Raw genomic sequence first — 105,589 nt, 5'->3', positions numbered from 1 at the left:
CGTACAGTCGCTGAGCAAACACCTTGATTCTGTCTGCAGGCTCTGTATATTTTGTAACAAAAAATCCCCTAATTACAGTGTTTAGTCCCACGTCACCATTTCATACAACCCTAGGGCTGTATACCTTGTAGTATTTAAGAGATGGCTAAAAAGATGCTAATATGTGGACAAACTCTTAGAATTTTGAATGCGCGAATGTCAATTGACCAATAATTCTTTGTACGCGAGCCGACAGTCGTTCTACATTTACGAGCGAAAGCCTTCTGCGACGCATACTAACGAGATGGAACCAAATGAAAGCCTAATTTTTGAGTTGCTATAAAATTATGCATTTCTGAATGATTTGAATCTATGATCAAATGACTTTTTCCACCAGTTGAATGTTTTATTTCTAACAAAACGATTCCATTAGGGGGCGTTAACGGTTAAATCCTTTTGAATTTTGTAACTTTTACCGTTAAAGCACCCCTAATTCTGATACCACCAGTACCTAACTGGTGGTAAGTTTTTCTCGGCATCTACTGAAACGATTTGACTGAAATTTCGTTTGGCATGTAAAAATGGACTATCTAACTTGTTACATAGCCGTTTTTTTTTAATCCAAAAATTGTCAAAATGGCGACCATTTCAGTAAAAAAAATTATTCATGAAAAATCACTATTTAAAAATTTTAAAATACAGATATCGAGAAACAGCTATGTAACAAGTTATATAATCCATTTTTACATTCTGAAACAAAATTTCAGCCAAATCGGTTTAGTAAATGCTGAGAAAAACTTACCACCATATGAAAACATGGTTTCGAGAAAAAAGCTGCCAACAGCGTAATACTCACTATATTTGCATCCACGACATGCAATGTACATCTTCAAATATACCTTAATCAATTGTCAAAATACCCGAACACTTCACGACTATAAACATCCGAGGGTCCCTCCTTAATGTGTAAACATATAATTCCATATCTTTTATCAGGAAACATACTCGAAAAAAAGGAACAGCTACAAACAAGAGAGTAGTTAGAAGGTGAAGTCAAGCTAGATGCTTAGTAGTTCCTTCAAATCGACTCGAAATGAATCTTTAATGACCATTACAGTATAGATAAGGCACATAACATGCTTGGATTTAGTGGATTGTGGCCGTTCTGAACCACGTGGTCTTATTTTGATCAATAATTATACTAATTTTCATTGCTCTAAAACTTAGCATTGCTTCAATAATTTGCTTACATTGATTAATCGGCGACAAGCAACAAAAGCAAGGAGCTCAGCAACTATTTCCGAGCCCTGTGCTTTTGAAAATTCAAAATGGTGGCTCGAAGTCGGCCATGTTTGGCTTCAACACCGTTCCACCTCAAACTGTCCAACTATCCAACGCTTAAAGATATTTTTTTTTTGTCAGTAACAACTAATAGTTATCAGTAAGGAAAAACATTCTTAACTATCAGTAAAGTTTTTAACTTACTGATAAGCAAAGCCTTAGTGCTACACTACGATTTGGAACTTGACCTTCTGTTTTTTTTATACACAGACTTCGCAGCCGACTGTTTAGCGCTACGATCCTACTGACACTAACAGTCTCTTCCGAGCCGAGACTCGAACCTACGACGACTGGCTTTTTAGGCCAGCATCGTACCTCGAGACCATCTGGGTGACATCTTACTGATATTGTTTGCATTCTGACGTAGAATTAGGTCTTACGGCAAGTTAGTTTCCAAAGGATTTTCTTTATTCTTAAAGCAATATTTTGGAAAATAACTATGCGTCCACCAAGATGCGGAAAATGTGTGAAGTTGTTGAACCAGCAGGGCAGCAGCTCAGCGTTCGGGGGACACGAACCAACCGGTGGGCTGCAGTACTGTGAAGCATTGCTGAATATGTCAGGACATGTTAGTAATTTTGTCCGGATTTGTCGGGATTGAATCTCTGAACTAATGAATTGATAATCTTAACCAAAGAGTCAATGCCATCCTAAATCGGCTAAACTGATTTCTTGTGGGAGCACTCTATACATTCGATAGTTCTTGTGTCTGAAAGCGAAATAAAACAATTGTAGGCGCTTGACTAATTTGAAAAATCTATATTGAGCGTCTTAGTAGAGTGATTTAAGAAATCAGAAAAAAGAATTACAAGTATTCCGTTAGACTCTACTAGAAATTTGGGAAATAAATATTGAAATTCATACCTAACTTCAATTGAGAGGGCTAAATTCTCATTTTACCTGCTACTAATATAAAACAGGATTTACGGTTTGCTCTTTACCAGTCCACATAAGCACAGATGATGACTGTATGTCGCAGTCGAAATATGTATTTGCGCGGACTGAATTTCAATATTTATTTCCCAAATTTCTTTCTACATCGCAATTTTGTGAGTATGTCACCTCTGTATCCCCCGAACAAATCACTTCAGGAAATACAACATCGGAAAGAAAGTTCCGGAAGTTTTACCAAAAAAAAAATTTTCTAAAGATATAAAATATTTATACAAATAGTTCATTTTACTCGTGCAGTCCATTTTTCAATGATGAAACACTATCTGTTGTAATAACCATATTTTTCATTCGCTAATGTAATATAATGAAAATTACTGATAATTACAATTACAATTACTGATAATTACTGATAGTAATCAATAACGAGTTGGAAATCACTGATAGTTATCAGTAACAATTTCTAGTGTTAATTCCCATCACTACTCGCAACAGCTTTGGTAAAAGTAGTAATTTTTTCATCAAGTGTTTTTTTAATATGGGCACATACTTATGTCCGCAGGCATTTTCTATGCTGCAGTGAAGGAAGGCGGAGACATCCAACCATTACTTATCCCGGCTTTAAAGTGGAACCACTGACAGACATTCAAGCAAGAACAACATTGATCGAAAATTCCGTGTAAATTTTTCAAGAGAAATGCGTTATAAATCCCTTTTACACTAGCGCCACATGCTACAATATTTTTTTTAGTGTACGAGGCTGGTGTCCCTGGTAGCGCTATTTGGTTACGTGGATCTCTGCTTAGACGTCTAGCAGCAATGGAACTGTGTTGAAGTCACAAATAGGCGACTTCGAATTTTTATTGGCATACACAGTACAACCTTAAGTCTTCTATATGCTGCAGGACACTTTCTTTTTTTACTTCTTCAGTATTTGACAATATACGTGCTGAATAAAACTACCCCGCGCCAGTACATTTACCAGATTGGAAAAGTGGTATTGACAGGGGCAGATCATCCACAGGAAAATAACACCTCACAGAAAGAAGCATTGCTCAATGCTAAAATTCCTCTCATTGACAAAGCCATAAAGCCTTTCTGAAATGAGCTACCAGAAAAAGTTGCATTTAACTTTTGTGTTGAATCCTTTGAAACAACCGTGTATTCATCAATAACCTGATGATTATTTATCAATAAAAAGTTCAAAAACAAAATCAAATATTTTTTTATATTGGTTAGAACGAAAAAATATAGCCATACTCTGGAAAACATTTGGTGGGATTGATATGCGATTATATTTACTATTAGGATAATAAAAAAAAATGACCTCACATTTTTTTGATTTTCTGGAATGAAAACCACTGTTTTGTAACAAATTGTTGTCCGACAAATAATCAAAGCCCGCAAACATTTTTAATAGTTTATGTACTTTTGAGAAGCCGTTTCAGTGCCCAGCTGCTCACGAAAAATGTCGAAAAATTCAAAAATGTCATTGTGAAAAAGATAAAGTTTTTGATTTAATAAAATAAAAATTACTTTTGTTGTTAATTAATTCTAAAGAAGCATTCATGGAATTGGTTACATTTTTATATAATATAGGCGATCATTAGCGGTTTTAATCAAACGGTGTCAATCCAAAAAAAATACTGTAGGTTATATCGGTAATCTCAACCTAGCAAAATATTCCTCGTTCTATCTTCCTCCAGTGTTCGCAATATTGTATCAATATATCTAAATGTTTTCAACCAGTGCGGTGCAATTGTCCGAATCGGAAAAGCACATCTCCCCAAATGGCGCACATCCTAGTGAGAGCGGAAAACATTCACCTAAGCGGCATCGAGTTTTCCGTTCATTTTCCATCCAGACACGGAACGGATCGGGTCGGTCGCAAAGACGTTCTCCAAGTTCCTGCCGGTTTCTGTTTTCTCTTTGCGTTCTGCATCTCGCGCCGTATTATTATCGGAACCGAAAATCGTACCTATATTTTGGGGTGAACGAAAAGCGAACAGAATACGCGCGGTTTTTCGAAATGGTGTCGTGATTTTGAGTTGCTGTTTATTTTTGCCATTTTTTGCATTACCTGCTGCAGTGGGAGGCACAGCGGCTGCCACGAGTTTACAGTTGCGGGTGGACAGGACGGAGGTGTTTCACTACGAAAGTACCGCTCCGATTTCAAACTGTACAAAACTAGAGCAGGAGAGACGTTACATTTGGTGCGATGCCGGTGGTGAGGGTGGTTTGAACGAGTAATAGTTTTTCGTCTATTCACACATGACTGAACTAGTGGCAATTAGAATTTTTTTTGATCATTTGTCGTTGACCGCCCTAGTGTAGTTGAATATCAGAGAAACAGTAGAACCCGATTGGGGGCGATGCCCTGCTCCTAGTGCATATATGCTGTATCTGGATCTTTGACAAAACGTTATCACGGTAAATATTTTAGTACGACCCACAAACCTCAAAACCTAGACGATGTGTAAAAGTTGTCATGTAAAATCATAACTACAACTGGAAAACTTAAATTGCCCTGTACAGCAGCAGTGATGATTGGCGATAGTGAGCGCGGTGAATTATGACTGGCGTGGAAATTATGTACAAAGTGTGAAGGACTCAGTGGATTAGTTGAAGGAAAATTTTTTACCTTCAGCTGTACGTTGCTTATGGCAGCCGTACGTACCTGCGTCCTCTACTCTAGAGTTATTCTCCCCGATTCGCGCTAACACATGATGTAGGTATGTGGCATTGGTGGTAAACTTGGTTCAAAGCTGAAGGGAATCAAAGCAGTTCGGACTAGCAAAGTAAAAAGCTTGTTTATGGCAGCTGGAATGCTTAGTTTCATTGGTGCGATGACCAGCGATTTGAGAAAAAGAATGCTGCAGTTTCTATGTTTATAGTGATGATTTTGATAAGCTGGAACTATTAGTTTCTTTTAATATACCAAGTAAGTACAACTTTTTATTGGTTTTTGATCGTTATTTGTTCATATAGCAAAGTAAAAATGTAGTCATTCGTTTCCAAATTAATATGTAAGATTGAAAACAGTTCTCCTACGGAACGGAAAGCTATCCAATGCACTTCGCTTTAGACGCACTTCACTGGAATTTTGATTTATTTTCGGCGACTCAAAGATTGCAAATAAACGAGGCGAGTCTTTCCTGCGTCAATTTTCCAGCTACGTACACAGACATTCGAATGGCACGTGGCAATCAAAACGATGATTTAGTGAACGTCAGACGGAACAACAAGCATCCAGTGAAGATTATATTGAGCACTTACAGGGGATAGTCAAAATAAGTAGGATAGGCAAAATTTTGATGAAATTTGAAATGCTATAGCTTTGCTAAACGTTATTCGATTTTAATAATTCGAACACCATTGAACTGGAAAACTTTTGAAGTTTCATTTTCTGACCCCAGATCTGGCCTAGGTCACCGGATATAGGAAATATTCCTGAGTTCCGGTAGGCATGTCAAACCTGCTAATTTTTGGATGGAATTGGTAATGGGTTAGCTGATAAAAATGCCCATTTGCATCATTGGCATAGATGACAAAATCATTTCTGAAGCGAATGGTTCATCAAGATCCGAAATCGGCCAAGAACTCATCGAGAAATGGCTATTTTTCATCCGGAAGTCCTCAGAGAAACCTTTAATAGGGGACATTTACGTTTTCGCACCAAATATAGCGTGTTACACCTCTATCTTCAGGATTTTTTATCAGGAATCTTTTTAAAGACATATATCTGAATATAGGCTGCATTGGCCACTTCCGGAACGACCTGGAGGCCCCGAAGGAACCCGTAGTGGGAGAATTCACATTTCTGCATCAAAATATAGCATGCGACACCTCTATCTTCAGGATTTTTCATCAGGAATCATCCAAAAGACATATTTTTTTAAATACAGATTACGTTGGCCACTCCCGGAACGATCCAGATTCCCCTTCTATCTTCAGGATTTTTCATCAGGAATCTTACAAAAAAAAATATTTCCTAATATAGGCTGCATTGGCCACTTCCGGAACAACCTGAATGCCCCGAATTTCCGGGTTCCTATGGGGTATCCGGATCATCCCGGGAGTGGCCAACGTAATCTGTATTCAAAATATGTCTTCTTGATGGTTCCTGATGAAAAGTCTTGAAGGTAGAAGCGTCGCACGCTTTATTTGATGCAAAAATGTAAATGTCCCAATTCCGGGTTCCTCCGGGGAATCTGGATCGTTCCGGGAGTGGTCAACGTAATCTGTATTTAAAAAAATATGTCTTTTGGATGATTCCAGATGTAAAATCCTGAAGATAGAGGTGTCGCATGCTATATTTTGATGCAGAAATGTGAATTCTCCCACTACGGGTTCCTTCGGGGCCTCCAGGTCGTTCCGGAAGTGGCCAATGCAGCCTATATTCAGATATATGTCTTTTAAAAGATTCCTGATAAAAAATCCTAAAGATAGAGGTGTAACACGCTATATTTGGTGCAAAAACGTAAATGTCCCCTACTAAAGGTTCCTCTGAGGATTTCCGGATGAAAAATAGCCATTTCTCGATGAGTTCTTGGCCGATTTCGGATCTTGATGAACCATTCGCTTCAGAAATGATTTTGTCATCTATGCCAATGATGCAAATGGGCATTTTTATCAGGTAACCCATTACCAAATCCATCCAAAAATTAGCAGGTTTGACATGCCTACCGGAACTCAGGAATATTTCCTATATCCAGTGACCTAGGCCAGATCTGGGGTCAGAAAATGAAACTTCAAAAGTTTTCCAGTTCAATGGTGTTCGAATTATTAAAATCGAATAACGTTTAGCAAAGCTATAGCATTTCAAATTTCATCAAAATTTTGCCTATCCTACTTATTTTGACTATCCCCTGTACTCTGCCTCCGAAGTGATCATTCATAACTTCAGCTGCTTAAATACTTCCTTCCGTATTTTTGTTCTATGTTTATCTTTTCTCTAATTAGTGCAAATCAGCAATAGAACTGCGCGTTATATTTTCACTAAATTTAACATGGTTTTAAAATACCTGCTCAAGATCGTATATTGGCATCTGTTTATCATCACATCATTCTCTTTCTCCCCTGTCTGTACCTTTCATTGATATCATAAAGCTTGGAGCATATTTTGCATTCGAACGAAACCGTAAATCTTGAGCTATTTATAGCCCGACCAAAAGCAGTAGTGATTCGAAAGTATTTTTATTTTTATGAAAATTACCTACCATTTAGCGTTTTATTTTTCGGTCGACTGTCTCTGCCCTATCTTTGTGGTGGTGCAGAAGCAGAACAAGAAACGTTGAAGCGTTCGGTCGTGTGTTCGATGCTACCACACCAACTGGGGTCAGAACTTTTTTTTTTACATCCTAAGTGAGTTCGGGAAACAAACCAAATTCTGCATAACAAGTAGCACCGAAGTGTTGATCTACTTCTACTTCCCTCTATTGGAACGGAATGTTAGACTTTTGCAGGAATTGAGCGCATTTGTATTCATTCTGCAAGGAATCTTGCACTGCTTGTTTGCAGAACTGCAAAACTTTGAATCTGAATTAGGTTCTTAACTGAAGTGTGAAGAAGCACACTGAATTAATCAGTTTTATTTACTTTGTGCGCTTTATTGGTGGAGCTGAACTTCTGAAACTAGTTTTTCTCGTTTACTTATTTGATGACTCAGTCCTATGCTTTACAGTGCCCATAGGTGACAAAACATCCTCTCCTCTTTCGCCAAGCAGATATCCTACCCGCTATTTCGGTTATATTCTGATCTGAGCATTCGTTTTGAGGTGTTCGCATATCGGCTACTGCTAACTGTTTAGTATACCGCATTGGTTATCGTAAATTTTTATTTTGTTGAGGTTAAGAGATTTAAAGAAAGGTCGTGTAACGAGAGGTAGAGGGGGTGGGAATGAGGAAAGATAGCGACCTTCACTTAAGCGCCAGGTAGGTCAAACCTACCGTGAAGGGGCGAGATTTTAATTTATCTGAAACTCCCGTTGCCCGGCGGGGACTCCTCAGAGCGGGTACTTCCACCTACGTAGACCTGAATCGAACACCTGAGCCACAACACGGAACTGTTCAAAAATACTTGTCCAAAAACAACCTGGAATGATTTAAAAAAAAAAACTAATGGATAGAGAAGCGTCCAATAAAGGTATCCCTCCCTAGAGCCATATGCTACACGAACCGAAACCGAAACCTCAAAACCGCTCTCTTTCGCAAAGTACCGCAAGGATTAGTTGCTTGAAGCAAGCATTGGCTGATACATTTTTACATATATTCTTTTCTTCTGTCTTCACAATTGCTTATATTTAAGGTTAGTAGGTACATTGGTTGGGTCTTACTTGAGCTCAAGGTTTTTCCGCATTTTCTGCATTAAATCTGCTATCAGCATAGTTTTTTTTTTAACACTAATATTTATTTAGGCCCAACCGCAAAGCATAACGGGGCCGAATATCTTTTGGAGTAGGGAAAAGCCAGCTTGAGTAGAGCCTGTATCCCGACTGCTCCTCCTCAAACAGGCATAAAAACCCTCTCATCTTTTCTCTTTTATAAATACAATTCAAAAATACATATCATTTAAACCTACGGCTAACAATAACAATAATAAATAAAGTTCTTCTCTGTATGAGTAAATATCAATTCTTAATACTATTCGTTAAGGTGTGATGGTTCCTTATCTCTTTAGAAATCAAAACTTATATCTATGTTTGGTGGTTCATGTCTCTCAGAAAGAAGCGATGATTCATGTGTCTCTAAAAAGATCAATAAAAGAAAAAAAAAGGAACAGAATTAGTGTGAAACTTTTTGATGGAGGTTGTGTTGGGAAAATAAGAAGAAGAAGCAAGGAGATAATCAAATTCGATACTTGATATCTCTTAAAAAGTCATAAATAGGTATTACAAGCGCTGGGTTGTGGCTAGCAAGCGCATCCCGTACTTGCATTGTAAATGTCACTTTCTGTTTTCGGAGAGAATCAATAAGCTTGGTCCTTGTTCTGTGGTACTTAGGGCATACGAAGACTATATGATCTATATCTTCGTACCCTCCACATTCGCACAGATTACTATCGACTAAGTTTATTCGATAAAGGTGTGCGTTTGCAACATAGTGATTTGACATTAGGCGCGAAATAACTCGAATGAAATCTCGAGTTAAATCTAACCCTTTGAACCAAGCTTTTGTAGACACTTTGGGCGAAATCGAGTGCATCCATCGCCCAAGATCGTCTTTATCCCATTTTTCCTGCCAGTTTGCCAGGGCCAGTTGTCGAGGCAGGTGAAAATACTCGGTATAGATGATCGGTCTATCAAATATATCTCCTTCTATGGCACCCCTTTTCGCTAATAAATCAGCTTCTCCATTGCCTGGAATTGAGCAATGAGAGGGGACCCACACAAAGCAGATAATGAAAGACCGATCAACCAGCACTTCTAATATCCGTCTAATTTCCGGAAGGAAATAGGACGGGTGCTTGACCGGTTTAATCGATCGGAGAGCTTCGATAGAACTGAGGCTGTCCGAGAAGATGAAATAATTGCCTGGTGTCTTGAGCTCGATAATTTGCAGCGAATTGTGTATGGCAGCTAATTCAGCTACATATATGGAGCAAGGCTGTGCCAGTTTGCGGGATATGTGATGATCTGTGTTAAAAACCGGATTGTTCATCCATCACAGATCCGTCCGTGAAAAAGGAGTTCTGTTCTGGGAGGTGGCCGAATTTTGCCGAAAATATTAATGGCACAACTGTTGGTTTAAGATGTTCGGGAATTCCATGGATTTCTTGTTTCATCGTCAAATCAATTACAACAGAAGAATTGTTGAGCGATGTTGAAATCTCACGGGATGGAGCAACAATCGAAGGGTTCATCTCCATGGTCATGAACCGCTGGTATACTGACATACAGGGTTTCTGAACAACTTCCAAACACCTCTCATAGTTCTCGATTATCATTGGGTTTGCTATCTCCGATCTGATGAGGAAACGAAGAGCCAACTCGAATAGCCTCTCTTTGAGTGGTAGTACTCCCGCAATGACCTCTAGAGACATGGTATGTGTCGATTGCATGCAGCCTAGAGCGATACGCAAACAACGGTATTGTATCCTCTCTAGCTTCAGCATGTGTGAGGCTGCGACTCCTCTGAAGCATATGCTGCCGTATTCTATTACGGGCAGAATAGTGGTTTGGTAGAGTCGTATTAAATCCTCTGGATGCGCTCCCCATGATGTTCCTGTTACCATCCGAAGAAAATTAATTCTCGGTTGGCATCTTTGCTTCAGGTAATTGACATGTTTTTCCCATGTGCACTTAGAGTCATACCATACTCCTAGATACTTGAAGCTAGGTGACTGAGTGATGGGTATTCCGGACAGAACTAGCTCGAAGCGAGGTGGTGGTCACTTTTTTGAAAAGACTACCATCTCCGTTTTTTCAAGCGAGAATTCGATTCCAAGACAACTGGCCCAACCGGTCAGATTATCTAGCGTATTTTGCAGGCTGTTTTTCATGTCTACAGCTAGAGTCGCCGTGACTGATACAACGCAGTCGTCAGCTAACTGGCGCATTGTACAGCCGTCCGTCAAGCATGTGTCGATGTCACTGATGTAGAAGTTGTACAACAGCGGACTCAGACAAGAGCCTTGGGGGAGACCCATGTAGCTTGTTCGTGTTATTGTTGAAGAACCGTGGTTGAAAAGTAAATGCTTTTCAGACAGCAGGTTGATCAAAAAGTTTGTTAATATAGGGGAGAATCCTCTCTGATGCAGTTTCTTGGAAAGAATTTCGATTGAAACTGAATCTAATGCGCCTGTGATATCCAGGAAAACCGAGGTCATTTGTTGTTTGCTGCCAAGAGCCATTTCCGCTTCTGTGGCTAGCAATGCCAGGCAATCGTTAGGGCCCTTGCCCCTACGAAAGCCGAACTGGGTTTCTGATAGTTGGTTAGTTGTTTCTGCCCAGTTGTCAAGTCTACGCAGGATCATTTTTTCAAGCAATTTGCGTATGCAAGAGAGCATCGCAATCGGCCTGTACGAGCGGTGATCTGCGGCAGGTTTGTCTGGCTTTTTGATTGCGATAATCTTAACCTGTCTCCAAGCTTCCGGAATCATATTGTTCCTGATAAGCTTATTAAACAGTTTAAGAAATCGTAGCTTGGCCGAGTCCGGCAGGTTTTTCATCAAATTAAATTTGATCCTGTCCGGTCCTGGAGCCTTATTCTTGCAAGACGCGAGGGCAATTGGAAACTCCAACATGGTAAATTCTGGTTCTTCAATAGCCGTTGTATCGCTGAATTTTTGCTGTGATGGGACAGCGTCTGGGCATACCTTTTTCGCGAAATCATAGATTCAACGTTCAGAGTATTCATTAGCCTCATTACTGTCGGACCTATTGCGCATTTTTTGAGCCGTATTCCAGAGATAGCTCATAGAAGCATCTCTGGGTAACGTGCTTATGAAATTTTGCCAGTATGATCTTTTTTTCAGTTTGTGTAGCTTAGACTGTTTTATTTCGACCTAAACTGATCATAAAGCTCAATTGAGCCACTATTCCTGAATGCTAAGTATGATGCTTTCAGAGCTTTTTTCATCTCGGTGCAATCTTTGTCCCACCATTGTTTGTTAGGACGAATTTTCAACTTGTTCTCAGGGGCGGGCCTCGTCTGAGATTGCAACGCGCTATCTAGCACTAATGTTGCAAGGAAGTTGTATTCGTCAGATGGGGAAAGCTCTTCGTTTGTTTCGAGACCCTGGGATATTATGTTCGAGAAATTTACCAAATCAATATTCCGGGTAAGATCATACTCTACTTCGACTGTGGTAGCAGAATGGAGCCTGTTCATAATCGAAATACTGATTGGCAAATGGTCGCTACCGTGGGGATCTTGAATAATCTCCCATTTGCAGTCCAAAGCTATTGAGGAGGAGCACATCGACAAGTCTAATGTGCTCTCTCGTATTGGAGGCCTTGCTATTCTCGTAGCTAACCCAGGTATGTTCAATAAGGTCAGATCGAAGTCGTCTAACAAACTTTCAATGAGAACAGCACGGCTGTCATCCCTGGGTGCTCCCCACGCCGTACCGTGAGGGTTGAAATCTCCCAGGATAAGGCGTGGAGTCGGAAGAAGTTCAGCTATTTGTGTCAGCTGCAACCGATTAATAGTAGCTCTAGGCGGAATGTAGACTGATGCAACAGTGAGGCCCTCACCAGCAATTGTTATATGGCAAGCAACAATTTCTATACCGTCAATTGCTGGGAGAGGAATACGGAAGAATGTGTAGCATTTTTTGATACCAAGGAGCACTCCACCATAAGAGTTTCCTCGGTCTAAACGGATGATATTGAAGTCTGGTACGGCTAGTGTCGTATCAGTTGATAACCATATTTCAGATAGCGCGAAAATATCGCATTTGCTATCGTGAACCAGAAGTTTAAATTTATCTAATTTGGGGATCAAACTTCTACAGTTCCATTGTATGATCCTTGTTGTCGATTCGTCACTTCTGTTGTCTAATTTAGACATCGAAGGATACGAACGCGAGGAGGGGCCATTTGGTGCTTAGTTGCTATCAGCATAGTTGTCGATGAGAACAGCTTAGTCGTAATCTGCCTTCCACGCGTTCGTGCGCCGGCGGCTAAAAATCCATTAGTCGAAACGAAAATCCGCCACCTCGTGGCGAGTAGATGTGCTCGTATGCCCGTGATGCACAAGCTGGCATACAAGATGTTCGAAGCGGGCGGGATAAGAGTTCTCCACCAACCGCATCGCGTGCAATGATCTTGCAGATGCGGTAATTCGTCGTTTTACTCGATGATTAACTTTCACAACCTTTCTCCGTCGGTAAGGCCGTCGCTGGGCCTGATTTTTAGCGGTGCAGCGAAACGGGTGGTCTTCTAGCAGTGGGTGGATTTTCCTCCGGTTAGCCGCAGCTCCTAGGGTGGACCTTCGTTTGAAGGATTAAGATGACCTGGCTTCTATGATCGCTATTGAGCGACACGCTCCCGCGTTTGTTTCCTCGATTCGATTTTCTATATAATTTTATCCTTTCGGCGGACACTAACGAGGTAAATCTTGATTTTGGTTTTAGGTTGAAATAAGCTTTAAGCTACACTTACATTTTACTTTATTATTGCACAATTCGATTAAACCTAAGTGGTTTAGCATGTTCTAGCTAACTAATTGATGCTTTTTCTGGCACTGCACCCACTAACGACTGTTCACCTTGGCAGTCCAATATCAAGAGAGCGACGTTAAGTTGTACAGGCTCATTTTGCCACAATTTTCCCGATCGAAGCCGAAGTATTTTCGAAAAATTTCGGTGGCTTAGAACGCTGAGTCTACATCCGTGATTCTCCCTCTGGCGAATCCTAGTCGAAATAGAGCAGATCGTAACCGCGAAAATAATTGAAGATCACTATGGGCTGGGACAGGATCTTGAAGGCAAGATTTGTAACCTCGTTACAGTCGGTAATTACGTTTTTCTGATTTGCACAAGTGTTGAGCAGATTTCGTTCGCGATTTTTTGAGTGCAGAAAATAAAATTTCATAAAAATCGTTCTCTTCAAGCAAACTGCGTAGATTCACGCCGTAAACCAGATTTCCATACGCTTTTAGCGCTCGATAATTGCAAAAGAAATTTCCCAAAACTTCACCTCTAGCTAACCAATTAGCATCTCCACACGAATAGCGAATCGGTTCGACGCAACTTTTTCGATTCAAATGAAATCTGGCTTCGCTAGTGCTGAATATGACGCCAGGTTAAATTTTTTTTTAATTCAGGATTTATGTTTTTAAAAAATTGAAAAAATAACTCTATAAATCCAAGCAGGATTATTAAAAACAAGAACAATATTATGAATAATTCAATAGTTTGTGAAAAAAAAATAGAATTTTAGTCATTGATATCTCGTTGGATTGAAAACAATTTTCTTTAATTTATAAAAATAATTTTTCAAAACATTTTTTCATGGTAAATATGTTAAAATTCATAGCCAATTTCAACCAATCGCGTGTCCGCAATGATGCAATTCGCTCCAACACAGCCGACACTAAAGCCATATTTGCCATATTTGAAGGAAAAACTTTTTTCGACAAAGTTGTTACATATGATAAAGCGCTTATTGAAAAAATATCAAAAATTAGGGTGACTCAAATTTTAGATGAAGTCAAGTATCTCACTTTTTTATCTTTTTAGATAGAAGAGAAAGTTTTTTTTTTAATGTTGTAGATCCGTTACTTCTCAGCAACTTTGTAGAAAAAGGTTTTTCGCTATCTTTGAAAACAACCAATTTAAATTTAAAAAAAACATTTTTCATTCAAATTTTTTATTTAAATTTTCACGTTGAAACTGTCGTTGAACGATTTTAGCGCTTTTTAATTGAAACAAAAATTATGCTTTTTCATTTGTTTGTCGTTCTTTTTGGGGAGAACATAAAAATTATCTCTTGGTCTCAATTTGAAGGGCACATTTGACTCTTGAAGAAATTTTTAAAAATATGTTATTTTTTATACTTGAGTTAATTAATGTTTATATGTTGTTTATATATGAGTCAAAGCACGCATATTTATTTTGTTGGTATTTTTCTTAAAACTAGAACTTTAATTTGAAGTAATGTGCATATTTCATAATTTTCAAGGTAAGAAAACTTAGCATTGCTTCAAGAACGTTTTTGTGGCCTTGAGAATGGCCGATTTTAATTTGTACTTAGCAGGAGGAACGGAACAACTCACTTGGAGATAGTATATTTCGTAATAGCTTTAGCTTCGGGCTCAGCGGCAAAGCAGCCAAGTTTAGCCTCCCGTACTATTCTGCCGGTACCCGCATAACTGTCCCATACTGATTTTGGTCACTTTTGAGGAATCGACTTAACTTTTATCATATTTTCTGGAAAAAAATTAAATTGATACTTTTGTATGGAAAAACATGGAAAAAAACCAAACTGTTTTTGTCCCATATTGAAAGTACCCGCATTACAGTCCCACTGCATAGTGGTGCAAAGTGCAAACATATAATTTTGCTCCAGATTAGTGTATATCGGATTATTTTAGGCATATATGAAGTATGTCATTTAATTAACTAGACTAATGTTGTTTTTCTGTAGATTGTAACGTTGCCAATGATACTGCCGGTTTCTGGTTGAATTTATATGTGATGGGGCAAGGGGAATGTTTTATCGGGCCCAGGGAAATGTTCTTCCGAATATCCAAACTGTTTCTCGTTCGAATAAAACAGGAAAAACGCATCATTCGATCGATTCCCACTTTTGTAGAAAATTAACCCAACCGTCCTTTTGGGGACGATCACTTGCTTTCAATTGAAGCAGTTAATGAGTTTTTCACATCTCAGCACTATACAGAACAGGTGAGTTTAATCCAGGTGGCGGATGTTTTTTCGCGCGCTTCATTCACATAGAATCGCGTTGTTTGACAAGAAAGGTGAAAAAAAACACAAACATTCCATTTCTCCGCAGTCGTGGAGATGCATATCTAAACTCAATTCGATTTAATGGTTTAGCCGGAGATTGCTCACGCGTTGCTTTCAGATAAGCGCATGGCAAATTGGAGTAGGTTTGTTCGGTTGATAAATATAGTGAATAATCTAATGACTACGCAATGTAAACTTTTCAAAGAACCGCCGTTCGCCGGAGTGTGTTTTTTTCTCGCGGAATATTGTGTTTTTGGTAATAGACAAATATTTAAACACTTCTATGCTCCTGGTGACAAATGGTCTTCGGATGCACTGCTCATCTAGATTCGCGGTGAAAGATACTCATCGTTCGCCTTCGTGATGAGTTAACTTCGCGCACAACATGGTTCGATTTGGTCACGATGACACATACTTTCCTTTCCATCGCAGTCGTGGAGATGCAGAGGTAAACTCGGTCACCGACAACAATTACTGTTAGACTTCCTTCCATACCCTAACGATCGCAAGGACGTGGGCGGCGCCGTTATCGATCTATACAAAGTGGTAGCTACTGAATAGTTGTAAACTAAAGATGGCAAACTAATCCCAAGTAGCCAGGAAAACCCGATTCTAGCTTTTTCCGATTCACTTTAATGGCAAATTCGAACCTCAACGCATATAATTTTTATTTTTTGTGTAAAATTGTTTTTTTTTCAGGGTAGTTTTTTTTTTGTTGGGGAATTAGAATTACGTTGTCCATTGATGTAAACTTTTGTAAAGTAGCTTGAAAACCACTCTAATAAATTTTGGTCGTCTCAATGAAAATTTAATGAAACTCTTCTAATTATAGGGGGATTAGGGGCATAATGAGCACACGGGGCGAAATGGGCACCCCTCTTTTATGCGAAACTACGCATTTTTTAATACAATACAGTATGTGGAACTTTTCCGTAGTTACTACAGTATCTCTTTACGTAGAATAAAAGTGGTTTGTCTGTTTAAAATATGGAAATATATTGAAAAAATCAACTTGGTTCCCGAATGTTGGAAAAATTATTATTATTGCGCACTGCAAAATAAGCTTCTACGGTCGTTTAAATGGCTCAATCAAATATGTAGACACATCGATATAACGTATGGGTCGTACCCTAAATTTCACCATCATTAAAGTTTTGATTTTAGGCTATAATTAGTGTTAAAGCCTCATGTTAACTTAAACTAATTCGATAGGGGCGAAATGGTCACCTTTAGGTGGGGTGAAATGAGCACACCTTGTCACATAAACTTACCTGAAATTCATCTCAGTAGACTTGTGAGTTTGTCTGTTTCCATAGTCAGTGTTTGTTTACAGTGATGGTGCGAACATATATTAGAAAATCTTTGAGACCGAATCATCACGGTCAGAAAAAGGAACTGCAGGCAGAATTGGCCACCATAAGGCGCGACGGGACATTCACGAAACAAGCCGCCAGGTATCACGGCATCCCGCGACAAACGTTGGCCTATAGTTGTACTTCTACCCAGTTTCAAGATATGTTCTATAAGAGTGCTCGTTATACCCCGTGGGTGCTCATTATGCCCCAGTGGGGTGCTCATTGTGCCCCACACATCAACTAATTGCTAGTTTTTGATGCATGAATCTAATTTGTGTTTTTCACCATTATACGATAAATTTTTCAATTTGTGAATAGTGTACCTTTTATTATAGATGGTTAATTCAAGTTTTGCACTGAAGACAGCTTAAATTTTTTGTCGTTTTCCATGCTTAAATCAGCAACTAAGTTAGGGTGCTCATTATGCCCCTATTTCCCCTATGTCATCACAGAATAATAAAACGAGTTTTAACTTTCATTTTGGTAAATGTCATTTTGCTAAATGATAAAATAGTTGCATTGTTCGACAGGTGACATTCAATACACAAAAAATCATACCGAGTCAAACCCTCCAGTCCCTAAACAGCGGCTAAATTTGGCAAACGGCAAGCCTCAATTTCAACATAATTCGCTGTTTTCTGAAACGTATTCTGGTAGCTTTTCAAGCAAAGAAAAAAAAACGCAAATATAGTTCATCGATTAGTTCACTTCAGGTTGCTACGAACATTCCTCCTTCGTTTCCTTGCTACTGGCGATTGGAGCGATAGAGTTCAAGCTGAAGGTATTTATCACACGAGTGAAAATTAGCACTTGTTTGCGTGTTTCAGGATGTTAAGCCTGTATCAGACTAACCGTTGCAGCGGTCAACCGCTATTGTTCCGTTCTTTTTCGACCAATCAGAACACAGCGGTCAACCGTCGCTTGTTGTTGTTGCAAAAAATAGAATCTTTTCTATTTTTGCCGCCGACCGTTCCCAACGGTTGCCGGCTGCTGTCATTGACATGGCGAAGGCAAACGAATCTCTTCACACCTACACAAGATCACATATAGAGACTTGACAAATGAAAATGTGTGCTTCTCTTTTTGGCACACACGACAGCCAGTCAAAACATTGATAGCACCGGCAACGCTGGTTGGCGATATCAATTTTCGACCAACGCACACTGCCAAAAATGAATCCAAATTCCCACTAATTAGAAGCCGCTGGGCTGGATATCTTAAATATAGCATTTCTTATGTAAAATTGGTCAACAAATTGATTGGCGATGGTTTCATTTTGGACAGGGCACGGGAAATGGTCTTTTTCGCCTCTTTTCACCCTATTTTTGAGTGTTTTTGGAAATATAGACCATTTCCCGTGCCCTGCACAGAATGAAAATATCAACCGTCGATTTATTGGCCAATTTTACATAAGAAATGCTATATTTAAGGTATCCAGCCCAGCGGCTTTTAATTAGTGGGAATTTGGATTTATTTTTGCCAGTGTGCGTTGGTCGAGATTTGACATCGCCAACCAGCGTTGCCGGTGCTGTCAATGTTTTGACTGGCTGTCGTGTGTGCCAAAAAGAGAAGCACACATTTTCATTTGTCAAGTCTCTATATGTGATCTTGTGTAGGTGTGAAGAGATTCGTTTACCTTCGTCATGTCAATGACAGCAGCCGGCAACCGTTGGGAACGGTCGGCGGCAAAAATAAAAAAGATTCTATTTTTTGCAACAACAACAAGCGACGGTCGACCGCTGTGTTCTGATTGGTCGAAAAAGAACGGAACGGTAGCGGTTGACCGCTGCAACGGTTAGTCTGATACAGGGTTTACTGTTGAACACCAATCGAGCGCGAATGGTGTTCGAACAGCGATTCGATTTGAAAAGTCAGTTTTTAACCCGCTGCTGTATGGGGCGCTGAAAGCATGACAGGGGGAACTAGAATTTCGATTCGTTGAGGCGTTGTTGAGCTTCGCACTTATAATTTCCTTCGGGTTCAAGCATAACGGGTTTGACAATTGATAGGGTGTTTACGGTTTTCTGTTTCAATGGAACGTGAAAAGTTTAATTAGTACAATTTTTATATTATGTTCACTAACATAACCGTTTGCTCAACGCAAACATCCATACTCATATTTTGCTGCAGACTCATACCAACTATTATAACGTGTTACGAATAAAGTGTGGCACGATGTTTTTATTAGAAATGATTTATTGGAAGATTGAGAATAGCGTGACATTGGACAAAGCTCTATGCAAAAAAAAGCTAATCGAATTCTATCGTACGCGGCTCACTATTGCATGTTCAACAGAATAATGGAGCAGCAGCAAATGATTCATGCAAAGCGCGCTGAATTTCCGGACACTCTTTCGTTCAAACTTCATGCCAAACGGTTGATTTTATGCTTGTTTTTGCGCATAAAAATGTTCTGGTATTTGTTCAAACGATAATCTACGGAAAAACAGGAAAGGCTCAACCACACTACTCGGTGGATTACATTGAGTTTTTTTTTTGTATCACATTTAGTTAAAGTGGAAAATAGGTATATAGTGGTATATTTCGGGGAGGCGCCTCCTGGGTAAATTGTTTGCACTTTCTTGTTAGATCCTTGGGCAGAGGGTGCCGCTTTCATGCACTAAATCACGATAGCGTTGAAATATATGCTCTTTTAAACCCTCGTAGCATGCCGTCAGCCAAGTGTTGGCGCTCGCGGAGTGAGGAAAATTGGCGACCTTTTGCGCTCTCCGATAGCGCGGGTAGTTTTCATTGACTGTTTGCTGTTTATGATTTACTAACATACATTGTAGTGAAGCATGTTCTAACTGAAGGCTACCGACCTACAGGGTGTCTTCGGTAGACATGCTTTTTTTTATAAATATATTCGACAAATAGAACCTGCTGTAATATTGTGAAAATTGCACTCTCTCAAATGATCATGACTGCTTCAGAGGCAAACCCTTGAACCAGTGCCATTTCAACTTACTCCTTATCTCTGATTGGCACGCTTCCGTTTAGCCAATTCATGTTGGTACTATTTATAAATGCAACCTTCACCGCCAAATACCGAAAACAGATGTTGTTCGCTTGCTAATGTATACAGAAAGTCCAAACACACAACGCGGCATGTACCGAAATGTCAACTGACCCGTCAGCGTCGTCAACAAGCTGAAATACACACGCACACACGAACCCCGCCGACTGGACAAGCGAATGTAAACAGAGATATATTACTGAACCGACGTAGAAATGAACAAGATAATAATAACTGACCAATTGGCCGAAACGATGCGACACATCTGGAGAGTGTGCGTAAGGTTGTTTTGTGCTCATCATGAAATCGATAGCAAAATTGTACTATTCGAAACTTTTATTACAAAAATAGAAATGAGCGATTATGCGTCGTCGGGTGAAGGTCAAACAATGAAAAGCAAGTTCCAGGTGAAAGCCACCGACGATGGGCAATTTGTCATCACTTAGTTGCGGGTGGCTGTTTATGGTAGTCAATTTCAATTTTCTTCTAACGAAAAAGTTTAGTTTATTTCAACGAAAGGAAACTCGTTAAACCTTTCGAACAGTTTTCGTTCCAACATTGAATACCCGGGCAGTAGAGCATAACAAAATCATAACTCATCAATAACATATTTAGCTATGAGGACTTATCGTGTTATTCGAAAGATATTCAAAGAAAGGTCCGGCTTTCCGACGAAGCTTTTTCATGATACCGAAACAAAAGCGTTGTACGGCTTTCACGTCGATATTTCGTATCTGTTGATTCTACCAATCAACTGTTTGAAGTTCGTTGCTCTCCAGTCATTTTTGTGCACCAAGGAACGTAAGATTCCAAAACAATCTTCAATTGAGCGACACTGAGGCAGATTCGTCGCGTTGCGTATCTTTGGTAAAAAAGGGGTCGAATGGTTGTTCAGTAACGTTTGTGATTTTTACCGTGTCCAAAACACATATCTTCCTTCGACATGGTGTTTGTGAAAAAATGGAATCAAAATTTTCTCTAAATATTTGTTCTGGTACCTACTCATTTTGATTGATGGTCAAACCACTGGACTTGAATGATTTAGGCAAAAAGAACGAAATTCTTCTTTGTCCATTACTTTGACCGGTCTTCCACCACCCTTATAGATCATTGCACACGAAAAATAACCTCACTTTTCTGATACTTCCCACGGTTTGTTTACAAGGTGTTCCATTCACTTTTTATGTGATAGGAGTGAAAATGAACGATACGAGTACGAAAAAGATGGGAAAACTCTTCGCCTATGCGAATTCGTTACTGAGACCTTTTGGTTTATTCTTGGAAATGCATTTTTCAACAAGACACTTCCGCATTTTTATTCGAGCCGGAAATTTTACTATGTAAACAAACCCGCGACAACTGTCAAATCTCTTTCTACTTTTTGTTTTGTGACGTCATCGTGCAATGATCTATTGCGAAGTGTGTTGAGGCTTGCAGGAAATTAGGCATAATACGAAAAACTTGCATAAAGAGGACAAGAAGCCTTTATTTACATACTCCCTTCGCTCTCTGCGCGTGTTTGTTGTTGAGTAAGAGCGCTCCAAAAGTTGCAAAACTTTAGTTGTCACCCTATATTAAATAGTCACGAAAGATACAGAAACGCTGTCGAGGGACAACCTTTGTGAAATAGTATGAAATTTTATTTGAAATAGAAATTGTTCGAATTTCCATTCAAAAAGTAAATTTGAGATCTTTCACTGAAAAAAGTTGGTTTCAACAACAAAAAGTGAATTTAAGATAAAAAAAAGTTATTTTAAATTTCTCCATTCTCAAAAAACTATCAATATTAACCTAACATTGTGTAGTTTTTGTGGAAAATAACAAGATTTCCAAATAGTGCGTTATATTGAGAAAGCGTATCAGTTCTATTGTCGGGATAAACTGTGAAGACATGAAATAAAGGCGGAGCTAGTTAGAAGGTAGCTCTGAAATATCACCAGTTTAGAAAAAACTTCACCAACCGAATAAAACATTGGTATTCAAGATCTGTTAGTGAAAGTAACATTGCATGCATAGAAAACTCACTCAAACTCACATTTCTCACTCACTTTTCTCAGAGATGGCTGGGCCGATATTCATAAAATTGATTGCAAATGAAAGGCCTAGTTGCGCCATAGGTTGCTATTTAATTTCATTGCAATCGGATTTTAAGTTTAGAGGTTATGTATCAAAATGTAAAAATCACGAAACATCAATATCTCAGAAACCATACAACCGATTTCAATAAAACTGGTTGAAAATGATCGGGCTGTCTCCAAAACCCTTAACTTTTATATTTCGTAATGATTGAACATATGATTCAAAAGTTATGTAATGAAAAGTTATCCTGAGGTTATTTAAACTCACTCATTTTTCTCAGAGATGGCTGAGCCGATTTTCACAAAACTAGTGTCAAATGAAAGGTCTAGCTGCCCCATAGGTTGCTATTGAATTTCATTGTAATCGGATTGTAACTTTGTCCGTTGTTAATAAAAATGTGAAATCACATAATGAAAGTAAACATATTGACTTTCCCCTGACGATCACTGGCTAATTAAAAGGTAGAAAAGTGATCCAAATGGCTGAATGTCATACACTACTCGACTCAGTTCGACGAATCAAGCATTTTCTGCATGTATGCATGTATAGGTGTACATGTGTGTGTGGGTGTGGGTGTGTACGTGTGAATGTGCACCTTTTTTTCGCACTCACTTTTCTCAGAGTTCGTCTGACCGATTCTTCCTATCTTGGTGTCAAATGAAGGGTCTATTTGCCGCTTAGGTTGCTATTGAATTGCATTGTAATCAAACTTTCAGTTTTGGCGCTGCGGAAATATGTGAAAATCGCTTCTATATCTCAGATGCTATGAACATAGTTGAATTCAAGTAAATGGGCTTTAAAATCCTTAAACAATGAATTTCATAATGTTTAAACATGTGGTTTAAAAGTAATAGAAAGAAACGTAACTATTTCAATGTTTGCGGCCTTGCTCGGGATTGAAGTTGAAATTAAATGTCATTTCTATCATTTCACTTTTTCTTTAGCACAAATATTAAGTCGAATTTCACATACTGTACCTAAATTATTACTTTATATATAACATCAATTTTCTAGTACCCAAAGAGTGGAAATACCTCCATTGAATTGTATTTGACAATTTAAGGTTGTTTTCCAGAAATCAGAAGCTACTATGTATCTAGAGATTTAAAATGGCGTCCTAAGTTGATTTCTGTCCTCTGGGTGTAACGCTTCCGCAATACTCATAATAGATGATATTTGGTCATCTTAAGTTGTTTTCCAGAAATTGAAAGTCGGCTTCTTCGCCATTGAAATACCCGGATTAGGCAAAATTTGGCCATTTTAGGATGTATTCCTGCAACCAGAAGTAGTCATCTGGATTTTTCTCGTGATATATTTGAAACATATTTATTTCATGGTATTTGCCTATGTATTTTTTAATGTATGCTCATATGTGTATGAATGTTAGGTTTTGAATGTTCGGTATAGTTGTGCTGTTGGCTATCCGAAATTCCTTATTTAGAGTGAACAATGAAACCAGCAGAAATTTTCAAGGAATATTTTTTTTTCTTAAATCGTGTAAATCTATTTTAACATATAATAAGTTTGAATTAGAAAAGCTGGGTCTCACCGTTAGGTGGATTAATTTTAGTTTTTTTTTTCTATTGGGTCCAGAATTCCAGATTTAACATTAAAACCAGCTGTGATAAAAAATATGACAAAAAGAAAACAAATCCTCAGCATTGTCAAGCTCAGAAAACAAAGTGGACCAAACAACACAGCTGACTACTGATAGTGATTGAACTGTTCATTTCATTTGAGAGGAAGAAGGGTGATACGCAATAAATTTGTACATGATGCGTTGAGGTAAAATATGATTTTTTTAAATTTTTCATTTTTTTATAGTCACAAGCTCTAAGGAAAAATATTTTATGACGATTAGTTTCAAAAACTAAGAGACATCATTTGAGCAATTATAAATTTCTGACAATAACCTTTTTTGATAAAGATTTCTAAATATTGGGGAATATAGAAATGGTGCTGCCAATAACTAGAGTGGCAACTTGAATCCTAACTAACAAACCGCGGCCGTTTATTTTCTGAAACTAACGTATTGTGGTAGAAGGCTTACTGGTAGCACGGCTGACTCTAGTGCACGTTTGAATTATTCGCTCAATCAAAATTTGTATTTAATGTATTTTGTCATCGATTTTCTCGCTGAAACTAGTGTGTTTTATGTAGGGAGAGTAACTGCAGGCTGTGGAGGCACTCGAATATGCAACAAATTCAGCAACGGATTGTTTGATATTTGTGATGTGTTGCTTAAACATGTACCCACTAGTGACACTTTCGAGTGCCTATGTTACTGCCGCACCGACATCATCGGAGTAGCCATCAATGGAAATTATGACAACTGGGGTTTTCTTAATATTCTTGTTATTTTTTCTGTTTCTTTGTTTTCTTTGATGCTGGTGGTACAATCAATACCCTAGTGTATATAATTGTTTTAAAGAACCAAGTGCTTTCCTGGATGAAAGCCTACTTTTCTTAGAATCAATTCGTTGTTCTATAACAGGTTGGAGCGCCATGTCTAGGGTCACATTGGACCTAACGGTAACTGATGAAAAACATTAAGTTTTGGTCGGAAGATCTGTGGCCCCCTAGAAGTCCAGTACGTAACCCGTTGGATTACTCGATTTGGGCGTATTGTGAAAACCGGAAAAACATTTCATTCTAGTTTAAATACTCGCAAGTCTGCCGTAACTAGGGTGGTTTACCGGTAAAACAAAAACCGGTAAAACCGATATTTTTTTCAATACCGAAATACCGGTATTGAAGAGGCGAAAAAACCGGTATTTTCGGTATTTTTCTTAAAATTCAAAAAATATTGACACAATATTCATAAATCATTGTAAAGCTAATGAATGCTACCTACTTAGGTAGGCTTCACAAATCACATGACGGTGTATATAATAAATACATTTAGACAGAAGCAACATTGAAAATTAATTTGTTTTTACCTATTCATCAAGGGGAATGGGAGTTCCGTAGCCGCAAGGTTACAGAGTCCGCTTTGGTAAGCGAGTGGTCGTGGGTTCGAATCTCAGTAGAATCAGGCCAGTAGGTTGTCAAAGAACTTTTACCATGGGTTTATTCTCAGGCTCCCCATTACGTACCCTTCCTTCAATCTGAATTCTAAAGTTACCCTCCTAGTTGACTCTTCTCCTAACAAAAATAAGTCCCTATTATAATAAAACTGGTGTGAGTAACATATGAAAGTTCTCTCCAGGGAATTGTGACTAGGCGATATTGTTAGGATGGACAGAGGCTCGGTATAGTAAAGCAGTAAGCTTGAAACGGAAAGGTAATTACACACAAGCACTGATATGCATGATAAGCGTATCACTTACTTCAATAGTGTTACTGCTAATAATATGAAGTGCGGAATACAGAAAACACCTGGGCAATATCACAATAGATCTAAACTCTGGTCGCAGTGCTGAGTCCACACAGCAAAAAAATTCATCAATTTTATGTTTCCTTCTTGTTTGTTCTGCTTGGAATTAGACGATGAGTTTGTGTGTATTGATAATATGTCAAAAAACTTCATATCAATCAAGCAGAACTTTTATTTTCTAATAGAACAGCTAATCACTTTACACACTCATACATACAGAGACAACTCGTGGGTTTTGAACGTACCAGCTCAACTACAAATTCTGAAAATCATAGTTTGGGGCAATAATCACAATCATGTCCGCGAAAAAAAAGCGAGTCATTATTCGTTTTGTGCTGTTTAAAAGTAAAACTAAAAAAATAATAAATAAATATAAATTTGGATTAAAAATTTATTTTTTTGTTTGGCGTCTCCGTATACCACCGGTTACACCAAGTTATGGGCAAATTGCTCCCGATACAAAGTGTTTATAGGATGAAATAATCAATCAATAAAGAATTCCATCCTTAAAAATTACTGCTCCATATTTTGAAAAAGTGAAATTGAAATAGTTTCAGCATGGTCGAAGCTTCGTCGCCCAAACCGCAGCGGATTTTATTAGCAATAATTTTAGCTGAGAAACTCAGGTTCAACTGGTTCAACTGAATTTGGACGAACTGCCTAAAGAGCATCGAACACAATAGAGAAGTATCTGTCTTCGATTCCTTCGGTTTCATAAAATGTAAATTCTTGTCCGATCGTCATTTAATTTTCTTCTTCATTCATTTACTCTGCTCAACAGTTTCAAATATTGTTTCTCTAAGAATTTTAAAGTTATTCAATAATTTAAAACTAGTTATGCGATGTGAAGGAAAATTGAAACAATAATCTGCATGTTTTTGTTAATATGAGTTTAGAACTTATGTTCTTCGTAATCATATCACTGGATCCATCCACTGAAGTTTTTCAAACACTGTTAAATTTAAACTGTGGTGTATGTGGATTGTATACCACAAGAGATCAAAACAATGGTCGCAGTGACCCAAATCTTAAAAGAAATCAGGGACGTAATGAAGCATAGGTACTCATAAATGCAAAAACATAATTATACAGCGACACGTCCATAGATGCAACCTGGGACGTTCGGTAAAAAATGAAATTTCAAATCCAAATTTATGTATATATTTAATTGTTTTTCAGTTTTATTTTTAAATAGTACAGAGAGAATGACGTGCGTTTATTCCGCGAACATGATTGTCATTACTTCCCCAAACTATGATTTTCAGAATTTTGTAGTTGAACAGGTAGGTTCAAAGACCACGAGTCGCCCCTGGTTTGTATTAATCTGAAAAAAATGAAAATACCGGTTTTACCGGTTTTTATTTTTATGAATACCGAAATACCGGTTTTTCGAAAAGTCGGTAATACCGACCACCCTAGTCGTAACGCATATTTTGGTTGTCGATATCGGAAATTATGGTCGATTCACCCATTGAAAAGATAATGAAAGGAGTCCAAGTTTTCTCTCATGTGACTTATCTATCTTATAGAAACCCGATCAGAAGAGCATAACAGAAAACTTACAACATTCTATCAACAGGAGATACAAATAACATATTTTGATACGATTTTGTATTTTCCCGTATACTTATGATAAATAAATAGAATCAGAATGAGTTATCATAACAAATCGTGAAATGAAGTTGTTCTGAAAAAGTCTAACGAAATTTTTGTCTCTATCAAAACTTGCTGTTTCTAACAACGGTTGTTATTATACTGTTCTATATGCTATCATATATTGTTAGAAAGCTGATACGTTGGTAACAAAGTTTGATATGGGTCTGATACTGGTAGAATCATTCTTGTTATAATTTCTGTTATTTTAACACCTAACGGAATCAAATTGAAAACACAACCTGATATGTTTTTCTCGTAACAAACTAACAGCTTCTGTTACATTTTTGTTTTGTCTTCCCGATCGGGAAGCCCTTAAAATCCCGTTGCTATCTAAAAAGCAATCTTGTAATTCTGTTGAAATAAGGCATTATAAAATCTTATTTAATGTTTTTTTTCTTCATTGAATGATTTCACTAAAAATAGTAGTGCGAATGGGTCTTATACTGTAAAAATTATCGAATAAAAATAATAATAAAATGTTACTGTTTTGTGCCAAACAACATTTCAAAGTAGGTGCAATATTTTGCACCACGCGAAAATCTAACGTGCTAAGAGGTATAAAATGATACTTAGTAACAACATCACGCTCATTAATATTAATTATCGAATCCAAACTTTTAGCATACCTTAGGCACATTGACTAATATCATCACATCTAGCTGCGATTTCCCAATTCTAGTTAAACTTGATGGTTCAGGTCAAGTTGGTCACTTTGAACGTCCTTTCGAGTTTCTTGTTGTTGTTTTCAATTATTTCAATGTACTTAACAGTGAGACATAGCATAAGAAAAACAAAAACTAACCAGATTTCTTTTCATATTCTTGCAGAGCCCAACAACGCGATGGATATATCTCCAATGAAAAGCAACCGCAAGGTTCGATTCTCTCTTCCGGACAGTAACATTCCCACGATTTCTGCTGCTGGACCACAGCAGAAACAGCGCCTGTACCACGGGACGCTGCAGTACGTAAACGGGACCCTGGTCAGCCAACCGGCCACACCCGCGCCAAGTCCACCAACCGTTGGTCTCGAAGTGAACCGTCAGCAACCGCAGCTGCAACAAACACCGCTGAGACCGCCGAAGACAAAAGACTCGAACACTAAAATTGTCCTCCATTTGCGACCTTCTACTGGCGCAGATAAATTTGAAAATGTAGACATTTTAGGTAAACCGGCCGCTGCCGGTACTCTCGACAAGGGTTCAAGAAAACCGTCGAAAGCCGGTGTGTCAAAAACAGAAAACAGAACTTATCGAACACTTCCGCAAATCAATCAAAAATTTCCCAGCAGCGAAGATTTAAACCATCACTCGAACGCCCCTCGAGAAATTTGCCACCGACATAAATCAAATGACGATCCTGGACCCAAAGATGCCAATAATAACGCTCACCAAGCTAGAAAACAAACTGTCACACTAAGATCGCTTTCGAATCTTAATCCTCCCACGGTGGGGTCAAAAGCAGCTTCCGGTCGACCACGTTCCAAATCGGTAGGTAAAATCAGCTCGTGCAAAAGTGGAAAACCGCTGATTTCTTCGCATCTGCAACAGCAGGAAAGCAACATTACAATTAAAGTACAGGAAAGTTCACCGTCACGGAGAGTTAGTCTGGCGGAAAATGCTGATTCTAGCTCAAACAGCAAACGTCATGGTATGCCAACGAATGGAGGAAACGGAGGCGAAGGTGAATCAATTGCCGCCAGTCCTATCGCGAGGCCAAAATCCCAGTATGCCCACTGTAACTTCCTAACGGTGCCAGAGTTCACCGATCGGTACGAAGGCATGGAAACTGTTGTTTCCGCATCGGTCACTGCCGCCCCCGACGAGGACGGGGAAGACGAAGACGGCGCTGGAGAGGACACCCGACTGAATGATAATCGAACTAATGCTGTCGACATTATCGAGTTGAGGAAAAGTGGCGGAACTCGTGGATCGAGGCGAGCTGTTAATGGAAATAACATCGATGCTAATAGTGGTAAGGAACAAGTAGCCAGCCACTTCTGGTGTGCGTTTTGGTTTGAGAATTTTGCACATAGCGTGGTACCTTGTTCGAATACGAATGGGACACAAGTAGTGTCTGGTTTGATTCGCACTAAATAAAATTGCTTTGATTAAATTAATAGAGTACCGCAAGGTTTCACGTGCTTAGCTTTTTTGTTGTTTATTTAGAGTTTAAGATATCTGCTTTTTTCAATCTTTCTTCCTTCACACTGTTTACCACTAATTCATTTGTTTGATTTATTTGATTTTTTGTCATCTATATTTCAGAACATCCATAAATGACGTAGCTTTTTTAGGCTTTTTTTGACACCCCCTCCCCCATCGTAGCATTTTGTCACAAAACCAGGACCCCCCTCTAGATAATTACGTAGCTTTATAACAACCCCCCCCCCCCCCCACATAATAATTTTTTTTTTTGCAAATTTTATTATCAAAAACATACCTTGTGTCATAAATGAACAACAAAAGACAAGGAAGTAATAAAAATAACCCTAAACATACCATACAGTGATAAAAAAGAACAATCAGAAAAAATTCAATTTCTTTTTCTTAGTTTAATATTTGCTACGTAGCTTGACTTCACCCTCCACCCTCCCCTTGTCACATTTCGTCACAAAACTGCAAACCCCTTCTTCCCCCCGAATGCTACGTCATTTATGAATGTTCCCTTTCTAAGCGATGCATGTGTATGAAATATGGTCTTTCCATTGCTTTTGAATAAAAAGGAAACGCATGGTGATTTTTGAGAGTCACTTAGTTTTGACTTCACCAGACGGTACTAAAATCCGAAGCCAAATCCAATCTAAACCTAAATCAAAATTTAAAATCCAATTTAAAACCAATCAAAATTCTGTTCAATTTCTAATTCAAGCCAAATACAATTCAACTTAAATCCAAATTCAATCTAAACCCAAACTATAAAATTTCTAATCAAAAATGAATCTAAATCCTTTTCAAATTCTAATCCACTTCAAGTCCAATTTCAACTTAGATTCCATCCAAGCTCAAGCCAAATCCAATCCATACTCAACCCGATTCAATCTAAATCCAATCCAAATCCAGTCAAAATCCAACCAAAATCCAAGCCAAATCTAATCCAAATCCAATCCAAATTCAATTTCAGTCCAATCCTAAACCCATTCTAACGTTTGTGGTAAAAAATGGATTTTTTTCAGATGGTAATGAAAAAAAAACTAAGACAGATAATTGAGTTGGATAAATTTTCAATTAATGGTAATTATATTATCTTATTTGCAAAAAAATCTACGCTCTTGCGAGCGGCATTCCGGCAGTTAACCGGAACATTCGCCAAGGCGGACGAAAACATGTGTGTAGGCATGTTTTTAGGCTCTTTTTTCGTTTTTTGCATCAATTCCTCCTCCGTTTTCGCGATAAAATTGCTGGAATATATCTTGCGCTTCAAGTTTGCCCAGATATTCTCGATGGGACGCAGCTGGGGGACGTTGGGCGGATTCGCCAACTTCGGTACCACATCGACATTCAGCCGCTCCATCTCCTCCAACGATCGATTCAAGTAGTGGGCCGACGCCAAATCTGGTCAGAACACCGTGTCTTCGCCCTTATGGTATATCTTGATGAACGACGCAATTTCTGGCAGGCACTTCGTACTATAAATTTTACCGTTCACGGCCAGCCCGGAGCGAAAGTAGATCAATTTTGACATCCCTTTCTCGCTGATTGTCAGTCACAGCAACATCTTCTTGGGGAACTTAGTCTGTAATATAAATTTCACCTCAAAGCTCACTTCCTTCGTGGGAGAAGTGAAATACGAGGTTCCCTGCCAGTCGTTGCCATCCAGGGTGAGATAGATCTCGTCGTCCATCACCACTGCCACGTAGCGATTCGCCGGGTAAATCGACTTGACCATCTTATTCAACCACTGTCGCTGCGTCATTTCCTGCAGCTCCGAGCCCAGTGGACGGGACTGCCGCTTCCTGACATGTATGTCCATGTTCTCCAGATACTGTTTCACTGTTTTACCGTATGCACCAACCTCCCGGCCAAGTGCACGCAGCGATGTAGTCACTTTCATTCCTCTTCAGCATACTTTGAAGCTTCTTGTCGCTCAGGGTCGTTGGCCGTCCGGAACCGGGCTTTCTTTTGATGCTCTGATCGTTGTCCAATAGTGTCAAGATGTTGTAGATGCCGGAACGGGCATATCCGGCGTCCACAAAGTGCCGCACGATGTCTGTTTTTGCCGCGGCGGGATACCGTTCTTTGAACGCGCACACTTCTGAACGGAGTAGCTTTACTTTTTCGCCATCACAGTTAGAGTTTGACTGATAGAGCTGTCAATTTTTTTTTGCTAACTGGTGGGTTATTATGATAGATGATGCATGAGTAGTTTCGTAAGTACGATTTAAAGTAAACCAATGAAAAATCGGCAAGTTTTGTCCATTTTTGCCTTTCTCCTAGAAAGGTATAGCAATCACTGCAAAAACCAAAGGTATAAAAGTGCTCCAAAGGGTCGAATCTCGTATATCAATCGACTTAGTTCGACGAGCTGAGCATTTTCTGTATGTGTGTCTGTGTGTGTATGTGTGTGTGTGTGTGAGTGTGTGTGTGTGTGTGTGTGTATGTACAATCTCCCAATCTCACTCGATTTTCTCAGAGATGGCTGGACCGATTTTCATGAAACTAATTGCAAATGAAAGGTCTAGTTGCCCCATAAGACCCTATTGAATTTTATTGTAATCGGATTTTAGTTTCGAGGTTATGTATAAAAATGTGAAAATCACAAAACTTCATTATCTCAGAAACTACACAACCGATGTGATCAAAATAGGTATCAAATAAACGGGCTGTCTTTAAACCCCTTAAACAACGAATTTTATGATGATTGAACATGTAGTTCGAAGGTTATGAAAAGAAACGTGTTCAGAAAACTTCATCAAATTCACTCGTTTTGCCAAAGACGACATCACTGATTTCAACAATCTTAGTTTTAAATTGAAGGTTTAGTTGCTTCATTGGTACCCATTTAATTTGATTATAACACTGGTTGACAAAATCGAAAAAAAAATGCTGCGCTAAAGCTCATAATAGTTGCCCTGGAAAGAAAAAAATTCACAGGAAAAGCTATAATTTTTCATTTCTTCTTAGTTTGACCTTCGGGGCAACACTTGTGTTGACCAGTGTAATCAGACTTTTATTTTATCCATTATGTGTTAAATAGTAAAAATATTGAAAATCTCTTCTTTCAAAGATTACACGACTTATCTAAAGAAAACAGGTGTCGCGAATTCGGATTTCAAAATAAAGTATGAAGTTGATTCCTGGTCTCTGAGCATCATCCCGTGTACTGAAAAACTCACATTGGGTAATGTTTGTCCCTTTTAGACTGGTAGAAACCGGAAACTACTGTCTAGAAATTTAAAATGGCGTCTGAAGATGATTTCTGGCCTCAGGGTATCATACCGCTTCCCCAAATAATATTGGATGATATTTGTCACTTTAGGCTGTTGATCGGAAACTGTCGCCATCTTCGCCATAGAAATACCTAGATTAGGCAGTTCGGCAATTTAATGATGGATTTTATGATTTTATGATTATCAGGCAACCAGAAGTGGTCATCTGGATTGAAAATTGGGTTTTAGGTCGGATTCTGGCCAATGGGTATAATCCAGGTTTCAAGAACCCATATTGATTGGTATTTGGCCATTCATTGGATGCCTCTCAGAAACGATCAGTAATATTAACTGCGTTAAAGAATTTCAATTTCACTAATAAGATCATTCAAATTAATGTATAAGGAACAACATTTAATTATACATTATTTGAAATCTGCTGACTAACGTTGACTTAAAGAATCTGAATATTTATAGGCAGTATAATAATCGATCGAGTACAAATCGATTATACCACAATCAAAAACAAAATCGCATCATATGGTAGAAAGAATTTAATGTTATTTGCATGTATATGTGTTAATTTATATTCATATCGTCGGTTTCATGCAACACTGTCACAACTCAAAAAACATAGTTTCGAGAACAACGCGTTTGAAAATTTGCGTCAAAAATTTATTTTTCGATTTTCAAGAAAACTTTGAATTTTTAGATTACCAATCCTTATTTAACACCTTTGGGTCTATTACTCACATATTACGTGCTCACATTGTCCAAGTTAAAACCTTATTTTTACTAACTTTATGGAGAAATTTGGATTTGAGCAGCAAAGGCACTTCTACTCATAACTCTGGAACTTTTGTGATTTTCGAAATGGGATTTCGTGTGATGAAACTTAACAGTATTTGGCATCGTTTGCCATCAAAAACTCAAAAATGCAAGATTTTGAGTTGTGCCAGTGTTGCACGAAGCCGATGATATGTTAAATTTTAAATGTTCGGTATAGTTGTGCTGTTGGCTACCGAAAATTTGTTGTTTGGAATGAATAACAAATCCAGCAGAAATAATCAAGGTGTATTTTTAAGTGTGGGAGTAAATCTATTTTAACAAATTATAAGTTCGAAGGAGAAAGGCTGGGTCTCACCGCTAGGCGGATTAACTTAGGTTTTTTACCGCAAACGTTAATCAAATCCAGATACAATCTTATCCAAATTCAACCCAAACCTAAACCTCATCCAATTCAGAACAGATCCAAATGGAACATAAATTCAATCCAAATCTAATTCAGATCAAAGCCAATATAAATACAAAACAAATTCAACCCAAATCCAATTCAAACCAGATCTAAATCCAATCCGAATCTAATCCAAACCCAATTAAAATCTTATACAGACACAAATCCAATCCGAATCCAACCTAAATCTAATTCAAATTCAAATCCAATCAAAATCCAATACAAACCCAATCAAAATCCAATACAAATACAAAACTTATCTAAGTCCGATCCAAATCCACATCAAATCCAATTAAAATTCAATTCAGATCCATATTCAACCCAATTCAATCCAAATCCAATTCAAATCCTTTCCGAATCGAATCCAAATCCAATCAAAATTAAATCGAAATCAAATCCAGATCCAATCCAAATCCAATCCAAATCCAAGTAAAATCCAATCCAAATCCAAGTAAAATCCAATCCAAAGGCTATCCAAATTAAAATCCAATTCAATCCAAATCCAATCGAATTCAAATCCAAATTCAATCCAAATTTAATCCAAATCCATTTCAAATTCAATCCGAATCCAATTCAAATTCAATCCGAATCCCATCCGAAACAAATCCGAATCAAATCCAAATTCAATCCAAATCAAAATCCAAATTAAGTCTTATTTAAATCCAACCCAACTCCAACCCAGATCCAATCGAAATCCAAATTCCACCCAAGTTAAAATCCCATCCAAATCTATTTTTTTGGAATGGAAAATATAAAATCAATTAAAATGTTGGTGATCTCCGATGATCTTGAAACTTTCTGGTTTCAGCAAACTTGTTCGAATTGATCAGAGTTTCAAGTCGGCTGAAGGATTAATTCGAAATCCATGAAATCCGTTGTGTTTTACTTTAACTTATTTCACGATTTTGACATCCTAAAAGTTGCGATCTTCAGCAAATTTGTTAAAAAATCAAGGGCTTCTGGATGGTAGACAGTACAATACAAAATTCCACCGCGAAAGGGCTTCTAGTGTACACGTAATTCTTCATATTTTCACGTAAGCTTATCACGCAAATCCGACCTCCTAGAAAGCTGCAGTCTTCGGCAAAGTTGTTCAGAAGGTTAAGGATTTCTAGTTGATGAACCAATAGTCAGGATAAGCTCAAAGAAGCTCGAAAAACATATTCGAAATATGCCCTGGGTCTGCAAAGTAGTAATTTTAGCAAGGAATTGAAGAATATTTATCACACAATTTAAATCCACAACACTTTCATGTTAACTTGTTATTATGTCATCAATCATAAATAACGATATTAAAAACAGCGAACTATAAACTAATCGTTGAAAAGCGATGGAAAACATACTAAATGAAATACAATAATTTCTTCTAAGAAGTTGTTGTTGTATAAGTTATATTCGGAATACTCGTATACTATATGTTCACTACCACCGCATAGCGGCTGAATTCCAAAACGAACTGTGCACCAAATATTATACCTTGACCTCCTAAATAACTTTGCTGAAGACGGTAGCTTACTTCGGATTCACGAGACTAATAAAATTAAAAATACAAAAAAATACATGCACACTAACGTCGCAATGCGGCTGAGTTCAAAACCATACTGTAAACCGACAACAAGCCTTTGACCTCCCAAACAACTTTGCTGAAGACCACAACTCTCTAATTTATCGAAATCACGAGATAGGTGCTGCAATACTCAAACTGGGTATCGTAATAGTCAGTGAAGCGATTTCATACTCGAGGCCCATATCTTCATCTCATAAAACATGAAAACACAAGAAAAAACATATATTTTCTCCTTAAACCAATCTGCTAATCCATGGAATGAATTCTTCTTAGTTCACTTTAGATTCCTCATAAAGTACAATCCTCGAAAACTCACTTAAAAGCACTAAATTTGATATTATAGTCGGGCATCTGCACTCGAAAACTCATTTAATTCAATCACCTACCTTAGAAAACAAAATCCGCGCATCGTTCTATACGGCTACAACGGGACTTGTTCAGCAGCCAACCAAAGTTTTTTCATCACTAGCGGACCACTTTTTATTTTAATCACTAAACAAAATCACTCACTACACTAAAGGTGCCGCCACACGGACGCCTTAGTTAGTAATTCCCTTAGTTTCTAAGTCATAGTTGATTGTAAAAAGCATTTTTTTTTCATCATAACGCGGGATTGTACTGTCAAAAGCTATAACATAAAGACCCTGAACTACTCCGTCATGCCCGAATAGTTCATAGCCTACTATTCAGTGATGAAAAATGCTTTTTACAATCAACTAAGACTTAGAAACTAAGGGAATTAGCGTCCGTGTGGCGGCACCTTAAGAATACTTTTATTTTTGAAATATTCACTCCAAATTTCCTAAAACAAGCTTGAATTTGCAGAAATATATGAGATGAATTTCTACAATTCCTAAATTTCAATCTGATTTCACTGCGTTGAAGAAAATTAAAAGTTGCCAAATCAGTTTCTGTTAATACGAAAAAAATCATACTGAAAATGTTGAATTATTCCGACATAATAGACATAAATCTACAGCACTGCAGTGGTTACCTAGGTTACCAGATTTGCACGTAAACAACTACAGCGGATATCTAGGTAACCTACTACGACGGGCTGCGGCTACGTTCATTCTTGATAATGTGATTCATTCATGATTAACAGTGTGATGAATATGGGGGCATCGTGAGATGAATAATTGAGCAGTGATTCAAGTTTTGTGACAAATGGTTTGTTTTACAAAATTCTGGATAAATCTAATCTAATTTTACTAAATATACAATGCTAAACGATTCTATAAGAGCACGGAGGCATATTTAGTTTATTTGTGCAATGATTTCGTGAAAATTTGGTTTTTTATCCGTGCATTCTTCGTGAATATCGGCTTAATGAGATAGATAATGGAGGAGTTCCTACAAGTCACAACAACATATAAAACGTGCTTTTTGTGCAAATCAGTTTATTAAAATTTGTTTACAGAGATTGACAATTCTTTTTCACAATCGAAAACTCAATGAGAAACTCCTTATCGCAAAGTATTTGACTCAGGAAACTGAGTATTTTCCGAAAGTTTTTTTTTTTAATTCTTGAGTAATTTACAAATGTGGCGTATGATTCTTGAAAACACTTTATTTGAAATATTGTAGCTTAGAAACCTTTAGTTATATGGAAAAAGGTTCTTGGAACGATTGATAATAAATTGAAAATAATTTTCAAAGAAAAATTTACACTAAAAAATAAAATATTTTCATTTAACAAAAATATAAATTGACCTTGAATTTTGAATAAAAAAAATTCAAAATTTTCGTTTATACTTTTTATGCAAGTTGGAATCGATAACAAAACTATTGGTAAAAATTGCTCAATTTACTCTAGGACAGCAAAACGATTAGGGAATAATTTAGAAGACGGAGATAAGTTTTGAATTATTCATCCAATTATTTTACTGCTAAAGAGTGAAATGTGCCTTATAGATCATACATTTTTAAGAATCTGTGGTCTGTTGACATGGATACATTTAGAATGTCAGCCATCAAACACTGTATGATTAGAAATTACTATTAGATAATTGTTATAATGTTGTAATATTACTAATGTTGTAATATTACTAAAACCTAATTTAAAAAAAAATATTTCATATTTCTCTATCCTTCACTTGTTACGAAAAGTTAATACGTGTGCAAAGTTCAAATTAAAATGGTGCATTAGATATTTGCGTACATATTTTTATATCACTTGGCATTAAATTCATCTATTTAGTGTGTGGTAGATTTTTTATATCTCATGATATAAAGAAATATTCATCTAAATCATCAACTAACATTTCATTTTCCTTTCAACAGCAGAGAGCGAACCGAGAACCACCCTATCGATGAACGACGCAAACTTCAAGTGCATCCAAGACACGAACCTGGGCCGGGACAAAAATGTGATCCAGTTTTGGGACTTTGTCGAGCGGTGGCGTGCTAACCGAACGTTGAAAAAGCTCGACCACAGCAGCTTTGCCAGCAACGGAGCTGACAGTGCCGGCGGCAGAGGAAATGGACTGAACGGCTGCTACGCGAACGGATCCAGCAATCCGTCGCTGTCGCCGTCGTCGTCGTCGTCAGTGCAGATCGGTGGTTCGGGCAAGTCGGACGTTAAAAGGTTAGTTGGTGTAATTAGTAGGTCGATTTGGGTGGTTCGCGCACACGCAGGGTAATTTTTTTTAACGGTGCACGCTGTTTTCCATTCGTTACGGTTATCGGCTATTTTAAAATCAGTGATCAACTGTTGTAGTGCTGTTCAATCAGATTTGTTATCTGGTAGTAGAAGTGATTTTGAACAGTAAGTGATTTGATCGTTGAACATTATTCGTTACTCCAAGGCAGCAAGTGATCATAACCAATGCCGCTAATTGAGTTTCCCCCAAATGAAATATAGCAGAGCAAAGTTCGTTGCGAGGCATAAGAAAACGTGATAGTGGAAAGTTTAAAATCCGCTTGGCGGCAATAAAAAAAAACAGATATCAAAAAATAATCAAGTGGTAACTAAAGTGAAGAGAAAAACAGCGATGAGTTTTCACCTACAAGTGCAAGAAGGTTGCAAGACGCATCTTAGTTTGGTTTAAACGACCCTCGAACTTGAGGCTTTCTACTCTGAATATTTATTAATCGAAACATTGTATTAATTTTTGGGATACAACTTTGAGACGGACATCACAAATCCTACGTTTACTTTTTATTAATAAATCAGCACTAGTACATCAATCCGTCGACCAAGGCTGGTGGGTTATCTCAAACTGTGCAATTTTTCCTAACTTTCTTTTTTTTCTCGTTTACTCGCTAAAAGTCCAATTTGTTTATTTTTGATTCCGTACTTTTTTTTTCAAATCAGTAATGTAAGTTATTTTTGGTTCTGCCAATAAATATCGAGATTTTGGCCGGTGGTGAAACATGGCCTCTAATTATACGAAACCGTTGCGCCGACATCATGAGCAATCGTACTAGGGAGCAGTTTAGCGGGCTAGCGTGTGCCTCCGTTTCGGATTATGTATTTACATTGCAAGTTGGCATTGGACGAGGGTGATAATAAGGTGTCTGAAATGATAAGTTATTTCGTGTGCTGCGTCACTACTAGAGTGCACTAGCAAGTCACGAAACGGCAAGGATGGTCACGATACCGCATCACATTTGACGATGGGCTGACGAACGAGAGTGCCTTTCCCGCATCGATATTTCGATTTTTCCTCATAACATAGATAGGACATTGAGCAAAAACGAAAAAAAAAAACATTTTACTGAACCTAACATTGCATTCACCAGAATGCTGTATTGTGTTCGTGACTCAGTTGTTGTTGTTTTGCTAGTATGAGACTGCCAATATTTTGAAAACCGTAAGAATATTTTTATCTATGCGTCGTCACAAAAGAAGTGCGTTTTGTTTTTGTGATACGTTAACATGAAACGTTAGCATATTAGGGGTCTTCACATCGAGCTCGTATACGAATACCCAGCCGTAAACTGTGTATCTTCCGTTACTCGTCAATGGAGGTGAGTATTTTTACGGCTGGGTATTTGTTTACGAGCTCGACATGAATACCCATATTATTGTTGATCCGTTTTTCTGTTTTTGCGAAGTCTATTGTAGTTTAGTTACAAAGTAACTTAATGTAAACGAAATGAATTTTTTACACCAACCATATTATTCGAACAGCAACTGTCAATAACAATTTGAATGTTTATCCCACGATGAGTGAATTCGATAAAATAGTGTGCATGAAACAATTTTTATTTTTAACTTGCCTGAAAACAAGTTGTTGTTGCATTGATTGTAAGATCTAGCTCGAGATAATCCACCAAGTGGTGTGATCCGGCATTTGTCATACGAACTTTACCCTTACGAAAAAATGCGTATTCCATGAAAATGTTAAATGAAAATCTAAATTCGAAACTGGCAACGAAATTTGTCCAATTTCGAATGCTTATAATTAGGTCATTTTTCAATGGATTGCCTCAGTTCTTACAACAAAAAATAGCTACGCATCCACTCAAGTGCGAAAAATTGTAATTTTTGGATGCTAACTGTGGTTAGATGGAACAAAGACAAGGCTTGTTGAACAAGGCTTGTAGAATTATGACTAAGTTGAATGGTCAATACCACTCAATATGGGTATTTCCTAAATCGGGATTATTCAAAAAAATTCTAAGAGTTTGTCCACATATTAGCCTCTTCTTACCCATCTCTTAAAAAAACAGATCTTAAATGGGACAAAAACTGAGCTCGAAACGGGATTCTACGAAACCGGTTTTGGCATGGTTTTAGTATATTCCACAAAGTAGAATAATATTAGATATGTTCAAACTCGGGGAAATTTATTTTCGCATAAAACTTCATGAAAAAATCATACATAAAAGCCAAGGCAAAAAAAATTGTTGTACTGTGTAATTCTAATATTCCGATAGGTTTCCATAGAAAATTTTGAATGCATGAAAATAACATTGAAGTCCTCTCGACTTTTGAAAATCGGACAATTGAAAATAGTAAGAGGTTGTATTCAAGAAACGACCGCATAACTAACATAGAATACGCACCCTTGCCGACAAACAATGTTGCCTGGTGCGTATTTTTCTTTGTTTACCACCCACGTGGTAGAAACGTAATCACGATAAACACGGAGAATAAAAGTGAAGTTCCACCGTTTTTAAAATGCACACCCGAATCATGCGAAAGTCACTGAACGGATGATGTGAAGAAATGAACCCGTGCGTTTGTCTTATAAGTAGGCGGGGCCGCGGATGTGGTATTATAGAAGAATGTAAAAAAAGGTTGGACAGCGCTGCGCATTGTTGCTAGGTATAGAGACGAACGCAATGCGAGAAGTACATTCGTTTTTCGTCAACTGTTCAACCGTCAACAAGCACATCGTTAAGATGGTACCAAGGGCACACGCGGGCTACGGACAAGCGGCGGAGCTGCCAAGTTCAGACTTCCGTACCTTCTCTGCTACCAGGAGAGCCTGCCAAGTACGGTGGATTCGAAGCTAAAGCTATTACGAAATACACTACTTCAAAATGAATTGTTTCGTTCCCCCTGCCAAGTTTAAATTACAATAGAACTTTCTCAAGGCCACAAACACGTTGTTTTCGCCGTCTGCGGTCAGTGGTTACAAAGTTGTAAACATTTGAAATCTTTCAATCTACCTTTTCATTCTATTTTAGACATTTTGGAACTTATTTATTTTAATTCTTAATCTGATCATTTAAGATCTAAATAAAATATAAAAAGAGTGTGGATGGGGAAAAGCTCATTGGTGGTCTTTGATTCCCTCCTCAAATGTGCTTAAAAACCCCACCAAAATCGTTAAAAATCTATCCACGTGGTATGTGGATTCGCTTTACATCTCGAAACTAAAAATATAAATCCAGACGCCACTCTAGTTGTCTCTGTTGTATTATCTCAGCAGTACGCACTGTATTGTACTCCCATGTATTCTCACTAGAGTGGTTCATTATTATTCTTTTGCTCGGCTGTGATGTAAGCAGGAAAGGGGTTATTTTTTTGGCGTGCGGCAAAAACACAGCACATGCAGAACAAAAAAATACGTGAAATTGCTACACGTAGGCCTCATGCCGAAGAAAAAGTAGGCGGTGAATTTTAACTCCGCTCTTTCCACATATTGAGGAAAATAATAAGCCTTTATATGAGTTTAACCCCCTTCCAGTTGGTCTCGAGGTACGATGCTGGCCTAACAAGCCAGTCGTCGTAGGTTCGAGTCTCAGCTCGGTGGGGACTGTTAGTGTCGGTTGGATCGTAGCCGCCTAGCCCCGCAATTGTCATGCACAATAAACAGTTGGCTGCGAAGTATGAGTATATATAAACAGAAGTTCAAGTTCCGAATCAAAATGTAGTACCAAGGCTTTGCTTTGCTTTGCTTATAAGTGTTCTGGAATTTTCAAGACTGAAAAACAATTTCAAGTTTACTGTTTTTGAAACTACTTTCTGCTTTGGTTAATTTTTTCTTCTAGCAATATTTTTTAGGTATTTTAGGCTGAGTTCTGACCGTCTTGTTTGTGCTGTTTTTTTGGACGCTTTTGATTTTTTTAACTAAACTTGAAATTATGCACTTATATTTTCCGTAAATGCTTAAGAGTGGTTCCAGTTGATATCGGAGCTATTCTGGTTTTTTAAGTTACAGATTGTAATGCTATTTTATAATAAGTTTGAATAAGTTAGGGTATTCATAAAATGAGATGAAATTCATGATTCATTTCGATTTTTTGTTAACTTCGATGCGTTTTCAGAGTTTTTATTTTTTACCTCGAGTTTAGTTATACTCAACATTACTCTCTTGTCAACTTCCTCTAAATCTTAGAGATGTTTGTTCACATAAACTTGCTTTCTTCAAAAGACGTTTGAAGTTTTTTGAGGTTGATTTGGGATAAATTTTTGATTTCGGATTTTCTCTGACGCTCAATTTTTCGAAGGAAGCTCTTGAGATTTCTGGAAACTTGTTGAACTGAAATTGAAATTGTGTTCTTATACTCTCTGCTTAAAAATGTTTCCAGTCAGTTTGCTACACGGAGCCTTTCCATGCATTTTATCTTAATTTTTTTTTATTCTTTTTTAACTTCTTTTTTTATCTATCCACTTTCTACAAAAGCTTCCAGCCATATTGAATTACCTGTTGAACCCATTTTGTTTTTGATTTCTAATTTGGTTCCTCCGAGCAATTTAAAACTCTATCTTAAATAAGTTGTTGTTTTGGCCATTTCTGTATTTTAGAAAAGATTTAGTAATTTTGAACTAAATTTGGCTGTTTTTCTGTTTGGTCTCAAATTTTGCTATGCTTGAAATAATTTTAGCGTGGATTTTGAATTCTACTGTGTTGTTCCACTGGCGTTTAGTGTTTTCAATCATTCAAAGAGAGTTATATTTTTCAATTTTTTCGGTTCTCCTGGACTATAAAGGTGTTTGCAATTTTTTGGATTACTTTACTGGTTTGAAGAGAACCTATTATTTTTTTTCGGAACACTCAATATATGATGAACATTTCAGCTCTTTTTCAATAAAAAGTTTCTGCAACATATGAAATCATTGTTGTTTCTAGTCTTTTCCATATTCGGAAACAATTACAGCAAAGTTTGGAATGAATTTCTCATTTGTCCTTGTCTGATCTTTTGATGCGTTTCCTAACCCTTTCATGTTGTCTTTTGATGGGATTATGGGTGGTTTTGGGCCGAATCTGAAATTATTATTGTTATTTTTTTTGCTGACATTTTGTATGTTTAATCACTAAATAAACTGCAGAAACCAGCGTTTTTTTTTTCAATTTTTCTTTGCAAAAAAATTTCCACATGGACAAAAAGGGGGATAGGGGGTTTTTTCAATGTCCACGGTTGTTCACGGTGGATGACGGGGCGGTCTAAAACGCTGATTTTTGTCCACGTGCAACGGACGGCCATCAATTAGTCGCGTGTTCATAGCTCCACTGATGATAATATGGTTTGAAACTGTTTCAACATTGGTTTATTCTCAATATTTTCACTCAATGTTCACGGTTGAAGTGGAAGCTGAGTAAATTTTAAGACCGTTGAATAAATTCAGTTTGGTAATAATTTAACAAACTCCCTATAGCTAAGAAGAAAGTTCAATGTCCACCGAATTTGATTCCCTATCCACAAAACGTGACTTTGTCATGTTGCATAAAGAACTGATTTTCTCCAGACTCAGTGATCAACTGAATCAGCATCTTGACACGAAAAGATTTTCATTTAATAATAAAAGTATTAAAATTTTATACTTTTTGAAAACGTACTTCAAAAGAACCTTTGAACCTTCCATTTTAGTTTCTTTTAAAAGGTAATTCATTTTAACATTAATGTTGCTATTGTAGAACCAAAAGTACATTGAAAACTATCTGTAATTTTTCAAGATAAAAATGCTACCCAATGTGTCAATTTTACCTTGAAAAAGAAGTAAAAAATTCAAAATTGAATTGATTGCCGGTCGATTGTCTGTTGATAAATATTCAAAAAAAATTATATTTTCTATAATTTAATAAAATCAGTGCTTTGATACGAACGATCCCCTAGTTTGCTCATCCCCTAGTAACAGGCACTAGCACCGATTAACAAAACACACATACTCCAATTATTCTGCAGAATCAAACTTGGACAGATTGTAGAAAGTTACGCTACATCCGCGCATGGTGCAGAGCAATCAGCCGGAACCATTGTTGTTATTCGCGCTGTGGTTCTACCATTCTCCTTTTGCAGATTGATACTAAAAAAAATCTCCGAAGTTAAAAATAGTATCATCGGTCGGCCATAAATATATCGAAAAGTATCGACCTGTGGAAACAGTTCAACTAACCGAGGAAAAGCATATGTAGCAGGTGGTGGAAAATCCACTAAGATGAGCATGTACATGTGTGTGTGTGCGTGCGTGCGTGTTGCTAGTAAAGTGCGCGCTTTGTTTATGCTAACCGAAAGGTAGCGTCCCGTTTGAAGATGATTAAGATAATTCAATTTAGTAGATTGCTTTGAACCTGTAAACAAGGCCCGCGATGATGGATATTACTGCCGACTGTTTTAAAGCAGAACAATCGCCACCAGTCATCCTGTCAGTGGAGGGTGCGAATAAAAGAGATGCTAAAAATGGCGCGCGATCGATGTCATCAAAGACGTCGCCGCATATTAATTGATTGATTAGCCATAAGTTAAAGGAACCGTTGCGGTCGGATTCGGTCGGAATCGAATAACTGCAGACAGAACGGAAGGAAAGCAAAATGTCTTCCATGTTGATCAGTAGTTGCCTCAATTTGATTAGCAAATAATCACACATGATTCGTGATTCATTACTCTGAATAATATTTATGCATTTAACCTCAGGTTGGTCAGGTTGGTAAAATGTAGAAGTGTCATTTTTGAAAAGACAAAAGTCAAATCGAAAATAAAATCTGGACTAGAATTGTTTGTTTAGAACTCACTGATCGCAATGTGCGTTGGGGAGAAAAGTTAATCAGTGAACTTTCAAAGGGGGTTATACTAGCGGGAATATGATGATCAGCGGCTAAAGGCTATCGAAGCTGCGCCGGAGTTGTACGGAATCATGACGAGCGCTATTTTTATTTCTATGTAGGTACGCAATCAAATAGAAGAGCTTGAAATAATTAATAAAAAATTAGTTCGTGGCGGGGAACTCATTCGTGAACGTAGAGAGTCCTCGTGGCTTTCAGAAAAAAAGGTATAACAATTGAAATAGGGAGTGCATTTGTGATGTTTTTTCTTGGTGCTAAACTCTAAAACTCAAAAACTAATTTAGGCGGAATTCGTTGTTTATTTCAGTGTACAGTGTTTAGGAAAAGAACATTCAGTTACGATCCAAATAGAACCATTACACACACTCCCTTCTTTCCGTCGCCTATAACGTGAAACAAACATGTAGAAATTAGAATTTCGGTGTTTTGTTTCGGATCCGGGAGTAGGTACAGCGTAATAAAATATATACATACTCCGTGCTGGCTTTATCAGTCATTGAGCTATTAGTGATCGTTCAGTTCACTTGAACCTGGAAACTAAACCGACAGTGGAACAATGTCATATAATGTTCTTATTGCGGCGTGATTACTGTCACCAAATGGCCCGGAACTCGTTTCCGCAGACCACGAACGAAATGAGAAACCGGTCTGATCGGACTTTGTATCGATCAAAGCGCAAGGTCCAAAATGGATCGCCACCGTTGAAATAGGCACTTATTCACAATCTGATCGCCGATTTTATTTCACAAGATAAGGTTCAATATCACGCACCGCACCAATTGCGGTGTACGTTACGCTCGCGAAACGTAACCTCAAAAGGCAAGTGCGTGGGTAAACAACCAGCGATGACAGATGCTGCAGCTAGTTGTTACTGCCGTTCACCGGAACAAATTGGTGCGTAAATCGCATCACAATTGCTAACATTGGCAAAATACTTGAAGATGTACAGTGTGAACTCACCCATTTAGAACAGGTCACTTTCCACTATTGCGTATCGCGAAGGTTTGCAGTTGGATGCTGAGCGCGGAAATGACTGCAACTTCGTAACCCTTCATGTCAAGTATCAATTGGTTGCCTCCGGTCGTGCATCAATTGCAGTCGTCGTTTGATTTACGTACTCCGTTTTTTACTCTACCCAGTTCATTGTTTTCATTAACTTGATCGACACTGATTCTCTTTCAACGCAGCTGCTAGCACTTAACCGGGATCTACGCAACACGGCTTTGTACGTTCAGCATTCACTTTCACCTCGCCCACCTCGCGAGATTCGCCTCCAGCAGGCGCCACCATCTTATTCTTTTTGTTGGATATGACGTTGATTTTCTAGTGCTTCTCGGATAAATATTTACTTTAACGACGGACCAAAGCTTGGATGCGGAGATGGACTATTTTTTTAAGGCTGGGTTGGTCCACTACTGTAACAAAATTCTTCCCACAATCGGTCGGTCGATAAAGGTACTGACCGTTCGACCAGTACGGAAATTGCTATATAAACTGTGAATTAAATTAAATATCGGTTTATTCAATTGAGCCAGAAGTGACTGGACCTTGTGCGTAAAAGTTTCGAGATGAGTAAAAGTAGAAAGAAATGTTATAGAAACTGTTTGGAATAATAATAAAGTAAACAAACGCTCCCTCGAATAGAATTATCTACATCGAAACTCGAGCCGTCTATTGCAACGGTACAGAAATATTAATTTGGAACAGAAATAGAGTGGGCTTGGCCGTCATCAACCATATAGTGGTACCATCGTCCAATTTAATCTGTTGAAAAATTTACTCGATAGTTAACATTTCCTTCAAAATAAATCTGAACCAATTTATTGGAACAATTCGCTGGCACAGCTATTATCGTCCATAGTGAGCCTGAGCATGCCGTGATAATTAACGAGAATCGGCAGTAGCTATAGTGTGTCCGGGTGACACCTGGGGCGGAAAATTTGGATGTCACCCCTTTCCCTTTGGGTGTCACCCCTCCAGAATGCAGTGAAATTATATTATTATAAAAATTGTGAGAGTATTCATTTGCACTAAATCTACCTATTTTTGAAAAATTGGTTGAAAACAAATTTATATAATTTTCAAGAGTTTTATAGCGAACTCCACTAATTGATAATTAATCTCACGGACCTTCAAAAAGGTGAAAATTTTGAACATTTTTCTCCTGGGGGTCACCCCCCAGAGGGTGACATCCGGGGCGGACCGCCCTCTTCGCCCCCACGCTACGCCAGTGAGAATCGGTATGGCTAACACTCGATCGTATCCGAGAACAATTACGATAACTGTTCCGGCACCTATACAGGCTGACTCTAACGGCAAGCATCTCTAACGAAAATATTTATTCGCGGTCAGCCGACAGGGTGGAAGAGATTAATGTCAGCGGTATAAATCAAATTTTGCTTCATTCACGATCAGAGGTCGTAATTAAGCACTTTTATGACCCGATTGAAAGGCAGTTGGTTTTCTGACTACTGCAAGCTGGCGATGATTGCAAAGCCGGAAATAAATAATTATCACCTCCATTCCAGACACCATTTAGGAGCTCTGTCACACCGAGAAAAAAAAATGAATTGATATTTAATTAACCAGATCTTCTTTGCATGTCCTTGATTAGATATCATTTATTTTGACAGCTATGCCTATCAATCGAAGCTATTGTACGGAAGCAAATGAAATGAAGCTCGGTAATCAAAAAAATCCAACAAATGCACGCTATCATCGAGAGAAACCATGGCTTGATTGTGTAAAAACAAAACTAACGACAATGAGTATGGAATTGATATGTTCATGTTGGGTTGTTGTAATCTGTGTTTATTCAAATTAATGCAGATTTTGTTTGTTGTTTCGATGCCAATTTACAAATTGTTTCCGCTTCAGGAGCGGATAATCACGGACTAATAACTGTGGTGAGCTGCAATCTCTAGCGGGACACTGGCTCTGATTAATTACTTATTTCGACGTGAAAAGCCATGTCGGTCGCTCGTCACACCGACTTTGAAATTGGAAAATTTTAGTGAAGTGGGACATGGTTCACTTGATATGTGTGTGTACAGTTCGCGTTAGAAACTATGTGTGACATATTTGCGCTTGTTATATATATATCACACAGAAGTGATAATTACTTAATCAATCTTATATCTTCATGATGTTGATATAGTGGACTGAAGCAGTGGTACGCAGTTGAATATGAGGATGAATTCACGGTAGATTATTGAATATATTGAGGATTGATGGGAGGAAAAGTTGAGAAACTTACTGTGGAAAGTGCTTTCGATCTCTTATAGTACTGCATGTAAGATGAAACGGGATGGAATCCAAGCATTATTTTATCATTACATATTTATCATTGTTGTTTTTTTTCAATATTTTTGATGCCATAAAATTCTACAGAATCATTGAACATTGTCTATCTAACGCAGCATGCTGCTGGCGGCTGGTAGTACTGACAACGCGGGCACAAAATTTGACACAGGCAGTTGACTTGCAACTAGAAAAAAGCATAAACCGAAATTTCGCGGGGCGCCACATTTGGAAAGCAAGTTTTAGCCCATTTTGGCCGATTTTTCACGGAAATTAGTTATGATCGCGCTGTGTTTTAGTGTAAACAGAAAACTTTACCTACTTAGTTTGAGTGGTTACGCGACTCTTACGTGCCGGTATTAGTGGAAAATGTTAGTCGCTATCGTCGCGAAAATATAAACAACACCGAGAGAGAAAAAATAGTGATGTGAAAAATAGCAAGATTGAAACGTTTCAAAGGTTTTACGGTGAACCAAATGTGCAAACTGATTAAATCAGGTGCTCTGGTGCTATTTTAGCAGTTTCACAATAAATTATTTATGCAGGTTAGTTGAGAAATTGATGATATTTTATGAGGCATTCCCGAAATGCGGTAGTATGCAGGAAAAAGCCATCGGACCACCCATGTTTGGATTCCGTTCCATTCTACATGAATGTACCACGCAAAAAACACAGAAGCAGCATAAATTACGAATAAAAATTTTTAATAAATAATGCTGTTTACCTTGCTATTAATATTCATCCTCGTAAAAAGTTTAAGTATTGAAAATTAAGATATTTCTTTTCTATTGAGGAAGGTTACATAAATAAATACAAAAAAACTTCCGAATATCGCTTAGTGACAAATAAGCAAAACAAAAACAAATACCACGCCTCCTTTTTTTATCAAACCGTTACCCCATGTTTTAGACCTACATCATGCATGACCATCTTCAGTTCCTTCGCTTTCCTATACTGGGTGACAAAAAATACATGTATACAAACCCTCGTCCGCTCCTGTACAAATGTCAAAAGGTTTTAGCGATTGCCCTTGATTTGTTATTGTTGTGTGCGTACTAAAGCGTGTGAAAAGTTATTCTATTGTGTTCTAGTCACTGTTTATTATTACGTGTGATAATGTCAAGTAATCGTTTAGCTATTATCATCTTGCATCAGCTAGAAAAACGCAATTGCGCATAGAGCAAAGAGGACACGAGAATGGTGCAGAGCACATTTTCCAGATTTCATCATTTCTTAAGAATGGCTACCCTACTCACCGGATCTGAATTCAATGGATTACAGCAAAGACGAGATAATAAGAGGAGCTGTGCGTCTTGACGAGATAACAAGAGGAGCTGTGCGTCTTGTTATTGCTCGTCTTAGATTATCATGTATGATCGATCTTAGAGGCCAGGATTTGTAAAAAATATTACCATACATTAGACTCCCTGTGATTCGATCGAAAGATGCTACGTACCATCTTCGGTAGACTGCAGGAGGAGAACGGAACGTGTAGAAGGCGAATGAATCACGAACTGCATGATGAGCCATCTCGGTCAGGTGGAAGATGACCTACAGACCCTACGCAGACTACAGAGCTGGTGAACTGCAGCCATGGACCACGTATAGTAAAGGCCACACCGCGTCTTAGATTTTTTGGTGAGGTAAAAACTTCGGAGTCCTTGAAATAAGCATTGAAGCGAGAATGGGACAATCTAATATCGAAGAAGCACATCATGGCGCATAACTTTGAGAAACGTTTGTGCTTGTGCATTCAGGGGCCACTTTGAAACTGATTCATTTTCCCTATTTGCTAACCTCAAAACATGTATATACTTTCTTTGTCACCCTGTATAAACTCACTCTCAGTAATCGGTGTCTCCTTTACTCGATGATCCCACATAGATCGTTTTTTGGTTTCTATGATCGGTGCGAATTGAGTCGAAACAGTTCGGGATCTGTTTTGACGTGCGTCAGTTTTCATTGTTGATATTATTCCTCACTGAACTGTTTCGATGCAGTTCGCGCCGCATCGCCCCAGTATAACCACGGCCTATGACCCGATGTAGTTTTCGAGTTTTAAGTTCATCAGACACGAGAAAAAGTATGCTAAAGCTTTATTTCTAGGGCACTAAGAGAAGAAAACTTGAGAAGCGACAATATCACATGACTAAGTAATAATTCGACATTTCCAAAAACCGTGAAAAGGTTCGAATCGAAAAGCTCTAGGTAAAAGAGCGATGATAGACAAGTCTGGGCTCTGTTAATTTATGTATGCCAAGTCAGACCCACCAACTTTTCTTAAAAAAAAAGAAACCACAAAACAAATACATGTCCACCAAGGTTGATAATCTGATGCACTTCCTCTGGCAAAACAAAAGACGTTAGTGAGCTGATAACGTCTGGTGGCTATCGTCATAACGTTAATGTTTGAAGACGCTATCGTCATTGTCAATAACGATAGCAGGCGTTATCGGTATCGGCGTTTACGATTATCGACGATAATCTATCGTATTAACAACCCTGATTTCTACCATAAACTTATAAAATCAAACAAACTAACCTTATTTTACCTACAATCCAAACATATAAAAATGCAGTCCTATCTGTCTGTCTATCTGATCCATATAAACTAAGGCACTACTGAGCCGATAGACGTAAAAATTTGTAGGTAGAGGTTTCTTGGGCCGAGAGAGGTTCCTATGATGGTTTAAGATTCCTCTCTTTTTGTAGAAGGGAGGGATCCCATACAAATAAAACACAACTTTCTACATAACTCTAAAACTAATCAAGCAAATAAAACCAAATTTGGCAAGTGGAGGCTTTTGCAAGCAAAATAAAATTCATTAGTAGTGTAACACCACTCCCTCTTCTGGAGAGGAGCTCTCTCATAACTTGAAAACTAATTAGGGTAACCGCTTCTATATTCATCTCAGTACCTGTATTCATCTCATCACGCCTTTTTGATCAATTTATCGTCAATTTTTACCATATTTTCAACGTAAAACTTTCAGCCACTCTAGAAAATCGAGAAGCAAATAGATTTACTTTCAAAAATTTGTAGGAATCGGACGGTAAATTGGACAAATGAGAGAAATAAGTTGAATATAGGTGGACCAAGCTGTTGAGATGAATAATGGAGCGATTACCCTAGGTGAATAATTCAATTTTCAAGGGTAACAAGGGTAATTCTGGAAGGGAGGGCTATTATACAAATCAATCACTAATTTCTGCCTAACTCGAGAACTAATAGAGCAAACGGAATTAAATTTGACATGTGGAAGTTTTTGAGGGCAAGAAATGTTTCTATGGTGGTTTGACACCCCTCCATAGTCTGAAAGGGAAGGGGAGGGGACGGTCTTCCATGCAAATGAAACAGATATTTCAACCAATTTTTCCGAAAAACGGCCTATATTGATCGGAATGATGCGCAGCAGCCTAATGTCGATTACAGACTCTATTTTTGAGATCAAGATACAAACTTTTGGTTTTTGTATAACAAATAAGTATGCCCAGAAATCAAAAACCGACCACAGACATCAGATTATATTCTAAGATGATGATTTCCGGTTTTTAAAAACCGGTCCAAAATGACCAGCTTCCACCACATTTGTGTATTTTTGGGACCAGAACGATACACGACCACAAAAACCTTTTTTAATTCTAAGATGGCAATATCCGAAGTCTGGAAAACAGCCGAAAGTGACCAAATACTGTCTAATATGAATATTTCTGGAACCATAATAACGCCCAGAGGCCAGAAATTACCTTCGAATGCCTTTTTGAAATCTGACGACTTCCGGTTTCTGGAAAACAACCAAAAGTGATATATACCCAATATGAATATTTTCGTAATCGTAATGATGTACAGAAACCTACAATCGACCTCAGACCCTGTAAACTAAAATGCCGACTTCTGGTGTCTGGAAAACAGTAAAATTTCCAGCATCATCCTGCACAGAGGCCAGAAATTGACTCCGCATATTATTATCAAATCCAATATGACGACATTCGGTTTCTGCAAAAGAGTTTAAAATGAAAATACCACCCAATATGGGTATTTTCGTAATCGGGATGATGCATAAAAGCAAAGAATTGACCCTGGACACCATTTTAAATTCTAAAATGGCTACTCACGGTCTCTGGAAAACTTCCCAAAATGACTGAATATCACCCAATATGATTATTTCCGGAATCAGATTGATGCTCAGAGGCCAGAAATTGACTCCACATGCCAACTCAAGATGACTACTTCCTGTTTCTAGAAAACAGCCAAATATACCTGAATACCACCCAATGTGGGTATTTCCAGAATCAAGGTGATGTACAGAAGCCAAAAGGCGACGATATTGTCATTCCAATAGAACTAATCATTTTAAACGATTTGATTTGGAGGTTGAATGTATCCGAAATCCGATTCGTCATGCAATTGCAGACTAATATCAAATCTCAGGGTCAATCTTTGGATGTATGCGGAATCAATTAAAATATTTGAAATTATTGAAATAAAGAAAAAATGGGCGAGACGAAGTTTGTCGGGTCTGCTAGTAACTAATAAAAAAATATCAATTTTTTTTTATTACAAATAATTTAGAATTAGAATTCTGCATTAATTTGAAGATAATTGGCCTCTCTTCCCCTCGCCAGGGTCCCTTTAGCTGTGCCTATGCTCATGAATCTAAATACATTTGCCAATAAAGTTGATTAATCGCTAACTGAAACTTTGTCCCATCTTTTTGGCAGAGCTCCAGGCATTTTTATGATGTCTTCATATGAGCAGAACTGCTGATCAGCCAGTCCAAGCGCCTGCGAATGAAATAAGTAGTAATCGGAGAGTGCAATACCTGGGGAATGCAAGGAAGTGAGGTAGAACCTCCCATTTGGGCATTTCTATGTAAGTTTTAACGATCCTGGTAGAATGAAACCGAGCATTTTCATGCGGTAAAATCACTTTTTCGTATCTTTGCTAGTATTGTGGTCATTTCACGCGCAGTTCTCGGTTCAATTGCATCAAATGAAAGCGATACCATTCTCCAATAATATAAACGTTAGGTTTCGACAGGTCAAAATAAATTACTTTCTTTACTTAATCGTTATGTACTCGACAGGGTACCCGGGTACCTTTTTGGACTTCATTGTTTAAAAAAACTAGGATAACCTTAACTCAGCCAGCTGAAACTCATGGAATGCTCCTTACTAGTGGAAATAAATCACTTTCCATCATCAGACTGTTTACAGCAGCAAGGGGGGTCTAAGGGGAAAGTTTCGAATTTTTTTACTCCATAAGTACTCGGCAGGGTACCCGGGTACCCACAAAATGAAATGCTTCTTGCTTTTTTATTTCTTGACCGATTTTCGATCTTGGCCCGTCAAAAAATTAGAAAATCTGTCTACTTTCAGAATCCGGGACCGACATGAGCCAGTTACCAGGTATGGTTCCTGTGAATCCGGATCTTCGGGAGCATGTTCCGGTCAGACAAATTAGTACAATTGTCGAAAAACCGACCAACATTGGTATCAAAATTCATGAAATCACTCCAGGAGTTGATTTTCATTAATTTTGAGTCTATCTGATGGCCATTACGGAGTAGATTCCCCATCTTGAACTTGTTTCCGAAGATCCGGATTTACGGGAACCATATGGAGACCAATGGCTCTTTGCGGTCCCGTATCATATAATAGAAAAATTTTCCAATCTATTGACAGGTTAAGATCGAAAATCTATCAAAAATTGAATTTAATTTTGGAGAGTACCCAGATACCCTACCGAGTACTTACTTGTATTGAAATTTCCGAGTACATAATGGTTAAGGTTGCTGTGGTGAACCCATTTTCATCACACGTCACGATAAAAAATACCCTTCCTTTTTGGCAACGGTGAAAAAAACGATGCTCAACGTCCCTTGGCTGCAAATCATTAGATCCCCAAGTTTCTTGCTTTTGAATCATTCCCAAATCATGCAATCACTTGGAAGTAGCATGGAGGGTAACTCCTTATAGCAGAGCAAGCTGTTGGTGCGTTTGGCAAGGAATCTCGTCGAGTGATTCTTCAAATTCAGCGTCTTCGAAGATTTTGGCCTTGCTTTACGTGAACAGTCGTCAAAATCTTTTATGTGACGGAACCAATCACCGTGCGTTGTTTCACTTAGAACAGCATTTCTGTACGCTTTTTCAACTCTCGATGCGCTTCAACCACCGTTTTTATTGAATAACAGAGAATTAACGATCCCGCAAATGACGATTATTTGGCATCAACGACGTGTAAAAGAGAAGAGAATACGCACCTAATTGATAATACTACAAGGTAAACAGCCCTAGGGATGTATGAAATGGTGACGTGGGACTAAACACTAATTACTGTAATTCTTACTCTCGCTCAACTCAACCGCTGCCGAAGTAGTCTCTCCCCCAAACGTTCCCTCTAACCGCACCACACCTCTGCTGCTGCTCAGGCGACATGATATTCTCCTGTTGCTATCCTTTCTTCCCCTAACGACCGGCATATGGAGAGACAAACGCGACGAGCGAGTCGCTTCTCAGAGCTGATATAGTCTAGTCATATGTTTGTTTTCTCTCAGAAACCTATGCACCATTTCATCATTTCATTATGAGAGAATTCAAGTTTAGTAGCGGTCTGTAAACTTCATGAAGTACATGTGGAGAATAAACGACGATTGCATCATATTCATTTCGTTTCCATCACTGCTCTGCGGTAATGTTGCTTTTACCAGCATGTTTTCTTTCAAGACATCAGTTTCTATTACACTCTAACAGCAGGTTTATAAATTGTTCAAGAAAAGGGGTTGTTTCAAACTTTTCGAAAAACCTTTACCTTCGAGACATCAAATTCGTCTAGGTTCATGGAAGCAAACATAAATTGACCCATTAGGACGGGAAGACTGTCAATTTTTTTTATATTGATACATAGAATTACACAGGGAGTTGTTGGTGTCTATTCATGTAGTCTGTGCTAGGAATGCTCGCATGTGATTGATTGTTAGCGTAAATTTGTCCTTGACACTTTTTATCGATTTCTACCGCTTTGCAATGAAAAAATAATGATCACTAGCGTATTACAAAATTGTTCAACGTTTTATCTATCCAACAACATATTGGTTATTGGTATCCATTATGTGGTTATGCTATTGTTACCGTTTGAAATCTGACGCAACATTTGCCAGTTTCATTTTCAATTTTACAGATAATATACCAGTATAAAAAAAGACGTAGTCCCACGTCAAAAGCAGTTGGTCGTTTGTGTCCGAGGAGCTTGCTAACACACTGTGCTCACACTGCATCACTGAGCTTGCTCACACGAAAGGACATCACATTTTCTACGATAAAACTCTAGTCTATGTTGGTTTCTTCTGTAAGCGTCTGAAGAACAGCACAACGCAGAATAAAAAAATGTTCTGCAAAAAATTTCTACGCGCAGCGCGTATGTTGGAAAAATATTGCAAGGTATACAGCCCTAGAGGTTGTATGAAATGGTGACGTAGGACTAAATGTATACATTATATGCTGCAATAAACTGTTCATAGGTAACACTACCGTTTTTATTTGATGGTCGTTATTGTAAAACTAACGATGCATGAATACATGAAAATTTTACACTAGAAGTAGTTGTAAAAATTCTCATAACTGTTATCTTCAAGTATTTATAGTTCTGAAAAGAACCGATATCATAATCTTTAGCTCGAAATGTGTGCTATAGAGCGCTGATGATCGCACCACCACCGGTAGTATTGAATATTTTGTTGGCTGCGCATAAAATTTGCTCTCCGCTATGCCCTCCAGTAGCTGTGCCAGCAAAATTTCCTGCAGCGTACGATGGTAACTGTTGCTGCCGTAGCAAAATAAAGGTAACATGCTCCGCGGTGCCTGGAAGTTGACTCGTATGCAGCTCTCGTTTCTCAATGTCGCGTACCTCTAACAGCTATACTCCACTTGCTGTTGTGTGACAAACTAGACTGAAGCTGAAATTTCTACACGCAGTCTTTTGTATCGAGTTCAGCGTAGATTTTTGCCATTAAGGCGTGGCCACACAGCTTGGAGAAAGAGGAACAAACCAAAACACTTTGTTGAGTCAAAATATGTAGGTAGTGGAATTTGTTTCGTCCATGTTATTGTTATCTGTGCTCGGGAAGCTCTCCCAGCTGGTCTCGAGGTACGATGCTGGCTTAACAAGCCAGTCGTCGTATGTTCGAGTCTCGGCTCGGGAGAGACTGTTAGTATCAGTAGGATCGTAGCGCTAGCCCCGCAATTGTCCTGTACACTCAACAGTTGGCTGCGAAGTCTGTGTATAATAAACAGAAGGTCGAGTTCCGATACGGAATGTAGCACCAAGGCTTTGCTTTGCTTTTGCTCGGTAAGCAAGCCAATAACGAGGGAAATGTATGGGAAAGCTTGACCTTGGAACTTTTCACCTTTTTCCACCATTAAGCGGTAAAGCAACAATGTTGAACATTATATCAAAAAATTGTTACACATTTTATCTATCCACCGACATATAAATGACTAAGGTGCATTAAGTCGTTCGGTCGGTATAATCGTTTGAAATCTGACGCAACATTTGCCAGTTTCGTTTTAAATTTCACAAAGTGTAATCTAGTATAGAAAACGAAAACGTAGTCCTACGTCAAAAACTGCACGGTGAGTTTTACCTCCGTTCTTTCCACATAGTGAGGAAAATAGCAACCTGTTTGGCACAAAATCAGCTATTTTCACACAAATAAATTTCTTACTGTGCGTCTTAGTAGAATGGAATTGAATATTGAGAATAGGTTATGTTTCCAATTAATTCTACTACCGAAAGATCGAATACCTTTTTATTTTCACACTGCTAAAAGTCCCGTCGGGATGCGTTATATTTTTCCAAATCTGTATCATATTCCCATTTCGCTTATTTTTCGCTTCCCCTGCTGCACACATTGTCTGCCTTAATGAACTTAAAAGTATATGACTCCATAATAAAGTCATTAACGTATCAAAGCGGTTTGTTTACCATATATGTCTCAGCTTAATTCATCACGTTTTAGATCCGTCAAAATTGACCAGCGCTTGCTACTGGCAAATAGCGAGAACTTAGTTGCGCACCTGGTGTAGGGTCAACAGGTATAAGACATAGGAAATTCAAAATTTGTTGACTTATTATTGAAATAATGTTTAACTTGTATTCGAAACCCATTATAATCCACAAAACGACTTAAATCGTGCACTTAGTGGACAATTAATGACTGGAAATTCAAGTGAATATATAAATAAAATTTTTGAGTTCAGGTACACAAGAGAGATCATGCTCGAAAACAAAATAACATGTTCAACAACTGTCATCCCTTGTAGAATTCACAATTTATTCATTCCTGTAACATAAGTTGCGTATGCTTTTGTAGGTAGTATATTAAAATTAAAATATGTAGTATCAACCCAGGAACAGTAAAAAAAGTCGAACTAAGCCTCCTCGAACGTCTCATCAGGTTAATCAGCTGCGGAGATTTCTCTCGCGCATGAAAGCGTGCTTTAATTACCTTAATTATATAAACTATATCTAACCTAATCAACCGGCTCATGTTATGCTAGCAAGTTAGCTATGCCATGGAATAACTGATTATCAATACAGATTAGCTGAAACAAAACGATCTTTCCGGTTAAATTTTATGCCAAAGTGCAACTAATGTTCACACAATTTGAAGGTTTTCAACACGTACTGGCCCCGGTAACTACCCAATAGCATGTTACCACTTGAAATAACATAGTTTCTAATTTGAGTTTTTGATCACAGCTGAGTTTCAAAATTCCACCATGAAGGCCTAATTTATGATATCCTGCCCACCCATCCGCCGACACAATGTTACACATTCCTTACCGCACGGGATCAGCCGCCCAGTCATCGGGTCAAAACAAATTTTGCCTTCCGTGAAACACCAGCCGGCAATAATGGTTTGTTGCGCGCCATACGGTCACAATTACAAATTCCACCGCTGTTGTTTCAAATAGTACACTGATATTCACCGGCTAGGTTAATGGGTTAAACAACAGCCGCCGTCAGTCATTCACCTTGGTCCTCTATGCGCTAACGAAGTGAAGTTCCGCGTAAAAGTGCAAAGTGCTGTGCTGTGTGCAGCTAGAATCATCTTGATTTGTAAACTATATTTAGAACTGCAACTCTCTCTAGTAGTGCAGCAATGCTTCCACCGGTGACTGACTGGCCCCGAGACACAGCCATGTGTCAGGCGGTTAACCGAAGAGCATCGGCTTGCGTATAGTTTTCACTTTCTCACTAGCTGGGGAGGAGATTATTTCATCATACAAAGTCCAAATGCTAGTCGTCATCATGCACTTTACTTGAGCATATATTGCAGCAACTGCAAGAGAGGTTGCTAAAAAAACGAATTCGGGGGTTTAAAAATATAATGAAAACATATCTCAAAGTAAACTAGTTTGAATAAGAACAAATAACACGCAGCATAATCAAATGTCACTTGCTGTTCTTGCGGTAATGAATATATTGTTTTTGTAAAGGGTGTCCTGTTTCGCACCGGACAGTTCATTTTTATTAGCCTATCACTTATTGCTTCTCTTCAATTATTTTCCTACAGCCCAACGCTCAGTTCCCGGATTCGAGCCCTAAGGATGAGTATGGAACAGGTGCCCACAGTGACGACGCTACTGCGGGCATCGCGCGATGCCAACGAGCACCTGTTGAAGGAAGTCTTCAGGGATATCCTGGAGAATGGCATTTCGCGAGAAAACCTAAACTCGACGGATCGCAGTGGAAGGGTAATTATTTTCCATCTGTATTTTTTTTCATGCCTAACGCTAATGTAATGAATTTACAATATGTGAACTTTCCCTTGTGTCGCTTCGAGCGGTCTCAATAGCTCACGAAAGAGGAGTGAACGGTCAGCACTCATTGAGGCCAATAAATTTTGCCCCATAACCGGAAACACTACCATATGATTCGGTTTCGCACATAATCCTTCACTGGCTGCAACGTTGTGACGATGACGGCTGTAACGAGGGTGGTAAAGTGCTATGTGCGAATACCAGATGGGAAAATAACTGGGTCTAGCATTAATGGATTGCGTTTTTATGTGTGTGTCATATTCGTTATAGCGGCAAGCTCAGGAACCGGTGATAACCGGAACATGTCCTTTGGCGGACGGTGGCATAGAAATCAACAACTTTATTGACAATTGATGGTATCAGAGCGACGAACAAACATACATCATTACGACAGCGTGTCGGTTTCCCACAAGATGAACCTATTTATCCGCACTGACCTTTGGTACTAGAAATAATACACAATGTGTACAGTGCTTCTGGAATGTGTAATCTTCGCACAGTGTGAATATTTCTAGGTGAACCAAAATACATTCACTGAATGAAATCATCTAATTTCCGAGTGCGATCTTATTCATACAAACGCAAAAAACCTTCCAACATTCTCCTCAAACCGAAGCAATCTCAGAAAAACTAGATGAAACTGCTTTTCCTTTGACATAGAACTGACAATTACAATGATTAAAAGTGTGTCCACCATTCCACAGGGGATAATCAGCAACCTCAAATCAGCAAAAGCGTCAGACGAATACTATCTGATGGCTGTCGATTCGTCGGCGTTTCTCTCTCTTAGATTACACCATTCGTTAGTTTTTTGTTCGATGAAACTGTTCGCTAAAGAATATACCTACGACATTGTGAACAATTTTATTTGTAAGGGTGCAAAAACGATGCGAACGATTTTCAGATTGTAAACGATCAAAGAACCATGCGTCACCATCACGATCGCCATTCCTCCGCAGGAAAAGAGGCGCGCTTTTTCCGGCAACTTTTTCCGCACTGATGTGGCGCATTACACGTCACGTCATTGTATATTTTTGCTGCGGAAACCCAGTACTCGGTTTATTCGAAACCACTTGAAAATACTGCGGAAAAAACTCCAATTGTTTTTCTTTCTTAACCAGCTCGCTACTAAACAACGAGCGAAAGTGGGGAATAGCAGTCCGAACGTATTAATTTCGCTTCAAGTGCCGCGGAAATTAGCGCACACATGCATAGAAAATCTTGGCAACTGTCTTTTATAACCATAACTCACAAATTTGGTGTTTCTGCTAGTAAATCTCCGTTTGAAAATTCATTCTTGTTTTCTGCTTACGATGAAAGAATCTCATTGAATCAAACTGGTGATTAGTTGTTGAGTCAAGCGAATTTTATGATTGAAAAAATATCAACCGTCGTGTAAACACAGTTTAACCGGTGAGGTTATTTTTCGAAATGAATCACGACTTGTTTTGATGCCGTTGTCTGAGCCGATCGCCCGAGCATTCCTCCTAATCATTTTTTAGCAGACACCTACACCGGTTGGTAGTGGAAAGCTTTCCAAATTAATGCAATTCCGACATTACTGCCATGTCTCGAACGTTAATGTATTATATTTACCGGGAATGTTTACCCGGTGGAATTTACAGTTTGATTTGATTACTTTGAACTTTTTTTTTGCAGCATTTGTTTATCAGTGTGTCAGGTATTGCATCAATGAGAAACGTGCTCACATAAGATACAGTGGGGCGAATTCTTGGAAGAAAGTTGTTGGAATAAACAGTTCTTTTCTGCCAGTTTAAAAACAAAGTCTAAATTCGCTAATTGTATTTACTACGCGTGACTCCGAACGAATCGATTCGTATATTTTATTTACAACGAACGATAACATTCGTCCGTGAACCAAAACGCGCAAACAGTTATTCAAATAATGTTACATTGACCATCTGTCACATTTATTGCGCATATCCTTTCCATTCGTCAAATTTACTTTTCCCATACGTTGAATAAAACATGACAACGAGCAGCTCGGATATTTGCACCGTTGTTATGTTTTTAGCACTTGCTGAGTATATGTATGTACGAATGCGGCATCATCGCCCCACGACTCTGCTCTCAATTTGCCTCAGTTGGATGCTTCATTCCGGGCCCGTATTACTTGCTCGGCTACTGCAGTCGGATTACTTATTCATCGCCGCATGACACTCCAATATCGATGCTGCCTAGTGGCTCGCCTCAGATAGAGTTTTTAAACCAATTATTCTCCCGTTTCTGTGCATTCCAGACTGCCATATCGTATATCTGCTCTACCAACTTGACAAACTTTTTGGAACTTTTTCTACAACTGCCCGGCATCGATGTGAATAAACCGGACAACGAGGGCAACACACCGCTGCATTTCGCAGCCCAGGCTGGTGAGTATTTACGGTTCGAGCAACTCTGGCAAATATTTGCGTTATATCAGTTAATTTTTCTGCAAACAAAAACGCGTATTTCGATAACTCTTCAATTTACCTTATTTTTCTGCTTCTCAGCTGCCTCTCTTTTGCAATGCTATTAAATATTTTAAATTTTTGACTGCCACATATTTTCTAGCGTTCCCCGAAACACCGTATTTATTGATTCGGCTGATGCAATGAAATCAGAGAAATAATCAGAAGGTTAAAAGAAAGCCTTTTACATATGGGTCATTCCATACGAAGTATCCACGAAAAAGGCTTCGAAAAAATACAGTTTAAAAATACAACAATAACACTGGTCGACAAAAGCGAAAAAATGCTGCCCTAAACTGCTTTTTAATAGCTTTTTAACCATTCTTGTGAATTATGGTGCCCCTAGCTATAACCTACACGCGTTAGCGTGAGAGTTCGCATAGTAATCGCTCGCCCGGCTCGTCGCTCCAACGTTATGTTTACGAGAAAACTCATTTAAGTCTCTGAAAAGTGTTGGTGGCTGGGGGCACCAAAATTCACAGGAATGGCAAAGAAACTAAAATCTTTCATTTTTTCCTTACTTACCTTACCAAACAGTCCCAACCCGTGTTGTGGCCTTTGCTGTACGTAAGAGTCGTCTCCATTCCACTCGGTCCATGGCTGCAGTTCGCCAGCTCTGCAGTCTGCGTAGGGTCCGCAGGTCGTCTTCCACCTGATCGATCCACCTTGCCCGCTGTGCACCTCTCCGTCTCGTCCCTAACGTATTGGTTTCAAGAACTATCTTTACCGGGCTGTCGTCCAACATCCTTACAACATGCACAGCCCACCGCAACCTGACTATCTTAGCGGTGTGGACGATAGATGGCTCCCCAAGCAGCTCCTGTAGTTCGTGGTTCATTCGCCTTCTCCACACTCCGTTTTCCATCTGCAGTCCACCAAAGATGGTACGCAACACCTTTCGCTCAAAGACGCAAGGGCGCGTTGGTCCTTCACAAGCATAGTCCATGTCTCATGCCCGTAGAGGACTACCGGTCAGCGTCTTGTAGATGGTTAACTTGGTGCGGCGACGAATTCTACTCCCACCCAGACAACCAGAAGTCGCATAAGATTGCACGGATTACCTCGTATAAAGTTCTATGGCACATCAGTATCGTATAGCTGTATGAACATCGTATGTGTTTAATCGTGGTGTTATTTTGCGAACTTCTTGCGACGAGTGTAACATACTCGCATAGTGATACACATAAACTCATATCATGCCTGTTTTTTTTTTTTCCTCATCTATAGTTTATTTGACACGGCACAAATACAATTCAATGTTTAACGGCGCCAATTATATCTGGTAGCTTACTTTCTGAAGTATCTTAATAACTAAAAGCAAATTTTTTATCCTCGCTGCCGACTACGAGCTGAAACTAAATCTAACTTAAGCTAGAATGTTTTGCATGAAAAGCACTGATTTGTTGTTTGATGGTTTTCCATCGCCATAGGTAAGCAGCATATTGAATATGTTCCGCTGCTGGGCCAAGATATTACGGACTGGCATATTGGGTTGTCTCCCTCGGGGCCTGAGAGTATCGTGCGGATCTAGTTGCTGTTTCCGGATCCGGGGTCTTAACGTGTTCTTGTCGTTTGGTTGGATGTAGGCGGAAGGGGATAGGACTAAACTGGGGCGTGGATGGATTTCAGGAAAACGTATATAAGGGACATGTAGGATAGGTCACGGCTCGCCAAGACATCACGAACAGGAACAGCCGGCTGCCTACCTTCGGCCTGCAGGGAAGCTACTAATCTAGACCTGGCGTCACGGTCTACAGGGCATGACCAAACAACGTGCTCTATGTCGTGATAACCTTCACCACAGGCACAGATACCACTCTCCCCGAGCCCAACACGACGGAGATGCGCGTCAAATCTATAGTGATTGGACATAAGCCGGGACATCACGCAAATGAAATCCCGACCTACATCCAACCCCTTGAACCACGGGTTCGTCGATACCTTGGGGATTATGGAATGTAACCACCTTCCCAGTTCCCCCTTGGTCCAAGAATTTTGCCAACTGATGATCGTATTCTGACGTACAAATGCGAAAAATTCATTAAAGGCAATTGGTCTTTCATAAATATCACCGTTTTTTGCGCCCACCTTAGCCAAAAAGTCCGCTTTCTCATTACCCGGTATCGAGCAGTGAGAAGGGACCCAAGGTAATCTGAGTAGATTTTTCGGATAAAGCACTCAGATGTTCCCGTATTTTCCCCAGGAAATACGGAGAGTGCTTAACATCTTTCATCGATCGGAGAGCCTCAATGGAACTGAGACTGTCCGTAAAGATGAAATAATGGTCCGTGGGCATTTTTTCGATAATCCCTAGGGTGTACTGAATTGCAGCTAATTCTGCGACGTAAACAGAAGCAGGATTATCGAGCTTATGGGAGACGGTTAAATTGTTATTGAAGATACCGAAGCCAGTGGACCCATCAAGAAGTTATCCGTCAGTGTAGTACATATTGTCGCAGTTGATGTTTCGATATTTATTGGAAAAAATTTTGGGGATCTGCTGCACGCGTAAATGATCCGGGATTCCACGAGTTTCTTCTATCATGGATGTATCGAAAAACACAGTAGAATCAGAAGTATTTGATAAGTCGACACGATTTGGAATATTCGAAGAAGGGTTAATATTTTGGGACATGTGATTGAAATACAATGTCATAAAACGGGTTTGAGAAATAAGTTCGATTAACCTTTCCAAATTTTCAATCACGGGACGGTTCAAGACCTCACATTTGATAAGAATACGAGAAGACAGGCTCCAGAAGCGGTTTTTCAATGGTAGTACTCCAGCTAAGATCTCCAAACTCATCGTATGGGTCGACTGCATGCAACCTAAGGCGATACGCAAACAACGATATTGTATTCGCTCCAGTTTGATCAAATGTGTGTTTGCTGCGGAGCGGAAGCAGAAACACCCGTATTCAATAACAGACAATATCGTTGTTTGGTAAAGCCTTATAAGGTCTCCTGGGTGGGCTCCCCACCATTGTCCGGTTATTGTACGAAGAAAATTCACTCTTTGTTGACATTTTTTCATCAGATACCTCACGTGACAACCCCAGGTGCCTTTAGAGTCGAACCAGACACCAAGATATTTGTGTACCAAAACCTGAGAAATCGTTTTACCCATTGATTGTGTTTGAAGCTGAGCAGGTTCATGCTTCCTAGAAAAAACTACTATCTCAGTCTTCTCCGGAGAGAATTCGATACCTAGCTGTAAAGCCCAAGCAGACAAATTGTCCAAGGTATCTTGCAATGGTCCTTGCAAATCGGCAGCTTTGGCTCCTGTAACAGAGATTACACTGTCGTCTGCAAGTTGTCTTATCGTGCATGAGTTTGCCAGACATTCGAAGATGTCATTTACATAAAAGTTGTAAAGAAGGGGGCTTAAACATGAGCCCTGGGGAAGACCCATGTAGCTAATGCGAAAAGTTGCCAAGTCGCCGTGCGTAAAATGCATGTGCTTTTCGGACAACAAATTGTGCAAAAAATTGTTCAAAATTGGAGAAAATCCTTGTCGGTGAAGTTTACCCGAAAGAATGTCAATAGAAACGGAATCAAAAGCCCCCTTAATGTCCAAGAACGCAGACGCCATTTGTTCTTTGCGAGCATACGCCAGCTGAATATCTGTTGAAAGCAACGCAAGACAATCATTCGTCCCTTTGGCACGGCGGAAGCCAAATTGAGTTTCTGATAGTAGACCATTTGATTCGACCCAATGGTCTAAACGACGGAGTATCATTTTTTCCATCAATTTCCGGATACAGGATAGCATTGCAATCGGCCTATAAGAGTTGTGATCAGAAGCTGGTTTCCCTGGTTTTTGGATGGCGATCACCTTCACTTGCCTCCTATCCTGCGGTACAATATTTTGCTCCAGGAACTTATTGAACAAGTTCAACAAGCGCCTCTTGGCTTTGCCGGGTAGATTCTTCAACAAGTTGAATTTGATTCTATCTAACCCAGGCGCGTTATTGTTACAGGACAGGAGGGCAACTGAAAATTCTGCCATCGTAAAAGGTGATTCAATCGCGTCGTGGCCCGGAGACGCATCGCGAACAATGTTTTGCTCAGGAACAGAGTCCGGGCATACTTTCCTGGCAAAATCAAATATCCACCGACTTGAAGACTCCTCACTTTCGTTGACCGTTACGCGATTCCGCATTCTTCGGGCTGTGTTCCAAAGAGTGCTCATTGATGTCTCCCTCGACGTCTCGTTTACGAACCGACGCCAATATCCGCGTTTCTTTGCCTTAGTCAAGCTTTTAAACTTGGTATCAAGCTCCGAATAACGTTTAAAGTCGTCGGCATCGTCTGTATCCCGGAAGGTCAGATACGCGTAGGATCTTTGCGTGTAGACATCGGAGCACTCTTGGTCCCACCACGGAGTGGGAGGCCGTTCTTTGATCGTTACGCCGGGATATTTCTTCGTTTGGGCTTGCAACGCGGCGTCGAGAATCAAGCCCGCGAGGAGGTTGTATTCTTCAAGTGGTGGATGATGTTGAATCGACTCGACCGCTTTTGAAATCATTTCCTCGTATAACTTCCAATCGACATTCCGTGTGAGGTCATACGGAATGTCAATTGGTCGCATGCGAGTTGACCCGTTATTAATTGAAATAAGAATAGGCAAATGGTCGCTACCGTGAGGATCAAGGATTACCTTCCATGTGCAATCCAACCGTAGCGACGTCGAACATAAGGATAGATCCAAAGCGCTTGGGCGCGCTGGAGGTTTCGGGATACGTGTCATTTCACCGTTGTTTAAAATAGTCATGTCGAAGTCATCGCAAAGGTTATAGATTAAAGAGGAGCGGTTATCATTGTATGGGGAACCCCAAGCCACGCCATGAGAGTTGAAGTCTCCCAAAATCAAACGTGGCGAGGGAAGAAGTTCTATTAAATCAAAGAGCAGCCGTTGCCCAACCTGTGCTCTGGGAGGAATATATATTGAGGCAATACAAAGCTCTTTACCTTGTATTGTCATTTGACATGCGACAACTTCGATGCCTGGAATCGAGGGGAGGTTAATACGATAGAAAGAATAGCACTTTTTAATCCCTAAAAGTACTCCTCCATATGGGGTGTCTCGATCAAGGCGAATAATATTAAAATCATGGAAGTTGAGATCAATATTTGAAGTAAGCCAAGTTTCACAAAGGGAAAATGCATCGCATTTGTTTTTATTTATCAAAACTTTAAACGAATCAATTTTTGGTAAAATACTTCTACAATTCCACTGTAAGACAGAGATAGAATCCTTCATATACGCAGTTGAATTAGGCATCGAAGGATACAATCGCTGCAAGGAGGGGCCATTGGGCAGTCAACTGCCTCAAAAATGATCTAACTGTTGGGAGGAATGCTGTAAGAAAAATTTTAATTGGATCGGGTACATTGAAAGTTTCAAAAATCCAGTCCACAATGTCAGAAAATTTCACTAATCCAGAGTTTGTTTCCTCAACTGGATGTGCAAAAGGAACAACTGGGGTTTTAGATGTTCCTGGCAGTGCTGGGAACTCCTTCTGGGACTTTAAATTTGCAAGCCCAGGAGGAGTTTGCTTCGGTTTTTCCGCAGCACTGTTTGGTTTGTTCGTACTTTTCATTACACTTTGGGAAATCTTAGGACCTTTACGGGGAAGTTTAGGAGAAGAAACATTTTTCCTCTTCCTAGACTCCCCAGGATTGGCATAAGATGTTCCCGCTGATGAATCGTCAGAATCGGTTTCATCAGAGGGCAACAGATCAAAGGGGTTCGATGTTATGGTAGAAGTGGTCACGGTCTTCTTCAGCATCTCAGCGTAAGAACGCTTTGAACGCTCCTTAAGTGACCGCTTGATTTTATCTCTGCGCTGCATGTACACCGGGCATGTGGAGAGCTCATGCTGGTTTTCCCCACAGTGAATACATTTTTCAGCATTAACACTGCAAGAATCTTCCGCATGAGTCTCCCCACACTTGCTACATCGTGCCTTATTGCAGCAGTAGGCGGCTGTGTGGCCTAACTGCTTGCAAATGGTGCAATTCATAACACGGGGTACATACAATCGCACAGGCAGACGAACCCGGTCGATCGAGACGTGGCTAGGGAGTGCAGATCCGGCAAACGTAACGCGATACGAGTCTGACGGAGTGTAAACTTTTTTACCGCCGACGAGAGACATGGACCGCAATTGCTTACAATCCAAAATCTTCGCCTGTGTTTCGGTATTTTTGAAGCAACCGGTTGCGCTTTTTAGGATACACTCGACAGACAGACTCGAATCGGTTATGACACCGTCGATCTCCACGTCTCGTGCGGGTATGTAGACGCGATACTCGCGTGTGAAGAGCTCAGAGCAAGCGATAGCATTGGCCTGTGCCAGATCACTGACCACGACACGGAGCTTGTTAGGTCGAACCTTGGAAATTTCGGTCACGGCCTTGTACCCCTTCGTCAGGTCTTTAGCAATTTGCAGTATGTTTAAACGCTTTGAATTGACTCCTGCCTTTGGACGAAAATAAACAGTATAGCTGCCCTGTTGAGATCCGTCCGGGTAAAGCCTGGGGCGAGGGGGGACTGGAGAATGAACAGGGGAGGGGGTAACAGAAGGGTCAGGGTCAGGGGGGTTCGGGGATGGTGGCACGGGAGGCGAGGGATCTATATCCATTGCGCTAAATGTAGCGCACTAGCGCCGACAAGAACACGTACCTCTTTACTTCTTCCTTCCAGCAGTGGTTGTCCGATCGTTCGAAGCTGCACCCAAAGCAGCCAGCAGCACCAGTACAGCAGCACCAATACAGCCACCAGCAGTGAGCCGGGTGTGAGATCACTCAGCACAGCGACACGGACTCGACTGTCAACTGATGGGCTTGGATTAAAAAGATCTATTCACGGTGCACAGATCAAAACTGCAGCTGGTATTTTGCACCAATACAGCCAAAGTTGTGAGCCTGGTACAGAACGTATCGACACAACTCACAATCTAGTTGGCCTTTAGCGCGAATAATACACTCTTTTGTTTGGCTATTCGTACACACGGACCGGATTGTAATAGAACGACCACTTTGCACGTCCGTTTCTGTCGAGTGTTCGACGCGGAATGATATCATGCCTGTTCAAACTCGTAATAAACCCACAAAGTGATGATTATACGTATAAAGCAAAAAACTCCCGTATCACATTGTATTGCATATAAATTTAGTCGCAAAAGCTATCATTTTGTATCACCGTTAATGCCTAAATTCATGAAAACAAGCCTAGATAACTAAAAATCGCATAAGATTGCACGGATTACCTCGTATAAAGTTCTATGGTACATAACTATCGTATAGCTGTATGAGCAACGCAAGTGATTCATTGCATATGGTGTTGTTTTGCGAACTTCTTGCGATGAGCGTAACATTCTCGCACAGCAATACTGATAAACTCATATCATTTATATTCAATCTTTTGTTAATTCCACAAAGTGATGAATATATGTACGCAAAAATCAAAAGTCTTATGTTTAGTTGCAAAAGGCATCATTTTGTAACACCGTAAACGACTGAATTTATGATAACTAGATGCCGCTAATGTTTGCACAGCTTACATCGCACAAGATACTACGATATATTATTACCTTACAAAATATATAACGTTGTTTTGCGGAATCTTTGCGACAAATAGGTAATAAACCCGGATTCAAAAACCAATTACCTTCTCCAATGTTTGGTTAAACTCGCAGTAAATCCATACACTGACGAATATGCGCGGAAATCGAAAACCATCCGCATTACAGCGTATCACATATAAATTCAGTCACTTCCCACAGCAGCTGCTCCTTAAAAAAATTAGCCACAGAAACCATCTGCGGACAACTCGGATCAATGATGCACCACTTAGCATAATATCTTTGTTGGGAACTTGCCTTCAATTGTTGTTGAAGGCGGTAAAATCACTCAATTTTGTTTAAACAAATGACACAGCTCATCGAGCGGCTATACACATCAACCGAAATGTAAACAACGAACGTTCCCGCAGAAATTTACAAACTAACTCGCAATACGGGATCTAATTAGATTCATGCTTTACGATGTCTTTTGGTCATTTATACTATCAAACTAGAAAGTTATTACCAAAACTCAGAGATTTCCAACAGCGAGACCACGGAGAAAGAATGCTGCTTGACAATCTAAGAGTTCGAGGTTCGAGTCCGGATGGATACCCAAATATTACAGCATGTGCCCAAAGGAAAAAGAAAAGAACGGTAAAAATTAAACACTGACATTTGTAATTTGCTATTCCTTGTAATATGAATAGCAAGGGATAAATAATGAATAATAAATGCTACTGTTCGCAGTTTTTTTTTTTTTTTTATTAAAAGGTGATTTAATCGCATGTTATAACAAACCAATACGTAGGAATGCATGGCGAACATCGCATAAATATCTGAAAAAATTGCTAATGTTGACTTGTGAAGTCGCATTAAGTAATAAAAGAACCCGTAGTTTATATTCATATATCGCTTATAGTATCGTTTCAAATCGCAAATATGAACTTGTAAAGTGGCATTTAATAATCGTAAAAGTTATCAAGCTTTAACAGTTAAAGTGGCATAGATGAAATTTTTTCATCGTGAAAGTTTTTTGATATTTTGGAAATGCACGCATATCGTTTCCACTTTTGCGCGTATAAGCAACATTAGCAGCATCTTGTGCGATGTAACCACCACGTATAAATGCACGTACAATGCGATGACTGTTTGCATTATACACGTAAATTGGTTGTCTGGGCAATGAGCCCAGATACACGAACTCGTTGACCACCTCGTTTTCATCACCACCAACTTGAACTCGAGGTGGGAGGTTCATTGATAGCGGAGATTGTAGAAAGAATAAGAAGAAGAAGGTGGGAGGTTAGTACTGTCTTCTCGTGAACCCCTTCCTTTCATGTACTTCGTCTTCGATGCATTGATGACCAGTACAATCCGTTTGGCTTCAGCCTTTAGTCCGATGTACGTATCCGCCATCTTCACAAAGGTCCGAGCCACAATGTCGATATCGTGTACCACTCGTGTTAATCCCCGCTCTTCTAATGACACCTTCCAGGGCAATGTTAAACAGTTGGCACGAGAGACCATCACCTTGCCTTAGGCCTCTTCGGGTTTCGGAGGGGCTCGAGAGTGCCCCCGATACTCGAACTACACACATCACTCGCTCCATCGTCGCTTTGACCAACCGCGTCAGTTTGTCCGGAAATCCGTAGTCGTGCATAATTTGCCATAGCTGGTCCCGATCGATTGTGTCGTACGCGGATTTAAAATCGATGAACAAATGATGTGTGGGCACGTTATATTCGCGGCATTTCTGCATAACCTGCCGAACCGCGAATATCTGATCTGTGGTGGCGCGGGCACTCATGAATCCCGCCTGGTAGTGCCCCACGAACAGCTTTGCAAATGGTGATAGTCGACGGCAGAATATTTTGGAGAGTATCTTGTAGGCGACGTTCAGCAGAGTGATTGCCCGACAGTTGCAGCACTCCAGCTTGTCGCCCTTTTTATAGATGGGGCACACAATACCCTCCATCCACTCCTGCGGTACTCGTTCTTCCTCCCAAACCTTGACAATGATCCAGTGCACGGCTCTAGCCAGTGCTTCTCCACCGTATTTTAATAGCTCGCTGAGAAGTTGGTCCACTCCAGCAGCTTTATTGTTTTTCAGCCGGCCTATCTCCTCCTCCACTTCCAGGAGATCGGGGGCTGGAATCCTGATGTCTTCTGCTCGTGCACCAAGGTCAGTTGCCATACCGTCCTCGCGCTCTACTGCATCGCCGTTTAGATGCTCCTCGAAGTGCTGCTTCAACCTTTGAATCCTCACACTCGTCCGTAAGAAGGTTGCCGTCCAAGCTCCTGCAGATATCGGCTTGCGTCACGAAGCCTTTGCGAGAGCTGTTAAGCTTCTCGTAGAACTTCCGAGTGTCGTTAGCTTGGTACAGCTCTTCCATCGCTATGCGATCTCGGTCCTCTAGCTGGCGCTTCTTCCCACGGAGGACCGAGTTTTGGCTGTTCCATGCCTGTCGGTATCGTTCCACGTTCGCTCTCGTACGGTGTTGCAGCATTCTCGCTCGTGCTGCATTCTTCTCCTCGACTAACCGTTTGCATTCGCCGTCAAACCAGTCATTTCTAGGATTCGGGGCCCTTGTACCTAGTAGCGCTACAGCAGTGCTACCTATGGCGGATCGAATGCTCCTCCAGCCATCTTCAAGGGTAGCTGCGCCAAGCTGCTCTTGCATGGGTAGCTTTGCCTCCAGCTGCTGCGCATATTCCTGTGCTTCCTTCTCGCGTCGTCGGGTCTTTCTTCATGTGGGCAGTGCACGTTGATGATGCTGTCGTTGAAGAATCGGCCCTTTATCCTCAACTTGCACATCCTTGCGTTGATCGGCTGCCACCCCATCACGCGTTGGCGCATCTTGCCCAGTACTATGAAGCCGGTTCCCAGCTCACTGGTGGTCCACAACTCTGGTAGAAAGTAGCCGCCCGGTGCCCGCTTTTCCATACCTTCAGTCCTGTCCAACAAAGCTCCTGCAGCACTACGACTTCGAAGTTGCGTGGATGTAGCTCGTCGTAGATTATCCTGTCGCATCCTGGAAAGCAGAGCGATTTGCGGTTCCATGTCCCAAGTTTCCAATCGTAGTCCTTATTCCGTTGCCTAAGTCCATACCGATTGTTCCGATCCGTATTATCTCTTACGTTGTTTGTAACATGTTGTTTTCCGGGGCGGCTCGTTGGGCCTTCCCACGCTGCCACCAGGACGTTGATAAGCCGCGCCTAATATGAAGATCAGACGCTGTTTTGAGCTGCACCATCTAGGTGAACAGACGCTCGGGTTGGCGAAGCATTTCCTCTACCGCCGGAACATGGTTTACGCGCCAAGATGACAACTTTGCCCAGGCAACACCAACCAGTTGTATCCATGTTTAAACCGGCAGTTTAGTGTAATCATATGACTCGTAGAGGTGTGAGATAGGAACTTGTGAGGGCCGAAGTTATGTTCGACGCCCCTTCCAGGTTGTCAACTCACCATTTGATGCCCAAAAACGAAAATCGTGCCTCGCGTGTCTATTCCCGCTCGTCTCGCTACACCTTCTAGCACCATATGGTACAGCAGGTCGAAAAGACCATCACCTTGTCGAAGTCCTCCGAAATCCTCACTCAGCGCTGCACATCCTCCATCGTAGCCTTTGCAACCTAGTAAGCTTCCATGGGAATCCATTCTCGTCGATTTATTCTCCATAGCTCTTCACGATTAATCATGCCATAAGCGGCTTTGAAGTCGATGAAGAAATAAAATAAATGTTGGTACTCTGTATCTATAGCATTTTTGGAGGATCTACCGCAGAGTAAAGATCTGGTCCGTTGTGAACCGACAGTCACTGGAAAATTATTTCGGATATCACTTTGTAGGTGGCATTCAGAATAGTGATCGCTCGGTAGTTTTCAAAATCTAGTTTGTCACCTTTCTTGTAGATAGGGCGAATAACCCCATCCTTTCACACCTCCGGTGGGTTTTTCATTTTCCAAATCTTGACAATCAGCCGGCGCAGAAAACTGGCCAACTTACCCGGGCCGATCTCGAGAAGTTCGCTCCGATACCGCCCCTTTCCAACTGCCTTGTTGTTCCTAAGCCGCCGTATAGACTTATTAACTTCGCCTATCGAAGGGGTTGGCACATCTCCGTCGCTTGCTGCACCGACAAATTCTCCTGCGTCGTTGTTCAGGCAGAGCCGTAGCTACTCCGTTTCGCGTGGGGGGGCAGAGAATTTTTATTTAATAAAACGTTATTTTTTGTGGAGTAAGCAGTTTAAAACCGTTATGTGCTCGACAAAAAAAGGATCTTTACACGTCCAACGGAGTTCTCGGGTACTCACAAATTAAAATTCTTATACCGTTTGCAGTTTTCGTCCCATTTCGATTGTTTTAGCACCTAAAGATTCAGAAGCTCATTTATTTTCAAATAAGCGTTAGGGGTGTCCCGTAAGAATTTTCTTATTCCCGAAAATCTGGTTTTCCGGGTTTATATTCCCGGAATTTCCCGGAAATAAAGCAGGGATATAAACTTTATCATTTCTGTCTTAAAGTGGCGAGCCAGCTTGTGGTTAAAAACCTCCTTATTAAAGGAAAAAAATCTACAAATTGCTAACTCAAATGAGCAGGTTTACATTGTGTAATTGAGTTTCAAGGGACCAATTTGTTACGCAGGTTCAGCTAGTTTTACTCTAACTGAGTAAAAGCTTCGTACATTTACTTTATATTCATATCGAGCTTGTATTCAAATACCCAGCCGTAAAAATACTCACTTCAATTGACCAGTGAGATGTATGAAAAAAGGTCATTCGAATATCGTTTAGCGGTAGGGTTCAAAAGTCCCCATGCAAAATCTCAGCTAAATCGGCCTTTGGGAACACGTCCCTCAAAGCGATCAATGTTTCAATTTTCTGACTGATGAAATGCACAGGTGAAAGTTCATGATATGGTCGATATCGAATTTTTTTTTATGCCAAATGTCTAAAAGATGCATGAAACGTCGAGATCTGGCGTACCTTATCGGAAAAAAAATTTTTTTCGAGAAGACGAAACTTTTGAGCCCTATCGTTGAACGAAATTCAAATGAATCCAGCTTCGAAAGTCGCCGACCGATGTCAACCAACGATACCGAGAGAATCTATTCGTGAAGAAATACTGAGAGAATGGAGCGATTCAACCGTCAGCCCAAATTCTATATTTTACGATAGGCTTTGTTTGATCAGTGTCTACCATCAGACCAGGTAGAGTGTGGAATGCCTAGTTTTATAGTCTGATTTTATTTCGGACCGAACCGGAACAGAGTTGTTCGGGCCAGGTAACGGTCTGGGTTATGCTGCCGAGATGTGGAAAAGTCTGGCCAAAATATATTGAACTGAACATGAACATGAATCACAAGATCATATTGCAGGAAGTTAGGATACTGGCTCACCAAAAGATTGAAGAACTTATCCTTTTTGGCATATTTGCTCGACCAAAAAATTGACTGATACCGTTAACATTAAAAAAACTGGCGACTATTCAATAATGTTTATTGCTAATATTTCAGAATTTTTTTTTGGATTTTTTCACCTAGTATCAATCACATACATGAGAAAATTGCGTGGTGGGGCAATACGAACGCGTGGGGGGGGCTAAGCCCCCCCTAGCCCCCCGGTACCTACGGGCCTGTGTTCAGTGTCCTGCCTGTACACTATTCAGATGTTCATCGAAGTGCTGTATCCACCTTTAGATCACTTCACGATCATCTGTCAAGATACTCCCATCCTTATCCCTGCACATTTCGGCTCAAGGAACAAAGCCTTTTAGGCTTTTTTGATGCACTGCAAGTTATTTCAGAGTTTTATAAATCAATGGCTAGATATTCAATGAAAACAACACGGAAATCAATCATCTGCCTGAAAGCACAATGGAATTTTTTGTTAAAATTTTCAATTGCTGCTCCAAAATTGCATAATTCAAAAAAAATCATTTTTGCAGATAAATAGTTTGGATTTCGCCATGGGCCTTGCACTACCCATCAATTGCTCAGAGTTACTAATATGATACGAGCTAACAAATCTGAAGGTTATTCCACTGGAGTTGCTCTTTTAGACATAGAAATACTATTCGACAGTGATTAGCATAAGGGTTTGATTGCGAAATTGCTAACTGCAATTTTTTTAATCAAAATTTTAAAAATTGTCTTATTCATCAAACTCTACAGGTTGTCTACTAGAATTCAAAATCTGATAGATTTCCCTTCAAAGCAGGTGTGCCTCAAGGTTCAACCTTGGGCCCAGTCCTGTACGACATATTTACTCCAGATCATCCCGATTTGCCTCCAGGATACACAAAGTCATTGTTCTGCGATCAAACAAACAGTTCCGTAAAACGAAAAAGTCTTCGTGTCATATGCAGTCGATTGCAGAAAAGCTAAGATATTTTTTCTTTCTACTTGCAAAAGTGGAAAATTTCTTCCAATTCTTCTAAAACTCAATTGATAATGTTTACTCATAAGACTAGGGCTTCTTTCCTCAAACCAAACAATAATCACGTTGTCAAGATGAATGGGATTATTCTAGGTTGGTCTGACAAGATCGAGTATTTGGGACTAATTTACGACGGAAAACTTATTTTCAAAAACCACATTAAGAGTATACAAGCGAAGTGCATCAAATATACGAGATTTTTATCCTCTTACTAACAAGAATTCTAAACTTTGTTTAAAGAACAAACAAATTTTAAGACCAGCAATGCTTTATGCTGTACCGATCTGGTCAATTTGTGATTGGTTACACAAACTCCTTATTTACTAATATTTATTATAAATAGTTAAGCTACCTACCTCCCCCTTATTCAAAAAAAAACACGGAAATCAATCGTTTTCATGGCTCCTAACTCTATTCTTTTAACATGACCATCAACAAAATCTTGTGCATAGATTGTTTAATATTCATCAACTACTAGCACTCAAGTGACACGATTCAATCAAATGCTTAGCACGTCCTATTCTCAATAGTCATATTCGTTCGGGCAGTGAAGTTCACATTCGCACTACCGGGCCCATCATTGAACATACGAGTGATGAGTTCAGAATCGTTAATGCGGTTAACAATAACCAAGCGATAATTACTTATTATCTTATTTGCATCGATAATTTGCGTCTGGGTTTTTCAAGCCTCTTGGTGTACCGTGCAATCGAGAGGGAGTAATTGTTCTAGGGGCCTTTCCAACTTTTGAAACAACAATTTTCATGAGTGCACAGATTATCTGTAACTTACAACAAAAAGTAATTAAATTGTTCAGAACAATCCAGTACGCGCAATGTCACTGAGTCTCGGCTGCATATAATTCAAATTCTCACGCATATCTTTTTTCCGCTGTGCTCAGTACAAACGTGATGTTTGACGTACGGAAGTAACGCAGCCATCTGTATTGGTACAGAATTTTAATCAGCTTCGCAAGCCAGTGAATTGAGCAAAGTTGCTAACGATCGAATTTATATTCATCGAGTTTACCAGAAACATAAGCAATTCCGCAGTGCGCAATGGTCGTGTTTAAAACTCTATCCTTCTATCATTCTAGGATTATCCGACATCGTCAACATGCTCATCACCAAATGCCGAAGTTTGGTAATTGACCCCAAAAACAATCTCGGTTTCACGCCGTTGATGAAGGCTGCCCTGCAGGGAAGGACTCGCTGTGCAAAGCTGCTACTTTTCGCTGGTAAGCTAGTAAATAAATTAACGTCCTGCGAATATTATAATGTAGCAATTGCGACAAACAGACTTTCAATTTGATTTGTTACATGTGTATCATCAATTTTTCCTCTCTTGTTTTCTTCGACCTTTCGGATAGGGGCATCGCCAGTCGAGACCGACACCGGACGAGGCTTTAGAGCGGAACAGTGGGCCCGATTTTGTGGACGGTAAGTTAGGATCAAACCCCAATGAATGTGCGAAGTAAATTTTTATTCCACCGTATTGCAGACACACTTGTGCTGAAACGATAGAACAGTGTGCCCGTGCCAGGTTACTAGACAAATCGACACCCTGCGGCAAATGGTCTCACGACATAAATCTTCCGATTGAGAAAAATGTCCCCCTGAAGGCAACTAGAAGTAGCAGCATCACACCACAAACAACCACTCAGAACGGTCAGTAGATTTGAACTTTGATGAATCCCCTTCTTGGTAATCTTACATTAGACTTTGATACAGGTATCCGTTCTAAGTTCCGCAAAGTATTTCCCTTCAATTTCTCCTCAAAAGACAAACACACGACAAAGGAAGTGGATGAGAATTATACCAAAGATTTGGTGAACTATCTCAAATCGGCCACAATCTGTGTCAGTGGGCCAGCGCTGTCCGCCAATAGGAAAATTATACAGAGCCTTATACGACCGCTAGAAGTGCCAAAGTAAGATAGTTTCAGAAAAAAAATCGCCTTCCTAACTAACCTCTGTTCTGAGTAACGCTTTGTGCTTCATGCCTAACGTTATTCATCTAAAATGCTGCAGTCCTCCATTGTTTACTCACCAGCTCACAAGTAACAAGCCACGCACTTTTTAACCATCAGATAAATCGCTTGCCGTAGAACCCAAAAACTAACCGAGAGTAACCGCATTGCCATTTCCATTTATCCATATATAAATAAATGTATAATAAATGCATCGAAACCGTTATTGTACGCATAGAAAAATCAAAATCGAACCTTTCCGTAGACTAGAAGTGACCTACGCCAACAATAATTCGCTCATCAAAAAGTACGAGGCTGCAGACTACGGATACAACGGCGCCACCGGAAATGACGACGAACGACGGGATTCCACGGGTTCGGTCGACAGTCGACACTCGACGCCCCAACACTCGCCAGTTCCAGCGACAGCTAGAGGAAAGGTTAAAAACTAACCGCCAAACAACACCAACCATCGTGCTTAAGTACTATAGCTTCCCGTTTGCTAATAGTTGTTACACACTTAAACTTAATATTCATTATACCTCTAGTGGATACACCAAAAAGTGCATTGAATTGATATATCAGATTTTCTACTAACGTGTCTAAGAAACTTAGCTAAGTAAAGTTCTTCTGTAGAATGTAGCTGTGCGAATGAACTTTAATACGAACTCCACTCTAAATAGACTGTGAAGGAGAAAATTTTCTTACTGAAGACTATATAATAAATATTTTCATGAATCTCTATACAAATTATACGAAGAGCTATCCCTTCTGTGCTAGTTAGCAACTCTCCTACATTTACGGCCGATATAAAAAAATGATAGGTTCTTAAAATGTTAGATAATGCACAGCATCATTAAACTTGTCAGTAATAAACTATACACATAACCGGACTCAAGTTTGCTTTTGTTCCAATAGATGACAGTCTAGGGCCGTAGATTTAAGGTGAAACTCCGTGCTCGATGTTTGCCCTAATTTTGTAGAAAATCATCAAAATTAAGTGTGTGATACTTTGAACGATTGTTTCAACCGCTGACGTATGCATAGAGCAATTCGAGCGCTATTTATTAGGTGCAAGCTGAAATTTTTACGCTCAAAATCTCCAAGTGAAAGAAAACTTAACCTGAAATTGTATGGAAAAAAGTCACCAACCAGTTCCAGTTGAAATTTTAATATCTATTAACTATCCAAGAATGATTTTGTTGCTGATACAGCGAACCGTTCTAGAACACATGTCGACAAAATAAAAAAAAAATCCGGAACAGGGAAGATTATAACTATTCAACCATTCCTATGAACTTTGATGCCCCAAGCCAATACCAAAACGCGTAAACTTACGTAAGAGTTCGAATAGTAATTGCATGCCGGGTTCGTCACTTCACCGTTATGTTTACGAAAAAACTCATTTACGTCTCTGGAAAAAAGTTTGTGGCTAGTGACAAAAGTGAAATTTAACAGGAATGGTTGAATTGCTATAATCTTTCTTTTTTTTCGGTTTGGGCTTTGGAGTGAGCCTGTGTTTTTGCCACGGCTGGTTGGTAAACGGCTGGGCAGTGCGTACCAACAGTACACCCGTACTAGTTGGCATAAAATAGACCCCAGTGTGGTCCAAAGCATGTCGTGTTCGGCAAAGTTGTAGCACATTTCATAAGAAACAACTTTGTCGGAAACATCATACTTCTATCTGCCTATTTTAATAGACTTATGTGGAGTTTTCTACAGATTGCCATTGAAAATCAGTTCTGCCGATATAACTTTTAGCAGTGATTTTCTACAATTTTTCAATGTTTTATAATATTGTTTCCTATAACAAAACGAACAATTTCTTCGAAGTTAGTTTATTTTTATCTACCATATTTTTTTAGTTATTGACGATATCTACTTAAATAATGCACCAATTCACACTAATTACTTTTTTACTAAAAAAAATGAGTTTGAAGCCATAGTGTCTGCAGCAAAATTTGTTTTGTTAATTATTATTCATTTTATGAAAGTTAGAATTTTGTGATTAATCCACCCAAAAGAGAGAAACGAATTTTATTTTTCTCATTTTTGCATATAAAAATCCACTTTGCTGAGGAAAGTTTTAGCATATTTTATAACAAACAACTTTGTTGAAGACACCAAATTTCTATCTGCCAATTTGAATAAGCTATTGTTAAGATTCCTTTAGACTGCCCCTAAAAATATTTTTTTCAATATAACTTTTTATAGTGATTTTCTAAAATTTTTCAATGTTCTACAATGTTTTTCGGTATAATAAAACACACGAGTTCACCGAAGAAAGCTGATTTTTATCTCTTATAATTATTTAGTTATTGAAGATTTTTATTAAAATAGTGCACCAATTTACTTACAGATATAAACACAGGAGACAGCGAGAGACAAATTCCTATATCTGAATTGAATGATGTTTTAGTTATACTCCGATATAGAAATGGTTTAGTCTGCAGGTATTTGCAGATTTTGCAGATATCTGTTAGTATATTATTGCATTGTTCTAATGAAAAACGTCAATATCCAGAGAAATATGTGGGATAAAAATAAACTTTCTTCGCAGACATTGTTTGTTTTGTTATAACTAACTACATTGTAGAACATTGAAAAATTATAGAAAATCACTATTGAAAGTTTTATTGAAAAAACTTATTAAAAATGAAAAAAATTAAAATTCGCTTTTCACTGTTATGTGGATTAATCACAAAACTGTAACTTCTATAACATGGAGAATAATTAATGGAATAACTTTACTGAATACACTGTGGCTCTAAAATCAAGTTTTTTGGGTCAAAATAATTTCGATCACGTTTTTGCAGCTTTGGAAACAGTGTGTACCGGCTTTATAGTGCTGGGCAGGAAGCAGAGTCGTGTGATCAAGTTGCAGACGATCAACGACAGGTTGTGTTTTTTTGAAAATAAAAAGCCGGTTCTACAACTACACTATCCTCAATGTGCACTGCCCACACGAAGGAAGACCCGATGTTGAGAAAGAAGAGTTCTACGCAGTCGAACTCTAACTGTGATGGCAAAAACAGCAAAAAGCTACCTCGTTCAGAAGTCTGGGCATTCGAAAACCGGTACCCAACCGCGTCGGAAACGGACATTGCGTGGCACTTTGTGGACGCCGGATATGCCCGTTCAGGCATCAACATCTAAGCACTATTGTACAACAATCAGAGCACCGAAAGAAAGCCCGGTTCCGGACGGCCGACAACCCTGAGCGATCAGAAGCTTCAAAAGATACTTAAGAGGAAGACCGAGGGAAAAGTGGCTACTTCGCTGCGTGCGCTTGGCCGGCCGGTGAATCGCGACGTGACGGTGGTGATGGACGACGAGATCTATCTGACCCTGGATGGTAACGACTGGTAGTGCACTTCGTATTTTACTTCCCCCACAAAGGAAGTCAGCTCCGAGGTGAAGCTCATTTCACACATCAAGTTCCCCAAGAAGATGCTGCTGTGGGTGACCAACAGCGAGAAGGTGATGTCAAACCAGCTCTTCTCACGCTCCGGACTGACCGTAAAATTTATAGTACGAATTGCCTGCCGGAAGTTGCGTCGTTCATCAAGAAATATCATAAGGGCGAAGACTCGGTGTCTGACCGGATCTGCCATCGGCTCACTACTCTAAACGATCGTTGGAAGAGATGGAGCGGTTGAATATCAATGTAGTACCCAAGTCGGTGAACCCGCCCAACGTCCCCCAGCTGCGTCCCATCGAGAATTTCTAGGCAAAACGGGTGCGTAAGATCTACTCCAACACTTTTGTAGCGAAAACTTAGGAGGAGCTGGTAAATAAATCAAAAAAAGTACTCAAAAACATGCCTGCACGCATGTTTTCATCAGCCATGGCGAATGTCCTGGTTAACTACAGGAAGGATGCTCGCAAGGGCGTAGACCGTAGAGAAAACTTTTTAACTTTTTAATTACTTCCCATGGGAAATTTATCAAACGCAATTATCAGTCTTAGGTTTTTTTTATCACCATCCGAAAAAAAGTTCACTAAATTATGATTTGAAAAAAAAATCAAGAGTGAATTATGTGATAAAGATCATAAATGTTCGTGAATCTGTGATTATTACTGTGATACACGATCTACCCTGGGCGTTGTGTCAAAAGTTTTGTAAGCAATTTACTGCAACTAGTTCCTAGGTAGTTTTTCCGTACAACTATGGGTTTTTGAACTACAGCGTATTTGAAAGAGAAAAATGGTAATGTGTAGGCATGCGGAATAGTCGCGTTTTGTAGGAGTGTGTATTGCACAAGAAAGGTGAAACTCGTGTTGTAGTCGCAGCTGAACATATTTTGTTCTGGGTTCAGTACATTTAAAGTGAAGATTCGATGCTTCGAAACTCGAAATTTATTCATTAATGCACATCGAATTGTTTGTATATCAATATTCATTTTTTGGCATCACTTTACGTAGGAAATCAATCGAAAAGTCTAAGGATAGTTATTTCATTGTATAGAACTGCCATCTGCGAAGAATTGCGAGATTTGAAGATGGCTGTGGTGAAATTACCCCAGAAGCAGTTTTAAAAAGGTTAGAACCGTACTTAAATATAGTAAATAGTCTAATATAGTAATACAGTCTATCTCGATGCAATGAAAAAGTAAATTTTCTTTCTCACTTTCAGGCAATTTTCCTACATCAAAAGATGCGTTTTTGAATATCTTGAAACTTCTCCGTACCTACGTTATAGCTATAATCTACATTTGAATCATTTTTTAAGTAAACGCACGAACACGCGGCAAAATAGTATACTGTGCGTTCTGTTTTTTTTCTGTTCAACTATAGTGCAAAAGTGTATTGTTTTTCATTGCTTTTCTAATTTACTACTACTATTCAATTTTTTACCGAAACACATATGTTAAATTCTTTAATTAACTTACGCTTATATTTACAATTCACACTGAATCCGGCAATACCGCTCAACAGCATCTCTTCTTCTCACTTATTTTTCACACACGTAATTGTATCTCAGAGCGAAAATAAGATTTAATTTGCCAAGAACATACCTTTACGTTTTTTCTCACTTCAACGCGCTTTTAATATTAAAAATATTGTTATGAATTTGATAAATACTACCACTTTACGACAATACACCAAATTACCGGAAGCACATGTTGTTAAAAAAGTGAATAAAAAGTAATAAGCTTCAGATTTCAAGCTTTAGATGTAAATAATTCATTGGTGCTTAATAATAAAATAACTGCCAATTACTTCCAACGCTATTGTTTTTCAAATTGGAAACAATCTCAAAAGTCCATTAATAATGACACCTAACTTTAAAGAAGTCTCTCTGTTGCGGCAGAACGCGATTTGTCGCAGTTCCCCAGCCGGTTATCCAATCTTATTGTTCCCTACTAACACGATAGAAGCAACAGACAATAAAATATTTCTAGTCTTTTCGCTCGCAGCCGCCGCCGGTAATCGTACACTCAACAGCAGCTATTGTTCATTTTTTATCACCGTTCCGTCTTTGTGTCGTTTGCTGCTGTGTGTTTGAAGGCAACGGGTACTATCAGATCGATTACTCTCTTTTAAAAAATGTTTGAAACAAAAATCATCCATTTGACAAAACCTCTTTAACGCAATCTAGAACGCTAAAAAAGTCATAACCCTTGATAAGAAATATGACCTTAGATTGTTATCAATATTATGCGCTTTTAGTGTAAAACTTAAAAATCAAATGATCGGAAATAGAGTCATCCATGCATATCCATCAATCTTTGAAGGGTTTGTTTTTTTCTGTATAAAGCAAAGCAAAGCCTTGGTGCTACATTCCGATTCGGAACTTGACCTTCTGTTTACTATACACAGACTTCGCAGCCAACTGTTAAGTGTACAGGACAATTGCGGGGCTAGCGCTACGATCCTACTGACACTAACAGTCTCTCCCGAGTCAAGACTCGAACCTACGACGACTGGCTTGTTAGGCCAGCATCGTACCTCGAGACCAGCTGGGGAGGCTTTTTCTGTATATCTTTCATAAAAAAAATATTTTCCATAAGATCATAACAAATAAAAGTAAATATTTTAAACTTTTGTAGAAAAAAGGACGCGCCCTATTTTAAGTATAAGCAAACTATTTTTTATAGGCGCCGGCGTCCTGATTGGAATATATCATAGAATCTACCACTCTCCTCTATTCATGATTTTATCTCAGAGGGTTATCATTTGATAACTTGTTTCACATGAGAGATAACTAGGTGGCTAAACCACACAACACACATTCGCTATGAATCAATAAATCACTGTCACTGGAAACAAAAAACGTCATTCATTTATTGATATCATGAGGGCACGGTCTAATCATTCAATCCGTCCAACTACTTGCATTTGTTCTTGTCACTAAAACAATAAAGATTGTCACATATTACGTGTACACCTTAATTCTGCCGTCAACTCCCTGCACAATCGGAGACCGTTGCTTAGTGTACTCTTCAAATGCCGAAATGTCAACTGGTCCAGTCAATTTAGTCCGACCGAATTCGGGGAAAATAGTAAAACCATCGCCTCCACCGGCGATGAACGAGTTCGTCACGACTTGGTAGTATTTCAGTGCATCCAATGGTTCGTATTTGGGAATCATACATTCCGAACATAGAACTTCAACGGAGAGAACCCGTTGACCGACCGGGTTGGTCACGTTGTACACCACGCGTAGACCGGACACCTGCAGCATATTGATAGCGCTAAACTCCTCTCCATCATTAGTTTTTTCCACGGCATATTCCAGTACACCGAGCAACCGATCTCCACGCAACTCAACAGCGGTTAGAAAATTTTCAAACGGTAGAACCTCTATGAGGTTTTTGAAATTCAGTTCTGTGAAAAAGAAAATTACCCTCTAATTATAAGCCACTTGTATGACTTCAATTCTAACAAACCTCCTTTAGGCATGTTGACACGAATTCCTCCAGTAGCAATAACGGCAATGGCTGCATACGTCCATTGTCCTGGCTGTTTGAACTGAACAAATGCTGCCACCATCGAGTCCGCTATAAAACTCCCCAGGTTGCACTCAGCTCTCCCGCAATTTGACTTGGACAAATCAACAGAGGTAAAACCGATGCGTCGTGAACCGACTTCATCAACGGATTCTTTCCAAGGAACAAGTGCTGCGGCAATTTCAGGGGCTGCAAATATAGCAATACATTGGTCGTGTACTCGATTACATTGAATTAGTGAAGTATTCCATCACCTGGTACAACATTTGGACTAAGAAAGATCGGTTTTCCATCAAAGCTTTGAATAATTCCGTTTGCATCGAAAAACAGACTGATGTCGCCGACAAGCTTTGTATACGCAGCTGCTTGTACGATCAAAACCTGGTGAGTACTCTCTGATTGGTTTACAATCAATGGGTAATCGTATTTAGCTGAGGCAGGGATGTCATGATCTCCCGTGTACATGAATGTGTGTGAGTGACCACCAACAATAATATCGATATGCGGCCCACAAAGTTCTGCCATCTTAATATCCGTTTCGATACCACAGTGCGACAGGACAACTATAATATCGATTCCTTGCGCATTCAAATTTTCCGCTTCTGCCCGAACTGTTTCTACTTCATCTTCAAAAATCAGTTTTCCGGTACTGCCAGCCGCCGTAAACTCTAACATATTAGAAAGAGTAACACCGATGATACCAATTTTCCTTCCGTTAATTTCAGTAATCATAGACTTTTCAAAAGGTCCAAATTCGGGCTCGTCACTGCTGTCCACATTTACCATGAGAAGCGGTGATTTGATTGCATCCATGAATGGTATCACACCACTAAGTCCATGATCGAACTCGTGATTTCCAAGTGTCATAGCGTGCGCCGGGAGCATGTTGAGAAACTCAGCTGTCACATTCCACCCGTGCAAGTTGTACCACAAAGTGCCCTGGAAGTTGTCACCGGCGTTCAAGTACAGCGGATTTGTTCGGGTGGCAAGAAGTTCTTTTACCACCGTTACCATCCGAGCGTATCCTCCTACGCAAGCAGTTCCATCGGACGAATCGCAGGTTACGCTGCTATTGTCAACTTCTTCGAAACGCGCATGGAAATCGTTGATGTGAATTATTGATAACTCGAAATTGTCATCCTGGCCGCACGCTATGCTGAGCAGTGCAATAATCGTCACAAAGCACAACAATCGTTGATAAATCATCGTTATTCAGTGATGAAACTGTGCAGCTCTGAAATATCTCCGCGTTAACGAAACTGCAGACCGACACACCACCAACCGCAGTCTGAAGATTACTAAATCGCCGCTACGTGCTACGGCAAAAATCAAACCCGAGATACACCTTCTCAGCCTTGGCCGATTGTTATTATACTACTGGTGTTGCTAACAAGTACGTATTTGAATTCGACTACCCAGCCAAAGCCAATGAATTTCGCAGTTTCCCTGAGGTAATTGATAACAAATCAATTGATTACCCCCTCTTACGTACAGATTCTAACAGATACCGATATACATTCGATTGGTACAGTAATGATTTGGTCACTCAAAAGTCTTAAGTACCTGATTAGAGTAGCGTGGGTAGCAGAACTAGGTATGTATGATTTTCATTATGCGATTTTTTACCAATGGTAAGTCCCCTGGAGCACTCAACTGAACAAATATTTCAAGGTATGCAATTTTACTTTTAGAAAGCAAAGAAGAACGACTCTGCCGATTTTTAATTATAAAAGAATGCAACTTCGTCGTTTCGAAGCAACAATATAACAAAAATAAATAAAACATCATGAAACCTTCTAATTGTTGATTTAGCTTATATTGTTTAATTACATTTATTGTTTTTATTGCACATCTGTTTTTTTTTGCATTACAAATTGTTTTAAGTATATTTCGACCAGCAGAAAATCCAAGTTCAAATCGATCAAAGGTTCCCAATTGCACTCGATATCTGTAGCCATTGTTTCAATCAAAATGCTATGCAGCCAATTCATTCATCAATCCGTATCAAAAATAATATGAAATGTCGTAGGACACCAATACTTCTTTGAGATTCCAACCACTGTACAGTGGGTTGAAAGGCATTCTCTAGACAAAAATTGTAAGTTATTGGAGTTTTTGTAACTAAATCGCTATTTGAAGATTTCTTTTATTATTTTAATAATGTTATTCAAAACTATTTGCAAATGGGTTAGTTTTTGACAATTACGATATTTTTTGTTATTTATGACATTTATAACCATTATGACATTTATGATATTTTTGGCCGTCGACATTTTCGACATACTGCATAACATATATCACACATGATCACTGTGACGTTACAACGTTTTGATCATTCTTTTGGCTCAATTTTTACTCTAACTTAAATTTTTCTAAAGAAATGCTTCATGTTAAAAAAGTACCCAAAATTACCTATAAGAAGAATAAGACTTTTGTTTATATTACTTCGTGGAGTGATAATGTAATGTCAAAATCGAACATTTTGACATGTTTAGAGTGCCAATGACTGGTAGCGTCTATTTTGTAAAAAGCTTCTATTTTTTGTGACGTTACAACGTTCATTTTCCAGCAAGGGGTATTCTTTTGTAATGTCACGAAAATATGAACCAGTCAATATCCATTATTTATTGCATATAAACAGTTCAAAAACCGGTTGTATATATTGCTATTACTACTGCGACCATTATTTTAATCTTTTGTGGTACATTATGTGGATTATGGGTAGTCCAAATTAACTTAGGCGTTAATTGTTTGGGAATAAAAATTAAAGCTCGAATTAAAGAATTTTCAGTAAAGGAAGAACATTTATGATTAAAGCAACCCCTTCCATAAGTGACGTACGTGTTATAAATAATCTCAAAAGTGTCTTATCTGGCATTATGTGTATTAGGGTAAATTACCAAACAATCCCAAATTGAGCTCCGAATCGCCACAAACCTCTTCTAAAGGCCAAAAAAAACAGAAAATTATCACAGATTGAGCTAAAAATGGCCGAAAACCATTTTGAAAGGCAAAAAAAAAGTTAAAATAGAAAAATATCCCAAACTGAGCTAAGGCCAAAAAAGGGTCTCTTCTAAAGGCCAGAAAAAGTCAAAATAGAAAATGATCCCAAGTTAAGCTCAGAATCGTCAAAAACCTTTCTGAAGGCCATTAAAAGCAAAAATAAAAAGTGATTCCACATTTAACTCAGAATGGCCGAAAACCCCCTCTGAAGGCCAGAAACAGCTTAAAATAGAAAATATTTCCAAATTAAGCTCAGATTCGCTGAAATCGCTTCTAAAAGCCATAAAAAGCCTAAATAGATAATGAATTGCGGAAAACCCTTTCTAATTCCAGAAAAACCAAAATAGAAAATGATCCCAAATTGAGCTCAGAATCGGCGAAAACCCCTTTTGAAGGCCAGACATAGCCAAAACAGACAATGATCCCAAAATAAGCTCAGCATAGCAGAAAAAACTTTTTTAAAGGCCAGAAAAAGTCAAAATAAAAAATGATTCCAAATTGAGATCAGAATGGCCAAAAACCTTTCTAAATTCCATTAAAAGACAAAATAGAAAATGATCTCAAATTGAGCTCAGAATGACCGAATCCAGGGTTGTTACAGTCGGCGCGGATTTTGCGTTTTTTGCGGATTTGGCGCGTTTTTACTACTCTATGGCGCGGATTTTGCGGAAAGCCTTGCAACCTTGCTTTTAATTACCCAAAAATCAGAATATCGACTGATGGGCTGGCAGCACTCTTTCAGAGTTCTATGAAATATGGTGGGTGTGTAGTAGGCAGGGTCCCAAGATCGAAACTTTTCAAAAAAAAAAATGTTTCGAGATGACAGATCTCAACGTTTTATGAATTCCCAACACATTTACCATAAAAAAATAATTTAACAGTTCCATGTGATTTTTTTTCATTGGTCACTTTGAGGCTTTTCTTCCCGATCGATGTTCGCTTGAGAACAAATTTTGCATGAGAAGACAAAACTTCTAAGCTTTAATTTAAAACGATCGATGTTTAATTTTTTTCCATACCATTCCATTGCACAATGGTCCAGAAACCGAATTTAGGGGGAAATTGGGGTCTAGAGCTCTATAGCAACATTTTAGAGAAAAACTTTCTTCTACAAAATTGTTACATATGATAAAGCGCTCATTGAAAAATTATCAAAAATTAGGGTGACCAACATTTTCGATGCAATCAAGTATCTAACTTTTTTATCTTTGTAGATGGAAGAAAAAATTGTTCTACAATGTTATAGCTCCTTAACAACCCAACGAAACAATACGGGTTTGATTATTTTCAACATAGATGCATCCCTGCGATTTTGGGCACAATTGAAGCACTTTGCGTGACCAACTTCGAAATAGGGTGACCATAAAAAACGACTGTATTCGATGTATTTAATTTAAAAAAAAATCATAACTTTTGAACCAGTTGATCGATTTTCGATCTTTTTGGGTCAAATTGAAGGTAATTACGTCTAGTTATAAGAAAAAATATCAAAAAATAAATCTGGGTGCTTTTATATGCATAATGTATAAAATCATTGAAATTTTCGGCTTGTTTTTAAATTGAATTTACTCAAATTTCAAAAATAACATATCTCTAAAAGTTCCTCCATTTATAGAGTCAAGTATGCCCTTCAAAATGAGACCAAGAGATATTTTTTATGTTTGCCCCAAAAAGAATGACATACAAATGAAAAACGCATATTTTTTGATGAAAAATATTAATAACTTTGAGTAAACTTGAGATATTTACAATGTCAGCATTGCAAATTGTTTCTCTTAAAAAGCTCTAAAAGTCGATCAAAGACAGTTTTGAGATGAAACTTGAAATAAAAAAGTTAGAGCGTAAAATATGTTTTTTCAATATACATCGGTTGTTCTCAAAGATAGAGAAAACTTTATTTTACAAAGTTACTTAAAATTAATGGAGCTATAACATTGTAGAACAAATTTTTCTTCTATCTACAAAGATAAAAAAGTTAGATTTTTGATTGCATCGAAAATGTTGGTCACCCTAATTTTTGATAATTTTTTAATGAGCGCTTTATCATATGTAACAACTTTGTAGAAGAAAGTTTTTCTCTAAAATGTTGCTATAGAGCTCTAGACCCAAATTTCCCCCTAAATTTGGTTTCTGGACCATTGTGCATTGGCATTCAAGAGCAGTTTGACAGAGAGTAAAAGCAGAAGGAAGATTGTCAACGATTTTTAGATAAAAAGGGCGCAAATTGTGCAGGTTTCCATGAAGGTACTCGCTAAAATCGATAAACAGTTAAAGGAAGAAAAATTTTTGAAGGAGAAATATGTTTCATAGTTTTAATAACACTATTCTCGCCAGGATATATATAAACATGTGAAATTGATGTTTTTCACAGATTTTTAAAAAAAATAGCACCGAGAAAATTTAAAACCTATCATCAGGAAAACCGGGAAAAAAGCGGGAAATCGAAAATTGATTTTGAGTGGTCACCCTGCATTAAAAAACTTTTACTTGAGACTATTCCATGTTTCTACAGAGGATATTGTTTAGACTTTCCGAAAACATCTTTAATGACATTCAACTTATGTTTGAATGTTAGACCTGAATTCGAGTTGAGGGATTTTTCTACTTTTTCGATTGTTTCTACTTTTTCGAGTTTGGTGCTATACGTGAGTTACATATACTTAATCGTATTAATAACCCTTTTTCTAGCTCAAACTTAGTTCGTCCTTTTGAATTATTTTCAACAAGATTTTTTGCAAATTTCAGTAAAACTTCCTATCATTTGCAGCTCACGAAGATTATTATTTACTTATTGAATGTTCCGAAAATATACGGGTTTAAATGGTTATCCATCACTTTCCAAATCTCGTCAATCAATTCTCACATAATATGAAGAAAAAAAAATCTCACTTTTTGGGTCTAACTTATGTCTCACAGGAATTTTACTCGTCATAATCATACTCTTTTCAACGAGAGAAAATCGCGAGAAAAAAAATCAGTGCTACGGGCATTCTACATTTGTATATAAGAATTTTCAAACAACATTTTTGGTCAGCATCATTCCTAAACATGGCCGCAGTAAGTCAACTGTCCTGCGTTTGAAGCTAAATACAAACAAGTTATACATATCAGCATGACATTTTAAAGATGGTATTAATTTTACCATGTTGAATCATAAGTTTTTATTAGTTTTTTTTTCGGCGCGGATTTAGTTTTCACGGCGTGGATCCAAAAACCCGTGGCGCGGATTTAGCGGATTCAAAATTAAGGTTTCTGTAACAACCCTGCGAATCCCCTTCTAAAGACCAGAAAAATTCGTAAACAAATGATCCCAAATTGAGCACAGAATGGCTCAAAACCGCTTCTTAGGGCCAAAAAAATAGAATATGATCCCAAATTGAGCTCAGAAAGGCCGAAAACCTTTCTAAAGGTCAGAAGAAGCCAAATAATAGAAAATGATCCCAAATTGAGCTCAAAACCGCCGAAAACACCTCCTAAAAGCAAAAAAAGCTAAAATAGAAAATGATCCCAAATTAAGCTCAGAATGGCTGAAAACCTCTTCAAAATGTCAGAAAAAGGAAAAATATAAAATGATCCCAAATTGAGCTCAGAATCGCCGAAAACCCATTCTAAAGGCCGGAAAAATCCAGAAACGAAAATGATCCTAAATTAAGCTCAGAATGGCCGAAAAATCCTTCTTAAGGCCAAAAAAAGGCAAAATAAAGAATGATCCCAAATTGAGCACAGAAAGGCCCAAAAACCCTTGTAAAGGTCAAAAAGCCAATATAGAAAATGATCCCATTTTGAGATCAAAATCGCCGAAAACTCCTTTTAAAGGGCAAAAACCTTCAAAATAAAAAATGATTCCAAATTGAGCTCAAAATCACCGAAAATCTTTCCTAAGGGCCAGAAGGAGCCAAAATAGAAAATGATCCCAAATTGAGCTCAGAATCGCCGAAGACCCCTTCTAAAGGTCAGAAAACTCCCAAAATAGAAAATGATCCCAAATTGTGCCGAAAACCCCTTCTAAATGTCAGAAAAAGCAAAAATATAAAATGATCCCAAATTGAGCTCGAAATCGCCGGAAACCTTTCTAAAGGTCAGAAAAAGCCAAAAGAGAAAATGATCCCCAATTGAGCTCAGAATCGCCGAAGACACCTCCTAAAGGCCAAAAAAGGTCACGGTGCTCCCACAGACCGTTATTATAAAATAAAATACACCAAAGAATCTGAGTACACCATTCGATTCGTTATGACGTCCAGAATCTCTGGTCAAAATTTCAAAATCATCGTACGGTAAATTTTTGAGTAATGCCCTTTTGAAGGTCGTAAAGTACAGAAAAGTGATATGAAACCGACGAAATACTTATTGTAAAGCACGTTTTTCAACCACCATTTCATGAAATAACTCCCAAAACAGTTTCTACACATTCCAAGGGTTATTCAAGACATTAACAATTGGTGAAAAGATTTATTTGAAAATCCCACAGTGCACAGTGGTCTAAACTCGAAAAATCCTGATCATCTAGGATTGACTGTTAAAAATTGATCATAGAAAAAGTTATAGACAAAAATCTGATTTTAAAAAGAGGTGTTGATGATGGTAATGGTCCCCTGCAATGGTTTGGTAGAGCCAATTTATCTTTAAGATATTTATTACAAAACAATTAAACTAGGTAAGCAACATTTGTGGTGCCCAGATTAAATTTCTGTCCGGATTTGGTAAACATACTAGAATTGGGTCCTAAAGTTCCACATGGTTCTCCTTCTGAAGGCCATTAAAAGCCAAAATAGAAAATGATCCCAAGTTGAGCTCAGCATCGCAAAAAACCCCTTCTTAAGGCCAGAAAAAAAAAAAAAAAAAAAAAAAAAAAAATATATATATATATATATATATATATATATATATATATATATATATATATATATATATATATATATATATATATATATATATATATATATATATATATATATATATATATATAAAATGATCCCAAATTGAGCTCAGAATCGCCGAAAACTCCATCTAAAGGCCAAAAAATCCAAAGTAGAAAATGATCCCAAATTGGGCTCAGAATTCTTTTTATATCGCATTTTGATCAGAAAATGGAGCTTTTTCAAATGACATATAAAAACTGGTATAGCTTTAGGACCCCATTACGTTTGGAAACCAAAATATTCTCAGTTAAAGGGCCCTGTTGTTTGTGGAAAATAATCTTGAAGGTTTTAGAAGACCTCACCGGATTTATTTAAGAAAATTACACATTCAATCAAGGAGATAAAAAACCTGTGTTAGTTTAGAAACAAGTTTTATTTTTCATTTTTTCTTTTGTTTTCATCAAACTTTGAAGAAAATATGTAGGATTTGACATAAGTCCAGGTTTGTTTACCTGATTGTCCAATAAAGTTAGGTTTTGAACAAATAGTCCGTGAATAGTATCATGCTGGAGTTGGTATGCAACATTGTTATTATAGTCGTTGAGTCTACCGTGTGCTGACGACTCCTTACGTCCTGTCGTAACACCATTTCCGTTTTGTGCTGGTAAATTACTCGAAGATGAAAAGTTTCGATAATACTACAAGGTATACAGCCCTAGGGTTGTACGAAATGGTGACGTGGGACTAAACACTGTAATTAGGGGATTTTTTGTTGCAAAATATACAGAGTCTGCAGACAGAATCAATGTGTTTGCTCAGCGACTGTACGTATTTTTATTTTCAGCCTCCCCTGAAAATCCATTTTTGAAATATATTCAACAACACTCGAAAGAATATCGTTTATATTTGGCGATATTAGGCCTGTAGTATATTTTTGTGTAAACAACGTGTATTTGACAAGGCACAAACAAATCGTGCTGATTGAAGAAGCAACAAGAATTTTTTTTGTCTTATTTAACTCTGATTAAATCAAATCTATAATATGGATCATACTTTCAAAATAATATGGTACTGTTGCTTTTACCGGCATATTTTCTTTCAAGACATCAGTTATTATTAGGTTCTAAAAGCAGGTTTAGAAATTGTTTAGAAAGAATGGGAATTGTTTCAAACTTTTCGGAAAACTTTTACCTTCGAGACATCATATGAGTCTAAGCTCATGGAAGCAAAAATAAATTGACCTATTGAGACGGGGAGACTCTGTCAAATTTTATTTCGATATTGATTACAGAGAATATCACAGGGAACGGTGTCCATTCACGTCGTCTGTGCTAGGAATGCTTGCATGTAATTGGTTCATTGTTCGCGTAAATTTGTCATCGAAACTTTTTATCAATTTTACCGCTTAGCAATGAAATTAGAGTGATAACTAGCACATTACAAAGATTTTCTACATTTTATCTATCCAACAACATATTGGTTATAGTTATCCATCATGTGGTTATGCGGTTATTAACGTTTGAAATCTGACGCAACATTTGCCAGTTTCATTTCCAATTTTATAGAATGCATCCCAGTATAGTAAACGAAGACGTAGTCCCACGTCAAAAACATAATTGATTCTTTTCTTGATTTAAAATATTTCAAAAAACTGTAACAAAACAGTTGTTTACGATTTTTTACGATTCTCTTACGACAACGACAATCAATAAACTTTTGCGATCTTTTGTTATTTAAAATTTCGCGCCTACATTAGGAGCATGCGCGTTTTTTATGTTTTCATATCTATGGAGACTTTCAACCCAAAACATTATACAAGAAAAGTCATATACTGTATCGTTATCGCACTAAAATGGAATCATCCGAAACAGCAACTAGTGATTCCAGCCGGAACCGTTCGCTGTTCATCGACCTGTCTTCGCTGTCCCGTTCAAAGGGTTTTCCATTATCGGAAATGAATTTCCCAAAAGAAAGCTCACTACAGCAAGCATCCGACAATCCGAAAGATAGTGGCAATGTAAGTGAGAACGAAATCGAACTCACCGGTTACCGTCGGATCCGTACTGTTGGGCAAGGTTCCTTCGGAATTGCTGTCCTTTACGAGCGGTTACTGGACGGCCTGCCGGTCGTGATGAAACAAATAAATCTCTTGGATTTGACGAAACCAGAGCGCGATCTTGCAATGAACGAAGTGGATGTGTTCTCAAAGCTGCACCACCCGAACATTATTGCCTACTTGGGAAGCTTTGTACGGGGTGATTATTTGTTCATCGAGATGGAGTTTGCCGATGGAGGAACTCTTTCGCAAGTGCTGATCGAAAAGAGCCACGGAGAACGCCTGCCGGAGCGATTTATCCTGAACATTCTCGATCAAATTACCAGTGCGATCAATTACATGCACTCGCAAAACATTTTGCATCGCGATCTGAAGACAGCTAATGTTTTTCTAAATAAGAGGGGAATCGTCAAGGTGGGAGACTTCGGAATATCCAAAATCATGAACACTAGGCTGCACGCACAGACTGTGCTGGGGACGCCGTATTATTTCAGTCCGGAAATGGTAGAATGATTATAGAAAATTTAACTGATTACACATGGTTTGATTTGTTTTTTAGTGTGAAGGTAAGCAATATGACGAAAAAAGCGATATCTGGGCCTTGGGATGTGTTCTCGGAGAAATGTGCTGCTTCAAAAAGACTTTCTCGGCCTCTAATCTATCGGAGCTTGTGTCGAAGATAATGACTGCCAAGTATGCACCGCTGCCGGTGGGCTACTCGGACGCCTTGAAGCATGTTTTGAATCTGATGCTGCAGATCGACCCCCACGATAGGCCATCGGCTTCTGAGATCCTTCAGTACTGGATTCCGCTGGTTTATAGAAGCTTGGGTAAAAATAATGGGTTAGTATGATAATTATATATGTATGTGAAGCTTCAATTTAACTGATTTAAGTAACTGTTAAACTTGGGGTTATTTAAGGTTTAAATATGTTTCAAATGATCAGTATGACGAGATCATGGGTAGTGATCAATCAACATCCGCTACCCTGGTGATGGGAACGGAAACCCGCAATTACATGGAAGCATCGACGGCTACGACAAATAGTTTGCCTCTCGTGGAGCGATCCGTTCTATATCAACTCAAGTCGTTTGGTTCTGCGGTCAGTTTGAATCCATTGCAGTTACCTCCGTCGGTCAGGATTAGACAACTCGCTACGAGCGGAACTCACTTTGTTGCTGTAATGTACGGTATGAAAGTTATTCATCAAAAACTATAGACTAGTGCAACCAGAAAGTATTCGGCCTTTCTACACAGATGGATCGGTGTACTCATGGGGTGAAGGAAACAAAGGTCAACTGGGGCACAACTCACTCGAAACATGGCGCCATTATCCGTCTCGAGTCGAAGCTGTCAGAAAATATAATGTGATAGGGTTTGTAGCGTCGAACCTAGTGATCGACTTCGGAACGGAAAGTTAAGTTTCATTCCAGTCTAATATCAGGTCGAGCCATTTGCGGAATGGTTGCGGATTCTACCCGGTCCATCGTCTATCACTGCCTAAAACTGATTTAATCACTAACATTGACTACCATTCCAGAGCATCTACCGGCCTTGGATTCACCCTGTTGTGGACAGACTTGGGAGTCGTTTTAAGCTGCGGCGATAACAGCGACGGATGTCTAGGACATGGTAATCGATCCTCATTACTGATTCCAAAAATAATCCAAAAGCTGAATAACATAAAGATCGTTCAAATTGCATGCGGAACAAGTCACGTAGTGGCGCGTTCTACGGAAGGAAACCTTTTTACATGGGGTACCAGTGCCGCTGGGGCTTTGGGTCTAGGAAAGCAACTGACAAGCAGCACCGAACCGCGAAGGTTAATCATTTCGCAATTGATACAAGATATCACAGACATTAGCTGCGGCCCAGATTGCACGTTAGTGTTGACGGAGGAGGGTTCATGTTATTGTTGTGGCAGTAACAGTCCAAACAAACTAGGTTTTGGGCATAAAGTTACTCAGTTAGTTGGGTTACAGAAGGTTACTTTTACTACCCAGAGGATAGTTGGAATGAGTAGTGCACAAAACTGGGGGGCTTTCATACTTGAGGGTGGGTACGTTGTGACCTGTGGTGACAACTACAGTGGACAGCGTGGACTGGGTCATAATAGACAACATTTGCAACCTTCGCTGATGCAAAGTTTGACTAATAGGTTTATTATTGTAAGTCTGACTTTATATGCCTATTAGTCCTAAAATGGAGTTTAAAATATATGTTTTGTAGACAGTAAAATGTTATTCATCTTATGGTATAGCAACAACCGACGACAACTGCGTGGTATTTTGGGGAACTAGGTTAGGAATTCCAGAAACTGATATGACAAGCTCAGCAACAGAATCTACCAGTAACAGGGTATGTAGAAATAACTTCGCATTTTACTCCTGCTTCACACAAACTCATACTTACTTTCAGATTTGCGACAATATTTCAATTGGAAACAATACGACTGCTTTCACCAATTTCCTGAGTTCGGTTTATAAATACGAAACTGTGCTGGATCCGATTGATATCTTAGCGTACGAAAGCAGATTTTTGGGGTTGAATTATCTAGTGAAGTTTTGTTTTGTTTTCTAGGTTGTACTCTTCAAAGGAACAACAAGCGAAAGGAAGCTTCGTCAAACTGGTTGACATTCAACCACTTCTTCATAGTGTGTTGGTGGTTGTTGATACTACGTGCCCTTTGATTTGAATCCACTAAACTCACTATGTATCTAAAGCGATGATGAAACTGTTTTTCACAGAAAATAAAAGCATTTAGTTTATTAATCATGTATGACATATGAATATTTACACGTTAATTTAACTCAACTAAACTAAAATTTTGGAAACACAGCGAGTGCGAAAACTAAAGCTCTTCATTCGATTTCTTATTTCGCTGTCGTCTTTTGGATTTAATTTTACTCAACACCTCATACGCTTGCTGAATTTCCATAAACTTCTCCTGTGCCGCCCGACGCTGAGCTTCGTCCTTCACCTTATCCGGGTGGTTCTCCCTGGACAGTTTTCGCCAAACCGAAGTAATTTCGGTTTGCGAAGCCGTAGGACTTACTCCTAGCACCTTGTACGCGTTTTGCTCTCCATCCGCATCCATCGAGTCTATAATCTGCTTCCAAACCTCCGCCCATCCGTTATGTTTGGCAAATTGAATCGTGTCGGCAACGGTTTGCTTCAAATCCGTCCACCAAGGAGACTTGATAAAGTTGTGGATCGCTTCGTGCACCGGAACTTCGTCGCCATCCGAGTCGGTAATAGTGCCATTGAAGTAGAAGAAACATCCCCACAATGATAAATACAGCAAGACACAAGGAATAATGATTGCTGCTCGCCTAGAACAAAACGAATTTTTTCATCCATATTCTACAGACCAACAAAACATGCATCATACTTCAAAGGTTTTTCACGCTTCGGAACGTCCAAATTCCATTGCTTTGAGTAGTTATCAAATGCAAATGCCGAAGCAAAAGCCATCAGCGTAAACCAGTAAGCTTCGTCCAGCACAAAGTATCGCAGCGGATATGAGAGGTAGGCTCCCACCAAACTGTGCCAGAAGACTCCCTTCTCCCGACCCGTATTACCGACCGTCCAAACACCTGCAATTCATTTAAACTAAACTGTAAAACCAACCGTAAATAATTCCAGTCAACTACCGCATACCAATCGCTACCCCCAGCGGAATCAGCCAATGCAAGAAGCTCCAATCAACACCGGCAAACACTTCCTGGGGTATCGAAATCATAATCATCTGCCCGAACAGAAAACCCACCATAATGGCCATCACAAAACGGGGAGTATTAAACGGCGGTTTCTTGTACGTGCGAATTTTCTCGCGAAATTCCTCAACGAACCGAGGATCCTCGTTGCAGTCCCGCACCATGGCCGGTATTTGGTAAATCTCGGAAAGCCATCCACACCCGAAATAGCCACCCAGTGTGCACCACCAGACGAATGCTCGCCGGTCCTGATGCAGGTAGAGATGATGTAGCCCGAAGAAACCGCCGAAAAGCCACAAAATGTAAGCGATGAAGACCGATTTTTGCGGTGGACGTTCGCCCACAACAAAGTCTGGCGGGGGAGAGCCGAACAACTGGTTTAGCTTTTCCTCTCTGCTTTTGCGCTTCGGTGGAGTCTTTTCCGGGGGTGCCTGACCGTTGTTCTGTTTGCCTGGCGATGACTTCCGGACCGTGGATGAGGTCGAAGGTGACAGTTTTTCACCCATTGTGGATCTGGAATGTTAATATCGGTATCATTTAAGATGAATAATATGTAATAGACTAGTTGAACGTTCCCGGCGATGCTCGGGATCAGAAGTTTCAAAATTAATTCATTGCATTATTAGCACAACTCACTTTAAAAATATTTCACATCTTATACGTCCATCATCCCTTTAAGTACTTTAACATTCTGAGAACGCATAGAACGGAAATACCCATATTGGATTGTATTTTGTGATTTGGGGATGTTTTACAGAAACTGGAAGTCGCCATTTCGGATTTCAAAATGACGAACGGAGTTCGGAAGTTTGGGAAGTATTGAAATGGTTGGCCAAATACAGCTTTAGATTATTTTCCTGAGATCAGAAGTCGTTATTTTGGAAAATGTTATGTGGGGTCATCCCAGTTCCGAATATACCACACTCGGGTGATAACCGGATATTCGTCAATCGTTCACAGTAAAACCTCTTTTTATGTAACTTTTAGAAGAAAGAAATCAACGTAAGAAGAATTTAGCGTGACCATTCATGCTTAGATCTCCTCTATAATCATACCTAAAGAGATAACATGTGAATTTTATATAACGAAAATGATTGTTGCTTTTCGAGGAACACGTCTGAGAAGAAGTTAACGTTTTAATCCACATAACTACGTGGAAATTAGAAAAAAAAATTAAACCACTGAAATGCGGCCTTTCTTCCAGCCAAATGTCCCAAAATCTAGTTTTGGTAAAAGTAAAAAAGTATTTCGAATCCCGTAATGTGTTACTATTCACAAAACTACGAAAACATCAGAAATGTAATTTTTTTCTGCTCGACTCGCACCAAATTGAAACATGAATTCTTCTGCTAGAAAATATTTGTAGATGTTGAAAGGAACAACGAACATTTTATTTAAAAAACAAAAAAATTATTTACAAGCGAATTGAGCTCATGATCAAAAAGTCAAAATTTTGCATGTATCATATGTATAAAACAAAATTCAAAAAGAGTATTTTAATGTGTTTTTCTGTATGCAGAAAATCATCTTCAAACATGCGTAGTTTTCAAAGTAATATCTCAAGTTTTAGCAATAAGATACCCATTATTTTTCCTCAAATGTCTTTCCTGAACATTAACAAACATTTCAATGAAGAACAATTACATATCATAGCTTTTAATTTCGATTTAGAGGCAAATTGTGTTCAAATATTTATGATTTTGCTTGTTTAACGTAGTGTTGTGAATAATATCTCAATTTTTAGTAATCAAAAATCTGTTATTTTTACTCAAAAGTCATTTCTGAACATAAACAAACGTTTCAATAGAAAAAATCATATATCATAGCTTTAAATTTGGATTTAGAGACAAATTGAGCCAAAATATTCATGATATTGCATGTTTTACTTAGTTTTGTGAATAATATCTCTATTTTCAGGTATCAGATAACTATTATTTCTTCTCGAATGTCATTTCTGAATAACAACGAACATTTTATTGAAAAAAATCACGTGTCATCGCTTTGAATTTCGATTTAGAGACAAATTGAGCCTAAAAAATTATGGTTTTGCATTTTTCATGTGGTTTTGTGAAAAATATTTAAATTTCAAATAATCAGATACCTATTATTTGTGCCTCAAATATCTTTCCTAAACACAACGAACATTTTATTATAGTAAAAATCACATCACTGCTTCGAGTTTTGATTTAGAGGCAATTTCAGCATAAAATTCATGATTTTGCATGTTCCACGTAGTTTTGTGAATAATATCTCTAGTATAAGTAATCAGATACCTGTTATTTTTCTCAAGTGTCTTTCTTAAACATCAACGAATTTTTTAATGGAAAAAGAATCACATGTCATCGCTTTGAATTTTGATTTGGAGACGAATTCGGTATAAAAAGTCATTATTTTGCATGTTTTACGTAGTTTTGTGAAAAATATCTCAAGTTTTAGTGATCAGATACTAATTATTTTTCCTCAAATGTCTTTCCAGAACAATAACAAACATTTTAGTGACAAAAGAATCATATGTCATCGTTTTGAATTTGGATTTAGAGGCAAATTTAGCACAGAAAGTCATAATTTTGCATGTTTTACGTAGTTTCGTGAATAATATCTCAAGTTTTAGTAATTAGATACCTTTTTTTTTTCTCAAATGTCTTTCTCAAACATCAATGAACATTTTAATGAAAAAAGAATCACATGTCATCACTTTGAATTTTGATTTGTAGACGAATTAAGTATAAAAAGTCATTATTTCGCATGTTTTACGTAGTTTTGTGTAAAATATCTCAAGTTTTAGTGATCAGATACTAATTATTTTTCCTCAAATGTCTTTCCTGAACAATAACAAACATTTGAGTGACAAAAGAATCATATGTCATCGTTTTGAATTTGGATTTAGAGGCAAATTTAGCACAGAAAGTCATAATTTTGCATGTTTTACGTAGTTTCGTGAATAATATCTCAAGTTTTAGTAATTAGATACCTATTTTTTTTCTCAAATGTCTTTCTCAAACATCAACGAACATTTTAATGAAAAAAGAATCACATGTCATCACTTTGAATTTTGATTTGTAGACGAATTAAGTATAAAAAGTCATTATTTTGCATGTTTTACGTAGTTTTGTGAAAAATATCTCAAGTTTTAGTGATTAGATACCTATTAATTTTTCCCAAATGTCTTTCCTGAACATCAGCGAACATTTTTATGTTAAAAAACCTACATGTCACCGCTTATTATTTTTGATTTAGAACGATTCAAAATGTACTGTACACCTCAGAGACTGAGGGAATAATATCAATAAGATCAAGCGTTACGGAATTCCATTTTTATATAGTAGATAGTAGATATACATCGGGATAAAATTGCCTTGCACTTGACGGTAGTTACAAAATATGTTCGCCACCATCTGAATCGTTTCGTTGATTCTCACCAATAGATATAGTAAGTCGCTATATAAAGTGTGAGAGAGGCAATCTGATCTGATACAAAAATAACTTAAACAAGGCAGTGTGTGATCAAGGCGTGTTCGGAAAGCCTCAAAATAGTAGAGGGTGACCGATATTATTCTTAGGGAAGATTACCTTCCGAGTTCGAATCCCGTATGGATGAGGAAATTTTTTTTAAGTGTAAGTCACACCTTCTGTCCTTGTTTATTTTTCCCATCTTCATAAAATTACATACATTGTCCACTTTACTAAACTACAAAATAGTGAAATTCACTTTGACAACAAAAAAGAAGTAGAAAAACAGATGGGTAATTAGCTTCATTACTTCTCTTCAGCATCAGAACTGTTGAAGAAAAATGATCCCACAAACCTGTATGTATTTTTTTAATCTTTTTGGTTCACGTAAATTTTAGAATTGATACCTTTTCGCATATTACAGACAGTTTATAAGTATTTTTAGTTACTGATAAAAGATTTTTTTACCCTTCCTTGCAATACAGTGCACAGTGTTACAGAATTTAGGCGAAAATGGAGCTTTCGGTACAATTTTGTGATTTTAGAATCACACTCTCTATGGAGAAGTTGCTTCTTATATAAGTAGGTCTACAAGTGCAAATTGAGGTGGTCTCAAAATCAGCGAAATGAAACAACTAAAATTTTTGTTTGCTGAAAAAAGTTACACTATTGTCTAATTGTAGATTTGGGTTTTATTCACCTGTATGAGAAAAAAAAGTCACCAGTAAATTTAAGGTGAAACGGTATTGAATCCACAAACGGCCGACTTTGAGTCACCACTTCGAATTTTCAGAAGCACAAGACTCGGCAATAGTTAATGCGTCACTTGGAAAACGCTATTTTAAAATCAAAAATAAGGGTGACCCAAATTTTCAATAAAATCAAGTATGGAACCTTGTCGGAAGGACGTTCCTGGCGGTTGCTGAACAGTACACCAAACTGAAACGCGAAGCAGAAAAGGTTGGATTGAAAGTGAAAACGTCAAAGACCAAGTATCTGCTAGCAGGAGGAACCGAGCGCGATAGGGCTCGCAATGGTAGTAGCGTAATATTTGACGGAGGCGAGTTCGAGGTGGTCGACGAATTTGTATACCTCGGATTTTTGGTAACGTCAGTCAACAACTGCAGCAGAGAAATTCGCAGACGTATTGTAGCTGGAAGTCGTGCCTACTACGGACTCCACAAGGCTTTGAGGTCTGGTAAACTTCGCCCCCATACCAAGTGCACCATGTAAAAGACGCTTGTAAGACCAGTAGTCCTCAACGAGCACGAGGCATGGATAATGCTCGAGGAGGACTTGTAAGCACTGGCCGTTTTCGAACAACGTGTGCTTAGGACGATCTTCGGCGGAGTATGTGAGGATGGTGTATGGAGGCGAATGATGAACCACTAGCTAGCGCAACTCTACGGCGAAACCAGTATGCAGAAAATCGCGAAAGCTGGAAGGGTACAATGAGCGGGACATGTTGCAAGAATGCCGGACAACAATCCCGCAAAAATGGTGTTCGTCTCGAATCCAGCCGGTACAAGACGTACGCACAACGAGCTAGGTGGTTAGACCAAGTGGATCATGATCTTGGAAGTATAGGACTCTCAAGAAACTGGAGACAAGCTGCTATGCACCGAGGACGTTGGCGTAACATTGTGACGTAGGTGAAGTCCTGAGGAATGTTTCACCAGGAATGTAAGTAAGTAACCTTTTTATTTTTGTAGATAGAAAAAAATTGTTCTCCAATGTTATAGTTCCGTTAATTTTAAGTGACTTCAAGTAAGTTGAATTGAGAATCGATCAACTGGTTCGAAAGTTATGAAATTTTGAAAATAAAATATATCATATAAAGCCGACACCAGGAAGGAACCTAATAACCGATGAGACACTAGTGGCCATGCGATGGAAACAGAATTTCAAGATCTTGCTGAACTGCGAAGAGGATAGAGCCATCGACAGAAACTGGGGAGTAATTAAAAAAAAGCTGTGGATCCGCCAAGCTTGTACGAGGTTAGGGAAGCTTGGTAAGAGTTAGAAAATCACAAAACAGCTGTAAAGGACGGCCTCACAGCCGAACTCTTTAAGGCCGGAAGTAAGCAGCTGGTGCGTGCAATCCATCGCTTCATCTTGAAAGTTTTGGGCGAAGACAAACTACCAGCGGACCGAATGGACGGACTCATTTGCCCAGTCTATAAATAGGGCCTCCGACTCGATTGCAATAATTATCGAGGCATAACCCTCCTCAATTCTGCATACACGATACTTTACCGCAATCTGTTTCATAGACTGAGGCCATTGCAGGAAACCTTTGTTGGAGAGTACCAGTGCGTGGTTTGAAAGTCGATTCTGACGCGCTTATTCGATAACTCTGCGTGCGTTGAATATAAAATGTTGACATCTTCAGTAAAGTTAATGGGTATGATACGCTGGATAATTCAGTGTTATGAATTTTGTGATTAATTTGGGAGATTGAGATTGATGAGATTCAAAATCAATTTTTTATTCCATCGAGATACAGGGTTGGTGTCTTTAGTAAAATTGTAGGTAAAACCAATATAAGCAATTTTGCTGAAGCCACAAATTTCAAATCTTTTACTCAAATTGACTTAGAAAGCATTTATTCCAAATAGACCTGTCAGAACACATTCTACAGCAAAACATATTTTTAGGCCTTTTTTGTGTTATGAAAAGTTGTTAGCTTCAAAGCATCATCAGACAATAAATTCTTGTGTTTTTTTTTTGGGCCATCCACGAATTCCTTGCTTTCTGAGCCTCTTCTGCAAGCTTGCTGATTGGAACATTGGTTGTTTACGGCCGACCCATGTATTAATACATGCTGGTAAATAATGGTAAATGGTAAATAATAGCACGGGTACCATAACCATTGCAGCAGATGCGATCGACTTTCAAACCACAATGCGCCATCGAATTTATCCAAAAACCGAATATTTACTCTTCAATCCATGCCAAATTTAAAGTCAATTCTGCTACACAACCTTTTACTCTCGCGGATAAAGTTATAATCAATGGAAAATGCAACCTTATATATAATACTCTATTTTTTTTTCGAATCAGAGAGAGTCAAACTGATTTACTACTGAGTGTAAAACTGCACAATAGGACAAGATACGAAAAAAATAACTATTGAATTATCTACTAAATAAAAATAAATGTGTATTGTGCCCTGTGAAATAAAGAAGACCGGATCCGACCACTGAAATTTAAATATCATACTACTGACTGTTGGACAGTCAACATTTTTATACGCATATTCGTGTTTCAATTGACATATTCGTACTCATTTGTATCATACAAACTCGCATAAGATGTGCAAGAACTGCATATGCGTAGTGTTTTGGAGGCGATATAGGATAAGGGACGGCTTAAGCAGTAGCGCCTATTTTAATCAGTCGCAGAGAACAAGCCTCAAACTTCTGCTTTTTGATCAATATCGACGATTTCAATGATGGAAACGAAAACTTTGATTGTCTGCTGTCTCAAGAATATAGGAAATATCGTTAATCACAAAGAAACCTGTGAACAAACAGCATTTGAAACAAATCGACCTATATTGCAGCCATTCAGGAGCCACTTCGGGTGCTGCAAAAAACACCTGCAAAACAAATGGAAACTGCTTAAAATAGGTTCGGGGTAATTGGAATAGTGTCCTTTGATTGGTAACGTTAATCAATTATTGTTAAAGTTTGCTCACTTAGTTTTACAAACTGAAAACATGTTCTGACAGAAAAAAACAATATAGAACAGATTTATATACTACTGTTTGAATTTCCCCCAACACATTTCGAGTATTTCGTCTGAATACACAGGCGGTTCCTAAAGCTTCTTAGAATATGTTCCCTACCCTATGTACTAAGGAATAATAGTATGCATTTGAATTTCGGAGCCTCTAGTGTATGCCGAGGTGCGTTAATATGTCGCACAGTGAGTGTTCGCCGGGTTTGTCGCTTCCCGTTGGTTTGCGGGAAAACTTATTTAAATCTCTGAAAAAGTTATCTTTGCTAGGGGAGTCAAAATTCACAGGATTGGTAAAAAGTTAAAAATTTCATTCTTTTCCAGCTCGAGCTCTAGGGTAAAACGTGTTTTATTAGTGTTAACTAACTTAATTCACAAAGGAAGCTCGTAATAGCAGCTCGCACGAATGAAAGAGTTCACTTTACTTCTTTTAAAAGATTTGCTCGGAAGCACCATACGGCCTCAAGCATTCTTTGTATCGATGGAGCAGTCACAGCAAAGCA

General features: G+C 38.8%; 4 protein-coding genes across 4 annotated transcripts in view; 2 read left to right on the top strand and 2 right to left on the bottom strand.

Moving 5' to 3' along the window:
- The first annotated feature begins 4,082 nt into the window (after nucleotides 1–4,082).
- Nucleotides 4,083–78,200, top strand: LOC129726202 (uncharacterized). The gene is made up of 10 exons (XM_055682942.1): nucleotides 4,083–5,152; nucleotides 27,935–29,080; nucleotides 37,559–37,862; nucleotides 58,614–58,794; nucleotides 61,121–61,250; nucleotides 76,436–76,576; nucleotides 76,709–76,778; nucleotides 76,840–77,006; nucleotides 77,070–77,268; nucleotides 77,573–78,200. Exons 2-10 carry the CDS (start codon nucleotides 27,949–27,951, stop codon nucleotides 77,757–77,759), a joined length of 2,511 nt encoding a protein of 836 aa, XP_055538917.1. The 5' UTR covers nucleotides 4,083–5,152; nucleotides 27,935–27,948; the 3' UTR covers nucleotides 77,760–78,200.
- A 5,376-nt stretch (nucleotides 78,201–83,576) lies between these two features.
- Nucleotides 83,577–85,623, bottom strand: LOC129723316 (apyrase-like). The gene is made up of 3 exons (XM_055677469.1): nucleotides 84,515–85,623; nucleotides 84,201–84,449; nucleotides 83,577–84,138 (listed from the first exon to the last, which is right to left on the bottom strand). The coding sequence occupies exons 1-3, from the start codon at nucleotides 85,464–85,466 to the stop codon at nucleotides 83,687–83,689; spliced, it is 1,653 nt and encodes a 550-aa protein (XP_055533444.1). The 5' UTR covers nucleotides 85,467–85,623; the 3' UTR covers nucleotides 83,577–83,686.
- Nucleotides 85,624–93,930: 8,307 nt separating this feature from the next.
- Nucleotides 93,931–96,969, top strand: LOC129721134 (serine/threonine-protein kinase Nek8). The gene is made up of 8 exons (XM_055673315.1): nucleotides 93,931–94,682; nucleotides 94,738–95,021; nucleotides 95,101–95,369; nucleotides 95,437–95,554; nucleotides 95,720–96,347; nucleotides 96,409–96,537; nucleotides 96,598–96,701; nucleotides 96,760–96,969. Exons 1-8 carry the CDS (start codon nucleotides 93,975–93,977, stop codon nucleotides 96,872–96,874), a joined length of 2,355 nt encoding a protein of 784 aa, XP_055529290.1. The 5' UTR covers nucleotides 93,931–93,974; the 3' UTR covers nucleotides 96,875–96,969.
- LOC129721135 (dnaJ homolog subfamily C member 22) overlaps nucleotides 96,917–105,589 on the bottom strand; it is a 9,499-nt gene continuing 826 nt past the window's right edge. The window contains exons 2-4 of the mRNA XM_055673316.1: nucleotides 97,840–98,408; nucleotides 97,571–97,775; nucleotides 96,917–97,511 (exon numbers count right to left, since the gene is read on the bottom strand). Of these exons, the coding sequence (XP_055529291.1) occupies nucleotides 97,031–97,511; nucleotides 97,571–97,775; nucleotides 97,840–98,401 (1,248 nt within the window). The 5' untranslated portion in view covers nucleotides 98,402–98,408 and the 3' untranslated portion in view covers nucleotides 96,917–97,030. The remainder of the gene's footprint in view (nucleotides 97,512–97,570; nucleotides 97,776–97,839; nucleotides 98,409–105,589) is intronic.

This window comes from Wyeomyia smithii, chromosome 2 (assembly GCF_029784165.1).
Source record: "Wyeomyia smithii strain HCP4-BCI-WySm-NY-G18 chromosome 2, ASM2978416v1, whole genome shotgun sequence".
Taxonomy (NCBI): Eukaryota; Metazoa; Arthropoda; class Insecta; order Diptera; family Culicidae; genus Wyeomyia; species Wyeomyia smithii.
The sequence above is the reverse complement of the archived record's forward strand: the minus strand, read 5'-3'. Positions and strand labels throughout refer to the sequence as shown.

Coding starts and splice junctions, on each gene's coding strand:
- LOC129726202 (XM_055682942.1), top strand. CDS start 27,949: ATGGATATATCTCCAATGAAAAGCAACCGCAAGGTTCGATTCTCTCTT. Junction 29,081..37,558: donor TAACATCGATGCTAATAGTG/GTAAGGAACAAG, acceptor TCCTTTCAACAG/CAGAGAGCGAACCGAGAACC. Junction 76,577..76,708: donor AAAGCTGCTACTTTTCGCTG/GTAAGCTAGTAA, acceptor CCTTTCGGATAG/GGGCATCGCCAGTCGAGACC.
- LOC129723316 (XM_055677469.1), bottom strand. CDS start 85,466: ATGATTTATCAACGATTGTTGTGCTTTGTGACGATTATTGCACTGCTC. Junction 84,450..84,514: donor TAGTCCAAATGTTGTACCAG/GTGATGGAATAC, acceptor CTATATTTGCAG/CCCCTGAAATTGCCGCAGCA. Junction 84,139..84,200: donor TGTCAACATGCCTAAAGGAG/GTTTGTTAGAAT, acceptor TCTTTTTCACAG/AACTGAATTTCAAAAACCTC.
- LOC129721134 (XM_055673315.1), top strand. CDS start 93,975: ATGGAATCATCCGAAACAGCAACTAGTGATTCCAGCCGGAACCGTTCG. Junction 95,022..95,100: donor AGCTTGGGTAAAAATAATGG/GTTAGTATGATA, acceptor GGGTTATTTAAG/GTTTAAATATGTTTCAAATG. Junction 96,348..96,408: donor TGACTAATAGGTTTATTATT/GTAAGTCTGACT, acceptor TATGTTTTGTAG/ACAGTAAAATGTTATTCATC.